The sequence below is a fragment of the Symphodus melops genome, assembly GCF_947650265.1.
Source record: "Symphodus melops genome assembly, chromosome: 17".
In the NCBI taxonomy this organism is placed as follows: domain Eukaryota; kingdom Metazoa; phylum Chordata; class Actinopteri; order Labriformes; family Labridae; genus Symphodus; species Symphodus melops.
In genome coordinates, this window is record NC_136707.1 from 9,201,791 (window position 1) to 9,345,969 (window position 144,179).

Below are 144,179 nucleotides of genomic sequence, written 5' to 3' on the forward strand. Positions count from 1 at the left end.
TTTATGTTCGTAAAACCCATCCTTGTGCTCTTAGCGAGTTGTGGAGCTGACCCATACCAGTGGATAAAAAGTCTAATGAGAAAGGGTTAACTCATATAGTGAGCACAGCCCAATTACATATTCTTGACCTTGTGGGGCCATTCTAATGAGGGAAACCTTTGAGAAAGTGGACCAGCACTCCAGTATTTCATTAAACTTAATGATTTCCTTTAATTGTCCTTAAAGGTTGTGAAATAAGCGCTTAAACGATGAGATATCTCATTGTCTGCCTGTTTTCAGTGCGACTGGAAAGAACATGTTCAAACTGCTGCTTATAAAAAGAGGACGATAATGATGGTAAATCACTGACACCGTCTCTACCAGGTCACATGAGAAGCAGAGATAATTAGAAATTCAAATGGCCACACTTAAGACAAGTTTAAGTTCTTCAGCTCTGGGCTAATCAAATCCCTTAAGCATTTTCAGATGTGATCGCTGCTATCCTGCAGATATGGTCATCTTCTCTACTTTGTGCCACCGCACTTAACAGCCGTCTTTGAAAATGATCCTCTCCACAGTTGGCACTTTAGAAGAAGGACGTCTATGCGATGAAACTCCTAATGTTTCTTTGCCTACATATAACGGTATCCAAGTGGTACTTCTGATTTTAAAGGCTTAATGGTTACCTAAGTTAATCCTTTGAGAGATTAATGGAGAAAGGAAGCAGTGTTGTATGGGGGTCAGTAGTGCACTTTTTGGGCTTGGGAGTTTTTGATGGATGTTTTTCAGATTGACTGATTGACAGTAGCCTGGAGGCTGCACCTGCGACCTGGCTGCAGGGATTATTTTATGTCACTGCTCATAAAGCTGACAGAGTTTAAACCAGCAGGGCTTGTTTTTTTCTACTCTGCCTGATCAGCAAACAGGCTCCCAACTTTTAGTTTCATTCATGCTTTTGGCTGCAATGCCACAGTTTTGTCAATACACAAATTATCCTATCAACATGACATTGATTAACTGTGACACTGAGAAGTTCAGATTACTTATGAGTGTATTCTATTAGAATATAATAATGGAAGCCTTGAGTTACAAATATTTTTAGTTTTGTTCATGTTCTCTAGTGTTTGGATGCATTTTGATGATGTTTCGGCTTCCTTACTCATTTCCTGATTGTTCGTGATGTATTTTGCTTTTTGGCCTTTATTTCAAAACAAAGCACAAGCGCATGCAAGCATATAAAATAATCCTTTATTCATCTCGCAACCAGAGAAAGTTACAGTGTTACAGCAGCAAAGCAGGATAGCAGAAGAAAAACACACAGTGCAAAATGTGTAAAATAATATGCATAAAAATAGTTAAAAAGAGCCAGTATCAAATTAAAAAATACAAATAGGATCAGGTGACATCTTATAACATCATTATTGCACAAGAGGTAGGAATGAATTGTCCGGTTAGTGGGTTCGTTTTATGATCTGTGGGAGCAGGCTTGGTTAAACAGTTTGACTGCAGCAGGAAGGAAGGACCTGCGGTATCTCTCCTTCAGACACCACAGGTGGCGAAGCCTGTCATTGAAGGCAAGTTTATTTATATAGCGCAGTTCAGACACAAGGCAATTCACAGTGCTTTACAGACATAAAAAAACAGAACTACATTAAAGCAAAGCTTTAAGGAAAGAGTGCAACCGAAATTAAGAAAACAGTATAAAAGAGACAACTTTAAAAGACAGAAGAATGTAAAATTTCTCGATAAGGTAACAACTTTTACAAACTAATTTGTTCTAAGAGTATATTTCTAGCTGTCCTCAGGTGTTCAGGGAGTTTGTTCCACAGGTGAGGAGCGTAGTAACTGAATGCTGCTTCACCTTGTTTGCTTCTGACTCTGGGAACACTGAGTAAACCTCTTCTGGATGTTTTATATTCTAAAAGTAGATCTGACATGTATTTTGGGCCAAGACCCTTCAATGCTTTATAGACCATTAGTAAGATTTTGAAGTCGATCCTCTGACAGACAGGCAGCCAGTGCAGTGATTGAAGCACATGTGTAATATGCTCCATCATCTTGTTGTTGTGAGGACTCTGGCTGCTGCCTTCTGGATCAGCTGTAGCTGTCGGAATATTTTTTTTTTTTTTTACTGAGGCCTGTGAACGCACCATTACACTAATCCAGCCTGCTGAAAATAAACGCTGGCTTGATTTGTTGTTCTTAAGGACATGGAGTCAAGATGAGTGCTGACCTCTGACCTTTCCTCTTTGGGGCCAAAAACAATCACCTCAGTCTTTTCTGTATACAGTTGTAAAAAATTGAGACATCCACTCATCACCCACTGATTTCATTAATGCACTTGCTCAGTGAATATAAGGGACTGTGGTCATTCGTTGACACTGATATATAGAGTTGTGTGTCATCTGTATATTTTGATAGGAGACTTTTAATATTCCATGATCTGAATGAGAGGGAGCATGTAGATGTTTAATAAAAGTGGCCCAAGGATGGAACCTTGAGGAACTCCACAGGTGATCTTCACATGCTCAGATTCATAATTACCAACAGACAGTGTAGTCCCTGTCCTGCAAGTATGATTTAAACCAATTTAAGGCAGTTCCAGAAACTGCAAGCCAGTTTTCAAGTCTGTCCAGCAGTAAGTTATAGTCCACCGTATCAAATGCAGCACAAAGATCCAGTAGCACTAAAACTGAGACTTTATATAGATATCATTTAGCACTTTGATAAGAGCAGTCTCAGTGCTGTGTTTTGACCTGAATCCAGACTGAAAAAACACTTAAGTACTTATTTTGTACCATAAAAGTGTTAAGTTGCAAAAAGACCGGCCTTCTTCACCAGTTTGTTCAGTCTGTTGTTGTCTGCAGCCGTGGTGCTGCTGACCACTCTGTAAAGGATAGCTGATGCCACCACAGAGTCATAAAAGGTCCTCAGGAGTGCTCCCTGCACTCTGAAGGACCTGAGTCTCCTCAGCAGATGAAGTCTGCTCTTGTCTTTCTTGTAGAGAAACCTGTGTGTCATTAGTCCCTTCCAGCTTATTGTTCAGGTGAACACCAAGATACTTATAAGAGTCCACTATCTCAATGTTCTTTCCCTGAATGTTCACCTGTGAGGGGGAAGTGGGTATGTGTCTGCGAAAGTGCACCATCAGCTGTTTGGTTTTACCAGCGTTGATCTGGAGACAGTTCCGCTGACTTGTCCACAAAGTCCCGGTTGAGTCCTCTGTACTCCCCCTCGTCCCCATTGGTGATGAGGCCAACAAAAGCAGAGTCAACTGAGAACTTCACATTCATTTTATGCTTAAATAGCCTCACATTTAAGTTTTGATAAAGTTGTACTGCTTGACTGTTTGAAATCAGACCTTAAGTTCTATTATTTCCACATTAGCTTGATAACAGTATCAGATGCTAAGGATCAGCATATACCATTATCAACCCAAACTAATGGATGGAAAGAATTGATTTTGCAGCTATATTCACATTCTAGTAATCACATTAGATAAATATCGACATCAGTTACAGGTAGGAGGCAAGACTATCCATTTAGAATTTATCTTGTTTCATGCTTGTTGAGCAATCACATTTCAGCATGCTTATGTATTTAACAACTGCAATCAAAGTTCTTGTGTTCTAAGTTGCCAGTAGAGTTGTTGCAAATTGACCAGGGGAAAATGACTATCTTGTCCCGACATCAGTTTTTAGTTACCTGCTGCACAGGAAGCCCACCAGCCGTCCCCCAGAGGCTGAGTAGTCAACAAAAGAAAGCATTTTTTGCCCTGAGATGGGGAAAAAGTTGGTCACTAATACACGGTAAGAAATAACAACTTATCTGACTAAACACAGCAGCCAACTTAGAAGACATTCTTTTCACTGGTGTTTGTGGTCCCACAAGAACATAAAGCCTTTTGTGGCTGCAAAACAAACTGTTAAAGGGCCTCAAGTGATGTCACTTGAGTCAGCTTCTGCTGGGGTTGACCCCTGTCCGCTGTTTTTTATCTCTTCCTGAGGCAACTAACAGCTTTTGGCATAACATGCAGTACCAACATTTAAAACCACATTTTAAATGTCAAGTTGCATTAAGGGTAATATTTGCACCAGGTTCACAAACAACACATGTAAGGATTAAAAAGAAGATGCATCTGGTTCCTAATTTGATTTCAATGTACATTATTACCTTAAGCATTCAAGTCTCAGTCCAACAGTTTAGAAGGTGAGTAAAGAGTGGAGTCGTCTTTTAACCGGTTTCCTTTATTACAGTTCTAAAATAATATGCTGGCTGCCCAGAGGCTTTTTAACTTAATTACAATTTGTAACAAAGATCTTTCTTGGTGGACAATATCTGCTTAATGAAAATGTTCTATTAATGATAAAAGTTTCCTCTTCATCTTCACACATAACTTCATATATGGATATAGACATTTTAATTTCAACCTGCTTTTAGTAAGAAACCTTAGCAACAAGATGTAATTGCTTAAAATGATATAATTTGTAATCCCGCGAGGGGATATTCAATTTACACCTTTTAATGAACATGAACACACACATAGGCCAGAATACACACACATGCACAAACTGGATCCCATGGTAACGTATTAATGAAGACATTGAGCGCTCCAGAGCAGTGGTGGGGTTTGGTTGCCTTGCTTAAGGTCACCTCGGCAGTGCTCAGGAAGCGGACTGGCACTTGTTCAACTACTACGCCAATTTCTGGATTTGGTCTGTGCCAAGACTTGAACTGGTGACCCCCGGTTCTCAACCCAAGTCCCTAAGGACTGAGCTACTGTCAGCCTATATATTAATACTTTTTTATGGTACATGTAAAAAGTTTTTTTTCAGCTGGGAAACTAAGGCCTGTAAAACTGTGAACACCATGTAAATGGGATATGAATTCAGAGTACAGTCAAATAATCGATAGATAGATACCGAGGGAAATTCAAGTAGCAGTACACACGGTATACTTATGGTGCCATTATTTTGCAACCACCATTGAGTCAAAGCAAGTGATTTAAATTCAAATGAAAGAAGCCGAGGCTGGTGCAGTGGCACAACAATGTGGACTTCAACACTCTGCTGCACTTCTCTCTCAAAATGTATCCGTCGAGTCTCTTTTGCGAAATGTTTTCCACGTAGTTCTGTCCGTTTGTTCATTCTCAGCCTTGTTATATCACTTGAGAACCATTTGCTCCCCTTTAATGTGTAAAACTCAAACAAACTGTCAAACATCTCTGCATTATTTTTTTTTCCAACTCACAGAGGTCCCTCCTGTTGTGCCCTTTGCAGCAGATATCTCTGAGCTGTAACTTTGAGCATCTGCTCATCTAATGTGCAACCAGGGTACAACTCCAAACAGCAAAACGCACTGTTGTTTCTGCTGTTTTAATGTTATTTTGAGACCTTCTTTACAAAGGATATACACACCCAATAAATGCAATGTCAACAAGAGTGATCATGTTATTAAACGCTTATAAATATATAAAGAGATGTTTGCCTGTGATTTATTCCATTCATTTTCTTGAGCAGATCTATTCAACTTTAGATCACATGTGAGGAAATAAAAGTCAGGGCTAAGATTGGTCATGCAGTGTTTGAATGCACCACAGAGGATTGGATGAATATTGGTTCTGTTGGAGCTCAAACCTTCTGCACATTCCTCTGTTGGAAATATTTCATAAGCCATATGTTGTGTGACCATAAACCTGTTAGAGCAGCAGAGGCTGTACGCTAAGGTGAGGGAGGGTTTCTGCTTAGCATATGTTGTTTGCTCGTGCACTGGCCTGTGATGTCCAAGGGCTTTGTTCCCAAAGATTCGAGTACCAGACAGCCGTAGTCCCTCCGGCTGTGTTAGCTTTTGGATCTTACTCATGTGAAATTGATGTGTGGGGAGGACACTGATCCATGTTGAAATGGGACAACACCCGAAACAAATGTCCAAAGCATTCTTATCCATGCCTCCCTGCGCCACAATTTTCTCTTTGAGCTTTGACAGGTCAGGCATTCAAATTAAGGGGGGCACATCAAGAAGAAAGGACCCGGTTGTGACCAGTGTTTCTTGCCTCATGAATCACGGGTGAGCCAAGTACACAGATGAAAGGGAAGGGAGTTCTCTGTCCATGCCAGCTGTCCCTTAAGGGAAGACATAATGTGCAGCCATATCATTGTTCCCAGAGGAGCCTCCCAGCTCCCATGTGAGTGTCCAGTAACAACATGACACATTGTTTCTTTATTAGCAGGTCATGTGTGTCCTTACTTTGTCTCTTGTTTCACAGTATCTTTGAAGGCAGCACACGTGTCTTAAGAATCATTTGCATTATAAAGGATGTTTGCATACAATTTAGGTATGTAAGTCTTCATTTATATAGCACTTTTACAACACTTTTGTTACAAGGTGCTTCACAAATGAAAAAAGTAATGCAACACAAATAAAAACAGGAAAACAATGTGTGCAAAAAAGTAGACATAGGAAGGGTGTTAAGGGCAGGGCCTTTTAATGCCTCAGTCATTATTCAACACTCACTTTACCACAAATTTCAGGGGTATCATTTATATTGAAACTTTGTAGATGTACAGTACATAGAAACTTTCAATTCTAATACCATTGCATACTAAAAAATAGCGCTGGGACTCTTTGAGTGTCTTGTGATTTGATTTTCGATTCTTGGGGTCACGATTCGATTCATTCTGGAGCCATGTATTATTTTTGAATTAGTGTATACATCAGAATCTTCAACAGTCATCTGTGAGACTGGTGGAACTTGCTGCTCCATTTAGCATTAGTAAAAGAGCTCGCCTTAGCATTTAGCGGGAGTGAATGATTAGCAATCGATTTTTGGAAGTTATGAATCGATTTAAAATCTCAGAAGATAAGAATCTCGATTTTTACAGATATGGATTTTCTCCCCACTCCCTTGACTTTAAGACTCCCTTGAAAAATAGGTTTTAAACCTCAATTGGACTTTTCCTGGATAAATGAAGGTTAAATAAAAAATGAAACTGTAAAACACAGCTTTATGTTAATGGGATAATTTGCAAAGTATGGATTACCATTTTGCTAAACTATTATATGAAAAAAAAAGTTTGATATGCATGTTTGCAAGTACAGCCTGCAAGTGCTGCTTTGGCTTTAATAAAAACAAATGTTGGCTCTGACACTCATTTTTTTAAAATGCCTTTTGAAAAAAGAGGTGCCTGCTTTCAATAATGTCATTGTTAAATTGAATATCTTTAATCACTCTCTGTCACCACATATTCTACCTCTTATTTACACTCAGCCACCCTTAAAGTCCTCCTTACTCTGCACCCATTCTTTAGACTCTTTAGAGGTGAAACACGATTGTTTAACCCGTTCTCAGTTTCATCAGTGTGTAGGTAACCGATACGCACTCTGAAAGAACCCAGTGTACCATGACGTATAACAAAATGACAAAACTCTATCAGGCTTTTTTTTTTTTTTTTGTGTTGACCTTTCAGAGGAGAGAGGTCATTGACAGTGTCAGGAAAAATATCACGAACCTATTCTTGCCAGTATATAGACTGGGAAAGGGCTTGATTTTTGTAAATGTAGCTTTTTGAAACCAGGTCTGTCCTTTTTTCAAATGTCATCTATGCCATCAAACAGGTACATTCTTAACATAAAATTCCACTCAGTCAGACTGCTTAATAACTCGTTATTTTTCCAAGTGATGTAGGTGTTATTTTTCATATGCTGATGAAAATAATGACATTGATATTTAAGACAATGCTATGAAAATCCAAAGCTGCTACTACATTGATGAGATAGAAAAAAACATGTTGTTTCTAAAATCTCCCCCACTGAGTGGAAGCATTATCAGCAGCTATCTTGGTGCATACATGGCTCAGTTTTTTTCTGATGAAGCTGCCATAGCCCGAGAGCAGTGGTGCAGTTTGCTGGAAAGCAAGCTTTTATGTGACGGCTGCTGTATCAGCGGGCAGCAGATGATAATCTTGCCGAGTCGACGCTGAAAAGGATAATCAGCTCGCTTATGGCCATCACAGGGAGAGAACAATACGAGAGGAGAGACGCAGAGTCTCTTTAATTATTAATCCTCTGGCAGCGGCTTTTCAACGTGGGCAGCGTTAACCTGCTGCTCGTCCACTCAAACGCACAGACAAACCATAGGAGGGTCTCATGCTCTAATGTGTGCAGTAAAGGGGCACTGCCCTGACCACAGAGAAAAGCCATTTTCATCATCATTGTGACAGGACCCATGTAAAGTCTGACCGCCCTGGACACTTGTGAACTGCCATCTGGCCCAGCAGACAACAACACAAAGCCTAAATAAGGATTCTGATTTCCTGCTCTCTTTGTTGTGCTCCCTTTGTCACATTTTGTTTTGAAGCTTCTGACACGTCATCTGAGCAACATATTTCCATAATAATCACAGCATTTACATGACTAAGTGTTAGTGAGGTCCAGATGAGTTATTTTATTTCACTACAAAGACTCCAAAAGGAGCTTCAAGAGCTACGTAGAATGGGTCGCATGAATAAAAGAAACAAATACATGAATGTAGTTGAAAAGGAACCGCAGACTTTTGAGTTGAAGTTTAAGAACATGCAATGTGTCAAACACAAATCAAAAGTATTTATTTACCAGGCTTTATATTAAAAAGAAGCTTGAGAGAATGACAGAGCACCAAATGGTTGACACATAAGAAGTGAATTGAAATGCACAGTGTGAATGTCGCCTTTTCTGCAGTAAAAAGGAGTAAAAGAGTCACTATGATTGCCCCCCTGCTCTTTAGATGACCCTGCCTGAGAACAAAAAAAAAATCTGGTTTCACAGATGGCTGGGTCTGCACATAAAACCCAATGTCAGCACAACCTGTAAAAACTTTTAAAACCAAGGAAAAGCTTAAAGTGATCAGTGGATATAAAACACCAGCAGCAGTTGGTGCTAAAGCAGGACAAGAGCGGAGGTGGCAGGATTGGGGCGAACTAAATAGCTGCTGTGGAACAAATTACCTCTTGTTTACTTTACTTTAGCAGGCTTTCAAACATTGCTTCCTCTTATACAACATGTTAAATACAGAGCTGACTCTAGTCTGAAGAGCTGTTCAAACAACACTGTTGAAATTTGGTTCGGTGTGCTTTGGAAGCTGCTGTTATGCCTTCCCCTCTTCGACAATGTGCTTTTGTTTACAGGTAGGCTAGATGGTGTGAAGTCAAGCAAAGACGTTGCGAGAAGCTAAACAACCATCTGGACTGTGAAGGTGCATTAATGTTACCAGATTATGTGCAAATATGACCCTGCAAGCATGTGTATGTATGTATTCAACTGTTGATATCTGTGGGTGGGGCTAAATGGTTACATTGGAGAGGGTAGATAATTACATGTTAGTTGAGATAGGTTTATAGATTCCAAACATAGCTAGCTTGATGAAATCGATAACAATACAGCCCAACATTACGATGAAATCTGTTCTGAATAATATCTGCAGGCATGTAGGCTACTCTCGACCTCTTGCTTGGTCACTCTCTTCTGGTCTTCAGCTTCCTGAATGAAACCATTCAAATACATCCTTACTGGCTTCTTTTATAACTGAAGGCTTGTGAGTGAACTAGTGCCATAAAGCCGTTTGCACCTCATGAGATGAATCCGCTGCAGTAAATGGGCGATCAGTCCGCACTGTGGACGGGGGAGAAACTCCATTCTCCATGTGGAAAGTTGTTATTTATGCAGAACTTGCATGAATTGTGCTATTTCATCAACATTTGAAACTACTATTTTATGGTGGAATAGTTGCATATTGTTACTTTCAGGAGGTAAAACAAGGTTTTAAGAATTCTCTGTTAATATAAATATTAAAAAAATATTTTGCGGTAGCACCCTGTTAGCGTAGCATCTTATTATTACTGGATACAAGGTGAAACAGTAACCATGCTTTGGGATATAGAACTGAGTTAAAATCATTTACAATTTGTCAAGACATTTTAACCAATTCATCCTTTTTTAAAACTTGTGAATACAATTAAAATTTTTTGGATAACTTTAGATCACATCTACAGTAGTGAGGAGCGTGTGTTTAGACAGAGCCAGAGAATGACCTGTGCCTCTGTATGTCATGAAGAAGCAGCTGCCACAGTGGTTGACCCTGCAGGCTACCAGGAGGCCCGGCCCCTGAGGTTAATTAGCCCGGACAGGCTCGTGGACTATGAAGCACAATGCAGGAGCTAGCATCTTGCCGTCTCCCTGACAGCAGTCTGGCAGAATATTGACATAATACACATCAGGATGTCCTTTGTTGTAAATGGTGTTAAAGTAAAATACAATACAAAAACTAAAGTCTGGAGCAAGGTAAAGGGGAAACATGAAAACCCCACCGACAGCTCAATTATCGGCACATCAATCAGCAGGAGATGTGATTGCTTCTGTAAATGGAGCTGGAGTGATGTGTTGTGGTCGATCGATGGCCCAGCAGTCCGCTTCTCAGACAAGTCCACCGCCATCATCATCACCTCCGCCCCCCACAGAGCAGCGTGCATCCTGTTTTCTTAACATGCTGATGATTTAAAAATAATGCAGATTGTGCAACACTTTCATCATGTTTATGTCAGCATTAACCATGTGTAAACAGATTTTTTTTTATTTTTTTTTTACGAGTGTCTGCAGAACTGTACATCATGCTCAAAATCAAGCAGATGGACCAGTTTGCAACATGATTAAAATATGATACAGTTTTTTTTTTTTTATCATTTTGAGGTATGTTTACCCTAAACCTGAGGCCCACAGGCATAAATGAGGCAGGCATACTGATTCAAGTCAGTGAGAACATGAGAAGGGTTTTTAATGAATAAGCCTGATGCAAATTGACAGTTTGGTGTTCTTTCAGAGCTCTTTGGCTGTAATGTGTAGCCTTTGGGGGGAAAAAGTGAGATTTAATCAAAGCAGTTAATCTGCAGGCTGGATAGCTAAACAATGAGGTCAATGTTGCTTTAAAAAATATTCTACAGTGGAGATCACGAGCATCAGTTTTAGGTTAGTCTCTCTCTGTTTATCATTTTAAGTGGCCTCTTATTGTCATTTGATTAAATGTTTTCATGAAAGTGTTGATCGCAGCTGCTTTAAAACCAAATTGTTGTTTGTAATTTAGTATTGTATTTTTTCAGTGCCCAAACCACATCCTTTAGAGACCTTATGACCTTGTGTGATTGTGTGAATTTGATGTCTTTTAATGGTTGTTATAATCAGCAAATACAACAACAATCATTTTCAATTAATGCACAACTTGGTGCCATAGGAACGAAGATCTGTGTGTAATATGAATATCTTTTTCATCCAACATCCCCGTACCTGTTTAATAATGGCGGTCTCGATCATGGGTTCCCAAACATCTCAGGCCACAACCTCCTAAATAACACCACTGGAGACTGAGTATCCCAAAGGTCCCTGAAGGGGGTTAAAGCAATTAACATTCACACAGCTGGGCTCACACACACTTGTATGCCCAAACAACCAATCCCCCCCCCCCCCCCCCCCCCCCCCGCCCCCCTTTCCTACCCTCTTCTTATTTCTGCATCTTATCACATCTTCCCCATCTCATTTAGAATTAGTTTAGCAGACGGCTGTTCTGTCATGAGCCCGGGTCAGCTGAAGATTTCTGCCTGTTAAAGGGAAGTTTTTTTTAGTTTTTTCTTTCAATGCTATGACAGATTAAGCTGGGCCCTTCTAATATAGCAATACAGTAAGTTATTTTACCTGCTTTTCGTAAACATAACACTGAGCATGGTCTTTTTACCAGGTGTTTTGTAATGTTGACAGACAAAGAGTAAGGTCCATTACCAGCTTTTTGTAAAGTGTCTTGCGCTTGTTATGAATTGACTGTATCTATACAAATAAAGAGTGATTTGACTTACAAACCGTACATTAGAACAACACAAAGATCACATCACCCTTTAAGCTGAAGTATAATTTGAACAGTTTTTGTAATAAAGGCTAGAACGCTGAACACATATAGTGCTGAGAGGAAACATTTGCTAGCCAGCAATACACACAGGCACACAGGTGATGAGTGTGTGTTCATCAAGAGCTGAAGTTACACACTTACATTGTAAGAACATTTTTACACGTTACTTTCATCCATACTTTTTCAAACTAATGGGTTAAATATGCAAGTTTAGATATTTGTGTTCTTGGGTAGGCATCCTGCAAACACCCCCCCCCCCCCCCTCTTTGGGAACTGCTGGTCTTGATGTTCTTGCTCTGTTATCTTTTCTTTTAAAGCTTCTTAAGGACCCTTAATGCAGTTTTCCATTTAGTTTTTTTAATGCTTTGTGGAGAGGTTGTCAGCCATAAATGTTATCTTAACTAAAAGCCATGAAAACCCAAAAGGGCGTTCTTGATGGAGGCTTGAAGTGCAGTGTAATGGAGTAAGAAAGAAGCAGAGCTATACGTACCAATGATGGGTGTTTGGATGAAATGCCATTATCTGTTGTGTCTGCGAATGGAGAGCTCTCACACACTTTACTAATAATGTCACTCTTAGTCCTCAGCACCCCTCTGATGTCTTCTCCTGTACATCACAGAGAAGACAAGGGGGCTTTCAAGGAGTTATTTACGACACCAGGGCCCCTTTCGCCATCAGAACTATCTTCCTGTTTGTGATCATCTCTGATAATGAGGCTTTTTCAATCTGAAGTTGAACAAATAATTCACGTCTCCTCACATTAGTCATCACACTCTGGCTTTAAATGCAACTCCTCCCTGTTAATCAACCCTTTTTCATGCATGAGGCTCCATCACTCTGCTGCTGCAATGTGAAGGAAATAGCCTCATTAAATTTGACAAAAGTCTCCCATCACCGTCAAAACAAAACATCCTCAACCAATTAAAAAACTTTGTTCTAGCCAAAAACTTCAGCTCAAATAATGGAAATGTTTGGACCAAAGTGTGTCGGCTCCATCAAGTCGTCACACAAACTGTACCTGTTTTAAAAGTTTTGAAATTAGGATTCTGATTTGAAGTTCAGGCTTGTTGCTCCGCTGTTCTGCCTGTGATAATCAAATGCAGCAGGTGGTGAGGAAATGTGCATCTCAGCAATCATCTCCATTGACATGTGTTAATAGCTCATCAGACTAGATTGTACTAATAACTGCCTTCAGGAATCATGATTGCACAAACTCTGAGGTCTTGATGCCTAATAAAGCTGCCTTTAATTCTGAGACGTGGATCTTTTAAAATGTTGTTAGTGCCTAAGCTGATGTCTGATTGATAATTGAAAAGTAATCACATACAGCGTAAGATTGATGCTATTTTAGTGAATGGTTGCATATGCTTACCATAACACTGAAGCAGATGCAGACTATTTCCTTCCATTCCCAACAGCTGTCTGTTGAATTGTCATTGAGTGGCTATTGCAGCTAAATGTGAATTTGGGCTCCAGCTGCTGATCCATGCTGCTGTTGCTGGCTGCATGCTAGAGGCTATAAGCTTCACACACCAGTGTCAGATGGACAAGAGCTCAGGCACTGCCACATAGTGTCATCCAGAATTAGCCGTTGGCCTGTCTGTATGTTTCTGCACTCTGCATAGAGAGACAGAGACTGAGTGCCTTGAATTTTAAGCAGATGTACGGCATGCAGGGTTGACATGGTATAGCCTCATGTTAACGGTATACACTTTCATTATAATTACATTAAAGTCATAAAGGGATCAACCGTGACTATCGACTTTTCCGGCGTCTCTTGTTCTAAAAGTAAATTGTCCCATATCCTCCATTGACAAATTACACAATGTTAAGATCAAGGGATTGATGCCTGGAACCAAGACAACCAGCTACCCTTATACTCATGACTATAATCAGCGCTAAACATAGAAAGCAAAGGTTCAAGACTGGGTACATAATTTTCATCCTGGGTCAAGGAACTTCCCATCCAACAATCCATTGAAAATGATGTTGCTTTTTGTTAAATGTATCTTTTGGAGTTGTTATAGTGTTTAAATTGTTAATTTAAGTGTTGTACTGTGTTTGTGTTTTAGTATATGAATTACATTCACTGCTGCGTAACAAGGTTATTTGAGCAGTACATTACGTGTTAGTTAACTAACTTGTGAGCCTTCAACAAAACGATCAGTTTCACATTCGGCACAAAGGGGCGGGAAGCATTGCCATGGTAACAGCGAGCTCCACCAATCAGAGAAGTAGTCTTGGGTAGTGTAGTGCTTTTCCCTGATATCACAGATAAACCATGTTTATCTATAAAACAAGGTTAGTATAATTCAAACTTGTGTCTCATACAGGAGAATATTATATTGTTTAACACACAGACAGGGATTTTTACTTCCAATACCACACTGATGAGCCTTATTCAATGCCCACAATCTTTAATACAAGCTCTCTTTCAATACTTCAACTCAGCCCTTTTTTATTTTTTACAGAAGTAAACTGTTCAACCGCTAGATGCATCTGCTTTCATTAAGACCAAGTGCTGCTGCCGTCCCCTCCTACAGTAATTGACATGTGGCTGAGCAATGACTTACAGTGGAGAGCTCAGTGGACAGGCTGGCTGAAGGAAAATAAAGAAGTAATCAATATCGATAGCAAACTGACCAAATGAGAGGAGCAGATGGCAGGAGAGGGGGTCCTGTTTAACAGTCTGCAGGCGAGGGCTGGGAGACTTAGTGGGGAGCACTGGGAGTTTTAATAACACAGAATCAATGAGGACTGCCCGCAAACCTTTCACAGTGGAGTTATTAATTGGAGAAGGAACAATAGAAAAGTGTCACTGCAGAGTTTCCAGTAATTTAAGCAGGGCCATTTATCGAGACAGGAAACATCCCGGGCTGCTTTGTATTAATGTTTTTTTTCGCTCAAATTCTCTGTTGTGTCTCTCATGGATTTGGAGGCAGTGGAAAAATTCAATCCAGGGTCTCCTGTGTGTTGTGTTGTTGTGTGAAACATCCAGCAGCATCTTGTTAGTGCTTTACATGAGGTGGAGGCTACAGAGTGAGGGAGCTTTGTCCTCTGACAGGCCCACATTACTCACCAAACAACACTGTGTGATTTATCTCAAAATCTATTATCAAAATGAGTAGGCAGAAAGCAGGGCTCATAATTCAATAGACACTTCATGGTGTTTGTTATTTGGAGCAGAGGGGTGGGAGCAGACGCTGAAATATGGCTGCTGACAGCCGCTAATAGAGCTGCTGGCCTACAAAGTTAAAACACACACATAGGGCTCTTACTTTGAAAGTAGTGGGGGTGGAAGTGACAAAGTGGTGTGTGTTTAAAGAAGCTCAGAGAAACAGCCAGCCCACATTCATCTTAATGAACGGGAGGTTTTGGGTGTAAATGAGGTTGTGTGATATTTAGAGCATCACCTTCATTCTGTTCATCTTGTTCTTTATAGTTGTATGATCTGTAATCTTTTAAACGGTCAGCCTTCTTGCCTGAGTTTGATGGGGGAAAAAGTTCTTGATTGTTGCAAACATCAAGTTTAGACTCTCTCTCTCCTTTTTTTTTTTAAAAAATCCTGCTTCTTTGGGACAGTTGACCAGAAACAATTTAACGATTGAGATGTTATTTAAAGCATATAATACAGGGACTGTCACAGGAAGAAGCACTGTAGTGTTGTTCTTATTTTGTTCAGCTAATCAAATGCTATGTTCTGCAAACCCCCCCCCCCCTGTATTACCTTCCCCTCTGATTGTCGTACTCAACTGAGATTGCATCAACGTCTGACCAAAGGCAACGTGTCATCAATATGCACTTACCTGGTCAATTACCGAAACAAAACAAACAAACACAAACATTTCTGGACAATACCTAAGAAACTGTTTGGCAATCTTGTACTATTTCACACTACATGAGCTTCACCTTTCTCAGTCTAACAAAATCAATAATGTGCTAACATTCATTAGCCTCAGACCTGTTCGCTTTGTGATTCACAATAAAAAAAAACAACAAAAAAAAACACAAAATAGATAAACATGCAAATTCAAATTGTTGGCAAAACATCTGTATGGAAAAGTTCCCAGCATTTACCTATAGTGCTTTCATAGGACCATGATCTCCTGGCAACATTGTAATATATATTTGTGTCTTTTGCCTAATTATGATAAATTATTCTATTGTCTTTTTATAATCTGAGCTAGTGTGAGCATGTACAGTAGACGTAAAGTAATAAAAAAAATAAGATTTGCATGAACATGTATCACTTTTAGATAAGACGTTTGGCTTTAGTCTACATGCGTACCACTTACAGCCCAGTGTGTTGTTCGGTTGCAGCGCAATGTGTTAAGAGTCTACCTCCTGTATATGGAGCACACTCCATCCTCTGCCTCCTCTGTGATTTCAAAGACTGATTGCAGATCAGTCATCTCATAAACTGCTCATTAACATTAAGGATGTCCTAAGACAGAAGCCACTGCACGTGTTCAGAGCTTTTAGATAATTATGCTAAGTTGTGTCAAAGTTGTGTGTTTCTGTTGTTGCTTTTATTTTGCTGCCTTGTTTCTTCGCTGAGGTGTTGTGCACCATCTCAGCTGATCCCATTAATCTTCCTGAGTGCCGTAATGAATGCAGCCTTGCCGGCCTTAACTGTTTGATGTTTCAATAATTAGCAGGAGAATTCACCTAAAGTTCATGAGGCTTATTTGAATCACGATATTGAGTACGAAGGACCCGGTCCACTTCAGGTTTCATGAGTACTGGCATTTGGCATTTGGTCAGAGCGACACGTTCAGGTCCTACAGGGAGTTCAGGTGTGCTGGGGAGAGGTGGTGTGACGGTCCTTTCACTCTGGTCAGCTGCGGCAAAGAGCCCAGTGTAGAAAAGGCTCCAGGCATTTGTCACATGCTGATCTGTTGTCGAGAGTGGAAACCAGCAGACGTGGGAAGGTTACGACCACTGCGACTGGGTTCAAATCCAGAGTTCCAGCATGAATTAATGCCACTGTGCTGGAGGGAATGTAATATAAATGGTTTTCATGAGGGCTGAAAAGGTCATGGCAGAAAAAAAATAGAACAGCTGTGTGATGTCGAAACAAGAGCGGCCATTTCCTCAAAGACACCACACCTTCATGCCGTGTGAATGTACAGAGACTTAATATCATTGTATTGGCACATTTGAAATGTCTCCTGTGTAATCCTGAGGGTGTAAAGGTCCCAGGAAAAGAAGAATGTTTCTTTAAAAGGCAACATGGGTGTTTTGTTCCACTGTCAATCAAACAAAAATGTGAAGAAAAAGTCATGTTTTGTTTGTTGCCTTTCACATGCAATAATGTTGTCCAATAATGATGGGATATTTGTATCCCCAACAATGAGATAATAAAAATGGCATGTCTACTTGCACTGAAAGCAAATTTAGCAATGTGTTTGGTTTGAGCGTTATAGATAAAGTTTTTAGAAATCCTGAATTGAAGGTCATACTGTGCATAATATTTTACATCTACACAGAGGGCACTGAGTAAGGAATCTCCTGTTGAGGTGAACCTTAGATAATAACCCTCTGAATCTGAAGTTTGATCCAAAATTGATTTTGAAAAAACAAAAAAAAAAGTCCAGGATCCAGATTTAAGTTTTAAAAATTGCAGGTTTACTGAGTTCCTTTTGAAGGTGTTTATTGTAATCTACAAGTCTAGGTCTGAGACTCGTGAGCCTGACAACAGTAGTCACAGTTTTAGGAACAAGCAGTAAAACCTTAGTCAATGGCCTGATTCTAAAGCTATAACCCAGTTATGTGATTTTTTTTTTATTTTTTTTTTTTACCAATTTAGAGCTACGCAAACAAATCATTAAACGTTAAACCTGGGATACCAGTCTTTTAATTTTCACATTCCTACATCCCTAACTTGAATATGTATTTGTGTAAAAACATATTCTTCAAGTAAAGTTATAAACGCCCGAAGTTACAAACATTCACTTGTGGGAGCTGCCCAAGAGAACCATTGTTTCCTTATGTCTACTTGTGACCAATTAGCAGCTCCAGTGGAGCAGTTAGGAATATGAAATCTTTGCTCAAGGGCACTATGACGGAGGCATTTGCTCCTCCTCCGAAGTGATAGCTGTCTTTTTTTTCACCAGGCAGTCTGTGGTATTAAAATGTGTATCCTTCTCTTGCCTGTGGCTCCTTGCTGCTTTTGAAAAAAGAAAGTAAAAACCGTTGGACATTTTGGAAAGAAAATAAGAATGCAAAAAGTATTATACTTCTGCTGAAGCACAACATCAATTTTAATAAAGTACACTTTTCCGGGTCTTTGAGGAATATAATTGAAGCTCTGTATTGTTGTCCAGTTTTAAGTAACAGTAATGAACTTATCTATGTTATGTGTTGGTTGGACATACTTTTCTGCTCTTTATATTTCACATGTATCACTGTATCCTTTTGTAGTTACTGTTTCATGTTAAAAAAAAACAAAAAAAACAACAAGCCTTCATTCTGTAGACAAAACAGTTTGTTGAAGACATTGTTTTTGTAAGACAGTTCCTCAAATTTCCAGCAAAGTTGAAGGTTTATAGTTGTCCAACTCTGTACTTAAAATGAAGGTAAAGAAACTTCCAAAATCGAAAGTTGGACCATCTTTATCTCTAAAAAATAATCAAATACAATGAAAGAATGAATAATCTCCCCTGTTGAGATGGGCCTGTGCTCACATGCTACAGTAAGCACGTAGCAGCCCAAGCAGACTCAAATAAACACTTCCTCAGTCACAGCGTCTGTATGGCTAAAGTTGATGACCTAATGGTGTTTTTAAGGGTAACAGCTTTAGTGACAATGTTAATGTTTAAGTCTAGTTACTTAAATAAAGCATTTTCCCATTCAGTGTATGTTGAGCTTCATGTAATTCATATGTGAAATTGTGAAAGGTTAAACAATATTTTTCATGATTTGATTCCTATTCCTAAAAGAAAACTGATGTAATTTGTGACTCTTGAGGAACTAAACCACGTTTCAAAGCCCACAATGTCAGAGGCAGCCAACATAAGATTTGTGTTGGTTAAGCAACTGTTATTTTGAAATCATACATGGCTATATGTTATACTCACTTTCATGAATGACCAATTTTCAATTAGTATCTGATATTATGAATTATATAAAATCCAATCACACTGAATTTTTATAAATGTTAATTGTCCCTGAATCAGATCCTCAAGAGAATTAGATCAAATCAAATCTTATACACCCCTCGTCTAAATCTGATTTTCAATTTGCTTAGTCATGGCTGTTGTATTCTTCAGGTCTTCAAAGTGTTGACCTGCAGTCATCAGCTCATTTATTAGAATTAGACAATCTTGTAAGTTGTGCTCCTTATAGTCTGATTTTGTTCTTTATTCCAACTCAACAAGCTGCCTATTCAGACTTCACAGTAACGTAGTGTTTGAATGAAACAAGGTCATCTTTTATATCACTCATGGTTTAACAGTTCATTCAGCACAAGGAACATTGTGTTCTGCCTTATCTGAGATCTGCTAATGCATTTGGTCTATTTACCACTTTCCCAAACATCGACATTTTCAATATGCCTGACTTTTATTATAGCTGCCATTGGACTGTGCTTCAAGAGCTACATGAGATGAGTCCACTGGGGAATCTATCAGAGGGGCTGTAAAAAGACAAGTGAGGGTTGTCCTCTGCTGCGACTTGTTCATGTCAGACAGGCGAATGTCTACAATCCTTTAAAACTTTCATGGATAGAAGAAGTCATCCTCTGCTTTCAAAGACTCTAGTCCTACAGCTTGCTGATGTCCTGGTGTCCCAGTCTGTGAATTTACATTGCATTTCAGCATTGTTGAAGCACAGCACAGTGGGAGCTCCACATAGTCATAGAGTCAGACATGAATGCACATACAGCGCTGTACTCCCCTGCTGGCTCCACTGAAACCGTCTTGCCTCTGTAATGCCTTTCTTACTACCTCCGAAGATGGTTCAGCGGAGGTGTCACTTTGTCCCGTCATTGACTCTCCACGACATTCAGATTTGAAGTTTTTTTTAATGTTTTTTTTCTCTTCACTGAGAATTTCTGACAAGACACTTGACACTGAGCAAACAATTAGACTATAACTGTACCTTAGGTAATCCAACATTATTTTAAGTTTTAAAGTGTAGATGAACAAAAAAAAACTTGTTTTCCTCTAGTTTCAGGGAGTGAATGATCAAACATGTATTTGTTTCTAATGTCCTTTCATTATGAAGTCATAAGTGCTTTAACCATTGTGTTAGATATCATGTTGTGTGAAGCTAAGCTCTATAAGAGCCTCCTGTAGATAGAGGCCAAACTGAGTGATTAATTTTCATTTAATCACATTCTCATTTGCAAAATGAAAAAAAAAAAAACACAAAAAAAACTGATGTATATATTGGGAAGTCCATGCTAAGCCCTATTTTAGACACCACTGAGCCTGCAAGACATTTTCAACAGTGAAACCATTAGGATGATCTATGACATCTAACCAATCTTATTTCTGCATAAATTTGAGATTTTGCTTTGAAACTTCATTTTTCAGATTGCATTTTTGTAATTCACTTAAGCAATCAAATGACACTTTGTAAGCTTTCTCAATATTTTACTTTTGTATTTGTTTCATTTAATGTATCCATTAATTTGATAAAAAGTTTTGGCTTTAAGACCAACGATCCCCTCCTGGTTTCTGAGCTTTGAGACTGTTCATAGGTTCTTATCAGGACTTGAAATTAAACATAGTTAGTGGTTTAACATTTCAAGTGTTATCAGGTTACAGGCCAACTTGGCTGGTGAATACTACATGCTGATACTCATTTAAAGATGAAAACAGAGGAACTTTCACCCATAACTGCTTGTAGAACACACAGTAGTGGGTTTTTTTTTTCTTTGAGGATCAATGTCATTTTTTAAAAGTTTTATCCACAGAAATATCAGAAAGTATTTCAAATAAAGACTCATGAGTCCCAGGTGATCTTTTTAGATCAAGAACATCAAATATCCGAACAGAGGTAGGCAGTTTTACAATTCTTTTCACTTAAACATACTCACGTTACTGTTTTCTATCTGCCATGTTGGTCTACAGTTCAGTGCAGCAGTAATGACGACCTCACTGCAAACGCACCTCATAGTGCTGTATTAAAACAGTGATAAGACTTCTACATCAAACCTATGAACGCCATATCTGAAATTAATCAACACCCCCTGAGTCACTGTGAATCCAGTATTCGTGGCAGCAATGGTATAAAAGTGTAATAAAATGTATTAGATTTAAAATACAGGGCGATCCTAAAAGAATAATACCAGAGTTATTGAGTTTTTTCTTTTGTGCACATCTCGGAGGAAAGAAATGACTTCTCATCCTCTGCAGACATTTTAGTTCTATTCACTGTGATGCCAAGGATTTTGATCTTCACCTAATATCTTTCCGGCCTACACGGTCCATTTAGGATATTTAGAAAAAAGTCTTAGGATATGGTTACATCGGGCAAAAAAAAGTGATATTTAAATGTGCTGTGCTGAAGTTGAAATCTCATTTGAATGGTTTCAAATTGGAGTGGCTTAGAGCCACTGTGCATTTCCTGTTGTTACATTTCAAACGCGCACACAAACTGGAGGCATTACAAGAGCCTGACATACACTATTTTGATATTCAGCACCCACTCTTCTTTTTTTTTCTTGTCCCCAAAGATTGTCGCAGAGAGCTAACATATGCAACTCCTCTTTTCAGAGGGCTGACACAGGCCGACTGAGTCAAAGCTCCTTAGTGTCCTGAACAATGAATTAAAGGCAAATTAGTTTTCCATGCCTCTTCTTCGGACACAGTTGACATTAATAAGAAGGATTTAGTTCGATAGCTGCTCTTCATATTGGCAGGAGGCCCAGCTCTTAGTGTCACTGCTGTTAATTAGAGCTTCCAGTGTTTCAGCCAGGCCTGTGTTTGGGTGTATCCTTTTGTTTTTATTGATACATGGTGCAGAGTGTGATGCATCTTGTTAGAATGCAGCACATCGTTTGAACTGTAACTTTGCTTAATGTGTTTTTTTATATATCAGATACTATTCCGCACACATACGATTCCCAAAGTTCCGCCCAGTAATTACTGTAAACCGTCTGGAAGTGTTATTTATTTGGTTTTTAATTATGTTGAACTCAAAGAAGTCCAACAAAGTTCCTGTGTGAGCTTTGCAAGTTTTGCTTTCCTCTCAGTGCACCTGAGAGTCAGAGTTTAGACTCTAATCCATCTTCCTGCTCACAGACGTGAAGGGAAAGTATTTGTCTCAGTTAGCTCTGTCACAGAACGGCAACGTGTGAGAAGGGTTTCCATCCTTCAGCCCACTTTGGAGCACAAGTAGGTATAGACTCCTGTCAACCTGACAAACAGGAGGGGAAGATTATGGTGAATTATTGTTTTGCCTTTTAAAAGTTTGATTCAATTCGTGTTTCTGCATTTTATTTTAGTTCAAAACAAAAAAAAGATGTTTATATAACTTTAAGAACAAGTTTCACCCCTGGAAGATAAATAAACTTTAAAAAATTCACTATGTCAATATTAGAGCCAAAGCGACTATCAATATTGGCTAATTTTATCACATATATGCGCAGTTTAAATGCGTAGAATAAAGTGCATTTATTCACCAGTGTCATTGTATTACACTGCCTATGTGTGCTGTATGGATTACAACAATCATTATCACTCCTTTTATAGTGCCAAGCGGAGATGCACTTACATTTGCAGTTCATTTCCAGTTGAGTGACTTTCTTGTTTTCATTGTCTTTTGCACACGTGTTTGATACCTGCATTTGAGAAATTAATGCAATGCATGTGTATTTCTGTTTACCGTAAATTCCGTACTATTGAGCGCACCTGGATATAAGCCGCACCGGCTAAAAATAAGTAAATAAATGTATTTGTACATATATAAGCCGCACTTGATTATAAGCCGCAGGTGTCCACGCTATAACAAGAGCTATTTACACAGACGTAGGCTACCGGTAACATCCGCAAATACTGTAGCGTCCGTACGGACGTTAAAGGACGACGAGAGCGTTCAAATAATAACTTTTAATAACCCGATCACTGTCGGCCGTGACCACGCCGTTTACAGCAGAGAGCAACACATAACTTGCCGTAACAATCCAACTCTCTCCCCCAGCGTTCTCTCATACAGCCACTCAACACGTTCTCGCTGGTGCATTCACTGACTCTCCACATAATCGGAATTATGAACACATTATCAACTACTGACTTTACAACATGAACCGTTACAATACGAAGCCTAGCCGACGGTGTCTGTAACACGGCTGATGAAAAAGATGACCGTAATATATTTCACAAGAAAAAGTCCATCCATTCACTGCCTCAGAATGACTTCATTACTCACTTCCTCAGTCTCTGTTGTCGCTGTCAGTGTCATCTTAACGTGCAGCAGCTCTGTTAGCTTCTTTGACAGCCAGGTCGATCGCCTTTAACTTGAAAGCTACATCATATGCATTTCTCCGTGTGTTTTCCATGATGAGGGTGCGTGCATGAAGCGCAAAATGACTGATATTAAGATCCGACGTGACGAAGTCAAATGTTTTTGCGGCAGAAGCTCATTGTCCCCCATAAAAAATCCATGCATTAGCCGCACCGGAGTAGAAGCCGCAGTGCTCGAAGTGTGAGAAAAAAGTAGCGGCTTATAGTCCGGAATTTACGGTATTTATCTCTGAAGATCAAACATGGATCATAGAAATATATTGATTTATCGGAAACTGATTTTTTTTTTGTCTTCCTAATATCGCTATTGACCCATAAATCCTTTATCAGTCAGATCCTTGTCAAAATTACCTGTATGTTTTATGGAAGCTAAGATGATTATCAAACACTTTATGAATTGTCTTCATTCTACCCTCTATATGACTTACTTTAACTAAAGTTTACTCATCAAATTAATTGATGACAAAAACGATTCACATGAAGGAGAATCCTCTGTACCAAAGTGAAGGTTAAACCATTTTACACATTCCCCATCCAAACTCATTAAGTATCACTTCTGTTTATTTAGCAGGGTACAAGAGTTAGAGTAAGTATCTTTCATGATGTTCCATCTTCTAGCACCTTCTCTCTGGGGAGAACAGAGTGACTCTAATGACTCCTGACAACTTCTCCACTGCTCTTCATTTACTTTACTAATAAGCTGATTTCAGCTGTTTGTGAGGCTCATAGTGAGTGACAAAAAAACCCAGCAATGTTTATTTGTAGCTTATCAATTAATTTGAAATACTTGATCAAAAATGAGCATTTATCTGATGTTAATGATGTTTAAAAACCAAACTCTTTATTGTAACAGACATACAGAACTGTTAAACCTTCCACTTACTAAACGTGTGTATATTTTTGGGCTTCTCTTTCACAATTAATTATTTCTCTTCAGCCTCAAGTCTAAAACAGGGAAAGCTACTTAATAATACAATTCCAAACCAATGACCTGATTTTGATACAAACACTTGACAACTCATCAAAAATGATGGATTATGCTCATCAAGGCGACTGAGGTTTTTAATGAATACATGAAAACAATGGGAGCAGTTATGGATGTGGATTCTTTGCTCAAGGGCGCTGTGACAGTTATCACGTCAGAAGAAGAGAAAATTATGTTTCTGTCTCTTTTTCACCAGGGACTGTGTGGCATTGTATCCTTCTTTTGCAACACCGAAGGGAAGTAAACCTGCAGAGGATCTGAAAATGCTTCTTACTGTGACAAATATTGTATGTGTGAGTCGGTTTATACTTTTTTCAACTTTAAACAACTAGGAAATAATTCTGTAGTCGCTTTCACATATAAAGTTTGGTGGACTCAGGATTCAGGGGTGAAGTTGTCATTGTTACATTTTTCATTAAGATCAGTTTCTTTTTGTATTGCACTTTGTCAAGCGCAACAAAGCCCATTGAATGTTGTGTATGTCAACCACCCACAACTAGTTGGTGCTGTACCCCAATGCTGGACTATCATGACCCAAAAGTAAACAAGAAAATAGTAAACGAATGGCATCCCACAGAATGGTGGTCCACACAAAGTGGCATGCAGAAGTTAACCTGCAAGGAGGACTGAAGGATAGTGTTGTTAGCAATGCTAACATTAGCCAAGCTTGTCAAACCTATTTGACATCATTTACAGACTGCCAAATTCAACCAAACATGCACTGCATTTTGGTTCACTTTCCTATGTTTGTCACAGATTCTCACCTACAGCAAAGTCAGCTCTGGCGCAGTCGGAAGCAAACAGAGACCCCCGTTTTTGTCCTCTGAGTTTGGTTCTTTGGTCCGTACCAGAGTTCATTTGAACGTTCTGATCACCCTAGACAAAAGGAACTGTCCGACAAAGCAGACAAAAAGTTCATTTCAAACGGACCAAACAGCTACGGTGTGACTGCATCCTGTGTCTGATATCTTTTGACTCATTAATTACAAAACGTTTGATTGATAGATTTCTGACCAAGACAAATTGGTCTCTAAAGTGTAACAGCTTTAAGCCAAAGCAGCTCATGGAAAAACCACAGACCTACTGCAGGTTGTCCTAAGTGCAGTGTCTGTGAAGGAGTCTGACAGAGTCGTTAAAAACACAGGGACCAAATCTGTGCTCAGAATTGACCACAAATACTGGTAAGAGTAAAGGGAGCTGGGGATGAGAGCTCAATCCTAACAGCTCCCTGCGTCGTTTTAATTCTTTATCCCTGTCCCCATCCCTGACTCCCCGAGGTTTCTCAACCCTGCCTCTTTGTGTTTGAACCTCCTGCCCACCTTGCCCCTCTGGATTTCTCTGTTGGTTTGGTATTTAAGCCTGTTAATTTGAACATTGATCTCTTAAATTCCTTTTTCTCTGACATGATGTGGCTCAGTGTCTTCACATAGGTTTTAACTTCTATATCCATGAACACACATCCTTGACAAGAAAATAACTTTTAGATTGCTTTATTGATTGTTGCTGTTCAATGACGTTACTTTAAACTATTAAAATGCACCATAATCCTGGGATTAAGATACTGTAACTTGGTTTACACAAGGTTGATGATTGGTAAACAGTGATCTATTTAAAGTTAGAGTAAAGATTTTTTTAGGGCAAAAAAAAATAACAAATTGGTTACCGAAGATGTATCCAGGTATAATTTACACCATTTATACAGCAACAGAACAGGAGCTCTTTAGTAGCAACTCGACCTAACATCTAAGGCTTCCTCTGCAATGATGCACATTTCTGGTCTGTCATGGTGGCTCATCATGGCTGCTGCTGCGACAAGACACATCCTGTTCCAACTATAAAATTACAGATTCCAAACTCTGCTACCAAATTCTATCCTCCAAGATGACAACGCTGACCCCCACAGAGCGGGGTTTATCAGGGACTACCTCCAGACTTTAGGAGTGGATGGAATGGCCTGCCTTTATTCCTAACCTCAACCCCATTGAACACTTGTGAGATCTGCTTGGGTGTGCTGGTCATGCCAGAGTGACCAACACAACCACATCGGCTGACTTCCAATAAATGTTGTTTAAAGAACAGGATGCCATCCTACAGCAGTGTGAGGAGCATGAGGGAGGATGTGCCAGGTTGTTGTGGCTGTTTGTATGGTGCTTTCACATGCTACTGAGCTGGGCTCCTGTTTGTTAAATGAATACAAGAGTAAATTGCCAATATTTCTTGTTTCTTCTGACTTCAATAATCCAATCCACTAAACAACAGCAAACAAGAGTTAACAGCAGAAACTGTTTACAGTTACATACTCGGCTCTGCGGCTTAGCCCACAAATGCATGATTCTTACAATTGTGATACTATTTAAAAGGGAAATGAACAGGCTTTCCGACATCATGCGATGTTTTGCCAGGAAGCATTGTTACAACAAAGAAATCATCTAAAAAACACAAATAGCCTTATTTTTTTGTGCAATGTTTCACATACACAAATTACTAGACGCAGCCATTGAAATCATTCATAAGAGGCATTACTGCAAGGCTGCAACATTTCGGCAGGTCGCCTCTCGGCAGTCCAGCTGTTTCTCAACAGAAGGCCAACTAAGGTTTATCAGCATATGGTATATATCATCACTACATCATCTGAACTACTTTCCACCTAATTAACAATGCCATGGACTTCAATGAATGTTCTACTACAGTTGGTTAACTGTCTGACTTACTCAGTTGACATCTTCACAGGACAGAGACTTGAAAAGCTTAAAAGTAATAAAGAAGGTTATTATTGAACATAGAAATAGGATCCAGAGGGGAAACGGTTTCAAATAAAAGTCACTGAGAGATTGATTTGTTTGCTGCCTCTGATCACTGAGTGTCAGCGACGTGATGGAGACCATCAGCGACACAAGGGGCCATTAGAGAACAGGTGGATCTAATTGTCTTAATCACTTTCTGTGCTGCCCCCGCATCAATGACGCTGAGTAGTGTTTGTGCCTATGTTGTTATTCTCTTTCACTCTTACTTTGAAATAACTGCTGAAAGGATGAATGTTTATTTTTATAATTACATCTCAAACTTCAAATATTATTTTATGGTTTTGTTACACTTAGGTGTTTGAGTATTCTATGACAGTCAACCTGCAAGCTCATTAGCGGCACATTACGACTTGTAAATTAATTGAGCCATTACTAATGTTATTACTTCGTATCTAGATCCATACCCTGGCTTTCGATGGTCTATGGAGGGCTGATGTCTGTGATCTGGACCCAGCTATTGACTCGGATGAAGTCTAGGTTGATTTAATGTTTACATCCAGAAACCTTCATCACAAGCATATACTGTACATTATGACTTTGTTGTACTTGAATCTTCTTGATGTTATAAGGCTGTTATAATCAATGAAAAGGGTTGCTGAACCTACATGTACTTAGCACTCTGAGAAGGCTACATGTATCTTGTCACTCGTCACTGGCCAGATTTTATGGGATGATTCCTCTAATATCTTTGATATTTGAGATAATTTCATTTGCCCATTACACTTATTTCAAAAGCTTGACAATGAACAAAAAAAGGGATTACAAGCTGGTTTTACAGCAGCGAGGAAGCTGCTTGCATCATGCTGGAATCTCCCACATTTGCTTTCTACTGTATTTAAATATGGGTTTTCTTTAGAAAAACTGTACCTCAAACTGTCCACAGAGTAGATAGGTTAACGAGGGACAACAGTTCTTATCAATATATAAGTACATATGAACGCTAAACAAATATTTATATGTACATTTATTTTGTACAGAAGCGTGTACTGTTACTCTTGAAATCATAGTGAGATCTTTTTTTTTAACATTGTATATAATCTTAATCACTGACTGTCCAACATGGACACTAAGCCATAAGACGTATTATCAGGACCATAAAACTCGGAGTGACTTAATGGAATTCAGGCCAAACTAATTTTATTCTGTTTCTTCCACTGTGACATTTCAAAATGTCTGTAATAAAAAAACAAACAAAACAAAGATTTAAGTAACGTGTCCAGTCAGGCAGTCATGAGATATTTTAAGAGTGCAGTTCCTCCAATTGATTATAATTGATCTTATTGCAGGTCAATTTATTGCTTAGGTAAAATACAAAGAAATGTGAAACACCACTCATATTAGAACCTTAACTAAAACTTTAACGACCAGTAAATGGTCACAAACTGTCATCTTCATTTCATCCAGAAGAAAATGGACTGATAGGCAAACTAATGTAGTGAATGAAAAAAAGTGTTGCTTTTCTCTCTCATAAAAAATGGATAGTGTAATTTGAAAGTGTCCGTCACACATCAAATTAATAATTTATAAGTAATTTACCCACTTTGCCTTCTAAATCTTATTTCTGTCCCATTCCAACTAATGGCACACATATTTTGTTACTGTTTTTTTTGTTATGTCTTCAAATCAGAAAGAATTGCTCTTTCCCACTAATTTTGAGGCTTCACACATCAGTAGTGAAAGGGGAACAGTCTCTTCTTCTCTTGTATGGGAATTTTATTTTGAAAAATAAAAAGATTCCAAGTAGATAAATGCACTGACTCAAAAAAACATTCAAGGGTAATTTCAATTGCTCTCAGCCTCCATCTGTCTATACTCACACATTTTACACTGGGTCTTGGGGGGCTAGAGACAATCCCAGCATGCATTTTGTGAGAGGCTGGGCACACTGCTGGAGAGGTGGTAAGTCTATCACAGGGCTAATACATACAGACAAACAAACACATTCACACTCACATTCACACTTACAGGCAGTTTCTTCCACCTGACCTGCATCTCTTTAGGCTGTGGGAAGAAGCAGGAGCACACAGAGGGGGATCAGGGTAGAAACGTACCAACTCTCAAATCAACAGAGACAACAAATTCTCAGTGAAACTTGACTTCTGCTCCGCGATCAATTAAAAGGGTAAAACATGGAAGTCTTCTTTGCTCTGATTACACATCAGCATTATTTCCTGGTCTATCTGAATAGAAAACCATTGTCTTTGTACTGAAGATGAGCAAAAATCTGGGCATCTGTGTAAACGCTTTTGTTAGAAGTAATGAATTTATGCACGGCCACCTACGGCAGCTATTTCCATAGAATTCAAATTTCTCTGCATGCCAGGGATGTAAAACGAAGAACAAGGCTTAATTTGGGTCACGGTGCATACTAACACACCATTCCGTGGTCTGATGCTCCTCACTCTCTATTCATCAGCACGAGTGTTGTTTAGTCGAGTGCAGAGGAGGTTCAGTCCAAATTATCACTTGTTATTTTTTATCCTTAGAAAGTAGTTTCTGCTGCAGTGACGAAGCTCATTCTTTCGTCCACAATAAACAAAGTGCAATGTTTTAATTATGTTACATTTCCAGGATGATTTTAGTGTTTACATAAATTAGCATATATTAGTATCATAAAGGCCAAATACTTTCGGTCATTATGATTGGAGGTTGCAGGTTGTTTACTCTAAAGGGTATGAATGCAAGATAACAATATGAATGATACATTTAGTTATCAGATAATACAGAAACTAGAAACAATCAAAACAACCACAAATAAAAGAGAAATACGTGAAACCAAAAAAAAAAAAGTGAAATTACATTAATGTATGTAAAGTGAAAACCAAAAGGAGGTAAAACCACAGTGTTGTTGCCATCCCAGCCACAGCAAAGTACAGATTGCCAGTTTTATACAATAGGACTCACCACAACTAACTTGTTGAAATACGCAGATAAGGTAGACAATGTTGGTCCTATAGCGTAAAAAGAAAATTGAGAACATTGTTGAACAAATGTATGCAGTTACAATGATCAACTTTTTGTCACGCTCACAGGATATCGCTGTTAATGTAAATGCATTTTGTAAAAACACAAAGTTGGAAAGAAAGCTGAATGAAGCACCAGAGGAGGTTTGTGACCCTGTATAAACCAGCTCTATTAAAACGCTTCGTTTTGGTGTGTGTCTCTTTAAATGCAACAGGTCCCCAATGAGTTTTCCTGGTGGACATCACTCGTTCACGAGCGAGAATAAAAATGGTGGATCTGCGCACAAGTTTTGTTCCAGGCTGGGGGTGAATTTAAGGGAATATCAATTTGAACAATTGTTTTTCCGGGTTGCCACCATCCCTTGAAACGTCTTCCCAATCTGCCCATCACAATAAAGGTTTCTAAATCCACCCTAAAATGTGACTGTCACTTTGCTTGTCTGACTGTAATTGTCCTGTGGTTGTTGTTGAGTTGTTGCTGCGAATGACTGTAACTGCCATTTCACCTTTTTATCAAAAAAAGAAATTAACAAGTGAATGACAATTTGTTGCTTTGAAATCAAGTCCCAAACATTTGCATGTTATCTGAAGAGACGAGTTAGCCTCTTTTGATTTTGATTATGTGCAGATGTTCCATTCATCCTGATCAGCTTCTTCACTTCCTGACATCTCCGTACTTCTTGAAATCGTGCTCTGATTAACGCTCGGATTCATGCGTTGAAAATGGAGAACAGGATAAACAGGAATAGTTGGTGTTTGTGCAGAATGTGCAGCAGATTGAGACCTCCTGCTAATGAAAATCACAGCGCTTCCTTCCTTTTCCCTGATTAAACATTCAATAGATTTGGTGGAATGGAGAATTGTTTTTCACTGAGGGCAGAAAATGAAGAAAACAAAATGTCAACAATTCAGATAATTCTTGTAATGCTTTAATTGTGTTTGTGTGTATGTGTTTATCCCCCCCAACCAAATGAATGTATACATGCTTTTCATAATGTCATCTAAATATGTATGTGGTTTTTTTTTTCTTCTTCTATGGTGCGTCTAAACAGCCTCTTCCGATTCTGTACCATGACAACGTATGGAACTGTAAAAAAGAATTTCCCAAAGGGGACAACCTATAACAAACTAATAGGGAATGACTATTTTTTTTATAGATTGCTAATTTATACTACTTTAATCGTGAAGGCTGTGACTAATTGTATTACTTTCCACACAAAAAAGTAATTCCAAAGAACAAGTAGTAAAATAAAAGTGCAGGAAAATGTAAAAATCCCACAGTTGGAGGAATAGTTGTTTGTTTTAAAGATGTGTAAAAACTACCAAGAACAACTAGCCCACTATTGGCAATCTGCAACAATTTCCAGAGACTTTATGATTGCTGGACAGATTAGAGAACTCTCGTTTGCATCAGAGGCTCCTCCAAGAAATCACAAGTGCCTCAGCAATCAAAAACGTGTCTCCCATGCAGGAAAGGAAGTACGAAATAAAAAGGCCCTGTGATTGCATCATTTTGAGATTCAAAGACATCACTGAGGACATCGCTGTGGTGAATTCCCAGCTGGGACAAAAAACTCTGACAAATAGTAAAGGGAAGAAATCTCATTCTGTGACATCGTTGCTGAGGATCTACAGAGAGATGCAAAAACAAAGCTCAGCGACGTGACATCATTCCACTCAACGCAGTGACTTTGTGTTCTGAATGGAAACAACATAGAGACTCTACATGCACTGCCCTTTAAAATCAAATACTCCCTCTGTTGAATCTGTTTTTTTTTCCTATGTTGGCTTACTTTGAAAAACAGTGATGCATAATTCATACATTTTTGCAAATGTTTGTGTAGCACCTGTGGTCCTAGCATGGTTGGATATACTAACATAAATCTAGTCCCTAAAAGAGTATGCACCTTATGACTAAAAAAAGGGGGTGGTGTTGGTTTGAGCAGTTGACACTTTTTAATGCCTTTCTCAACCTCAAGAAACATTTACATTTATTGTCCTAAAATAGCCTTAAATTTTAGGACTTGCTAATGACAGATGGCTGTTTAACATCTGCAGGAGACATTAAGACCTTTATGGTGACATTTAGAGTCTCACAAGCTGGCTTGAAATATTTTGAAAAGTGTAACAAGTTCTATTTCAGTATTATGGATTGCTTCTCCCTCTGTACTGGGGCTGTGCTGACTGGTAATTTAGTCTGAGTAATACTCCAACACTGTATAAGTACCTCAAATGAAACAAAAAAAAGTGAACCATCCCTTTAAGTCAGGCATGTAATTAACATGCTACTTTTAAACCGTGGTGAAAGGCAATGAACTGATTCAGCCTATTGTAAGTGTGTTCAAGGGAGTCCTTATCTCTGAACTGAGTGGTAAGCAAATTCATAAAGTTACAAGAGGGAAATAATTAAAGACTAAAAGCTTTTTATCTTTCTCAAGAATGGAACCATTGATTTTTCCTTTTTTTTCACTCAGCTTCTTCTCGTTTGTGCTCAGCTATGATCAGAGGAGTCTTTGTTTGGCAGAAAAAAAGAAGAGAGGACCAAAGATGTGGGGAAGAGACAGGCAGGCTCATTATCGCCAGAAGCAAAAAGTTCCTTGGAACAAAAGTCATGTGACCTGTGAGGGTACACGTCTTATATTTTCTAGTGTGCAAAGACTCTTTGATTTGCTTCATGCTTTCACATCATAATGAGCCGTGAGGTAGCTCCTGCTCCATCATAAAGTGTGCTCGGCATATCCTCGTCTCTTCGCTGCCTGTATGGTGTTGACTGGTGGTCCCCGTGACCTGCCTCTGCACGGCGCTCATTTGAAGGATCATTCACTCGTTCTGCTTGGCGATCGCTGTGGCTGCTGCTGCTGCTGCTGCTGCTGCACGGAGTATTAATGAGCCAGTCCTGGGCCTTTTCAGCTCACTGGAATCATCCATCAGCATAAATCTCCTCTAACAAGAGTGAAGAGCTTCTGCAACATGGAGGTGCTCGCAGATCACACACTTCGTGATCATGAAAGATTCATTCATAATGCTCTTTCTTGGAAGTATAAAACATTGCAGTATGCACTTCACACATTTGCTACTGACAAATCTAACCTATATGATCACATCAACAGTCATATATCATCCTTAAAATACATTTCAAAAATTCAATTTGGAAGGCGTGTTTGGCCCTCAAAGCAAGCTGGTCAATGTCCGTGCTCAAGTGCTTTTTGGCTGATTTGATCATCTTTCAAAACAACTTTATAAGAGCTCAATCGGTTGATTTCAGAGGCTATTTGACCTTTGATCTTTGTGCAGATCTCATTTTAGAGTCCACTATGGATGTTTTGTTCTTTATAACTTACCACCCATATCCAATTAGACAACGGATCTGACAAGAGCTGAAGAACTTTGGCTGTTTCAGTCCTTAGATACTTTGAACTCCGAGCCTTAGTCATGCTCTGCTGACAGCTGATTAACGCACTCTGCCATGTCCAAGGATCCAGGGTTCCCATCGCTGCCCAAAGGATGACATGCAGGGTGTTGTCCAAAAGTAATCTTTACTACAAAAACAAAGAATAGTAAGCTTTGAGGCTTATACTCCACCTCAGAAATTGTTTTGTTTTACATTGTTGCTCTTCCAGGGAAACAATGCCACAAACAATATGAACAGATATGTTTGAGATTAGGCTAACCTTTTTTTTTCTGAGTTTATCTTGCTGTTATGCTGTGTGCCTAAAATATTTGTTTGTTCAGGATCAGCATAAAGCCCGGAGTAAAGCTCTGGTGCTGTGATCAGTGTACTGCGCCGTGTTTCCTCAACCGTGACATGATGCAGTCTGCAGCTGAGAGTTCACTCTGTGCTGTGTCTGACATCACTCATTGCTTCCCTCATTCATCATTTCCTACACGACAAACACTCAGTATGTGATCTTAGAGATAGCATTACATTTCGGGAAGACCCTTTGGCAAAACTTTGCACATTACTTAAGTTTATGGGTGGTTGTCAAGGATTGAAAAAAACATTTGAGTTTCCTGTTGTATCCTCCATCATTAGAATTACACTGATTTAAACAAGTCTTGGTTGATCTTATATTATTTTAAAACAGGTTGTTCATTCAGGTTACCCAAATATTTTCAAAAGAGCTGACTAAACTGTCCTGGAGTTATGTTGATGATAGCCAGAGGATGAATCATAGTTGCTTTGGTGGTCATACTTTGTACAGCTTAAGCGCTGCAAGCAGGTTGTAAATTCAGGCTTTTACTGAAATTTCTCAACGGCTAGAGAGAGAATGGGCATGAAAATCTGTGTATGTTGATTATCCCCAGATGATGAATCCAATGAAGGAGGTGGAGTGTTTTATATTTTGTACAAACATTAATCACTGTCTCGCTTCCCTGTGATCACAGGAACATCATTTTGTATAGATATTCCCAGCTCCCATATGATGTATCCTAACGACTTTGATGATCCCCTGTTTTCCCATATAATACATTCTGCGTGTCAAAAAATGCGATCTCTTCAATACTTAGTTTTATGACCACTTGGAAAAGTAATCAAGTTCCCAGCAGCCCTGTCCTGTACTGTGTTTACTGCTGATTAGCAAATGTTATAGGCTACACTAAGATCTATACTGGCATGCTGATGTTGGCATTTAGCTCGCAGCACCTCTGTGAGCTCAGTGCAGCCTCACAGAGCCACTTCTCTTGTCTTGTTGAATTGAAGGATGTGGCGTCGTCCCAAATCGTTCCCTTGTTTGATCATTCATTACTCTCCAGCAGCTGCAGGGACAGTAATTCAGATTTTGGACACTGATCATCACTGATAGGGCAATATTGCATAACATTGATAGATTGTACAATGTGAGTGAGTGGGACAAATGTTTTCCTTTTTCACACATCCTGGAATTTTTTTGTTTATTTTATATATATATATATATATATATATATTTTTTTTTTTTTTTTTGGGGGGGGTGGGTAAGTAGTGGTTTAATAGCCAATCTTGGAAATGAAATTAAAATACAGAAATGTAATATACAAGAGGACACAATGCATTTAATTACTGTTGCCCTCAATTGCTTGTAACTCCTTCTGTCTCTCTATAGCAATTTTCTTTGTTGTGTTTACTCAGAGGTAATGGAAAGGGAGACACAGTGGGGGGCGTCCACTCTGATTTGTTGTTACTGCTCACATCACTGAACAACAGGGGTTAGCATGAAACCAGAAATTACACACCAACTCAACCTGTTACTCCTCACTTAATCTCTGCACTCTCTAACCTCCGCTAGGTGTCCTGCCATAACAAAGTCGCATTTTCTCATGTTGATCATTTTTAAAAGTTCATGATTTCACTTTATTTCAGCGGTTGTTTTCATGATACGGCGACTGTCAACCAATCCTGTGCGTGACATCAAAGGAAAAGGGCCACGTGGCAACATATTCAATTATAACTAATATCTGGAAGACAGCAAGAGAATATGGTCGCTGCATCATTATCTAACTTAAATGTGTTACAGTATTTGGCAAGTGTGATTAGTTAATTGTTCAGTCCATGAGACAGCATGGTGATTAATTGCTGCAGTATTACTCTATTTCATACACAGTAATTGGTAGTGGTTTCTTCAAGGCAGAAAGTTCAGTTAGACCTTGAAAGAATCTGAAAACAGCCTTCGCCTGCTCTGAATGCAGTCTTCACTTGTACCTCACCTTGTTTACTTGCTTGGACTAATCGGCAAGCCCTGTAGCTATTTACTTTTCATTTTAAGCTACCGGAGAGCAAAGCTAGGACAAGTAAACACAGAGAATCTTCAATTACGATTTTGACTGGGTGAACTTTTGCTTTGAGTCAAAAGTGGAAAAGGAATGTAAAGAAAAGCTTTCAGATGAATCCTTTCTACCTCCTGTCATATAGTTGTGGCTTTGCAGCCTCGACAATGGCAGAGCTCCCGACAACATGAGGCTACATCATGTCACGGTCTATTGAGGCTACTTTGAAAGGAGAAAGAGTTGCTGCTCGTTTTTTTTTCTCTCTCTGTACTGTGGGTGGGAACTGGCCAGACAAGATGTGGCTTTGATAATGAGGGGATGACAGCCACAGCCACAGCCTTTTACACTTTATATTTTAATACTGTTGAAAAGCTTGGAATCAGAATCTCCATATGCACAACAAGGTCTTTACTGTATGTTTACATACAACAACACACAACACGTGTTTGTGAAAAATTCAAGGTGATTATGCAAGAATAAGCTCTTAATCCAATTGCTGAACATTTACTGTACTGACATTAGATGTGCAGAGAAACGTGTCTGCTGGTATAGAAATGATGTCATGCTGTATGAAAGGAAATTGTGATATTATTGTATTCATTGGTGCACCATAGTAGTAGATACTGCACATAATGTAATTGGGAGACACTATTCCGCTAATGAGTGGTGTAAAATAAAATGCACTTGCACACATTGCATAGTAACAGTGACGTAAGGTCAGTTCTCAACACTTGTTGCTGATGTGTCAAAGGTCAAATTCTCCTGAAGTAGTTGAGGCTGTAAAGGTTTACATTTTTAACCAAAAATAAAAACATGTTCTTGACCACCATGTGCATGTATGTGTTTGCTTGAAAGAATATTAGCTCTTATACCTCGTCTATTGAAAGTATAGTATGTCATTACTTATACTTGTAAGTATAAGTGATGACTTGTAGTAATCGTTCACTGTTATTGACAGACCTAACACAATTCTACATAACAAATTGGTTTATATATTTTGTATTAGGATGTCTTACTTTAGCTTCCTGTTTTATATTTTGGATCCTATTTTAAATATTATATCTGAACATATTTTCACATGTAATCTTCTCTGTGAGGATTGTTAATGGTTTGATTGAGTGATTTTGATATTTTCTATCATGTTACTTTTGATGTTGTGTGTAAAGCATTTTGAATTGCCTTGTTGCTGAACTACACAAGACAAATAGCCTTGCCTTGCTGAAGTATAAAGTTGTGCCATCTTACGCTCTACAGTACGTCATCTGGGTCCGTCGTTCTCATTATTATGGTTGGGCTTAGACTCATTCAAGGCCTTGAGAAGGATATCCTGGTATCTCTCCTACGTTAGCTCACTACAAAAAGATAATAAGCTAGTTTTAGCTTTGTATGTGTTGGGACAAAGTCAGAAATCTAATGTCTCATAAATTACTGTAAAACTTAAATCAACAACAAATACAGGCATTAGCATACATGCAATATAACAGCAGACTTAAAGTCATAATAAAGATGCTGAGTGTGAACCATATGTGCACCCTTAACTTTATTTCACAGTACTTTGTCTGAAAGCAGATAACATAGTATTAAGAAATAAAATAAAAAAACCACACATTTTTGTGCTCTTGTTTGTTTTGATGCACTTGAACAACAACTGTTGATCTTTCTAAAGGTTTTTATCAACACTTTAAACTTGTATTAGACACAGAAGTGCTACAATATGCAAGTATAAAAAACATGTTGCTAAATAGCTAAATGAACTAGAAATCTGACAGCTCTCAGAAGATCCTGAAATGCTTTTTATAAAAAGAACAACAAATGGAGACTTGTCAACAGTATCAACATGGAAATAAACCAAAACAGAAATTTACACTTTTACACGTATCCCAAAATCTTAAGGCGGTCGATATATTAAGTCAGACAACCAAGTTTACACTTTGTAAATGCTTACATAACACATTCACATCAGGCTCATGAATGCTTCATTTCACATTAATGAATAATAGCGGCATCATGACACACTTGCATGAAATGGAAGCAGAGTTATGACACAGAATAATACGAATGGGCTAACGAACGCCCGCAGTTATCTCAATACTCAAAGGCTAATGGAACAAAAAGATTCAATGCATAACTACGTCACTGAATACATTGAATTGCTTCGGTAAACTTTGCTCAGATTGAAGACTCCAGGCTTCTTCAAAAATCCAACACATACATTTGTGCCCATAATTCAGGTTTGTTTAATCAATATTTGATAAGATAAGATAATCCTTTATTCATCTCGCAAGCGGAGAAATTTACAGGTTTTTGTATGCACCTTTTTGAGAATGCACAATGAAGATGCAAACATTCAGCAAGAAAAAATAAATATTTACTCATAGTTTTTGACCTCCAATAAGTAGATCATTTCATACATCTGATAATTGTGTTTTGGTTCAAGCACAATGGAATCCACAACAAATATGACATGTTAGAAAAAAAATTTGATGCAACATGATAAGTCTTGATTAGCTTAGTTTGAATTTCACTGTCAAGGACAACAATATGAGTTATTCACCTGTAAAATCTCTCTCCCCCCACAAAAAAAACCACCTGAAACAATTTTTAACATTTAATTCTGCAAAGGTGGGAAAAGTGATTTTAACAAAAGGGCTTACAAGTGCAGGAAAAATTCATCATGATTTACATGACACATTTAATTTTGATTGTTTTTTTCCACTAAAGACATGACACATTACCAGTTAACCATGATCCATGTGGACCTGATTTTACCTCAAATGAATACATTAACCGAGCCTAAATGTCATACTTCCACAGGTTTCTACATTGTTTTTATCCATTAAATGTTTGACTGGTGTATTTCTTTCTTTTTTTTGCAATGGTTTGATGGCATCTGGCTGGAGGATTAAATCAATAAGAATTTCACCTTTTTGTGAAACAGTAGTGGATTAATAAATACAAGTTTCACCTTTTTCTTAAATAAAATGTTACAATAAATCTCAATTGAATTTATGAGATTAGGAATGTAAAAATAACCTGGAAATACTTCCTTAATTGTAACTGAAAACTGAATATCTCGCAATAATAAGTTTGCAAAAACCTTTAAATTCACACACAGTAACAACAGCATAACTCTTCAGCTTGGAAGGAGAGTATAAATACATTTTTATTGCTCATTCATCGATTAGAAATGAATCATCATGAGCCTGTTTTGTAATAAGTTATGTGAACACCCTTTAAAGAAAAAGCGTTAAGTTTTATATTTACTCAAAAAATTCATGATATACAAATTCACAGCCAGTAAGTCGGAGGATTCAGTTTCACATTCTCAAATGTTACTCTAGCATGTTGATATTCATCTGGTATGTAGCTTTCATAATATACAAAAAGATTTTAACAGCCTTGCAGTTACAAACCAAATTAGACCTCTCAGCAAGCAACAAGGCCCATCCAAATAACAAACTACTTTCCTGCATTTATCAGATCAGACAGTATGCAATATAATACACTGGGAGCAAATATATTGAAGCGAAGGAAAAGACACAGTCGTTAATAGCATTAAATAAATAGTTCCTTACATGAAAGCTGCCGTAGACAGATCAGAATATGTATCTGTTACATTCATCCATCGGGCCTTCCTGTAGGGAAGAACAGCTGACCTCACCTTTAAATGTAAGTGATGAATTGTAGGGTTACAATACCATGTCTGGTATATGGATGTTGTATTTCCTTCATGTTTTCACTTTCAAAAGAGTAACCAATACAGTAAAAAAAAGGAAAATTAGTCGACCAGGACCTACTATGTGTGGATGAATCTCAAACATAGCAGAATTTTTGTAAACATTTTACCATTTTCTACTTTGGTACTAAAAATACAAGTATGCGTCACTGAGACCATCATTACAGCATGATATACTGCATTCTACCTGCATAAAGTCAATGAGATTCCATCTACTGAATACCGCGTTGCGTATTTAAGAGAACATTAAAACAGGATCCGTCTGTAATCTGTCAATGCATGTAAAAGCTTTAAAATGAAAGAGAATAGAAAAAACAGGCAGTGGAGGTACAAATGACAAACAATCTGAAAAGTTTAGACAAGTTATCTTAAATGAACAGTGCTCTGCTTGATTAAAACCTGATTCACTTACTAATACCTTTCCATTTACACAGCAAACATTGCAAATATAGAAACCCATATCTGTACATAGTTTTGTTGAATTAAATATAAGCAGGAAGGAAAGAAACACAAGTTCTCTTTCATTGAAGGGTCCAGGTAGTTCCTCGGAAAAAAAAGAGTGAGGATTCAGTAGACATATCTTCAAATAGATTACACAACAGCAAATCCACTGTCACAGGACTTGGCCATGCGATACCCAAAAACCTATAATCCATTGTAACATATATATTATTAATTTGCAATATATTTTCTTTTTAATAGATAAAAGTTTTCAGATGAATGTTTTACATAAAATGACAAATTTAAAGAACCTTTACCCCATTTTCCTTAAAGTCAAAAGAGAATGTGATACATGTTAGTAAGTAGTTAATTATAAGGTGGAAGTATCCATTGAGGAAAATGTCAGATGAGGTTTCTGTGTAATTTCTCCAATGTGTGTCCATTTTAAAAACACCTAAAAAGGTTATGATTTATGTTGGGCAGATACACCTTTCCAGTAGTCTAGAATATCATGGAGGTCCTCATCCTTTGCAAACTGGACTTTCTTACGCAGTGCGTGTCCCGCCGCCATGTACTCGTCGTCTTTGTGTCGTTTCCGGTGGAGTTTGAATTTCTCCCAAATGCTATGTGAAGGTTTGCAGTAATATTCTGGACTGGAGGAATAGCTTAGATTATGGTATTGAGAAGACAGATGGGAATACGCTAAGTCCCTGGAGCGGGAGTGAGTTAGAGGCTCCAACATGGAGGACTTGTGGCCATCAGGTCCTTCGAGTTCCTCTATTTGAGCGTCAGGATACGAGTGCCGGTGGTCACTATACTGGCGAATCTTTTCTGCCTCTGCCCTCAGGATGGCGGCGGCAGGTGTTACAGTGAGGATGGTCTCTCCTGTCGGGGAGGTTTTCTCTATGTACTTGGACTCAGAGCGATAAGGCCTGGGGCTTCGTGTCCCTCCTGTGGCAGTGCTGGGTCTCTTTGGGGAGGCATCAGAGGTCCGATGCCTCTGCAGGGAGTGATGGTAGCTGTCCTTATAACCTGGTGATAGAAGGCCAGACTTATTCTGTGGGTGTTCTGATATAAGAACCAGCTGAGGTTCTGCATTGGAAACTGCTCCAGATTTGACCCCCTGAAAAGAGGTGGATTCTGACTTCAGAGCATCTATACAGTTATTGATGATTTGATTGACTTTATCAACCTCTTTTGCAATGGTGGAGATCTCTGCCACCGACCCCTGGCTATTACCAGGCATCCCCATGTCATCTCCATGTCTACGTTCGTGGTGGTCCATACTTCTCACCTCCATATAATTTCCTTTCATCATTTGAGGAGTATCATTTATCTCTTGAAATTTGTACTGCTCCATCTCAGAAGCAGTTGGTAAGTATGGCATACGAGCCATGCTCTCCCCGGCCAACAGCTGCTTCTGAGACATTCTAGAAATAGTCCCACCTTCCAGCTCTTGACCATATTTAAGTTCCATTATATTTTTTTTCAGGCTACTGGATTTTTTGTGCTTTTCATCTTGCTGACGCTTCCTTCGCAAGCAGTAGTAGACCACACCAAGGAAAATAACCATGCTAAAGAGGCAGCCTAAAATGGTCATGATGTAGTGAGTAGCGGTCGCATTGTTTACAGCTCTGTCTTTTCCATTCCGAGGTCCAGTAGTGATTGTCAGACACGTGTGGTTGTGTCTAAGAGAATTACGTACAGAAGCGACACAGTATGTGTAATCAGTCTGGGGTTTAAGATTTTTGAGTTCAATGTCCTCTTTTATGTCTTTCAGGGTTTGAATAAGTGTGAAAAAGCTGTTATTATACAAGACCAGGATATACATCTTCTTGAAAGGATAAGGAATCTGAACTGTGATGGTGGCGCCTGTATTTGATACTTGCTTTACTTTCATTACAGGGTATACCTCCACATCATTGTAGGTTGTACTGATGGTAAGGTCTTCTGGTTCTGTACCTGAGGGACAGTCTTCAAGCCCACAAAGTGTGGAGTCCGGTGGGGGTGTTGTGGGCTCTGGGGGAAGGGGAATAAATGGTGTCACGTAGTCATCAGTACACACAGTGGTAAGCATGTGGAGTGCATTTCGGTAAGTTGGATTGTTAGGATTCTGGCTTAGTAAACTATAACCAGAGACACCAGGCGGAGAGTCACAAACCATCCGCTCATTGGTCCTGTTGGGGAAAACTGAGAGCCATTTGACAAAACCAAGTAACTCACATGAGCAGTTGAATGGGTTTGTGTATAACTCACAGGTGGTCAGTTTAGTCAAACTGGTAAATGTGGACCCATCTAACTGCTGTATTCGGTTCATGGAGAGATCAATGTTCTCAATGTTTGGGCATTCCCAAAAGGCATTGGGTGTCACAGTCTCAATCAGGTTTGCCTGGAGGTAGAGGTACTGCAGCTTTCCTAAACCCCTAAGGATCCCCTCTGTCAGGTTCCGCAACTTGTTGAAGCCCATTTGAAGGACTTGTAGATTAAATTGAGCAGAAAAGGCCCCATCCTCTATGTAGGAGATTTCATTCTTGGTCAGGTTTAGGTAGGTCAAGTTGGCAAAGCGACTTAGAGCAGAATAATGTATACTTTTGATCTTGTTTTCATTTAGACGAAGGTCAACAATGGTGCTGTTGATATGCTGTGGTATGGCCTCATATGGTGGTTGGTTTTGGCTACAAATCGCAAGCCAAACAAAGCCCTTTTCACCCTCGATTAGCCAGCAGTCTCCACTGACTCTGCCAATATGAGTCAAATATACAATGGCTACAGACCAAAAGAAGGCACTCATAACCATGCCTGAGCTGCAGGCCATTGGTGCTTCTCTGAGAGAAAGGGCCAAAAAATAAAATGAGTGGAGAGGGACTCGGCTGTGGTTTCAGGACAACTAAGACGACCCTTCTGGGAAATCAGCTTGATGTTCGACTGTTCTCCAGGCCAGAAACAATTCTTTTATTTGTCTCCTCTTCATTGATGGATGGTATTGTCCTCACATACCAGTCTGAAATGTGTTGGGTATCTGCCCTTCCACTCAGTTTCTTTCATTGAGGTTTGCCTTCTGTTTACTGGTGGTGAAGTTTAGAAGAGATTTCAACGCCTCAGTTTGGCTTGTGCTTTCTTCTTTAAAGGTTACCATCATTAGTTGGTCTCATCTTCTTTTTTCTGCCACTGTCCACTGTCTTCCTTAATGCATCTCTTTCCTGGCATGGAGGAATAACCTGTGACAGAGACAAACATGTAGTATACATTAATTACTGTACATTTGATCAGAACTAGTATTGCACTTCTATTGTATATGATAGTGCTAAAATGTTGCACACAAAGCAAAGGATCTTTGTTTTCTGCATTCTCTCTATGTTCATGCCACACTAATTATTTTGTACACAATTTAAAAACTGTTTGCAGTCCCTGTGACAGGCTGCAATTTAAGGAATCCATGGGCTAATTACCACCTGACAGGTTGGGGAAAGCAGGGTCCCTGTTTTCACACCATTAACCTGAGGACTGTCAGATGCAGCCAAGAGAGGGTCAATGTTAAGGCGATGCATTGAATCAATTATACCAGACCACATGAAATGACACTCTGGATCAATGCAAGTATAGGATTTTCCTCAGAAGAGCTTCATGAATAGATTCATATCTTTAAACACTGATTCTACAAGAAAAAGAGGAATGAGGGACAAAGAGGACCTGTGGTTACTAGACTGACCTCTAAATTGAAATGAAGATCTTTTGCAAAGGAATACAAGCAGTGTAAAGATGGCTGTGATTATTCTGTCTTTTTAATCTGCTCTATAGGGCAATGCAGCTGAAAAACATCTTCATCTTGCTGTAAAACATTTGAAAAATACAGTCCAACAAGTCCAAGAATACCCTCCAGCTTGGATCAATGAAGTATTTCTGATTCTGAATTGGATTGCTGTTAAATACTCAAACTGGTTTTGTTTGGAAGGTGTAAACAGCAGGGATAATCACTTATAGAATTAAATGGAAGTGACAGTTTAGGGTGGAGAATGACTTGAAATTGTAATGCTACCTGCTATGCTTAAGAAAGATTATTTCTGCTGACATTAGACCTTTGTCTGAGTCTCATTTAACCTGGAGTGGTTCTCCTCATCATAAATATAAGAACATAATGTTTGTTTGTCCCCAATGAGATGAGTCTCAGTTTAGGGGGAGAAACCAGTGTTGTTCATCAATAATGAAAAGCAAATATTTAGGGTTGTGTGGTAACACTGAAACACTGTATTCCAATTTTTAAGCATATGTTATTGTTAATTATCTTCTTTTGCATATGCCTTTTCATTAAAACAAAAATAACTAACAAAGAAATAGTTGTTGAAGTCCTGGCGTGGAATCACCGTTTTCTATGCAAAGGAGGTGCTTCTTATACAATGTTAAATGAGGGGCAGTCCTGGTAAGACAGGCAAAAGAGCATTAATTTGCATACATTATGAACGTATATGCTTCTTAAGGTTACAGATCTTGGGCATATGGCTGTTCTGGTCTTTCTCGGTTTGTCTTATTGAAGTTTATTCTGAGGATCTTCAACATTCTTCTTAACCCTGAGCAGATTAACACAAAGCTTGTGTTTTAAAAACCAACAGTATGCAATGCATGCTTCCTTTTACATTATAAGGATACACAAACTCCAAGAAAATAATAATTGTTCATACCAGAATGATTGGACACCAAAATGTTGGGGAAAAAAATCATATGAGCTCTGAATCACATCCAGCTATAGATGCTATACTGTCCACTGATAAATCTCATATCAGCTGGTACAGATATAGCTTCTGTAAGCTGAGGCTTTGTATGTTTCACATAGATTTCTGCCCCCCCTGCAGGGTCTGATTATATGTTAATATGTGCACTTTTTCACACTTTCCATAGACTTAGAGCAGAAATGCAATGTGGTATAGGTCTTCATTTCCATTTCCCAATTTCTATTTACCCATTCTCATTCTTTACCCCATATTATATATTTATGTATAATACAGTAAGCTGTATTTCTATGTGGTGTATGCAAAAGCGACTTTCAATAATAACCAATAACTGGTTTAGTTGCAGTCAGCATGAAGATTTTATTGCCATATTGAGTGTGACAAAGTTCCAGGACAGTAGGCAGACCATTTACTGAATTTAAGTCCTGCAAATCCAGCTTTCTGCAGGACTCTGTCTCTGAGCACTTAAAAGTGCACAGGCCAGGTTTCATTCAACGATGCATTAGTGACATTTTATAACGCAAATCAAGGGCAATTTTGGTGCTCAGAAACAGATTTAAATTGCATTCCTCCCCCGTCTACACTGCTCAAAGAAATTAGATGTAATCTGGCTGACTGTGACCAAGTAATAGCAGTGGTCAGCTTTTCAAGTACAGAGAAAGAGGATCCTGTGGTGGAGGACACAGCAACATAATGCCAAAGGCTGCCATTACAAAAAGCACCTTCATGATGACAAAAGAGCAGTGGCAGAGGAGCATTGAAGAAAAGAACACTCTCACATCCGCCGGGAGGAAAGAGGTTCTGAATCAAATGTTGTATGAGATGAGTATGAAAATACTCTGCAGAATATCTGCTAAAGCAAAGGGACCTATTAAAGAACAAAATGTTTGTTACTCTCAGGCCTCTGACCTTTTATCACAAATAGCGCACTGAGCTCTGACCTGACCATAAACTCGCTCACAGTGAGACGCTTTAGTGGCTTAAAGGAAGTTTAAGTTGACGCTGAGAAGTCCCCTCTTGTTGAAATGCGTCGGCTGTGTTTTGTTTGTCCACAGTGACTCACTCTCTGCTGATTCACTTCCTCGCCACTGAAACCATGCATAGATTAGAGCTGGGTTAGTTCCCCCTTGTTAGGAGAAACACAAACACTCTCACAGGCATGCACACGGACAGGTGTTGTTGCAGTTTTTGCATGAAAGCGTTCCAATTTTGCATTCAAACACGCTCTACTCCTGCAAACATGTCCGGATGAATCTACAGCACATGACGGCAAAAACAGCATTTTTAATGGTGGGGACAAACAAAACAACCGACTACATATAAATTAATTTTCAGTGCTTTGTTTTCATGCAAATCGGACACTGTATATTCAGATCTCCAAACAAGCCGAAGGCATTGAGCAGTGTATGTTTCCTAATGAGAGCTTATGTGTATTTGCCACCACAGACCCTCTTTCCATAATGACGACAATCTGTGTGGTCCAGTGCGAGCCCAGAGTGCAGCCTTCCAGAACACCCGAGGCATCAGAGCCGAGTTTACTCCCCTATCAGACACATGCAGCCTCTTTTTCCATTTAGACTTTATACACTGGGTAATGAAGGCATTTTATTTTTCTTCTCTTCTGTGGATAACCTATTGAAACCCTGCTGTTGAAGAATGATTCAAACACAACCTTGTAAATTTCAGTTTGCCCATGGGCCTCTTCATACTGCACTTCTGCTGGGTATATCATTATACAAAACTCTGTAAATGTACAGAAATAGAGAGGTCAACTTTTTTGAATTTTCTGGCAGCAAATAAAGTGACAATTTTTGAGCAAAATATTTACAGCAATACTTTGGGTGACCTATGAAAATTCATACCAGCAGTAAAACCCTGTTAGAAAATAAACGTTTGGGGTTTTTTTTGCCGCAAAAACATTCTGAGTCTTTAAGTGTGAAGCAGTAGAGTCATTCTCTCTCACACAGAGCCTTAGGAGTGCTGCCCCTCCTGCCACAAGAGCCAACGCTTCAAGGTAAACTTTGACACAAGCTCCAGAAAGCCACAAAGAAAGAACGTTCTTTAACCACTGTGTCTGCCTCCCTGCAAACAATCGTCTACACACCAGACTGCACCCCCGTCACCCTCTGTGGCTATCTCTGCCTCTCAGTCCCCTTCTGTTTCTTTAGCTTGTGTGTCCAGCAATTTCATCCAGCATACTAAAGGGAAATTTCTCTGTTCTATCTCCAACACACGTGTGATATCAAAGGATCAGTTTTAACAGTCTGAGGCCTTCGCATTTTCTTGTTTCTCCCCTGCGCTTCTCATCGTGTGCTTTTGTGGCGGTGAAGGTGCCTCCATCTCTGAGGACCCTCCTCATCCATACCAATGACTGCCCTTTATTTGATGTCATTGAAAATGTATGCTGGGAAGAATGAAAAGAGTAAAAGATGAGAAACCAGAAGTGGCGAATCAATTGAGTTGAAATGGAACTACTTCTCCTGGGGAGGGGAAACATTGTGATCACTGAGGTACTGAATTGCTTCAGAGAGAAGGAGAGCGAGGGCACATATGCTCGGCTTTTATCGGATGATATTAAACTCATACATTAATTACTCTGGGAATATTTCCCTGGAAAGAAATGATGGTCCTGTTTTCTTTGAATACTGTTCGCTTCAAGTTCTGCACTTTTTTTTTATTGCTTCAATAAAAAAACTTGGGTTTCTCTTTTTCAGCAGACATGAAGTCAGCAGATGGAGTTTCTACTGAGTGTAATCCAACTTCTCTTATAAGTGTGGAGTATTGTGTGCCACCTCGATGCACTGCATTCATTTGTTTTTCCAGGCAAAGCCCTTTATTCCCACATGACAATTGGAGTTTCTTCCTCATATAAAACCGAGCCAGAAGAAACATTCTGCACAGTATTTATCACAGTCTGACCTCCTGAGGCTGAAATAATGGAACAAATGTGCTGATATGAAACTGTATTTGGAGTTTCATCATACAGGGGATTTGAACACTTGAAAACACAAATGTCTCTTATAGTGATTGATTAAACAGCTTTAGCCTGAATCCCAACAATAAAACGAGAAGCTTTAAGTAAACTTGTCTTTTAGTCCTCTCATGGGCATTGTAAACAAGCTGTGTGTTAACATTTCATCAGCATTTTAAGTTGATGTGTTTAACCGTTGCTTCATCTGGTGCTTACGTTGTAATTATATAGCGTTTACCTCAGGTTGTCTTTGTGGCCATCTGCCACATCATTTCCTCTTTAGCTCCGTCATTAGCTCTTCAGCTGCTAGATTCTCTTCTCGATTTGGTTGCTTGATGCTAAATGTATGTTTAGTTGTTGTTTGTTGCTGAACATGTGACTTAAAACTTCATGGAAACAGCTGACCGCTGCAGCCCTATGTGACACTATATGAGTATTAAGAGTGAATCCAAACAGTAACATGGCAGTAGAACAGGTTCAGAATGAGCTGGGACTTGCTATAAAGATAAATGAAATAGTTATCTGTATGGAGCAACCTCTTTGAGTTCTGCTACATCAACTAACAAACAAAACTAATTATCTTGTTTCTTCCTTCTATATTACAAACCAGTTTTTGGAGTGTAAATGATCTCATGTAAATGTATATTTTGTAGATATTTTAACCTTTTAAATCTTGCTGTTAGTGTTTGATCCTGTTGAGAAACTTTTTTTGTGGGAATTTAGTTTGATCCTGTATGTAAACATAAAAAACGTCAATGAGTATTTGTATTTACCCTTTAATAACATTTAGGCCTCCATATCTGCATGATATTCTATTAAGTGTGTTATCTTTTTGAGTTTTAAGCTCTTTGCTGAAGTCATGTTGTGAAATAGATTGAAGCAACAACAACATATTTGGCCGATATTAATTGACCAAAGCAGCTCTAACAACTGTTGCTTGCTGTCAATAGTTTGTAATATCGTCCTAGTAAAGCTATTAAACAGTTTTCAGCTGACTGATCAGCAGTACAATGCTTAACTTTTCTTACAACAGTCATTTGATTCTCACTGTCAGAGGGCCAAATTGAGAGACATTATGGGATACTGTCAGTGAGATAATAACAATGACTTATAATTTAACATAAGGAACAAATATTTAGCCATCACCTGAAAGTGTGACACCAAAGTTAATGTATTTTTTTCAAACTGTAACTAGTATTTTTTCTTTTTTGGTTATTCAGCTATAGGATATATCTTGCAAAACAGTGTTTTGACAATTGTTAAAAAAAAAATATGACTCTGTTTCCAATTCTGGCACATTTGGTCTATGTGCTTGGCGTCATAATGTTTCTTCATGTTTATAATTGATTGATATTAACAGTTGACTGTCCGGGCACTTTCAGGGGTGCGTAAGTGCCCCTGCCCACACTTATGCACCCCTGTGTTAGAGCAAATAGTTGGCTAGTTAAACCAGCCTGGTTCACATTACTGTAAGTACTTCATTTTCTAGGAAAATAACTTTATGTTTAATTAAACAAACATATGTCATGGGATTACAGGTAACTAATGCTTAATAACACTATTAGAAATAAAGTAAAGGACAAAAGCAAACATAAATGCATAGACCTTTGTTTTGTATCTCTTTCTCTCAGTAATCGCAGCCATCCTTTAGCTAAGATCAATGCAGGACAAATGAAATCCTCTTTCTGCCAATTAGCATTGGTCCCTCCCAATTAGCTGCTAAATTAGCATCAAGATAAGTGTGGCTGAAGTGTGAGTTGAACTCAATTAATGCTGATGATACATTAGTGCTAAATGTCAAGTGATAGATCATTTTTAGGGATAATTAAGGCCCTGAGTGAAAGGTTGGATAGATGGAGACATGCACAGGCATCCTGAATTTGAAACAGCCTCTTGTTCCTTTGAAAAGTTACATTCAGCCCTCTCACTACTTAGTATTCAACACAGGTGTCATACTTTGTAAAACTTTAAATGACTTACTGCCCCGCCATCTCTTGTAAATTCCCAATATCTCTCTCTATTGTTCTTCAGTGTATCAAGAGTCCTTCAGCAGGCTCACGACCTAGCATGATTCAAGCTTAGGGAGAACAAAAAATCTCATTACAAACTAAAAGCGCTACTTTGGGTGACACCTCTTATAAAGATGATAAGCCATGGAGAATGGCGTGGAATCACACCTTACTCATAGAGACAGATGCATCAATGATACCTTGAGGGAGAATTAAAGCAATCGTAGGGTTTGCAATAAACAAAATAGCAAAGATGTGTGTCCTGCTCAACCTTGTACAGTTTTATTTAACATTAAGGCAGTGATCTCTGTACTGTGCTGCATTCTGTAAGAAAACCATAACGGTTCAGCTCTGCAGCATGCATACTGAGCAGGGAAAAAAGCCACTCGGCTATAGAGAGCATTTATCAAAGGGACAGGAGCAAAGTAGAGTTTAATTTAATTCTGTACGTTTGAGAGTAAGATACTACTTGGAATAACACCTGAAGGTTTAAATGCAATTTTCCAGGCCATCAACTGACCATCAACTCTGCACGTTATTTTGGCCTCCGAGCCACAGAGTCTGCCAGGAATTTTTTTTTGGCTGCTGACTCATGACAAGTCAGACTTCAGTGAGAGCTACTGGGCATCTTAACTGTGACAGAAAGGGATTGAACTGGGCTCCAACATCTTGTTCTAATAGTTTTATTAAATTCTTGCTTTAAAGTTCAGTTATGCTGACTTTGTAAAAAGACAGCTGTCCTTATCTTGGTCAATTACCTCAACCAAGCTGCAGCCAAGGCTTTACCCACCAATTAACCTTCAGAAAGTGACGAGCTAATTCAATTATGCCTCTGACTGACAGAACGACCTAACACTTCTGACTGGCAAGCTGTGAAAAGCTGAGCAGCTTTGCATTGTGCTGGATGTCGGACCACTGGTAGACTTTCACATTTTTAGTATGACAACATCTTCACTGATTTACTTCATGTATGGAGGACATCAGTGTAAAGGCTGATGATTGTTTACATCATTTTTATTTCTATGTTTCAGTTTTTATTTGATGGTGTTACACAAATTCGACTTTATCAAGTAGAACACAATCCCAATGCTCAAAAGCTTTCTGGCGGAGCATTAGTTTCACATTTCACATTAACTGACCATGAACACATATTAAAACATTTAACATTCCCACAATGAATTCTCATTGGAGGAGACTGAGGTGGTGGTGGGAGGTACATGTTTGATGGCAGGCGGCAGAAAGAAGGTAGAGCTCAGCTGCTGCTATGCAGACTGATGTTTGGAGGACGTGTAATGAGAGATACAGCCGGTCTGGGATTGCAGGAGACATATGCTCAAAATTGTAAGATACTGAGCCCCCCTTTTCATCGATGGCTTTTACATTTCTCTATGTGTTTGAAATAGCAGCTCCCCCTTGTATCTACTTCTTTTGAGCTAAATACACACACAAATACATGACTGAATCTGTTTCATCTGGAAAATGAAACTGTGAGACTTGCTGTTCAAGGGAAATATTTCTTGTCCAAATCAGCCACCTAAATATACATAACAAACATCATTCTCTATTTCTGAATGGTTGTTTGCTTCTTTACTTCCTTTGCTAGTTAAACAAAGACTATGGGTTGTAGTTAAATAGCTATCTTTCTGTTTGTGCACATAATGAAATACAGTAACGCTAACCCTATGAAAACATTCAATTTCTTATCTCCATTTTAAGCTCTGCAAAAGCAAATATTGGAAATTTGTAAGTCATTTTATTTAAGTTTAATTGTCTTGAATTGTTTTAATTTTTTGGCTCTTGGTTCTTTAAGGTTGTTCTTAATGTATTCATAGTGATTCCATTTTCTGTATGGAGTTGGTTTGCGTTTCTTTATGGTATTTTATTGGTCGTTATTTTTTCACTTTTTTGGAGGTGGTTTATCTTCTCTAGGTGTGTTTTGGCATCTCAATAGTCTTTTTGTATCCATTACCTATCTCTCTATGTCCATTTGGCATCTCTTTGTTTTTGTTGTTTAAATTTTAGCATGTCTGTGTTTTTTTTTTTTTTTTTTTTCAGATTTCTTTGTTCAAATTTAGATATAGCTTCATGGACATTTGGCTTCAGATTTTTTTTACATCCATTTTACTTGTTTGTCTCTTTGTATTTGGTTTGAGAATGTATTTGGTATTAATATATATAACGAAGGCTCTGGCCCTGGGGCCTAAAAGGCATGATAAGTTTTATATGCAGCAGTAAGTGTACTTTCAAGCTTATTGTTGTCAGACATAGCTGATGATGTTAAATACCGAAGTTTGTTATGTGACTGATCAGCTGATGATCATTAAATTTGGGGAGAATAATATTGATTCTCTGCACCTCCAGCATAAAGCCTTGTTTCAGAACACAGAGAGGAACATTACGGCCAGACAATATGACAGGCCAAAAATCAATCCGTGCTAGCAAGGGTGTAAGAAAAGTCAGATTTTTCCTGGTGTTGCAATTGGCTTGGTCTGTGATGAATGCAGGTATGGAAGGAATCACGGGGGAAGCAAACGGAAACAACCACCCTGTGTGATGCCGTTGTTGGAAATAAATCTGTCTCTCTCTCTTGAAAGGAAAGTTATTGTCTCTGACAGGGCAGATTATTTCAGGCTCCATAAGGGCCAGACGTCATTCTTGACACTAAAATTGAGTGAAAGATTTTTTTGGTGCACCACAGCACGCAAAGTGTAGACTTGAAGGAGATCTCGACAGGAGATGACAGGTACACCACCGGGAGGACTATCATTCCAGTTAGGCTAGAGGATGCAACAAATAAATGCTTAAAATGCTGAAGGACATTTGTGGAGATAAACGGGCATAAATTGCTTTGATAACTTTGAGTCAGAATTTGCATTTTTATTGCTGTTGTCTGTTTAAATTCACTTCCACAAACGCAGATGGGGAAAAAAGACCTTTTGCTTCCCTGGTTTAAAAAACGTTAACTGTTTTATTGCAAAGGGCAGATATTTCAGTGCAACTGGGCTACAAAAGGCATCTTGAGTATGGCAGCGTTCATGTGCTAAAGTTGAAGCAGTCGAAATGAAGCCGTTTCAGTGTTTTTTAACACCAGGCTCTATTATTTTTATACATAATACAAGCCCTTAATTTAAAAACAACTTCCTGCCTTTCACAGGGCTCCTCACTGCTTCTTGTAAACAATGTTTGTCTTGTCAAAAGATGTCACCTGTCTCATAATGTAACTCAAGAAAAGAGGACAAAGTGAATATCATTTTGCCAATGATGTAAAACCCCCAGGAATTATTCAAATGATACTGTCCAGGATGTTTTGGGTTTTTTTAAGAGAAAGTTTGAAGAAAACTGACCGTAGTCAAGTAAAGCAAGGTTTTACTTTCTGAACCAAATTTAAGACAAAAAGTGGTCAATCAAAAACACATTACATGATAGGAAAGAAAATCAATACTGTCTGCCAAGGATTATCAATCAATCAAATATCTTTACAGTTTTTCCCATTCAAGGTCATGGGGGGGGGGAGCTGGAGCCGATTGCAGCTGTCATTGGGCGAGAGGTGGGGTACATGCTGCAAACAGCCACACTCACATTTACAAAAACTGAATGTTAAATGAAAGGAAAAACTAACACATTGTATACTGTAATGTGTGTCTTACCTTTCTTTCTATTGAACTTCTTCGATATTCACTGTATTATTTGATAATTTGTAATTTGATTATTAGCTTTAAATGTTTCAGTACACAATATTTGACATATATTTCAATTAATGTGATGCTATACATCACCCTGGGAAGCTCTGAAAAAACAATTCTGAACGTTTATTGCATTTTACTTTATTTTTTAAATATTGAACCTTTATTTAACCAGGTAATTAGCCCATTATTCCATTAACATATTTTTTCATAAGTATGACCAAGGCCAAGAGGGCAGACGCACAATGAATATATGATTAAGAAACAGTTAACAGTTAGCTAGTTTAAGAACTAACAACCATTAAAATATGCAAATTTGTTTACAGAATAACAATTTAAAAACACTACATTGGTATGTAAGATCGAGCCAAAGGCTTGAAGCTAAATGAGATCTGCCAGTGTCAAGTCACTCTGGAGAATGTTCCATGCAGGGGGGACAGCAAATCTAACCGATTTTTGCTGAGCTCATAGCAGACTTTTTTTTTGGAGGAGATAAGATATAATTGGAATCCAGAAGTCCTTCAGTTGATCACTTATGCTCTTTTCAAATGTGAATGTTTTTTTTAAACTGTTGTTAATTTAAGATTATTTGTGGTTCAGATTATCTTTGCATGTGTTACTCAATGCAGCTGTGTACTGTAAAACCGGCTCCACATAAATCTTGATCACACAAAGTTGGAGACAACTGATTTATTACACCCTCAAATAAGTTCTCAATTCACTCTGGGTGAGTGATTCTTTGTCGGGGCTGTGGCATAATCCTGACACGTCACCGCCCAAGTTGGACAGTCAGACACTGATATATAATCCATTTGAAATGCAATTTCCACCTTTAGTGCTATCTTTCTAAAGAGATAAGTTTGAAATCAATAAATATATCATCAAACATAGATCCAAACCTGAAATGGTGAGGTAATTTTTTTATGTAATAACCAAACACAGCAGGTTATGATTATAATTATAGATATGTTTTCATCCTTAAAAACTCAAAGCAAACAATGAGCTGATCGTCTCATGTCTTGCAGTGGTTTTAAATCCTGAAGTTAACTTTAAATTAAAAAATAACTATAATATAATAATCATTGTTCACCTGTAGGCTATACGTGAGACTATTTAAAGTATAGATCATAAACTGTGAAACACAGAGCAAATACACAATGAACCCTAACCCTTAGTTAAGTGATCATGCCCTCGAAGCATTTCAGCTTTATTGCATTCTGTTTTTCAAAAACCTCTACAAAAATGACTGAGTTTACATGCTGTTTAAAGTAAATGTAAAAGTTAATGTTGGAGGTAGGTTGTTTAGAAAGAGACTCAGTCTTATTTTATTAGCTACAAGAAACGTCATTTATCGGCACAGTTGCATGCAATTTCCCAGAATAGAACTGGGGCAGGCACCTCCTTTCAACTCAGGCTCTCATTGGCTGGGAAAACTAAATGGAAGGTCCTAATCAGCCTTTTGTCAATTCTGTCAAGAAGTCAGCGTGAGTCGGGGTCGCCGGTGGCGCAGCGGCAGTGCGCGCGACCCCACGTATTGAGGCTCAGTCCTCGCGCGCGGGCGGCCCGGGTTCGCGTCCGGCCTGTGGCCCATTTCCCGCATGTCTCTCCCCCTTTCCGACTCTATCCACTGTCCTCCTCTATCAATAAAGGCAAAAAGGCCGAAAACAAAACTTAAAAAAAAAAAAAAAAAAAAAAAAAAGAAGTCAGCGTGAGGCCGGCATTTTGATGTTTTGCAGTTAAAAAAAATATCAATCTCAAAAAAAAAAAATCATTACAGAAAATACAGCAGTGGCAAATTTGAAGCAATCGGTAGCAATGTATGGATGTAATGTGTTGGACTGTTGCTGAAGTATCAGGACTGTTAAATGTTATGATAGGCAGAATTACAGACAAAGCTCCAATGAGTCAAAAGACAGTAAAGATCGTTGCTTTCTTTTCCGTGGTTTGACAGGTGGTGGTTGAATTCACACACACTGATGGCCACAGGTGGGCTGTCAGTAAGCTTAATTAAGTGGTTTATCTATAATATTGCAAATTGACAATAAGGAATGAGTGCCATAAACAAATACATTGCCGATGATTCAACAATAGGCTAACTCTGACGAATCCGGTTCGCCTACTGTTTGTAAATCCTTAGTCAGGGTCAGCCCTCAAGAAAGACAACGGAAAGGGAGACAGACGAGTGGGAACATAAAAGCAGATGGCCGGAGATCCTTCTTTAAAGGTGAGTGCCCTCAAGTTTTTAATCCTTCTCCTAAACCAAAGCCTCAATTATCGCTTCTTTTCTCACTCATGCAGGAGTTACCTGAGTTTGTGTTTGAAAAACATTCACATTACAAGTGTTTGTTTTTATGGATTTAAAACTTAGAGAGACAATAGGCTTTGTTTTTCTGTCACCTGTCACCATGTCTGAATGATGTTTAATATAGATGTAATAAGAGGGAAAAATTAAGGTGTCATGAATCAAGAAATGTCTCCTATGGTGGTAAGAAAGATGCCAGAGCTCTTTATCAATGATGTGGAAAAAATTCATTAGAGAGTCTGTAATGAAAACATGACAGCTGTCTGTCAAAACTACTGTATGTACTTCTATTTTAACTTTAACTCATGTTCACCATGATTACCTTGCTCATTGCTGAGACTGGGTACTGGCCTGTGCAAGTGTTAATTTACAAAATACAGGGCTTGATTAAAATGTGTGTGTGTGTGTGTGTGTGGGGGGGGGGGGGGGGCAGAGAGAGAGAGAGAGAGACACACACACACACACACACACACACACATTATAAGAGCAGCACTACATAAGAACAGCATTTGACATGTTAATGTTGGGTCAGGGCAATTTTAGGATGAGACCTATATGGGTGCTCAACATTTTTTTTTTATTAACAGCAGTAAGAGTTTCATGTAATTTTTACTCCCCAAACTATTTTGTAAGAATATGATAGATAAAACATTCCATTTCTGCAGAACTAATTAATTTGTATACGTCAAATTGTTATATATTATTTATTTCATGTTTATTTGTGTAGCGACAATAACAAGTGACCATTCTCACTCTCCAGCATTTATAACCTAGACTAACCCAATGCCCGGTCTTTAAATTACTTCAAACATGACAAACATTATTCAATTATTTCCAATATGTTAAAGCCATTCAGTATAATAGGAAATGTTCCTAATGCCTTTGTACTATTAATTCAGGGGTGCTTTCATTAAATTCAGGAGGAGGAGTCTCTTAAGTGACCAAAAAATGTGCATCTACTGTATAGTTGAAGTAATGACAGTTCTTTCAAAGCACTTGGAAGAACTCAGAATATGAAATGCACTATCATCGAACCATACATAAGTAGGTGTTTCGTCATTTTGCATTTTGTGATTGGTCACTATAGCTCAAAAAAGTATCATCAAATGCAATGCTTATCATAAAGTGTGACATTTAGCCTTGTAATATGGATTGTGCCGCCTTGAAATGGTGCTATTCTGCCTATCAGAAAAAAAGACACAAACATAGATTCCATAGTTAGACCCAAGTTGTGCTTTTGACTGCATTGATCAGTTAATAGTATGCACTGTTTTGGCGCCAAACAACACAACAGCAGCCAACATGTCAAAGTGAGATAACAACCCAGAGTGATGTCGATGCATTGAGCAATCGTGGGGGAAGAGTTTCATTCCTTAGATGAGTTTAAAGTCCAATAATTAACTAACCATACAGATGTTTTATAACAACTTTATGTGGCTAAATTAAGGCTTCCTCTGGATCCATGTCTCTCACAGGCTAATCCATGATGCTCTTTAAGGTAATCCATTCAAATAACTCTTCTTGAGTGCCATCAATTAGGAATCCAGGTTAGCGTGGGAGCTGGCACTACAGCTTGATAGGGCTAAAGCCTTAAGCTATTGTGACCTGGATGGAGAATGGCAATCAAAGGGATTAGTGACCTTATTCTGAGTCCAATGCCAACTTTTATACTTATTCAATGTTACATCTTGTAAATACATAATTGACTAATGAATTAAACGAGAAACAAATGCACTAAAGTCAAATTGCTGGAGCCTTGACTCACAATAATACCTCTATGGACACAGAGTAGTGTTTAAAAAAAAAAAAAAAAAAAGTTCAAAACTTCTTTCACCATTACTCCATTTCTTCTTCTCGTTTCTTTACAAACCAGTTAAATTAAAGGATATATCTCTGCAGGGAAACTCTGAAATATGAGTCTCTGAAAAGAAATAGCTCTGGACACTCTTTTTCAAAATGAAATAATTAAACTGGGACTTTTGTGATCCCTCCTCGGCCCTTGGCACACAAACTCGTCACTTTACCCTCACCACCAGCAGCAGCACTATCACTCCAATTCTATTGGTGAAACCCTGACGTTTTAAAAAATGGTCACCTAAGGAAGACCTCTGGTCAAAAAGATATATATGAATTAAGGCAATTTGTGTCATTGGAAAAAGTGTGCAGGCATATCTTCTTCTTTAAAACATCGCTCAACTACTTTTCCCATGGCCTCTCAAACCTTTTTTTAGGATGGAGGTAAATAGTAGCATTATTTAGTCTATTAATGCACTACAATTATGTTATTTGTATGTCAAAAATATTTATGGGCAGCTCAGATGTAGTGAAATTCCTTTGGCTTTACTTGAAAGGCAGCGAGAATGAAATCAAAGTCAATAAATTGATCCAACAGTAAAACCTCATGTTTGATGTTTCCAATGGGGACTTAATGTTCAGTCTATGAGAACATACACTCCCACATATCATTAAGGCTTTTTTTCTTGAAACGTGTAGTCTTAATTAAATGTGACTCGAATAGCTGCTCCCATTTTACACATGAAATAGAAACAAAGTGAACATGAAAGTCAAAGAAAACAAACCTTTAAAGAAAAACGTCAAAATATACTTTGGTTAATTACACTCAAAAAGCTATTATTCGTGTTTAAGGGCATCTGGCAGATCTTGTACACTGAATGCATTGTTGTAATGATTAACATGATAAGATGAATACTCAGAATACATTATCTCCAGAGTGAGAATTATTTTTCAAACAAGTGTATATTATTTGTACTCTGCTTTGGTTTCAAGAGCAGACGGGTCATTATTATCATGTTCAGATTGCATTTCTCTGTTTGGTGTGAATTTCTCTGTGGTCTAATAGGCACTGGGATTTTGTTTTGTAATCTAATTTTGAAGACAAGTATTTACAATTTAGGATTTTTTTTTGTTGTTTTACACCAGATAATCAAATTGCCTGACATAGACAGAAAAGGAATAACGTTACCACCTTGTGATGTTAGATACTTACATGAGGTGATGTTTTTTCTTCCTAATAGCAAGATATATGCAAATTGTTATTGGTATGTATTGCAACTGCAATGGTGAATTGTATTCAAATACTGTACATCATGGGGGAATGGGGCACTGGATTTTCAAACATTAGAATATACTTTATGTGATAAGGGTAATTTAAATTTATATATATATATATATATATTACCAACATCTGTAATTGCAGCTTTCCACCTTTGGCTACAATTAAGTCAACAGCAAGAGGACGGACAGTAGGAACAAACTGTACTGCTGCTGACATGAGCCTGAATAAAGCCAAAGGGAGCTCCCCATCTGCTGTGATTTACATGACTTTAGCCCATTAGTGAGCCAGTTAAATAGAAAGGGTGTACAAGTTTATGAAAATGTGTTTGAAGGACTGTGAGTTAATGATGACTAAAAACTTGAGGTCATGTCCCTTTGCTATTAGGCACAATAACTACCATACATGCAGCACTGGTTGTTTGATACATGCATGTGTTTCATATCACTGTGTATATAACAGAGGAAAATAAAGGGGGGAAAACTTTCTTACAAAAGAACTTTCGAAGCATGGCATGTTAGCCTAGTGTGAGAGATAAAGCATGCTCCTTCAGCTGAACATGTTTAACATATCTGAAAACAAAGTCCAAAGAACAATCGAACCTAAGGTATAAAGAGAAGATGAATTTAGAATTAAAAAAAAGCTAGTTAACCTTTAAACCATGCATGCAACCCGAACCAGTGTTTATTTTGAATCGCTGTTTGCATTTGTATTCATAAAAAAACTAAAAACTCTGCCAATATAAAGGGGATAAACAAACTTTATTGCTCAAAATAATGGACCCTTTCTGATTGTTTTTCTTGTGAAAACTTTTTTTTTTTTTGCATTAAAAAGAATTATTTCATATCGAAATAAGAAAAAATAGTAAAGAATAGAGCAGGGTAAAATGAGAAGTGGAGTAGTTCGGAAAGGGTAAACAAATGAACTAGAAGAAAAAGGAAATTAATTAATGATCTCTACAGGTATGTTATTGTTGCCATAAAAAATACATGCCCAAGCCTTTTGTAAGTGTGCGCATTGCCTTGTAAGCCCTTAAGAAAACATTTATGAGTGCGAAATGCTTCTCTGGATGAAAGAGCAGAAGTTGCGCGACGGACACAACAACAGTCCATGGAGTGATATGCAAACTGTGCAACACGTCCTTTGAATAACATGTCTTTGGCACTGTCCCTGTCATGAGTATTGACCAGAAGCTTAGCGATGGATTCTGTGTGATCCTCTTAGGAGGCGTTTGCTCATGCAGAGCTGCAACAAGCAAGTGTACCAAATACCTGCGCTTACGTCTGTAATCTAGGCTGAAGTCCTTGCAGCGAGGGACCATCCCTGGTGTCCTTCTGCAAGGCAGATGTTCACAGATTCCTCTTTTGTTTACTCTGCAGGGAGAAAAAAAAACAGCAGAGATACTTATTAATATTTCAGTTTGAGAGTTTTGTTTGAAAACAACTGAGTGCAAGAGGATGGATTTAGCATGTCAAGCACTACAACAAGCACTTAACATTTTCACACATACACATATGAAGTCAACATGTGAAATCACTGTTATGACACCTGAATGTTCAGCGTATAAGCTTCTTTGGCGTTGCAGTCTCCTAAATAAATTTAGCAAGTATGAATCCTTTGTTTTCCTTTGTTTTCATTTGAAGATTCTGAACCACCTCATTAACCTTATCGAGCAAGCATGAGCTAATGAAATCCTCTGTTTCAGTTTCAGCTCTTGCCAAAGTTAGTTCTACTAATTAATCAAACATCAGGTCCCCCTATCATCTTAATGACTCTCGGTAAAAGTGAGGCAATATATGCTGCTCTCACCGCTCAGGGAGGCCACATGGGCCCATCATGCATTTTTATTGGAATTTAGAATAAAGGGAAGAGAAGCTTTGTATTGCAGGGGATGTTTTGTATTCGCGACAATATGTGGATGAATCATGATTTCCTCATCCTTTGTGCACTGCCCGTGCTTGCTTTACGCTTCTGTTTACACACAGATTCTACAGCAAGGCTGCCTTTTTTTTCTGCCTACATACATATTAATATCTGCATAGCTCTAGATAACGGCACAATCAAAATTCATATTACTCCTCCTTCTCCAATGAAACAATTCAGCTTTCTCATCCCTTGTGATTCAGAGTGTATGACATGCTGTATCAGATATGAAGCTCGGGCAAAATTCAATCGGCAACAATCAGTAATGGAAATCTGCGAAATGGCTAGATTTCCCGTAAATGAGAGGACAATAGATAATGCGATTCAATTAGCTCCTAAGGCCGCTATTTGCATTCCAATGAAAGGGGTGATAGTTTAAGGGGCCTCAGGCAGCTGCCTTTCAGCAAAAAGGCCATGACGACACAAAAAAGCAGCGGAACCCAAAGAAAAGGGGACTTTAGGAGTCTTCAGCAGTATTCTTTTAATTACTCATCATAATGACTCCATTTAGCTGTTCAATGACCCGTTTTATGGCATTGAACAGGCATGGGAAGCTCTCTGTCCTTGGCAGGGTCAGTCCTGCAGCTGCCCCGGCCCTGCCATGCTCCAACCAAGAGGACATTTTTTTTTTCTTCTTCTTCTTCTTCTTCTTCCCACCCACTGGGCTTTCACAGAAAGGTTTCCCAAGAGGTTCTTCCCTCGAAACACAAATGAAGCATGGACTCACCATCAATTCATAAGGGAACTCAAGTCAAAGAAGGGTTCATTATATGGAGGACGCAATTATTCTTAATGAGTGCTGCCGTGCATTAGACAAAGACTGGTTTTCTATGTTGGCGCCCACCATAAAGAGGGCACAAAGGGGCGTTTTCTTTGGTATTTGCACAGCCACACTTATATAAATGATCATTGTAAAAATAACTGTCTTGCAAAAATGTAGAATAAGAATGAAACCCCCCCCCCCCCCTTTTTTTTTTTTTTTTTGCCTCAATGAAGGACGCAAAGCTCTTTTCACAAACAAAGCAGCTGATTTCTTGTAAAAACTCAGACACTTTTCCTGATCCTAACTTTGTAGAAATACTCACTGAATTCACACTTTTTAGAAAATGGGTGACTTTTTCTATATGGAGGGATTCAGCATCTTTTCTTCAGTCCTAACTCCTCAAGCAGTAGTGTTGTTTTATCATGAGATGTGATGTACTTGAGGATGGGTTATGGTTGCATTCTTGAAGCAAAAGGTGCAGAAGGGGGCGGAGTGAGGTCGGTGGGAAGACCCCATATGGTCTTGAGGAGCTGGAATGTCTGGCAAACTTCCAGGATGCTGACCCAGAGCACTGAAAGGTTGCACGTTGGCTCCAAGCTGATGTGCAGAGGAGCAAGCATGGATATGACGACCAAAATAGCTCGCTGTGCTCAACAGCTTGACACAAAATGAAACTGACTGCTATTCATTCACCTTTTTTTTTATCATTTTTATATACCGTGCATAAAAGACATTTGGGGTAATTTATTTTGATTTATGCTATTACTACATTAAGTGGATGCTAAAAAAAAAACAATTTGTAACATATTCAGAAGGGATTATAGATTTGCTATTCAAGACAAGTTGTGTTCAATCTATTTGAATAAAGCAAGCAGTTCAAATATTCAGGGAAGACTTGACCCCAAGTCAAATTTATGTGTGCCCTCCTCATCTTTGTGCATGAACAGACAAACTGTCTATCTTGTTGTGCCCATTCATTAATTGGAGAGATTAGTGTGCTTAAGTGGTTTGCAAAGGCAAGGCCTCCAATAGAGATAAAGACAGGGGAAAGGGAAAGTTAATATTTAATTAAAGTTTTGAGAAATCAACAGGGAGCTGATTTTCAGTTCATTCAATTTGACACACATCCTTTTTCTGCAGTATCAGAGCAGCAAAGGACACCCCAACATGTCTGCTGTGGTGATTCTGGAATCCTAGATCAAAATCAATTAGTGGCCCCTCCAACCCGCGTTCTTCACCATCATGTCTGCCCGTGTCCCAATGCTGACTCCACAGCAATAATACACGCAACACTTTGCAGGGCAATGAGAGTAAGAGATGTCAGATTGGGCCACCTATAGGTAGGTTTCCTTCTGTCATTGCAAAATGTGCACGTCTTGGGCCACTGCTTTGGTTTGTGAGCCCTCAGGGGCCCCTTACTGGTCGTGGGCTCTAAGCAGATGCCTGCCACGCCTGTTGAGAAACAGCATGTGCATTTACTGAATGTTTACTTAACTTGCTTGGTTGATACATTTGGCAATTTGATTCTTACTAACAGCAGAACACATATTGCACATCACTGTTTAAAGCATGATTGTTTACCTGAAATATGTATTCAAGTTAATTAATTGATGACAACTCCTTGAGCCATATGCTGATTGATTTTCTTTTACTAAGTCATACGTGGCTATGATTGTTTTGCTCTCCTCCAAGCCCTGGTTATGCTAAATAGATCATCTTGTGAAAACCTGCACATTTGAAGATTTTGTTGAAAGGGAAGCTGCCACAGACTCGTACATTTCTTCAGAGGCTGGTGAAGAAAAAGTTCAGTACACATTTTCTTTGAAAGCTGTTTAAATTGAACAGCCTCTGCAGCCTATGCAAAATTCTCACATCCTATAAAGATGTCAGCTCTCCCTCTACACTAGCAAAACTCATCTCAAGTGTTGTACTTCTGCGTGAACCTGGTGGGCATCAGGTGCTACCAACAACCATCACTAATTTAGAGAGAGTCCTTTACAACGTGTTGACCGTGACACCAGATGCGTTATTACTGCAGACAACAGTCCAACTTCACTATATAGATCCATTAAACACTATAAATAACACTTTTTTTTTCTAAATGAATAACAAAACCAACTGATTCTGATTGGTAATTTGGCTGAATTGTGTGTTTTTGACATTAATGTAGGACACCATCTGATCATGCAGTCTGTCTCCTTTCAGGATTTTTGAAATGATAGGCTCTCTGTCAATGACTCTGATTCTGCTCAAAGTTTCTGTATTTCAAAGGACGTTTTCCTTTCTAACTATTGCTAAGTGCTGGCTCCTGCATGTACAAATAAAGTAGATTTGTTGATACTAAAACAAATGTCAAGAGCAAACAAAGACTACTACTTTCCTAAGTTTAAATAGTAGTCTCCATTCAGTAGCAGAATGCCATTGTAAACCAGGTCTGAAATGTACACATGATTTGCTCCTTGCCTGGTACGCTTCTGTCGGTGTAACTTATAATAACTCAGAGATTCTTGGATGTTTTTCTTGGATGACACAGTTTAGGTGTTGAATATATTAAAATTGAATATGTACCTCACTGATCCCAAGCTGCCAATCAAAGAAGACATCTCTTAAAAAAGCACAAATAAAAAATTGTGGCAGCTGGAGTGGAGGAGTGTGTATGAAAATTTAGCAAATCTTTGAAGCATGCTGCACTAGCAACAGTCTGCACACGAGCAGCAGACTGGCTAAAAGTGTCACTGCTCTTAATGGGTCCACTCTCATGTGATAGTGTGTGATAAGAGGGTTGTTGTAAAATTTTAACTCTGCTGCTTTAAATCTGCATTTGTCTTTTAAAAATGACCAACAGTACTGAAAGAAATCACTACCTGAAGCTATATTATGATGCAGCTATGCACTATCCCGGAGGGTAAAGTTATTAGATTTACATATTTTCTAATCTTCAAGATGTGAAGTTCTTGATTTAACGTCTGAGTGATTCAGTCTCAGTCAAGCCTGGAGGTAAAGAACGAGGAGCGCAAAACAGCCGGTTTCCCCCTCTGGAGAATAAAAGAAGATGTGCTGCCTGTTGAACCCTCAAACAACAAGCCTGTAGCTACAGTAGGCAACACACACACTGGAACACACATGCCTACTGCCATTTAAACACTTCCCCATGTGCATGTATATGCGCACAGTAAACTTTGAAATTGCCTTTCTAAAAATAGACGTGGTAATACGTACAGTACCGTCAACCATGGCAAATGCTATCTACAGGAAAAAGCACATTCGACACAGAATGGGTTTCCTGATAGCTTTACGGAAGGCAAGATACTGGCGTTGCTATTCCTTCGCTCATTCAATATTAAAGTGGCACTGCTTGCTTTCTAGAGCACACATAATGATGTTGTAACGACTCGACATGAGAAATAGAACATGGATGCTTGTTTCGACTGTATTAAATGATTGTGTGTGGAAGGTTTCTGGGCTAGAGAAACACTGAAAGACCAAAAGTCACAAGACATTTTTGACCTACTGTGATTCGCTTCTAAATTTTAATGCATGTCATGCAAAAAGACTTTTAGTCATGTGTGTTGAGTTTAAAATTCTCAAACATCCTTACTGTACATGCAACATCATCTACATTTAACTGAAGATGAAGAATTCGGAGCGCCGCTAGCCTCGCGTTTATGTCAAGACACCCGTGTACAGAGATTATAGTCCTCATCGCAGCGGCAAAGAATTCCCATCAAACACATGTCAGTGTTTCAGCCTTGTGATAAGATGTCACAAAAGTTAATGCAAGTTTGTTTTTTTTCTTTTAAATGAAGCGGCCATTAGGACCCCTGACTATTTTGAGCTGTACACAATAAAACCATAGCTGCTAAATGTATCTTTTTTATTAGAAAAGTTTAATATGAAAATTTGACTTGCTAATCCTTCACACATTAATACCACGTGAAATATTACTTTAACTTGCACTATTCTGCCATACTACTCAGTCTGCAATATTAGTTTCCATTATTACTGTAAGATTTAAGTGAATTGAAGTCATATATTTGAGTTTCAGTTAAAATAAGTTAACATTCACAAAGTGAACTATTTACATATTTAAGTTTACAAAGTGAATATTGATATATTTACACATTTAACTATTTCAGTGCCGCCTGGTCACTGTGATCGAAATTATATTGAATCTACTGTCGTCTTAACGTTTGCCTTGTTAATATTCATATTATCGTATTAGCCTCTGATTGGCTTATGGAGGGACATGTGATGGGTAACAGGGGAGTGGTGTTGTTGTTGTTGTGTAGCAAACTCAAGGTGGTTGACAGTTATCCGTCGTAAGTAGAGTGATCCATCCACACATCAGAACCTCACATTATATTACTATACACCAATAAGATCTGGTTTTACATTCATAATATATTAACTATCATTTTGGGAGTGGGGGGTCTTGTTTTTTGATATTGGCAAAATATTTTCACTGCACTTATATCCAAAAGGCTTAAGCACATACAGTATAGACATAACAGCACAGCAAGTTCTGTCTCTTTGTCCTTGTAAACTCAACAGTCCTCTTCTATACTCTTATTCAATCGCTCTGACCTTAATTCATTTTCTAAACATTCCTAAAGAGTGACTAATATTTCAGAAATCACATCCTCATTTTTAGCTGTGAAGAGCAGTTTGTGCAGGTATAATGGTCCTCCAATCAGGTTCACAGCGATAACAAGTAGACCCTGACCTCCAGGGTAACACAAAAATAAAATATAAGTAATATAATTTATGCTCTCATGATCACTTCTGTTACAGCACACTGAAATCAATAGAAATGTACATTTGTTGTTTTTATCATAACTTTCAATGTATTGTACAGTAAAACACCTCCGTCAAGTCTTTTAATATATATTATTAGACGAGCTACGTGTTACGCAAGTGTGGAACCTCCTTTGTTGTTTGTACAGTACATGTAAAAGCTGTGCACTTAACCTTTCAACATTTCATTTCAGAGGTGCTTTCATAATCTTTTGTTCGAGTCTTTTCCTCGCTTTCTGAACACACACCGAGGGGCACAGAAGCAGGGAAGCTATTAAACAGCACAAACTCCGGGGCTGTTATGTTTAGTCTGGGGAATCATTCATTAAATGTCTCATCTTTGCTTTAAAACTTTCTTCGTCTCCGCTTCCAGGCCAGCTGTGAATAGACGATGAATGGTTACAGAATCCGTGCCCAAGAGTGGCCTTACACACAAGCAGGTGACAAAGACATTAATGTACTCCCAGGTCTGTTTCTGCTCACCACGATTATTCATCAGGAACATCTTGTGAAGCACCATAATGACTTTTTATTCTCGCTCGCAGTCACATCTCTTGAGTGACACAGGCAGTAATTTGTTATTATCTGGAATAAGTAGGGTAGAATGATAAGGACGACAAGTATAACAGGGGCTCTACTTGGTTTTACGCTACCGCTTTATTGCTTTTCGCAGATTTCTTCAAGGCAGGACTAGCTAGAGAGGGCTTTGTGTCGTGGTATTCTGGGATACTCTGGGTAGACCAGTGAGGAGCATGTGCACTCTGGAGAACAGACTAATGCACATGGGCTCTTTTCAGCAAGAGAAAGGATTCATGCCACATTGTGCACTTTCAGCACAGAGATGCATCAAGCCCATGTAAAGCACCTCCTGTATTTATTTTTAGTAATACTAGTGTTATGTACGCCTGCCGTGTTAAATACAGAAACTGCAAACCCTTTCTAACCAAATAATTTGTCTTCGGGTTTGAAGTTAAATCTTTTCAAACCCAAAGTGTGCTTTTTAAACTTTCACCAGCCACTTCATGTCAAAAACATTCTGTTATTTTCAAAAGTGAAATCAATCCTGTCAAGGCATACGATGCAAAGAAGCAATGATTCTGCAGTCACGCTCCTGTCAAGCAGTTTTTTTGTTTTTTTTTCCCAAATCGTGATCATATCAGGACCCATCTGCAGAACGTCTCCAGAGCAGCTGCAGTCATTTAGTGGAGGCACATCTGAGCAAAATATTACCAACAGCTCTAGCATCCATTTAAAATCCCTCCTGTCATCAGTGCCATCTTTAGACATAACATTTCACACTGGGATTCAGAGGCTTGCAATAGAAGTCCACGAACATTCAACGGTTCGTACTGTACGAGTGTTTTCGAAATCAGCATGATCAGAGAATCAACATTTCACACAGAATTATAAAAAAAAAACTATAAGACCAGTTTTTATAGTTTGCACTCTTCGCTCATAAGGATTTATCCTTTGCATCAGACAATGTATAACACAAGGTAACTTCGCAGGGACTGAAAAGCTACTGTTAAGTTGTGTGTATAGCTCTAAAGCAGGCTTCACTGTGTAAAGGACATACGGTATAAGCCTGCTATAAAGAGGAGTTTGCAGTTTAATTGATGGGATCAGAGGAGACTTAGAGGACTGTGAGATGTAAAAGCCTGGAATTGCTACATCCCTGGTGAGCACCTTAAGGCCCTTGAGTCGATTGCAGAGGTTGTCACCATGACTGAGTGCTGCAAAATCCTTGCATTAAAGTTTATTATGGTGCCTAGAGCACTTCAGATTGAAATTCTCGTGGTGTAAAACTAAGTTCCTAAATGTACAGGTGGATGATGTATATTTGGAACATGATCTAACATGAAAAATGACAAGTTATCTCCTCCTGTTCAGCTCGCAAAGCTCAGTGTGCACAAGGGGGAGAGGGCGTGCGGGGTCCCAGAGGCCAAACAGTACATATGCTGACATGGAAACCTACTAGCAAAAAAAAACCCAAAGGAAGGCACATCAGCAGAGTGCCCTCACGCTGAGGGTGTATTCAAGCAAATACAGGGGTTTGTCCCAAGTTCAACCCTTCAACTGAGTGTGCAGGAGATAAACACTGCACACTGTGCATCCATTATTTAGCAAAGTGGTCAAACCTTCCGTTTACTCTGTCTTGTCTGTTCATATATGAAACACTGACGAATGTTAAGAATCAATTCATTTCATTCAAATCAATTCAAATACTTTTAATTTAATTCTACTTTTAATATGGAACAATTCAGACCTCATTAGCTCTTTTTGCATTGATGTAAGAAGTGAACACCTCCTGAAAAAAATCTCTCCTGACCACAGTGAGCCTCACTTTCCAGGTGAGAGCACTTTACTCTCTCGTATTCCCTTCGCAGTCGGCCCACTCAATAAATCTAAGCTCAACGCTTCGCCTTACCTCTGCAGTCGCTAGCACGCCAATGTCAGTGTCTGTGAGGATAAATTGTAATGACTCGGCTGAAAGAGGTCTGCTTTTGCTTTCTATTTTAAGAACTCTAATACCAACATGTAAAAAGTCAAATTTAACTCACAAAAAGTTTCACAAGTGGACATTATGACTGCAAATTCCTTCAAAACTGGAGATGACCAATGTAATTGACTCCCACAAATGAATTGAATAATTAAAAAGGGAAAATGAACAGCAGACATCATCTATAATACAAAGAGTTGAAAGTAACTCTAGATACTCACATGTACAGGTTGTGGATTAGAAACCTCTTCAGATAACTGGTTTAACATTTCATGGTTTGATTTACAGTGTGATGGAGTTTGAGCGTTGCAAAGTGTTTTATGCACTCTTTTTTTCCATACTTATACTGCTTATGAATTAACAGATGTGACATTGATTAAGATAATTCTATCAAACATAAATGCATTGAGGTTGGCACCATAACGAGAGCAACCTGTGCAGCGCTCTTTTTCTGCTTTCTCCATCAGCACTTATAGAATGGATAGGGTAACAAGCACAGTGTCTGCACTGAGGGCATTATTCAGTGTCCTCATATTGATGGCTCTTGCCAGAGTTGATTCATTAAAGGGTTTGAGTGGAGCCGGTAATGCACTCTGGGGTCTGATGAAGCTACAGTGAAGCCAAGCAGTCAGTTCAAGTCTATGCACTGTGCATTCTGCAGTGCAGTGAGGAACATTGACAGAATCGGGCAGTGAATGGTAGCTTTAAAAAAGTCCTTTGCAGACTAATACTGTATGCTGCATCTTAATAGAAATGTTGGGTAATGTCAAATCATGCTTGTATTTATTTTTAGCACAAACAGAGAATTCTTTGCAAAGTGTAGAGTAACAAAACACAAATATTCTCACAGTAAATTACCACAGTACTTGAGTTATCCAAGGTTTAAAGATATTAAAATCTGAGCATCAGCCAACTCATTGGATAGAGTAATTCTGTCGGTTATTCAAGTTGAATTTATTTGACTGCATAGACTGTTTTGTAAGTGCTTATTACAGCACATTATGTTTATACACTGTTTTTTTGGAACAGTCATGGAGTGTCTATTAATATTTAATTCCTTTTTTTGCCCAGCCAAACTTGTCAAATATGGGCATGAAATGAAATCTTTCCAAGCCCAAGGTAAAACCACAACGACATGCATTTTAGTTGAGTAATTCAAAGACTGAGTATTGGCTCAATGTGAATACTAAATTATTAACAACACAAACACACCCCTACACTGCAATTTATGATATGGAAAAAAAAAACAGCAATCAGCTCCTTTGTTTTGCTGACGATGCCCTAATTTATTTTTGTACAAAAGAATTTCAAATTGCGTTAAAATGCAACTTTTATATGGCTCAGCAGTTATTGTAGTTTCTCAGTTAAAGCTTTTTGTGTTTTGTCATTCTGGAAATATGTTATTAAATCATTTACGAATATTTTTAATATGAAGAAGTATTCACAGGAATGCATGCAGTACATTCAACGATGATGATTTGTCTTTTGAGCTGCATATTAAGCAGTTTATAAAAAATCTGCAGTTGAGTTGTTTTTTATTTTGAAACAAGGCCTCATTTAATCTTTCAGGACTCAGTATAACTCGCTACTTTCTTTAGCAACACAGAGGCTTACACAAGCATCCTTTTTTCTGGGTCAGAACTTTTTGACACTTTTAAAACTTTCCAAAAGTTTTTTTTTCCAAGATCCTGTTCTGAATTCTATTTTTTTGCAATGGCATTGTATAATTCCCCTTGTTATATTACGTTCAAATTAATTAGTAAAGTCCTAACTTGGATGAGCCTTGACAGCCCAAAAACGATGCTTGAAATTCAAACAAGTCTGCTCAATCCCAATGAGTAAACATTCTGTTACTGTGTGACTGTCCTTGGTATGCAGCAATCACAGGTAATTACTATGACATGAAAAGAAGGATTAGATGCTCATCCCTGTGATGGATTACCCATCGTAAGTAACATGAACACAACAAAAGCAAATTCCCCTGGGGGCTCATGGAAAGTTGATTAAAACTAATGAATTCAAAGAGGGCAGAACTAAAACATACAATTTCTACCTCAAGATCCAAAGTTGTAGACGTGTTGTTTCAGACGTCCTCCTCTTACAAAAAGTGGTAACTATAATATAGAGTGTGTCACATGTTCCATATTCAATTTCTTTAATAATTTAATATTTCTTAAGTCAATGCACTGAGGTGGTATGAGATAAAAAGGGCAATAAATCAAGCAACATGTCACGTTGTTTGAAGTGAAAAAGCTAGATATCTGTTATAAGAATGTCAATGCACAGAAATTAAACTGATTCACCTGTAAAATAAGCAACATACAGGCAATACATTGCATTACGTTTTCTCACAACCATATAGATGGTTAAAAAAACGAGCAATGTCAGAGCAATAACTATCCTTTGAAAATAATATTGTGAAAGATATCTATAATTAATCACCTACTCACCGTCCTGGGTTATATGAGGCCATCAAGCACATTAAGGCTAATGTCTCATTTCTAATGCTAAGGCAAGACAGCAGACCCAGTTCCCCTTGTTTTTGTCTCCTTCTCATCTCTTCCAGATCTTGTTTTCCTTCTTCAAGGATTCTCTATCGGATACAGCTTGAGTGTTTGTGAGAACCAGGGAACAGGAGAATAATACTTTGTGGCATACCTTGACCTTGGACACCGTACAAAGTTCTGTCAGAACTGCTCATATTTGGATGGTGGATTTCTTAGTACAGTTTTTTTCAGCATCATAGGTGGCCTTGCAGTAGCAGACAACCTTGTTAAAGAGACCTGCGTGTGTCAAACTTCTGAATAAACTATTTTGGAAATCAACCCAGTGACATCCACCAGGGTGTCAGGCTTTTTGTTTACCTGCATTCTAATCTGCTCTCCTGATATCAACACCTTTTTTGAGTGATAATCGGTCAAGTTCACATGCAGTGATAAAAATACAACCTGTCATGTAGTATCATTGAGCAGCTTGCACTCTAGAATGCTTTAATGCAGTGGGATTTGCCAAAACCCACAAGGTGCATCAAGGGAAGAGGTTAACTGCTGTAGCTGGGCTGATGTGTGTGAGACATCATGGACTCTGATTTCTTTTTTTAGTTAAACATGAGTTTTCCTCTCATTTAATCAAATGAAGCATCTGTGTACAGCAGTTAATCAATCAAGTTTTGTTGCTTTCTTTGTGGCTTAAGCAGCACCCCTGCTTTACAGTCTGGTTTGTTGTAAAATTTTCTTATTTCTAGGCTGCTAGCTGTTAGCACTTTTGTTGTCCAGGAAAAAGACATTTATATTCAGGAACAAAATAAATGCTGTCGTCCTAACATTCTGAGGTAGAAGTTTGAGCTAATCATTGAACTCCAACTTATAATTTCTGTCTCCACTATTCATTTACAAATTCATTATCTAACATTATGTTAAAGTCCAGTGTTTAACTAGCGAAAATAGTTACACTAATCCTACATATTTTTTCCTGTGGTTTTCTAAAAAATTTATGTCCCTCAATATTTCAAATAAGTGTAAAGGAACAAACAACTCCTTTCACCCTCGAGCACATAACCCATAAATTGGTTAGCACTTGAGTCCCATTCCTGACCAGAAGCCATTCTTTATTAAGAAATTGGGGTGGTGCCTGGGGGAACCAATCATATTCCAGGAGTTGCCCATGCCACCCTAGGCCACCCTCTTCAAACACCCTTTATGTCTGTTTGCTCTCTTGCGTGAGATGTTTTAAATTCCTCTTCCACTACACCTATTGGTTGACTATCAAGTGGAATTTATAATTTTTTTAAATTATTTCATATACTTTATTAATGCCCTAGGGGGAAATTGCGGTTCACACTCTAATTTTTAGAGACATGCTTCTCACACTCACAAGCCTGAATCACACACATTCACAAGCAGGAGCTGGGGACATACATTAATGGAGTGATGTACGGCAGCTGACCCTAATAGAAAAACCCCATGAGCTGGTGGGGGTTTGGTGCCTTGCTCAAGGGCACCAACTTCCATATTCCGTGTCAGAATTTGAACCGGCAACCCTCCGATTCCCAAGCCAAGTCCCTATGGACTGAGCTACTGCCGCCCCAAAAATCCATCTTTCTCAGTCATCTTTTTCCACGTTGTACTTACTCATTGATTCTACAATCGAGCACCTGGCTTTTTGGTACATTTTCTAACATCTGTTTTTGCTGGCTGTGTTCTCGGCTTTTCTGTTTTTGCTTTATGCCTGAAAAGTCCTCTGGGCTGGTCAACTACAAAACATTTGCTGCCAAATCTTGTCTTCTCCTGTTGATTATCTGCTGGGTGCTTTCCTTTATTTGCTCATTGTTTCTGTTTGTTTGGGTTTTTTTTTTTTACTTTTTTAAAAGCTTTTGCAGTTTCTTTTATGTTGATTTTCTATTACTTGTCATTCCACTGACTGTATAACTTTATTGAAGGTACAGTTCATATAAGTGAGACAAAAGCATTATGTGGAGTTTAGTGCAACATCATTGACTGTAATCCTCACTATAACTCTTGTTTGCTCTGTTTATAAGGATAAGACCCTGTCTAATACACAGTGTAAAGGTTTAAAGTGATAAAGTATCCTGCTGGTGGTGCTTAAGCCTCCTGCAAACAGTGCAGTCAGCTAGATAAAATAATAAAGTCATAAACAATGATAGAGTAACCTATCTTAATACAGAGAAGCACAAGCATTGACCTAAAGTCTTACATCACAGTGCTAAAAACTGCAGGATCACTACTACTCTCTCATTTGCTTTTCAGATGAAGATATGAGTAGGAAGGTCGCTGACCAGAGAGGATAACTCGATGCTATAACTAAAGAAACTACAATGTAATTATTCATGGTTGTAGAGTTTAAAGGATATGAGTTCGTCTGTGCTCTGTGTCCAACTTTTCTCTTGCATAACACATATTGATCTTCAGCAGGTTATATGATGCACTGTGGTTAATGAAGTTTACAGGTTTCAACACGAGGTGCAGGGTTACATTGAATTTGAACAATTCCAAATCTAACGACAAAAAAATCTGTGGGATCATGTGTTACTATTACATTGTAAATAACTAGAGCACATGCCATTTAAAAACTGCAAAAACCTTCCATAACGGAATAGACAAAATATGTTCGGAGTAACGTAACCAATGGCTTCTCAAGCTTCATAATGGCACCTTTGCTGCTGGAGACACCTCTGACAGGATTAATGCTTTTGGAACAACCACTAACCTTCTTACAATGTAAACCTTTCCAAGACTGCATGAATAGCACTGACACTTTATATTACTCCACGGTCGCATTAGTAAAGTGTGATAACAAATTAAACATTCTTGTGAACAGCCCATTAGTAAACCTTATCTTTTCACAGCTTCCTCCAGCCACCAGCGAGCGCACAAAAGCCCACTGGCTTCTATCTGTCTCACTCCAACCCTTCCCTATCCACTTCACTTCTTTATCACTGACCTTTTTCACATGCTATACTTTGAGTTTATATGGTACCGTGAGGAAATATAATATACTAACAAAGTGACGTGTACTGTAGATGGATTATTTAGGATGTTCTTATCTCTTCTTGTTTGTGTTGCTTTCATTTCCTGGACAGTAATGTGTATTTTATGCCCGTGGGCTTTCTAATTCTGTGACCTACTCACGCCTTATTAGTGTTCTTTCAGCGTCACCGCCCTTGAAAGTCTGTTCTCCTTTCCCTGAAGTCAGGCTGGAGGAAGAATAGGGCTGGAAGGTATTGGAATCATCTGTCCTCACAAGAGCTCTCTTCTCTGGCCATATTCAGACACAGAAAACCAAATTTTACTTCAAACAAAGTTGGAATAATTGTTACTGGCATTACATATGGTAGCTGTCCATTTCATACTAATTTTCCAACCGTTTCTACAGTGAGGCCAAACTTTAACCTCTACTATTGACAAATGAAGCTGATGCAGAGGTGAAAAATTCGACAATACGTCAAGTGTCTGCTAGAGGCTGGATGCAGAAGCTTTAGAAGTCAAATCAACACCCATTTAAAAAAGCCAGTTTGAACAGCAGAAATCATATTTATGAGTATTATATATATTATGATGTCATTTGGTATATAGCCTGGTTAAAAAAAAAAAAAAATGCTCTGATTAGCTCATGTCTCTATTGGCACACTGAAAGGTGTTAACTCACCTGTTTTGATGTTATGAAGGATAATGGTTTTTCACCATAAGGGGTATAGCTGATTTGAATGACAGGCGAGTGTGGTGTTACAGTATGAAAAGCGGCTTAAAACCAGCCTCAGCTCCAGCTCTCAGCCTGTCGTTAGGTTGACTGACAGTTATGGTGAGAGTGTTCAGCGTGGCGACTGCCTTCAATGGAACTCCTAAGCCCCCTGCATTAACAGATAGGTGACGTCACTTTTATGTACACAGTTGGACAATGAGACAGAGCCTGGCACAGCTTTGTCTGGATGTGGCTCTGACCTGCTTGGCTTGTATTTATGAGTGTTTTAAAAATGGTGTTTTTCCAGGTCAAAGTTGAACAGTCCAGTCGTATTTTCAGTCTACTCTCGCCAAACATTTTTCAAACCAGTGCACTTTAAAGGTGGAATCTAAAAGGTATTTGTCTTTGCTCTTGGGAAATCCAAATGTTTCCCCTTGCCCGCGCTGCATTATTTATGAAACCTGAAAGTCAAGGCAGAGATTGTGCTCACCTAAGTGTGATTTGTAGCACATTTCTCATGCCTTCTTGCCATATGTCATTCTACCTGGCTGCATACCAGCCATCTAAAAGCTTGTGTGCTTACATCACAGTTCTACTTTGAAGAAAGATGTTGGGCAAAATGTTCCTTTTCCCAGGTCTCCATTTCGCAATCAGAGCTGTTAGTGTTTCAGTGGTTGGATGAGAGTCTTATGACGACACATGCAGGATCACTGAAGCAATAAAAACATGATGTAATGGACTTCCTCTCCTCGCTTTGGGGGTTGTAAAGAATACACTCTTCAATTTATAGTACGATACAGTACAACCTCAGTTTTAGCAATGTTCCATGAGAGAGTAATCATAAAATAGGTGGACTTTAAACGTCTTAGAAACCTTACTACAAGTTATCATACCCTTGAGTAAGATATTGCATTGATTACAAGTCGAGGGTTTTGGTTTAAAATGTAAATACAAACAAATTCTGAATGAAAAAAAAAAATAGGATGAGAGGAGAAGACCCACTAAGAGATTATTTGGTTTTAACTCCATGTTTTTAACTCTGAAAAATGGTATGTATTCTCTTTAATCATAACACTAATTAGACCGATCAAAGGTAACAGTATACCTGTTATCCATCATCATGCAACAATTAGATGCAGTCATGAGATTGTTTCCATCAGCACTTAACGTGTTCTGTCTGTATGTCTTTGAAAATGAAAAGGCTAATGTCAAAAGTGAAATGCATAAACATTCCATCGTGGTCTTAGAAGTACTGTAGTTATGTAAGTGGGATTATTATTTTGACAAACATTGACTCATCTGTCCAACATCTCCAGCAGGTGAAGCCAGGTGCAATTGGTGATATTTAAAAGCTTTTAAAAGGTACTTGACTCACCAAAATATGTGAAAAACTAAAAGCAGAGGTGGATAATATCTTCTAGAAACTAAGATCCAAAACCCATGACTTGGCCTGTTCTCTGAATTCTCTTCAGTTCAGTCAGCCCATCAATTTCCTAACAAAGGGAGCATGCTCTGGGTTCCTCTGAGTGGCTGTTTTTGGCAGATTTAATGCAGACTTTGCTCTTAACATAGACAGGTAGCATCTGTCCCTGCTGACCTCAAAGGGTTAAACTATGCATGTTGCATTGGGCCAACTTCAGGGTTAATTACGCTGATGTGTCAGTGTGGAGGGCACAGTAATTGCACTCCTATAAGAGAAGTGGTGTTGCAGCTCATGGGAGGCAACACCCATAGGACTGATTTAGATTATGCTGAATGGTGTTACATATGCAAAAATGCCTGAGCACAGATTCAGAGATAAGTGGCAAAGAGGCCATTAATGGGCTCTGTGTGCGATTGTAAAAGCAGAGTTACGATTCCTGACAGTAGTCAGTCACCATAGGGATGTGAAATAAGTCTGGTTAGTCTATGGAGTTGAACTTAATGGATGCTGTAGAACAATGTGCTGTCAAAGGCAGGGGATTGCCAGCTTCACTAATGAACTTCAAGATATCTCACAAGTGCAATCAGTAAATAAGACAGAAACCTGACAAATGAGCACTAACAATTGAATATTTCCTTCAACTAAAATTAAAACTAAAATTAATTGGCAGCTGTAAGAATAAAAGGTGAGGAAAGACAACATGTCAGTTCGTTTAGGTTCTCGGACATCCAGGTTTGATCAAAAAGATTTTGGTCCAGTCAACAGTAGCTGCATTTTGGCTCGAGCCTTGAATACATTTTAAATACTTCTTGTCTTTATCACACTTACCAACTGTGTCCAGATCTTCAGCTTTTGTCAGCTAAAGTGCAATCAGCACATTCAGCTGTGACTTTTTAGGCATGGATACATTTTGCGAAGTGTTACAACTGTAGTTACTCCACATTGGTGAATAAATTCGCACATTTGACATAAGTAGCTGAAACAGTATAAAACACTGACTGAAAAGTGTAAATGAAGGACTTGAACAATATTTGTTTTCAAGCATTCAGCCAGCGATTCCACCATACCAATGTAGCCATCTTTTCTTTGCCACTGAGGCTATGACACATTGAAAATTGCTAGAAAGCAATCAGAAAATTGCGGTGGGCAGTAAGACAAAATCTCTCAACCTCATCATACTGAAATCAAGTCATCCATATGTGTGTAACCTAGATTTTAAAGCTTGTGTTTGTTAGTGCCTCCCTTAACAGTGCCGTATAACACAGAACGCTACGGTGCATTGTGAGATTGCACTGAATGATGGCACAAATTGTCAGAACACGTCTTTCTTTGTGCTGGTTTTAAAAAGGAGCCTTCATTACAAACCAATAGAAGACAAAACAACCCCCGGACCCAACAGGAAACGGACTCGGAGGAATATCGCACAAGGAAAATGTGTTTTAAAAATGGAACATTTTCACACCATGCCGACACAGACCACAGTTTCTCGACTGTCAGTTCAATGAGGGGAACAGCTGATATGTAGGAAGAGGTCTGTCTTCTCCAAGTGAGCTGAGCGACTGTCTATCTTTCCTTTCACGCGAGCCTGTTAGGCTGCCAAGATGTAAGGCAGCAAATGATTGGTGTAAGTCGCTTGACTTTGTCTCATCACCTGACACACGTCCATCACTGTAATGTCTGACGGACTCATAAATCAGTGCTCAGGGAGGTACGACTCATCTGTCTGCTGCCTTTGGGTGACAGTTTGCTACTCTCCTCTCCATTTTACTCATTTGTACCAACTGTCTGTAGTTGTTGTCCTGAACAAGCATCAGAGGACAAGAACATTGTACATGTCTGCATAGAGGTCAAGCTTAACATGTAGGAGAACGAGCTCTTCTTCTACTTCTCCAACACATTAGAAGGATAAGCTTCACTCAGATCAAGTTTGCTCCTGAATGTAAGGCTCATTTAATTTGCACTTACCATAACCAATAAAATGTTCTTAGTTGAAGTATAGACCATGTAAAAAGATGGACGACATGACAGCTTCTCAAAAAGCCAATAAATGCTTCCCCCACTGACAGGCCACAGTATAGGTCATAAAGGATTCCTCCCAGTAGCAGGGCCAGATATTTAGGAGTGGCTGGGATGCAAACACACTTTAAATATCAAACAATACATCTACTTGTTGCAGAATGTCACATATTTAATTTGTCTAAATTCTTAAATGACTGGAAAAGTAAAATGAACGTCCAAAGCCACAATTTGAAGTACTAAAGTAAATGTGCTGCACTGAATTGCAAAGGAAACCACTTGCAGCCCAAATAGTTGATTTTAAGATAAGTCCTTCCTCTGACAAGGCAAATAGCCAATAGCCTATAGTTCAGGATTTTGGGTTGGCCACTTCAGTCCTGAATATTGCACCATGCGTTGCCACTAATGGCGTGTGTGGCCCAAAAAGAAAGTGACACGATGACAAAGTTATTTCTTGTCTGTGTTTTCAAAAGACAAGTCAAATTCTGTTGTATTTTAAAAGCTGGGTGGGTGAATACAGAGAACAGAGAGGATGCTACTTTCAAAATCATATCAAGCTTTTAGAAATTACCTACCCTGCCTTTAGGTAATAAGAGACGAGTATGCAGACAAACTGGCACGTCTGGTATCTTCTCATCTTTCCTATCAAGACCATTTTGTTGATGTTGATAGTTTGATGGTAACGTCACTTCCTGTGTTCAAAATGGAAAGTAATGCATTTCAACTGTTTCATATCCTTTGTTGTTAGACTAATTAGATGAAGGACAAGGTCTACTGCTTCGTAAAAAAATGGTATTCTATTCTTGCAAGAGCAAGCTCATGAGTCATATACTTTTTTTCTTTGCCTTCAACACATTTGAAGGACTGCAACACCATATCCGAGTTTACAGGGTATTTGCCACCTCACAGACCGATTAGAGTTTGTCCACCTGCAGAGCAGCAGGTTGATCGAGCTAAACCTCTAGCACCCCAAGGGGACAATGCCTTTACCGTGTTGTCACTTACTGAACATCTCTGACGTCAGCATCACTCAGGCTACTTCTACAAATTCTTTGATGAATCAAATAGTTTGGGACACTCTTGGGAGTTCATGTTGCTTTACCATCGCATAGGTTAACCTTGGTGATGCAAGAGCAAAACATAGTATAAGTTGTCTTTTCAGTTGTACATATATTTTAATGTTGTTTGAAGGGGAACAGCAAGTTGGAGAACTAGTTGCTTTAATGCCTTTTAAAATGTTACATAAGACACCTTAACTGCTGCAAATACTCTGTTTAAAACATTTTAAGCACAAAGTCTAAATGTATGAAACACCTGTAAAACAATGATCCGGCTGCCAGGAGTGTGAAGACGTGGGCATGAAAATGTTTCAAGAGATTGAGTGAACAATTTTTTTTTTAAGAGGCTGTGGTGAATCTAAGTAACACACCATTAAGTATTCTCTCAGTAAGCAGTGGTCAGTGCTCGTCTCTATGCTATGAATCTGTGGAGGCTGTCAGGATAAACAAACCGTGAGTGAGAGCTTCTATGTTATAGGGCTGAGCTGGGCGGCCTGGAGGCAGCAGATCTGAACTGCATCTCAGACAAAACCTGGTGGGCTTCTGCAGCTGCAGAGCATCTTCACTGCATCGGGAGCAGACATACAGAGCACTCCCGTTTCTCAGTTGTGTTTTATTATTATCCTTTGCTCTTTATCTAACTTTAGGTGAAAGTTCTGCATGTAAAGACATCCCGAGCTGTTCAACATCATGAAGACACAACACAGAGATTGTGCTCTGCTGTCTTCTAAATTGTCTCTAATGCTCTGCACAAAGCTGAGAGTCTGAGTCAAATGGATTTTCAGAGTTTTAGTGTTGTGCATTGGTCTAAAACGAGAAATTGACTTTCTCATCTGGATGCAAACATAAAGCTTTCCTCGTCCTAAATAATATAAGTCGTAAACAAACCAACTGTATAATTTGTGTTTTAATTAAAAAAAAAAAAAAATGTTGTCCTTTTTGCCGGGAAGGCTGCAAGGAGATTGGAAATGTTGGAAAGAGATATTGGGGGGTGACATTCAGCAAAAGGCAAAACAAATAAAATAATGGCTAGGCTATCCGGTTCCTTATTTAGGAACATTTTGAAGCCTTATGGAATTTGCCACTTATCTCTGGTTTATTTTTAGGAGTCAGACTGTATTTGCTCCACAGTCTAAACTTTTCAACTCTCAATGAGGAAAGAGATGATGCAGTGCAACTGGACAGTCACAGTGAAACAAACCTTGTTTTGTCAGTTCTACTTAAAATGTGAGCAAAATTCAGAAAATGATCATCATGATGCATTGAAGATGACTTTGGACCATGGATCTTTACAATTAACTCATTAACTTTGGATAATGGGTTTTTCTCGGGTGTTAAAAGAAGTTAAAGGCACGGTTGGTAATCTTCAAAGACGAGCATGATTTTGAAAGTAGCATCCTCTCCGTTCTCCGTGTTCACTCACCCCCTCCCATCTGTGCTGTCTCAAAAGTCACACCCCTCACTTGTATGCACAAGCGCCATGGGTCCAGAAGCAGATTTCAGCTGATGCTTTGAGTGTGGGCTCCTGCGTGCATGGGATAGAGAGGCTTGATTGGTTTATGAAACGTGTAACGAATGCCAACATTGGCTGAATTTTTTATGTGTTTACAACTGCTACAGATGACGTATTTTATTCGTTATTAATTACTGTCAGGACCCAAAGACCATTTCAACCAAAATCTTAAAAAGTGAATCTGGAGAAAATGTCAACCCTGCCTTGAAAGCTCAACATTTCATTTACAGACGTGGACATTAGTATTACACCGCTATTTCCACTTTGAAAAGCAAACTAACACACTCTGCTGAGGTAGAAAAGTGAGTGTCATATAGAGTGTCACATAGAGCCCCCTTCTTCCTCGTTCCTTGTCCATTTACACCTAGGTGACAGAGAGGAAAATAGAAACGTGTCCTGATGAAACGGCCGCTGTGATATATGAAACAATAAAATCAGACTGATTTTGTCACTGACAGTCCTTGTCCATGTCCATGTCCAATATTCAGTGATAGATAACGAGAGTCTACTTCCCATCTTATCCACAACAAAAGAAAGAAACTGGACTGACAGTTAGGGATGTCCGATAATATCGGAGGGCCGATATTATCGGCCGATATTGACTTAAAAATGTAATATTTGGAAATATCGGTATCGGATTTTTACAACCGATATTGGAACCGATATTGGAATTTCCGAGTCTGCATGAACGCAGCACGAGACGTTTACGGGCGCGCGCTTGATGACGTTAACAACAACAAATACGACACGCTGGACTCGTAGCTAACAAGTTAGCTCACCCGGTGAATGAAATGTCTGTGGTTTGGAACTATTTCCAAGTGTCAACTACGGATAATAAATTTGCAATTTGCAATGACTGCAAAGCGTCGGTTATGCGAGGAGGAAACAAGGTGTCTTCCTTTAATACATCAATTTTAATAACCCATGTCAAGAAGAATCACGCGGAGTTGCTACATTTGTGCAGCAAAGTGATGAAAAGAAGCAACAGCTGAAACCGAAGAAAACCACACAGTTGTCGCTTAAAGAGTCAACTGAAATCCTTGTACCAAGAAATCCTTGCAGAGAATGAAGTTGCAGCTCAAGCACCTACAAGCGAGACAGCGCAGGTGAGTAATTGATTAACTCTAATCATCAAACTAAATTTAATCTGCTGTGCTGAGTGCGTCACATTAAAAATATACATTACATGCAATGAATACAATAACCATTTGGCAGTCAGTGCTTCAAAGAAAAATAAATAATAGAAATTCTATTAAAGAAATGGAGAAATTCTATTATATATTTATTCCCTGTCTCTCTTTTTTATTCTTTCTTTAGGTGCATGCATACCTAATAGAAGCCATCCCCTCGAAAGGATGCCCTTTGGAGTACTGGAGGCATCAGGAGAGAGGATTTTGTTACTCTCAAAAGAGATTGAGCCCAGTTTGAGTATATTATTTGACAAGTTATGGCCTGTCATTCATTGACTATGTTTGTTTACAACTAATGGACTGAAGATATGCCTCTTCCTTTTTTTATATTGTCTGTGGTGTTGTTTGAGGCTGTTTGTTGTTGAGGTTTCTCTCTAACACTAAATAAATATGACACTTGTTTCCATAATTTAAGTTGTTCTCTTATTTTTCTCAGTGTACATTTGGAAAGCCATGTTTCATTCACATATGCATCCAGTGGGGCATCACAATAAAATTAGGCATAATGTGTTAATTCCACAGGAGATATTTTATGTTGTTGTTACCTAACAGTTTTGATGTAAAAAGCCTGCATATATCGGTATCGGTGATATCGGTATCGGAAATTAAGAGTTGGACAATATCGGAATATCGGATATCGGTAGAAAAGCCAATATCGAGCATCCCTACTGACAGTCCCTCTTAAAGCTGAAGTCCAGGGAGAAATAAAAACTAGTGCTCTATGCTGCCTTGTCTGAGGGTAGAGCTGAATTTTTGATATTAGGGTGATATGAACCTTTGAGGTTCATATCACCATCAGTTGAGGTGGTTCGGGCATCTGGTCCGGATGCCCCCTGGACGCCTCCCTAGGGAGGTATTCCGGGCATGTCCCTCCGGGAGGAGGCCTCGGGGTAGACCCAGGACACACTGGAGAGACTATGTCTCTCGGCTGGCTTGGGAACGCCTTGGGGTCCCACCGGAAGAGCTGGAGGAGGTGTCTGGGGTGAGGGAAGTCTGGGTGTCTCTGCTTAGACTGCTGCCCCCGCGACCCGGCCCCAGATAAGCGGTAGAAAATGGATGGATGGATGGATGGTGATATGAACCAGTAAAAACAAAGCATCTTTGAGTTTTCTGTCTGCTCATAGAGGCCCTCAGAGTCATCCTGGCAATATTAGATCAGTGATGGCACTAAGGAAATGACGTCGCCCTCAGAGTGTCGCCCTCAGAGCCGTGTTGTCAACCAGCTCAACTGATAACAATAGCATCTGAGTCCTTGAGTCCTTTTCTCCACCAGAATCACTTGATCCTGCTGAAGTTCAAATAACAGTGGGCGTATTCTGAGCATGACAAATAATGGATTGGAGGGATTAGAGGCTAGCAAACATGAAAAGAATCATACGCTTTGAATTTTCATTGTGCCTGGATGTATGCTAACACTAAAACAGAGATGAAGCCCATGTAGTGTGCTCAGAGAAAAGAGTGACGGGTCTGACTGGTTTTATGTGTTTAATGTGTAACTCCATGTGCGGAAGCCGACAGAAATCAATTTACAGAAGATAATTATTCATTGCCGAGGGGAGAGGAGGAGGCAATGAAAGGCAATGAAAGATTGAGTCCATATCACCAGCCACAAATGGCACTAATGGGGAACAGTGATCATCTCCAAATGAATCCAATTACCGAGCTGTGATTCTCACACCTCACATGCCTCCATGTGGGCACAGTTATTCTCCCCGCAAAGACCAATAAATAGTTGTTGACCACATCACACCTGGCTAATAAACTCCTATCTACCCAAACAGTGTGACAGTTCAATGGAAACGGATGACAGCTGTCCAGGAAAGCTCAACCCGGGAGGTTGTGGCTGTTGTGCAGTCGATGGGATTACCTGGGGGGATTAGGAACTGTAAATACAATAACAAAAAGGCTTGACGAGGACACAATTACTCTGCCATGTTGCGGACAAGCTGATAAGACACGCAAGATGAGGTCTGAGTCACTGTCACGTTGAAAAAAATGGGCTTCGCCTGAACTAAAATGTGATTTTAACCAATATCAAATGACGGGACACTCTAAAATATCCCAGGGTTAAAACAGCTTTTTAAGTATTAATGATTTGTTGTTTAAATAACAACATTGTTCACTTGACTCTATTTGCAACTATATTATGTGTTTGCAAAAGTTTGAGAATTAACCCAACAGGATTTTTCAGACACTGTAATGGGCAACAGTTCAGAGAGGTCACTGTTCAGTTCGCATCTCAGGATTTGGCGTAACGTCTCAGGGTTCTGTTCAACAGATAAAAGCAACAAAACTCCCAGACACACATTTTTAGGTTTCTCTAATTTATTTTGAACTGATCGTAGGGACAGTTTGTTTCATCTTAGGTTGCTTAGAAGTCTACCTGTGATAGTTGATGCAGTCTGAAGTGTATCAAACATAATACCCAAACCTTATAGGAAAGAGGTAAAAACACAACACAATGATACAAAATAAAAAGCATTGCATAAATGAACAGCATCTACTCATTTAAACGCATGCCTTTGGGAGCAATGTATCATTGATGAAGTCTGCAGTCACATAGCTTAAAGTGGCATGGAAGGTCATTTCATCTGTTGTCAGTGAACTCGCGCTCAACCACTGCTCAGGTTTGCAAGTACGGTAGACAAGGATGGGCTGTTTTATGTGCTCACAGGGATGGACAATGTAACAAGGCTCGAGCACTTTCAATACACACTTGAAGCCAGGGTTTTCTAGTATTTCATATTAGCACTTTAGCATTTTAGCCTTAAAAATGTTTTACCTTCTGTGGTGTTTTTGACCCTCGCTGCTTTCATACCCAGAGGCTTTTTTCAAAACAGCAGGGGTAAGTTGATGGAGTTCCATTTTCTCGTCGTTCGTTTTTGATGTTCATGGTTTCTTCGGAACATGCAGTGCGTGGAAACGTAAGTCCTTTGCACCTTAATAATTTTGCCGCAAGTGATTCGTGGGCTCCAGTGCTTTCTTTGGGTTCTGCCTGTATGAAGGTGTCCTTACCATGAAGGTTTACATTGAACTATTTTTGGACGTCTAAGGTCCTTCTCTGAGAGCACTGACCTCCATCTGAGGGGCCGAAACACAAGAATTTCCTTCTATAACTTGTGTTTTCTAGTGTCCAGCTTCAGGGATTGGCACATCGAGGTGGGGACATCAGATACTCATAGCATGTTCAACACATTATGGTTCCAACACATCACAATGTGAATCTGAAATGTATCCACACATGTGATTTTGAAGAAGCTGGCTTTGAAGTTCCACCATGTCAGCTCGCTACTGTATCTTCTTCTTCTTGTGTTTTGTAGTGTCTGCCTCTTTTTCTTTGATTATTGTCGAGTAGCAGTCAGCAAACCTGTCAGAACTATGGCGGAGCTGGTCATCTCTGAATTAAAAGTTTGAGAGATCTCCAGCTCCTGCGGTCACATGTCGATGTGTCCTTGAGGAAGAAACCCCAAATTGCTCCCACTGCATAGCCAGCGGCATGTGATTGTGCTTTAATGGAATCGTACTGATGGGCACCATATATAGCAGCATCTACCATCAGTGGGTGAATGTGGTGTGAAAGGGTAAATGTTCCACATATGCACTCTGAGAGGAAGAAAAAGTTTGACTCATTTTGATACTTTTTTTTAGAGTTGAATATTTGATATATTTTGCAAAGTTCACATTAATTTTAAATACATAAAACGGCTTCATTGATTTAAGAGTAGCGAACAACACCATCAAGTCAAATCTCATTTCAGCAGCATTGGAAACTCTTGTCGGTGTTTATAAAATTGAAATCCCTCAGAAGAAACTTAACAATATATTTCCCCCATATCTACTTAACCCAACCCATTGAGAAGTCTGCACGCCATTTAGAGTGTAATCAGGCTTCAGATGAAATTATATTAGATTTTGCACTCCCCTGCATGAGACTCTCATCAACTTAACATTAGGCTCGAAGCTGAGAAAATATGCAAAGCGTTCTTTTAAGGGTCCTGCCTCTCTCTGCTGATGAAACCTTTTACGATTAGAGCGCGGCAAAGTTGCATATTTTCTTTGAGCATGAAAAAGTCCAATCAGAATCCATAAAGATGAAAATCTCCCTTTTAAAGTCAGTAAACCAATACTCAAAACTGTAATGTCATGTTGATGCACAGCCCAGAGCTCCTGCATTGATAATGAATGAGAGGAGAATGACTCATAAATAGCTTGTCTGAGTGTATCGAAGAGCTTTACAGTGGTAAAGAGAGAAAAATGTCTCAAAATCCTAAAAATAGTATTTCCTGTAACACACGCTCTTACTCCACCTTCAAGTCAATAGTCTATATTAGTGTAGCATAATGTGGATTATAGATAAGACAAAGAGGTCGTTGTTTATGTGTGGCTCACTTTAATAATGAAAATGTCAGCAGGTCAAAGTCTTCTAAAACAGGAATAATGTTTGTAAGCTGCACTCTGATCTCTGGCAGACTTATTAGAAACTCTGTCAAGCTTGTGAATGTTAATTGGAGGCAAAGTCTACAGCCTGAAGCAGAGATTTCTATTTTTTTCCGCAGTAATGACTTAAGTATGAATTGCTGTGGTGCTGACACAGAGGTCAGAGACTTATTACAGACTGCAGACGGAATTGACGAAGCCTCGTGGTATTCAAAGCCTCTTTAGAGAAGCAGAGACGGGACTGTTATGCTGTCCTTCTGCCTTGGCCTTTGTGTAAAAGGTAGGAGGCAGAGTGGTGTGTTGGAGTTTTTCTTCCATAAAGCAGCGGAGGTATTAACAGAGGTGACGAAAGCTGTGGCGCCGACAGGATAGGACGGTGCCGTAGTTGTGGATGTAAAGCTCAAGAAGTTTTAATCAATGCTAATCTCTTTTTACTCTTTGGAGTAATGGCAACACTTTGTTACAGTTCTGTTGAAAAATCTCTGAGTAAAAGGAGGTGTCATCTAGCTGATGAGGATGTATCTGCTCTCTCTCTCTCTGTCTCTGTCTCTCTCTCTCACTCTCACAGGGACTATTTTTGAGTCTTCCCAAATACAACATGTTGAGTAGTGTGAACGCAATTATTCCATTCAGAGAAAAATAGAGGAAAACAAGAGTCTGGCTTCAGGATGTGGCTACCTGTGATAGATGACTCCTTACCATCCATTGTGTCTTCTCAACCAGGACAGAGACATTACAACAAAATGAACTGTAGGCTTCGGATGGAAAGTGCAAAAATCAATAGGCTGTATTATGGTGGCTGCACTTTCCTTTATGGTTCCAGACTGAGTTGTTACTGTTCAGTTTGGAGCTGTTATTTTGATAGTATGCAGTCATTGTTTTTGGCCACGTTTATGTGCTAGTCAGCTAGTCAATTAGTATCTACAGTAGATACTAACAGACATGTAAAAATATATTTCTATAAACAATTGGACATGTTATTGTATCCTTACTCTTCGGTAAATAGCTCTGTGCAAGTCCACTGTTGAGGAATGGCTTTTTTAAATGGGTATAGCTGCAATTTCCCAAACCCAAATGAACAGAATGTTTTGTTTCTGCTTGGATAACAGCAGAAATGAGACATTCTCTTTGGAATTTTCTGTCAACGAGGCGTAGAGAGAGGACGTTGAATAAAGCAGCGAGCTACCTTAAGAGGGGTTAGAGAAGAGAGGAGAAATACAAGGAGTGAGAATAAAGGTGAGAGCAGAGACGATGGGGAGAAATGAACAGACGAGGACAGTGGGTGCTGCCAACTCAGTGCACGCGTGTGTAGCCGTGGGGATAATATGACCAGGGTGGCGGAACACACATCTCACATCACACTCAACAGGTGGGTCAACAAGGGGCATCTCAAACGGGCAGGCAGGAGCTTATCTTAATTCTGAGAGAGAGAAAATCCAAGATCCTATCCACGGTGACTCTGGGTAATCGATGCTGACAGGTAATTCAGAGCAGTGCATGGGAGAGCTTACAGCTTGCCGGAGTGGCAGGGCATTTGTGTGGCCTTGGTTTGCTACACTCTATGCAATCAAAGTGGCTGGCAGTTCCAATACATGTCCACATAAACACGTATTTTATAAAAGCTAAGAACCAATTCCGCAGAGTCGTAATGACACCGGGCGAGACAAGAATGCAAATCCTAAAAGTCACAGGAAATCATTTTTCCTCCGACCATTATTTCCTCCGATTTTCTTATCCAGTCAAAAATGATAAGTAAGAAAAATATAATTTCAATTCATTTAATACATGTCAGTATTTAGATTTAGCTTATTAATATAGTAAAAATTGTAAAAATGATGATTTTACAGAACCATGGATCTTTAGCTTGTTCATTTCTCTTTTATTAAAATTATTTTCAGCAGATGAACTAATGATCATGTTTAAAAATGCCATCAATGATTTTCAAATCATTAGGTGTCTGTTTGTGAGGTGACAATATGATTTGGGGAAAATGTATGACTAAAATATGTCTGTAACAAGTAATATTTCTGCAAAAGTTTTGACGTAAAAAACAACAACAAATGCTTAATTGTTTCACTGCAAAAAAAAGTGCAACATTCAACTGTGTTTTCCTTTGTCTATAATTTAATAGGATATTGCACAGAAAAAAACAGATACAGATATATAATATTGTATTAAGCCAAATCTCCAGCTTTTCGAAGCATCCCCTTGCAAAAACATGTTCTGAGTCAATAGATATGGTGACAGAACAACTCACAGCACTGAATCTCAAACCTCTTTCTGTTTCTTCTCCCTGCTGCTAAGATGTCTGAGTCAATAAAAACAATAAAAGCATGTGTGCGTTCCTCCCACCTGTTTAAAAACCAGTGCTTGGGTTTGGGGTAAAGTCAGTCTGCTCGATAAAGAGGCCAAACCCAGAGGAAAACAATTCATTGGCTATTGAATGTAGGCTACCAGGGGAAGTATGATGGCTTATGGCTGTGTATGCAGAGCACATTAAAAAGAGAAGAGAGGCCCTGACTAGCTGGTCTCTCAAAGCTGCCATTGGCATTACTCCACTTCTGTGAAAGGACTTATGTAATTCCACAAAGCCCGTTTTTTTTTTCTCCTCACACTAGACACTCTCTAAAACCGACATAGTTCAGAAAACGCACTGAATGAAAAAAACAACAACTTGTGAATGTGTTGAATGTGAACTTGTTAGCTGAGATGTAAATCTGCATACATCGTCTGCTCCTCCTCTGTAAACACAAACAGCTACATGCACACATTGAATAATTTGAAACAAATAAGAGTGTTTTGTTTCGAATGTGGGCCAAACACTCATAGTAAGAACAGCTGAGCAGAGAATGTAATCCATGCATAAATATTTCAAATGATGTATTTTATATTCCAAGACCATTAAAATAAAGCATGAAAAAAAACAGCTCAGTATCATGTCTGTGCACAAACATCTGCATCCCCTTGCAGTAAAACTTTAATGTTTTTTTTTTTCCTTTATGTTAACAGTATTACAGGTTTGTGAACAATATTATCTGTTGTTGCAGCAAAGCAAAAGACAGAAATATCTTTACTGACTTTTATGCAGCAACATCCACTGCTGGCTGTGTTTCAAACACTGAGTGGTTGATCTCATTATATGCAGCATTTGCAAAATGTAAAGCTCCAAACTGACAGAGTAATCACTGGATCCACCAGAGTGATTACCAGGTACACCCGAGGCCTGGAATGCCCCTTTCACATGCATGTTTTGTGTGTGTGTGTGTGTGTGTGTGTGTGTGTATATATATATATATATATATATATATATATATATATGTATTTATTTATTCATTATTTTTTTTAAGGAGGGGGGGTTGGACATTTTACAATCAAATGTGACAAACCCCTCACCCAGACTGATGACATTGTGGTTACATGGCACATGTCTTACAGCATAGGTCACCAAGTAGCCCCATTTGGCAGGGCTTGCATGGTTTGTGGTGCATAAGAATGCAAATGAATCATTGCAGGCTGCTTGGATGTACAGCAGACACAGACAACAGCAGTTTCCATGTACTTACGTATATAGCCAAGTAGATGGAAGGAAAGAGGCTGTTGTGAAAGATGACTTACTTCAATTAGAGGGTATTTTGACTGTTAACATCTCACATGTGAAAAAAAAAAAGGATGAAACATCAAATAAAGTGAAGACAGTCATCATGATAGACATATTATAGTGGTAGCTTGTTTGAAAATAAATGTTGCACCTTATGCTTGTGTGCATTCAAGAATAAAAAATGTCTATCTTTTCTACTTTAATTCATTGAAACATTTAAGATAATCCCTTATTCAGAGAATCAAATGTCCAGTTTGATAGTTTTGTATGAATGTATAATACATTTACAAGCATTTGCTCCTGTACATTTGTAAGGGGGGTCACTATAAGTATCCGTTCCAAAGATATGAACCGACCTCCTCTGTCATCAAGAAATAAAAAAATATTGGCAGAAAACCGCTGAAAAAAAGAAAAACCACTTCACGTTTATCCTAGATAGATTTTCTTACCTTTGATGGGTGAAAATATTCATGGTGCCATTTTTCACCCGACTGTAATCTTGCCTAATGAGGCATCCATAATCCTCCTCTCTTAATGGAGACACTTTGAAAAAGTAAAGAAGGTTTGCGCACTTTGGGATGCAAAGAATATGTTGGATGATCATTTCACGGAAAAGCAAACTTTGACTCAATAAAAGAGAATAGGAACCAAAGTTCAAACGTGACCCTCCTTTATTGGAGATCACTTTAAACTTTTTGTACCTCACCCTGCTGGCTGCGGTCCGAGCAGCAGGAACGACAGCCAACAGCACTATAGAACCCAGCTCTAATCTTTCAGCTTTTATTCACTCATGAATTCATAAAAACAAAAAAACTAAAAGCTTTGATGTACATCCCAGCCACCAGTGAATGACATACTTTGCCCATACTTCCTTTTTTCAACCGCAGAAACATTCTGTGCTGTGTATGATAGAAGCTGAAGAGTGTCATCACTTTGAACACTGTCCATATAAAACATTCATGCATCAGGACACTCTTTTTTTTCTCATTTTCATCAAGCAGCTTTCATGCAGGTTGGCAATTAATGTGGAAAAAAAAAGTAGGCTTTGAACTCTGTATTCTGTACCAAAAGTTAGCCCACTTTAATATGCGGGAAAGTGTTGGATACAAGACAATGGATTAAGTGCAGTGTATGTACTTGGCCAGTCTGTCTTCCTGCTGGCTAGATAGAGACAGAACTCAAAATCTGTTGGTTCAGAAACAACCATGCATGCTGTACGTCTTTGTAATCGGATCGGATCGAGCTTAAACGGCAAGAATAATGAAAAGTGAAAGAGCTAACATTTTCAATTAAAAGTACAGTGACCAGAGCACGTAGCACTAGGCATACGCATTTAACTGTGCAAATCAGATCAGACAGAAAAAGGATACAGTTAGTCAAGCCTGAACCTCTAATAACAGCGTGCCAAGCCCAACACTCACCAAAGTGTGCACTGCTCCTCGTGGCTCTACTTCTTCTGATGTGGATTTACACGCTGGTCAAAGTGGATTAAATGTTTTAATCAGGCACACATCTTAGAAGACCATCGGGGGAAATTAATAGAGTTTTCCCACTCTTTTATGCCGTGATTAATGTGACTATAATAAACCTAATCTGTGCATTAAATACTATATTGAAAGCGTGTCTCATGTGCTGTCCAGGAAAATATTTTTGTATTGATAATGAGTAACTCGTTGATTCCTTAATTGACATTAATGGATTTAATTTAGGATATATATACTATACATCCTTTTTACTTCATCAAGTAAAGTTTTGCACACTGCCTCCCTGAATTTCCCTTGGGACCAATAAACTGTCTGTCTGTCTGTCTGTCTGTCTGCCTGCAACACTTTGTTTTGATATAAGATTATTTTACCTTTCAGCTTCTCTTAGTTTTTTATTCTATTTTTATGTTTCCTTTTAATGCATCCATTGCACCAAGGCACATTCTTTACATGTTTAAACCTCCTTGGTAATAAACCTTGACTTTGATTGAGAATCAAATACAGTACCATTAGTGAAACAGATTAGTATTGGTTGAGTTAAATTACAAGACTGTCTGTTAAACATTAAGCTTGTGATCAGTTACAAAGAAAAAAAGACGGTCAGAACAAGTTTTTCGTCATGTTATAACTGGCTTGACCATATCATAACAGATGTACTTCTTTGAAAACTCCCCTGGAGGAGGGACTGGAGGCACAACACAGAGGAATTGACAGAGGGACTGTGCCTGCGGCAGATGGGAGTGAAGTCTGAGCAGGCTCACCCGCAGGGCTAATAGGCACCCGGGCCCTCGAGGGAGGCCCTGTCCTCGAATAAAACATACAGTCTCTACTGTAGTCATATTCACAGCTCAGGCTCATTCCACAGAGCACTCTGAGGACGTTAAAGGACCTGAGTGTTGTTCTTCTATTCTAATGGAACAGGGAGTTATATGTGCAGACTGCAGAACATCTCTAACTTATACAATATGCGCATCAAACACTCCTTATTTTCCCTTGAGCCGTGCTCATCTACATGACTGTGCTGCATTGTGCTGCATGGTCTGTTTTTAGCAAATGTTCTTCTTTTTGAGAACATCTTGTCGCCTTTCCCCACTGTGAAGTGTTCCTCAGAGAAGGACCCCTGCCCTGGTGTTCATTCCTCCCCAGACCATAAGGTTCTTTTCCTCTGATCAAGACAGAAACGAAAAACAGTGTTCTCTTCTGTACATGTGCACTCTACTCATTTCTGTCCCGGGATAGGAAACTGAAAGTGTCAGAATACTGCACGTGTTTTGTTACTCCTTGATACTATAATTAATACTGGGTGCAGATTTAAAGGATGAGACAATGTAGGCCTACTACTAACCTTATATGGACCTCCTATGAATGCTTTCCTTTTGTTAATCATCTGGCTCAGAGAGTGAAAGACAGAACACTTTCTTTTCTGATCTAGGTTGACAGTCTTTAATAAAAACGTGAATCTTTGAAATGAATTGTGTTTTGAGGAGACCTTTTTGCCACTTTTCTCTTTCTTATGTCTGCATGAGAGCATTTGAGAAACACTGATTTTTACCGTGAATTCAGCTGCTTTACTTATTAGTTTGTTTTTTTTTGTTTTAATCTGCTCTGGTTTGAAACCTCAGGCATGGCGACCAACAGAGGAATGCAAAACTACAAACAAGAAGAGGCCCTTCAAATAAGCCAAGCATACATTAGCAGCAGCTTACATTTTACTTCCTTCGGCATTTCTACTTACATAAGCATAAAGCATTTCTATAAATGATGAGACAAGGTGAACAGGCCTGCACAAATCACTGCTGCGAACATTTGTGATTCTGGTATAGATACCTGAGCAGCGTTAAGTGTGTTTTATTGGGTGTATATCCATGAAAAATATCTTCTACAGCCAGTGCAAGTCAGCATAGATTCGAAAACATCAGATCATGAGTCTTCATTTTATACCCTGACATCATGATGCTTCAATAAACATCACCAAAAGAGTGCTCTGACTTCATGAGAGCAATCTCTCTTTCTTGCTGTTACATCTGTAACACTCAAAGGACTGAGCATGTAAAGTGTAAGGGGTCATATGTCCCTGATTGCGCTTCAGTCACTGCAGGCTGTTTTATTTCTTTAGTTGCTCACCCACATGCTAGACGACTGAAATGGTGAAACACTATTTGAATTGCATTCAACAGTCTGTCAAGGACATTGTCCACGTCTAACATTCAACAAGCAGAATAATAATGTGAGGACCTGTATTGATTTCTAACCTATGATGGGTAGTTTGTCTATGTAGCCTATTTATAGCACATGTTATCGAGGAAAAAAAACATCATTTAGACTTCATAGTCATTTGCAGCCATGGACACGGGACTTGAAATTCAAACACACAACCCAGCTTAACCTCAGTGGTAGAGTCAGAAAATCGTGGTGTTTCGTGAGTGTAATGTCTTTTTGAGGCTAATTATTTCTATTGTTTATCTGATAAACAATAGTTTCTATCGGTCTTTGATGAATCCTATTAACGCAAATGTTTTTTTTGTTTTTTCTCAACTTTCTTTCAGATTTTTGTAAAAAATGCTGGTAGTTTTGGAAACAGGTTATGAGAATGAATATTCTCGTCACTGGAGATGCACATATCTGTTTTTTTTAGTTCCAATCTGATTCTGATACACATACATACATACATACATACATACTTACATGTGATTTTTTTCTTCATAATTAATACACAGTTAATTATGATGGAAGAAAATGTTCTTGATGAATGTTGTTGTTGGTATGAAAGTGGGAGTAAACCTGGCCTTGTATTGCATTGTGATGGCTTCATGTACAAACAGGAAGCAGCAAAAAAGCTCAGTGGTTTTTTTTAATTTTAAATTGTTTTAAACTGAATTGTAAGAATTAAACAAATAATAATAATAAATAAAAAACAATGATTTGTCTCAGCAAACTAATATTACTTTTTTTTTCCAATTATTCCGTCTTAATTAAAGGTAACTTTACTTTACCATCGAATGAAGGCTTAAAGCATGACATTGTCTTTGTTTTTTTAAAAGCAAAAATAACTCATCTAGTGAGCAAAAATCGTTTTCGTTTCAAATAAAAATATTGCTGATAATAACAGATTGGTTCCAAATGTCCTTGTTAGTATTTGAAATTAGTGTTACTGAATTTTCCTGGCTAAAAAACTGTTGAAACAGACCTTGTGTGGGAAGACTTAACAAAGTGACTGTAAGGTCTTTACAAAGTGGACCATGAGGCTGGCTCTAATTTTGATGCAACTTCTTAATCAGGAATAATTAAAAATCACCCACTGTTGTGCCTTATAACATCTAAACATGACTGTAGTGACGCTGGAGAGGTCAAGGGTCAGACTAAAGACGTGCAACAGACAAAACATGAGGGCAGTGTGGAGGTGCAAAAGAAACTGCAGTACCTTATGTGTCAGCTTGAATTCTTAATGCCAAGACATCCCCATTGCATTAAACACAAGGGATGGATTTGTCTTTATATCTATAATCTATTTTTCTATAATTGACGAAAAGAGTTCTTCATAATTAAACACAACAAAAGGTATGGCAGATTTTATTGAGATTGAAAGGCAGGCGCTATGTAGCTGTTTGTAAGTTGGCTAAGCTATTGCAAACTCTTGTATTTGTATCCTTTGTTTCTTAGTTTTGTTTCTCTTTTGTTTTTAGAATAGGCTGGCTATATGATGAGCTAGACAAGCTGGATGGGTTTGCATCAGCAGGTTGTTAATTTGGCCCGGCTTAAACTCCACCTCTTTGCCAGCTACTAGATTAGCTAGTTAGAGTCAGCATTTCATTCATAGTGGCCACCATCGCTGGGACTCATAGTGCCCCTTTAGAAAACCATGGTGACATCACCATGGTTTTCTACGGTCTATGGCTCGAGTCTATGGCTCAAACAAGGACTTTTTAAATAACTGAATCCCTAACATGTTATCACTGGATGTAAAGGTGTTTCCTCAGATAATCAAAATGTGTTATTTATAAAAAGGGATTAGCCACACCCACAACGGGAAGATGTAAAATCCCAGTGTAAAAACCAGAGAGCCTGTGTGTGATCCACAATGACAAAAAAAAAAATATGACTCTTGAATATTCAGTAAGCCAATGTGTAGTAAATCCTTTGAATATTCAGTGTTGTAGCATGCAGGAGAAGGTTTTACTGCATCAGTGAGAATGACTCGCTAGTTCCTCCTTCCATAAACATTGACTGACATAAAGCCACTTCTTAGCAACAACCTGGGGATAAAATGTTTAATTTTATCTCGCAGCTACCTTGAAGTTGACGCGCTGCACACATGAATTATAAGAATGTATGTGTGAATGGGTGTTATGTACGCCCAGGGGAAAGGACCGAGTCTGTCTTCACAAACATAACACTTTGTTTGTCCCACCAGTTTGGCTGTTAAGTCTCTCTGTGGAAGCAAAATCTACTTCTTGTTTTGTACTCCAAGAATCCATTAAAAAAAAAAAAACTAATCTCACACTTGTCTTCCACGTCTGTTCATATTATCTGGCAACCACTCATCAAATCACAAGACACTATACAGTACGTTTTCCTTCATTGTGCATAGCTTCACACAGATTCGGATTGGTTCTACTGAAGAAGTGGGATCGCATAATTGGCACACGGCTTTACACAAAATCCCTGTATTTATTTGAGGAATAACACCTCACAGGCCTGACAATCTGGCATCCAGATCCTGTCTCCCTCTGTGCTCTGGTCTCACAGTGGGTGATCACCAGGCTGAGTTGATTCGGCCTGAAAGGGAGTGCTGTTTAATGAGCAGCAGAGGGTTTGGAGACAACAGGTGGAGCGTCAGATTAATGCTCTGCAGACGCTGATGGACCACTTTCCTTGCCAGCTGTCATCTGAGATAATCATGATTTTTAAAGTATGTCTGCAAAAGTGATCACGCCACTAAGATGTTTTCTGTAAACTCTGTGCACAAGATGTTTTTCATCTGGCTGTGGTTCAAAGACATCAGCTCTGAGCATGGCACTCATCCAGCGAAATATTGATATGTTTCCGATTCGCTGCTGTAAGCAAAGCAAGAAAGCTGCCAAGAAAGGTCTCGCATCTGATCTGAATCATGATCTGTAGTATTTGGTATCAGCATTCTAAAACTTGGCACACTGAAAGACTGACTTCATTGCACTGGGTGCACCAAATATAGTGATTTTCATGCAGTTGGTGTGGCTGGGTTTAGTTATTGCTCTGAAAGAAAGTCCAGCGTTCTGCCTTGCATTGTTGCTCTGCGATCAATCTTCTCTGTAAAGGACAACCCTTCCCAACAACTGTATGATGAAGAATCTCTCTAAGTCACTTGTGTTTGAATATTTCTGACACACAAAAAAAAAAAAAAAAAAAAAAGCTTTGAGTCCTTATTAATTAATTGTGGTAGCTGGTTCAAGGCAAGTCAATGTGTAGAGCACCTCCACGGCCTTTTCCGGATTTCAATGACTGTGTCGAAATGAGGCCCTTATTTATAATCTGCATCATATTAAAGCTTCGGATAGTGTCAATGAGCAGTAAGTCAAGTATGCAGCGACGCTCTCCAATGTGAGTGTTATGGTACACTGTGGCCTGCTAATAGTGTGAACACTGGCACATTTTTATAAGTAGATGCGAGTATGTTTGCTCCAAGTTTGGGAGCAGTTTCTATGGTAACAATGTCCTATCTTTCTCACTCACAATCTGTAGATTTAGCCAGCATTAGTGATGAAAAAAAAATCAAACTCTATTCATGCCTGGTAGCTGTCGTTGAATGGAAGCTTTGAAACATGTGGCACTCTTTAATCATGTCAAGACACATGTGCTGAGGTAGGCAGAGTTGTTTGTGTGCCAAAACTTAAAAGCTGGAGCCATAATGACTGAAGCGCTGAGAGGCTTTTAAGTTGACACGTAAAGATGCATTAGAGTTATTCTGGCAGCATACACGTTGCTTCTTGAAGTCATTTAGCTATATCAAAAGACGTTTTACTTAATTATTTTTCCCACAAAAGGGACCTTTCACCCCAGCAACAACAAACAAGGTCGCCCGCAGGTTGCAAAGGCTAGACATACAGACGAAATTATTGATGAGTCAGTCACCCTATTATTTACAAGCTGCTTTTCTCAGCTGGTCTTTAAAGGAGCAAAACGCATTGAATGAAGCTGGACTTTTGTCAACTATAGTATGATAAAAGTTACTTGTCCCTGCGAGAAGCTCAGATGTAGTACTCATCAGTATTTGGCTTTATCCAATGTTAAATCTGAGATTGGGTTTTTCTGTAACAACAGATCCATTACATGTCATAAAAAAAACAAGAATTCTGAATTTACATTTGTGTTTGACAGTTTTACCCCAGACAAGAACTGATATAGTGATACAAATGTGGATTGCAAAGTTCTTTGGCAATTTCTGCACTCTGCGTCAGGAGGTAGTCACAGAAGGTGCCGACAGTCACCTAATCAATTGGATGAGATCACTTTTTGATGTCTACATAATAAAAATCAGTATTCAGTATCTCTAATAAACCACAAAGAAACAATGTTGTTAATATATTTCCTTATGAAAAATGTCTTATTGAAATCATTTCATTATCATAAAGCAACAGAAAACAATTTAGCTGCTTGAGCTAGAAATGTGTTTTGCCACACTTGGATTACAGACAGGTTTAAATATGGCTGTTTCCCAATTGGAAGCACCGTCTCAACCTAACCTAGAGTCAATCAAGGAACAGGCAAAGTGGTGGAGCTGAAGAAGGCCCTACAATAAACCTCATTGCTAATAGCTACAGCGAAGCCACCTGAGCCACCACTCAACCACATCCAAAATCATGCAAATATGCATAACGATAAGCCTGAAAAATCATTCAAACTTATGATTAACAAAAATTACTTCCTTCTTACAGTTTTTAACAATGAGAAGTTAGCTATTCAGTTGTTTTTTTGTACCATGCTGTTTCATTTTATCGCTGTTAAAATGCCAATTTAATATTATATGTGCTCAAATGGGGATTATTTAGTCTTTGGTCCAAGCATCTAGAGGACATTTGCAGGTTTTAGAACTCCCTTACTGAGGTTGACGGTCGGGTTGAATACATTCAGACATTCATATGTGTTGTCTGTTGCCATGAGTGAATTCATCATTGTTTATCTTTTTTCATGACATCTTCATCTTGATGTAAACCGAGAAGCTTCCATCTCAGCTTGCGTTCTGATAAAAAGTTGTTAAGCTAACCAACCAAATGATGTGAGCAAAGTTTGAAGAAATCATCAATTCTGTCACCAAGGTCACTGCATTTCTTTGATTAGAGTGATCGCTGCCTGATGTTGGCTCTGATAACCTTGCTGTATGGGGCAGCATCAAGCCATCAGCCATCAAGCACTCAGAGAATGCGGCTTGTCCCCATATGGCTCCTATAGTTGGCTCAACGGGAAGCAATTGGTTTGCACAATCCATCACCCATCAGATGTTTGTACCACAGTGTGGTTGTCTGTGGTGTGAGGGGAGATGAAGGGATGACCTTCATACAAGATCAACGTGTGGATGAGTCCTATTGACTGATCACCTGATTGCTCCTTGTCGTCTTGGCTTTCACTTCACATGATTGTACACTTAAAGAAACGTTTGTTCAGTCGGGTTCAACTGGGTGAACAAAGCAACAACTTTACAATCAATTCCCTGGGTAAAAAAAAAACAGAGATTATCCTGCAAATGTGAAGTGACTGAAGTTAGCAAAGTTCTTTAAGTTCGTTTTGAAATCACAGTTACTCTCAGGTTGAATAAGAAGTGTCAAGATAAGATCAAACCAATGCATTAGTTTATAAGGAACTGTGATTTGAAAGGAGTCTCTTTTCTGACATAATCACACTCACCCTAAGCTGTTAGTTAAATGATCATAATTGGGGACAAAGAGAGATGGGACGCGCACCTGGAAACAGCTTGACTGTTCACACTGTGTGGGAATGAATCACAAGCTGCCATTACAAACTGAATTAAAAGTCTCCAGATTTGTTTTCTTCACATTGGGAGTTAAATGAAAAAACTCTGAGAGGTTGGAGAAAACAATTTCAAAATAAATCAATGTTTAATCAAGGAAAAACTACTAATTAACATTTAAATGACAAAAAACAAAATGCTGATATCATGCAAAGTTTCCGGAGATTTGCTCAGGGGAACCAACATGTTGATTGGAAGGAAAACACATTTACAGCTTCATAGTTGCAGACGTCATTGAACAGGTTAATTCCATGAATGCACCATTAGTATATGAGCTGTTTTTTTTTTACAGGCACAGAGGAGCATTACTGAGAATTCATCAGGAGAAGCACAACATATTGATTATCGTGATAATCACTTTTGGCACATATTGACCTCATAGAAATTCTCACGGTCTGATAAGAAGCGTTTGCGTTTAATGTGGCATATGGGATGGGCTTTATTCACAGAGCATCTGTCATCTTTAGAGGCTGATGGTTTCAAATTGTATAATTGTTAGGAAGCTGCAATCTTGCTAATCATCCTGCATTACCAATCAGCGATCTAATCAGCAACATTTTAACACTTTTAAAACCGCGCGGAAATCTAATAATTATCCAAAGCAGAGATGTGGAGAAACACAAAATCAAATGTCTTCAGTATAAAATGGCTTTAATTTGATCGACTGACAGCTCACATTTATAAATGTATTTCTTATTGGTGGACTCGAGTGCTGTAGACTTTGCAAACCTGCTCCTTAGGTGTTTTATTTCCCAGAGGAACCAATTAATGTGATTGGTGTCCTGTCTTTTCAGTAAAAGAGAGGGAGTGTGCAAGTGCGCGCTCTGCAAGAACATGTACGTATGCCGATTTGTGTGTATTCTCAGATATATAGAGGACTTCCTTAAAGAAGTTGTAAGTAATTAAAGTGATAGAAAGTTACTGAAAAGATTTGTTTTCGTCATCCCGGAGATGTATCTTAGAAGAGTGATACCCATACATCAATATGAAAAAAGCATTTCCATTGCAGCTAATAAGCCACGTTCAAGATGTGAATACATATGACGGCACACTGTCATTAATGCTCATTCACATGACACAGCACATTCACAAAGAGGCTTTTACATTTAATTCATGAAGATTCTTCAGCATTTGTATTCTTGAGTTTGGTTTCATTAATAGAGGTAATCAGTGAAATTCATTCTCTGGTAACCGCCATACCATGGGAATGGTAAAAAGTCCACCTTTCTTTCTGTTGGTGCAAAGATTTCCAATGATGTCAAATCATGATTATCATAAACAATGACTGTAACTGTAACATCAACTTGATTCCTTATCCATTTCAACTTTTACATCTATGGCATAAAAACAGACTTTCTCTGGGAGCAAAAACAACTCAGACACGTAAAAACCATGGTTATAGATTTAAAACAGAAAACAAGCAGATGAAAAAACATCATAGGTCAAACTCATAAAGGACAAAAATCCACATGATGGTTTAAGACAACGTGACGCAGACGTCCTTTGAGGAATGACAACTAGAACCTATGGAGGGTTATATTTCCACAAGTACAAAGTGCAAGTGCGTTTCCACGTCCTCATGTTGGATATTGCCGTATCCAGCTCTTAAAACACTTTCACCAGATCACACCTAGACCAAGGTGAAACTTTCAATAAGATCCATTTTTAGTCTGAGTAGTAAGGAGTGCTCAAATGCAAATCCTGTGTTCTTGTTTCTCAATGTTCAGAGTACACTGAGATTAAAATGTTTTCTTTTTTTGAAGCCAAATGCACAAGTAAGTATAAAAGATAGTTAAAAAAAAATGTAAATGCAGACAAGACAATTCTAAAAAACATCCACAACAAGCCACAAGAGCCAGATATTTTTTTAGTACAACCATGTATTAAATCATTGTCAAATGTATAAAACTCCCCTGATTTAAGTAACTATTCTTTAGAAATCATAACACATTTGTTTCTCCTCTGTGGAAATGTATGACAAGGACTGAAATGAAGACCTGGCAGTGAATCATGATCCCCATATGATCCTTATCTTTTTGGCTGACGCCTTTTGCATACTGTAGACCCACACTGCTTGCTACTGTTACAAAGAATAGTACATTCTTTTAATACCACAAATGAAAAAGATCCATTTCATAAAATAACATAGGTGGGAAGGCTAGAGGTTGTTCAGCCAGTGTTTGTGTGTTTTTGCACAGAGAATAGGTTGTGACTGTTTACAAAGGACAATGCACAGAGGAAATATGTTGCATGCTGGCTTTAGACAGCTCGTTCAGGCCTCCATTTGTGAATCTGTGTTTGAGTGCAGGGTTTCATTGGGCCTTCTGCTCATTGTTTATAATGACATGGATCCACACAGCAAATGCTGCTTTGTCATCTTGGGCAAAATCTGATGTCAGAATAAGCACGTTTTTTTGAATGTCGTACATAAATCCTGCTCCTGAACTGTGACAGAGCGGTTCTGTATGTGCGGCTTTAATGGGCTCCTGTGTTCAGCATATTCACGGAGCTGAGCAGGTGCCTGCAGATACACGGTCATGCTGTTTTGCATCCTGGCATCTAATTACACTGAAGATGGCGAGGAAGAGACTAAGCAATGTTCTTACTCTGCCATTTTGTGTGGCTTGTTTACTAAAGCGGTTTTCATCTATCATAAGGCGGCCAGCAGGTGGCTGGGGAAACTACAGAGAAACGTTTCTGGCAATCTTGGGTGGATTAATTTTTGTGCACTCCTAAATTAATTATGACTGATTCACACCCTCAAGTGAATCCCTACATCTCCGGCTTGATCCCCACAAGCTGTCAATGGCACAGTCGCTCGTTCCAACTTGACTGTGTCCTGCTTTCTTCTCAAGCACACACAGTATGTACTTCATATCTCGGTGAGCTAATCACTTGTCAGGGAATATGAAAAAAATCATCATCAATGTCATGTCAATTTCCTGAGAGTGGGAGAGGATCCAATGAGCCACTGCTGTAACTTTCATAAACCCACCTAATCAATGCATTCATTCCTGTGAGACATCATTTGAAGTAAACGAGTCTGAGCTGATGACACATGGTGAGGTTTGCAAATGATTTGTTGCATTCAACGAATATCCACTCAGCAGAGAGAAAAAAAATAGTTGTTTTCCACCGGCTTAAAACTTTGCACAGGAGTACAGGCACTGGAGGTTTGATTGTATTTTCTGTCTGCTAATGAAAGCCTTCATAAAGTATTGAACATCTTCAACCAACTGAATTTCATTACCGAATATTAGGTTGCTGTCAATAACATTTTCTTGACTTGACCATGTTTCTGAAGCACAACTCTGACAAATAGTTGTGGTCGTGTTTTCAACAACATGGAAGGCTTTTTAATGCTTTAATAAAGAAACAAACCAATAATCAAAATTGACATTTCATTCGGTGCCAGAATTCCTCCTTTTTTGTAAATTAAATAGTATATGTCTTTCCTCTAGAAAATGTTTTGCATGTGTAATGTTCATTAAAATGGTTAACTTTAGTATCAGTCCTGGTTTATTTGTGCAAGCTGCTGCATTTTGTTTTAACAGGAGGCTCAATGTAATAACAGCAAAACACAGCAAGTTTGGGTTTCCTGAAATTGAGTTGAATGCCAATGCTGTGAAAAAGCGGTCCTCACTTTCAATGACTCTAGGAGGGTGAATATTAACAGTGCCATTTTTTTTTTTTTTATCAAACAGCATTACAGCATAAACTCTGGATAATGGAATCTAAACTCTGCCAACAACAGTCAAGACTAAGAGATATAGAGAGGTAATTACCAGTTTCTAAAATGTTAAGTTGCGTCTGCTGAAAAACTACACAAAAAATAAATATAATTGAAATGTTTATCGACATAAATGAATCTTAAGTGTTATAACTTCATTAAACAGAAATACTCCTCATACATCATCATGGCCCACAGTCGCCCTTTCAGTCAAAAATCAATTTTGACAGCTCTTTCAAATCTGAACCAACAGATTAGTTTAGTTGAGACTTCCAGGGAAGATGAAGGCCTGTCTTCCGCCGAATAATCTGAGAGAGTCGTCCACATGTAAACTACTTCTTGCATGGACTATTATAATTCTCTATATTTAATTGTTGATCAGTCATCTCTTTGTCACTTTTATCTAAAATAGAAAAAGACTGCGTTGTCTCTTCCCAATCAGCAGAGACGACGTGATCTTATCACTCCTGTACCCGTTTCTTTCCACTGGCCTCCTGTCACTTTCAGGATCCACTTTAAGATTTTATTACTTTTTTAAATTTAAATGGGCTGGCAACAGAATACTTGTCAGAGTTGTTGTACCGGCATGCTCCAGCCAGAGCACTGTAGACGACACACCTGATGCTCTCGCTTTGGATGTTTGCGGATGCTGGCTTAAAACCAGAGAGGTGACAGAGCATTTCAGGTGGCTGCTCCAAATCTGTGGATCAGTCTACCTGTTGTTTTTTTTTTTTTTTTTTTTAAACTTCCCAGTCCAATTCAAATTTTAAATCCCTGACCCAGCTCTGCATCTCTGAACCATGTTTGTGCTGTTGCTTTAGATATAATGGAGCCTGGTTTTATGACTTATTATGATGCTTTATTGTTAGACGTTGTGTTGTTATTGTTCATTTTATTAATATTTGTTCTTATATAGTCTGTGTTAAGCCCGTACAATCCTTCAGTGAATAGAGGTTGATTTGATCTGTATAAGACTGGATTTGACTTGACAACAATGATGGTAACTGTAGATTATACGACATGTTTCTCTCTTTTGTTATCAGCCCACTTAATACTGATTTACTGATCTTTACATTTTTCCACAAGAAGCTCATTGTTCTTTTTATAACTATGTTGAGTTTCACATGGTACACTTGAGACTGAGGTGGTGCAACAGCTCTCGTAACCTGGCAAACAGGCAACAGCAAAGGACGTTATAGTTTGAATTTTACGGGTGTGGAGAACCGCGGCAGTGAAATATGGCGTGCTGTTGTACCATATGTTTCACAGCTTAGTTGCACACCCTGACGTGTCCCTTTGATTGCACTTTACACATTGTTAACCGTATAACCACAGCACTTGGTTGCGCATGCAGTCAGCCAAGACTCGTCGACTTCCCAACAACATGACATCAGTGGGAAGAAGGTAAACATATTTGAAACTGTAGATAGAGGTTTGTTAACCTTCGATTTTAAACACTTTTTAAACGGCACATTTGTACACTGATTGTACAAAAAACACGTCCCATACTTGGAGAAATCAAATGAAGTTGATAACAGACAGTTTGGATTTTTCAGTTGCTGCTGTTGAAGACTAAAATATGTGTTGCCATCTTGATTTATAAAGGTTGGTCACATTTTTAAAAACCGCTGTCCCCTACACTATCTGTGTCTCTTGTCCAGCAATTTATTGAATTGTCTTTTCCAGCCCCTCCACGTCATGAGAAAGCTGTAATTCTCTCTCGGTATCCTTGGCACGATCTCCCTCTCTTTCTCTCTCCTCCACAAAGAACCAGGCTAAGGCAACTTGCATACAAAATAGCTGACTCAATCATCCAGCTGCATAATCAAGATAAGGGAGAGAGGACAGGAAGAGGGAAAAAGATGTAAAGGCTAAAGTTAGAGAGCTTTAGCAACAGCAGCACAACTAAGATGTTGTGAAACAGTTGTAAATTGACATTAAAGTTGGAGAAAGTAAGAGTGGTGGGAGAAGGTAAGCTGAAGCTGATCTTCTGTATAACTGGATCAAGGGTCACCACACATAATTATTCCTAACAGTAGAGTGCAGATACGTTAAACAGATTCTTTAAGCTTTATCTTTAATACTTTCCATGCTTTGAGTGCCACTAAGACAGTAACACAGTGCTAAGAATGAACAGAGATGATAGACACGGCAGCCCTACGCCTTCATCCACAGTGTGGGTGTGTGGAAAGCAAGACGATTGTTCCTATGGGCATGACATTTTTTTAAAGCCCGTTAATGTTTTGACATTTGTTGACTTTAAATCGCCAAACCATTATTAACATAATCACATCCTTCTCCTTCTCTGGTGGAGGATCGAGGTAAATCGTAGGAAAGAAAGGCCTTCGCAAAGCAAACTAAATAAATCAAACCCATTTGAAGTCTTTTGCAATGGACAAATAAGCACATTCAGGCGTGCAGAATCTAGTACGTGTTTCCTAGACAGATGGCACAGGCGCAGCAAAATCCTCAGCTAATCTGAGTGAGACTGCAAACAGGACTCCTGTACTGTAATCACAAGACTGTAAAACGCCAACAGAATACGGAAAGCACATACAATGCACTTTTGTACATGTTTTAAATGATCTAAATTATTCTATATGTCAAGATTTATTGCAACACATGGTTTTCTATTAAACTCCGAGTTCTCACTCAAATTTGAATAGACACTTTTCTGAGAGTCGGAATCGACGTTGACTCCTGCTGGAAAGCGGCAGCGGAGCTGTCCCTGGTGCTGAAGTGACAACTCAAGCGGGCGCTGTTACCGGAGGTTTGCCAAGTAACCACTACTTTCACTGGTGCTGTTTCAAATGTACTGTGTCATGAAATGCAACACTATGTCGATGTAAACCTACTGTTTTAAATTTTAAAAAAGAGGGACAAAAATAAAGTTAACAATCTATTTGCAGCATACGCGGACCACAGTTTAAGCTACAAAAGTGTCCCCCATGTCCCGCTTCCAACATATGCACCTAAAGATACGGCAGAAAAAGAGCGTGACGTGCACCGATTCAACGTGATGGTGCACAACTTTAGCTGCAAGGTTTTAATATACTCAATAATAAAAGCCTTGCAAATATGGTGCACAAATGAGCCCAGCAAGACAATTTAAAGACAACCACTTATTTCCTAATGCACTCAATATCGATTCTAAATGTAGCGCCGAATGCAGAGGACAGAGTACAGTATGTTGTGCGTAAACTCTGTGAAATGTGTCAACACTGTAACAGCTTACCTGCTAGATGATCTCGAAGCGCGAGCCTCTTCCCGACACAAAGCTGGCAGTTTACTGTATGTCACCACGAACACGAGACGTCTTCACAGACACATTTCATATAACTGTCAGCTAAGCTACTTTAAAAAAAAAAATCAAAAACAAATAAAAAAGAATCCAGTTTTTGCTTTCGTTTTGAAGACGCACAAGGGCAGCCTGCGACGATGGAGAGTCTCAAAGATCCATTAAGAGCTGACTGATTAAATTCAGCACTGAGCTCGCCTTTATGTATGCTGAACAGACCCAGAGCCCTGCTTGGGCTTTCTATTACACTGAGAGCTAAACCGGCGTTTAACCACTATCTGAGGAGGCGGGTATAAAGTAGGAAGCTGTAGGCTGGTAATGTATCACTTGGAGAACTGAGGGGAAGAAATACTAGAAGAGCGCATGTTGATCCTCCAGTCTAGCCGAGGCAAAGTTTAAATCTCATAACAAGATTGTTTGTCACTGCGAGGCTATAAATGGTGGCGGATCATCACGGATGCCGGGAGGGTTATGGCAACACCTCCGGCTGAGGCGCAAACAAACGCATGATAGCCGGGGTTCTGAAGAAAAAAAAACCTTGAGTAGTTTCCACTTGATTAAAACAATCACTGAGTGAAAAGTAGCAGCGACGTCACAAGAGCTTTAAGGCTCGAGCAGCCTATGTGACCCCCCTCCCCCTCCCCTTCCTCCCCTTCCTCCCCCTGATCTGCGCTGGGGATGCTTTTGAATTGCTCAATTTCACAGCTTAGTTGGGGGTATGTTTAATTTGGTATTGAATGAAAGGAGATACTTTTCCCCCCTCACAAAAGTCCATTGGTCCTACCAGCAGGGGGCTCCATTCAAAGAAGCTTGGATATGTCTACATGTCTCTAATGTTATTTGGTGATTGAGGGACTTTAAAAAATTATAATAAAATGGATGCCAGATTTTATTTTTCTTATATTCACATATAGAGCTAATGGTGTGCATGTTCTGAATTTCTGTGAGTGCATCAAAGCAGTTCACAGACACAGCAATGTAAATGGAGACCAATAAGGGCTCCCTTTGGACAAGTATAAACTGCCACATAGTGATGGCAGAGGTCTGTAAATTTCAGGGTTAAATGGAGGGGGGAGCAGAGAAAGTGAGGAGGCAGGGTGTTTATTGAAGTAGACCATACTTCACCGAGGAGGTCAAGCCTTGGTCTCAGTGAAAGTAAATCAATACATATCAATGATAAATTATTGAATACAAAAAAGCAGCAGAATACAAATTCCCACTCACGCAGAATCTCATCCACACGCTGCGATACAGGATAGAGTTTGCCGTGAGTAGGAGAGGATACTTAAATGCATGTATGTTTGTAATTGTTAATATCTCAGAGATTATTTACTACCCCTTTAGGTTAAAACAAATTAATTTTCACAACATATGCAAGGTAAGGTGGGCTTAACACATTCTTACAAAGTTTCAGTGAAAAGGTGACTGAAAAAGGAAAATGAGGAAAAACTTAACATTTCTCTCCTAATAGCTGTGAAATAGAATCAGATCTGTACCTCAAGGGTTAAACCTACACTGTCTGTCCCTGTGTTAACGCATTCCCAGATTTAATTTATGGAGAGTGCAGCCTGATGTCCTCTGTAATGACGTAGTCTAGGGGATGACCCAAGCAAGTCGGGAAGCGACAGCCAGGCTGCAGATGCTCTTCTCAGAGAGGGAGCAAGAGCCCGTGTGAGGACTTGGCACCGCTGCTGCAATGCCTTGTCTCATTGCAGCAGTCACGTTGGAGCTTTGAAATGTGGCTCTGGACAGCCAAGAACAGGAAGTAACAACGGTGCAGCTGCAGCACTGAGAATGACACACACACTGTTTAATGCTGCCTAATAACTTCACAAACCCGGGCCGAGCATATACATGACCTCATACATGCACTGTAGCCTGTGCGCCATCCCTGCATTCAGAAAATGAAGGTTTGAAGATATCATGTAGGAGCTGACAGAATAAAGACAAACAGGTCACAGACTGAGGTCTCATTCTTTAATCGAGCGGGCAAAGATACATAAAAATCTAACATTGCCTGTGTTTAACTCGAGAATTCTTAGGATTTTATTTTGTTTTTCTATTCACTCACACATAAAGACACTGCACCAGTCAGAGTGCACCAGAGAGGTTGGGCTTGATGGGTTCTCATAATGAACCTTCCTATCTGAATTTACCCTTAGGGTAAAATACGTTTAATGTCGTCCAGGTACAAGCTCTGAATCCTAATAGATAGAACCTTATTTCTGATCAGCCTATAAATCATTCAGAATGTACACTGGCGGGTACGTCTAAAAAAATCCAGATGCTAAATGCAAATGTTTCCTTCACCCTCATACTAGACTGATAGACAAAGTGGATTTGTCACTATATCTAAAGATAGAGTTTCTATTTTAAAAGGTTCCTGTAGAAACAAACAGCTTTTACATTTGACACAATGGAGCAACCAGCTTGTTTACATTGTCATTTTTAACCCTTTTGTTCTTCTGTCGCTTTGCATAGATCAGCTACATTTTGAGTCAAACCGATGTTTTCAGGTTTAGTTTTTTCACGCTGCAGTTAAAATTTGCCGTGATTTTCTTTGAAACAGGTCAGCCCTTTTGTACCTTCACAAAAATCTTAACATGCCTTCAGCTATTTTTTTTAATTCTATTTTTTTTTTACTTTTGCTGGCCAATGTTAAAGTGGTCTCAATTATTCATATTTTTAAATCCTTCATTAAAAATTACTTAAAGTCTTAACATGGCTCTAAAAGCGTAGCAAGAGACATTGTAGTTAAGATGTATTCCACAGTTACTGTAATTCTGTAATTTGCATGCATGTTCAATAAACATCTGTCTTTGATAAGTTCAACGTAATATTCTGTTGTTAGTAGCCTAAACTGTTGATAGAAAGTACGGTGCAAAAATCTTGGGTCTTAAGAATATTCAATCAAGTTGAAAAATGTTCTAATCTTTCAGTAAAACAATTCATGCCATTCTTTCAGGAAAGTGTCTTTTTTGGAAAAAGTTTTATATTCAGCATCACAAAGACACAGCTGAAAAATGACAGTCATGAACTTACCTTCAAGGAGTCCAGAGCTGAAAATAATAGAGGCATTAGGGGATCATGTAGACAGAAAGTCACACAGACATACTGTATGAAGCCTGCTGTAAAATAAGATTACTTAAGAAAACTTGAAGACAGCTTTTAAGATAGTTTAAATACAAGGGAGGTCACACCAAATACTGACAAGAACCCTATTGGTGGAGAATTCTAATTTTGTGTTGATATTTCTTTTATTTTCTGCTTGCATCTTGACAAACAGACTAAGTAATGCATATGGATGCTCAATAAAATGTAGGCAAACAATAAAGCTAGTGGTGGCATTAGAATGAAATTCAAACAGTATTATATTTACATCTAATACAGGCTTATCAAAGTTAATAACGATAGCTATACTGCTTTCGTTAAAACACAGATTCGAGTTATTTTTGCAATGTTAGCAGTGGTAATGCTTCATGTGAATCATAAACGACAAATGGAAGGATCATGATGTCACAAAATGAAGTACAGGCAGTCTGGGTGGAGAGCAAGAAGGGAGATAGGTGGAATGTATTAGTCAAATCCTTCATTTAGTGGCTAAGCCAATTTGGTGCTGAGGCAAGAAACATGGGCGGCAATAATTCAGAGGAGGAGACAGAGACTGCTGGTTGATATAATGGAATGTGTGCTGTCAGTGGAGTGCGGGAGATCCATCTCACAGGCATGGCAGAGGGAGCGACATCTACAGCTGTTTCACCAATCATTATGGTCGCTGGGATACATAGGAAGATGCTCTGAAATGTGCATGTTGATAATATAACAACGGTACTTTCAAAGCATACATTTTCATTGTCTTCATAGCCTTTCACAAACGCAGCAAACAGATTGAGTGTTGCACCTTGAAAAGGAAAGCAGTATGAGGTAGTTGCACATGACGTGTACTTTTATTTTTTTCAGGGGTTTCTGTAAAAACTCATGAACATGATCGAAGAATATAACCTATCAACACACATAATAATAATTACTTATTATTAAGTAATCATTAATGTTTTTTACTAAAAGTAATACATAAGGTTACATTTTAAATGAACCATATTAAATATGTGGTTATACAGAAATGCAAATAGACCTTTTTTTGCAGGGTTAGAGGAGGTATACAGAGTCTTTAATATTGTAAAACCACATATAAAGTATCAAAATATACTACTGGTTTTACATGTGAAAAGGATCAGAAGTAAATCACTTACCAAAACTCAAACTGCATCATGTTTATTATTAGATCAACATTTCTGTAAAGGTTTCTTTTTTCTCTTCAGAACTTTAATTTAATTTACAATGCACCCGACTTCAGATGACTTTAAATGTTTTAGATAAATAAACAATCCTATGTGTCGTTAAATACATTTAATGGAGTCAAAATTGCAATAAATACATACATGCTCGATACATTGTGATCTAATGGAAATACTTAAAAGCCATCTCTTACATGTAGACTTTAGTAAACCGCTATTTGCTCTAACTAGTTCCCACTGTGACAGAAGACCATAACAAGAAGTGATTGAAAACAAAACACTAAATGATTTAAGGAAGTAGCTATGAGCGCAGGTAGCATTTTAATCTGCTCAAACCAAACGAATTGCAATGAGCAAACTAACTGCGAAGAGAGATTTGCATAAACACAAGGTACAGCACTGAGTGGGACTAGGTTATGACACACATCCAAAGCCATCAGCCTTTGTGGGAGGTCCATTTGCATTAATTTGAATATTAAGTCAGCTCAGATAAACAGTTTGAGATCAGATTTCCGGCTATGTCTCTGAGTTTTGAATTACATCTAGAAGGGACTTATAGGTTGTTTATTTTTGTTTGTTTCACATGGCATCCGAGCTATATTTTTATGGTAATTATTATAATAATATTGCCAAAAGCATGTCAAGAAAATAAAGTCACAAAGTTCTTCACAAAGAGAAAGACAAACAGGTAAAATAAAACATCAACAATATACTGAACAGTTTAAGCAAAAGCAAGTCTGACAAAGTGGGTCTTATTTTATCTTATAAAGGAATCAACTTTGGCTGCATATTTTAAATCCAAAGGCAGGAGATGCAAGTTTAAGCTACATCCTCAAAAGCACTTCTCACTATTTCTCAGCTGGTAGAAACAAAAGGGAACCAGACATTTAAAATGATGGTCAAGGGCAAAGACTGGCCAAATGAAAGGCCTAGATTGCACAGAACAAGTTTAACAGACACAGAAAAGGATCATTAATCATCTGCATAACAGAAATATATTTAGTGCTGTGTTTTATGTGGCTGAGTGGAAGAAGCAGGTACAAGGCAAACAGAATGAGGCCCAGGACAGAGCCTTGAGGATCTGTCCTGGGATGAATGTGTAACTGTTAACTGTCACGTGTCTGACAGGTAAGCAGTGACTTAGTCCATATTAATTAATCATTTGTTCAGTAAAATACCTGAAAGTAGTGTAGTGAGACACACACACTAAGCCCGATTGTACCATACTGGGATTAAGCCAGATCGTCTCCCCTCCCCACAGTCACACTGCTCCAGGACTAAACAGGCCTGAGCAGGGTTACCTTTTCTACAGTGTATAATTCAGTAATACAACACATGCATGTCTTTATGTAATTATGAAGAATGCTCAAAGTTTACCAGACAGGCAAACTAAAAAAATGAACAAAATGAAAGGGGCAGTCGAGCCTTTGTCCGCACATAAGAGAACAACAGGGAACATGACAGCTACTTTACTGACTTTATGGCTTATTTTTAGTTCATTTTAACCTCTTCAGCCATTACACTCTGGGATTTCCTGTTAAAGGAAGGCTGTCCAGGATGTTAACTCCTACTGCTCGTGCATGAACTGTAGCACACCTCCTCCAATTGGCCAGGACCAAGGAAGTTTACCGTGCTTGAGCACTGATCGGACGACTCTCACTAGTCAAATGAACTGGACTTTGGGGGGGGGGGGGGGGGTGCAGCATGCTAAGGCATGGTACGAATTGCATAGTGTGAGTACGCCCTAAAGCTTAACCACCAATAACCCCTCACTGCCTAAGCCTTTCAACCCATATATTGTCCACAGTATCGTAAAATCCTGCAAAACCAAATCCTATCATTTTCCCTCATCATTCTGCATCAATAAAGACTCAGAAGAGTTCATTCTTTTGAGTGCAACAGACAAAAACCAGACTGAAGCTTAATCAAGTATGTTTTATGTGTCTAAGGCAGCTGTGAGTTGTTGGCAAGCACTTTTCTAAAGCTTTGGAAATTAAGTAATTTTGAAATACGCCTGTGGTTTTAGGGGAAGAGATGGGTCAACATGTTCTTTTATGAGACGTAGTTGAATAAGAGCATGTTTGAAAAAAGTTGGAACATAATCAGATGTTTGAGGGTTATTGATTATCGAATGAATGTAGAAGCCAATGGAATCAGAAAAGTAAAAGACTCAAATGTCAATCATCGTTCTCAATGGCGAACCCGGTTTGAGAGTTATTCTATAGAAATGAAAGAAAACCTCTCCAGGATTCTTGACGGAGTCGGGAGGGGTACAGGGCAGGCACAGAAGGGAGTTAGTGTTGCTTGAATGTCATTAATCTTGTCAACTGAGAAGGAAAGAAATGTGTTGCAATCATCATGAGAATGAATTGTGAGAGCAGGTGATGAGGAAGAGACTATTTTATTTACAGTTTCAAACCGGTCTCTAGGATTACGTCGATTGTGTGTAACAAGATTTTAAAAAATAAGTCGCCCTGGCATCCTACCTATAGCATTAAACTAAGCTTGAAGCTTTTTGGAATGCTGATGTTAAACTTGTAGATGGGTGGATTTCCAGTCGCTTTAATCTATGAAATGTTCACTAAAAGGAGGGGGACTTTTTCAGCGGTGCCAGTCTGGATTTGAATGGGAGCAACTTTAAACGACACTGAAAGCCTGTGCTGATAAAAAGGACTTGCAAATCAACATCCCTAATACTAAAAAGAGGGCATTCAAGGAAGCAGAACGTTTCTCTGCAGAGAAATGGATAAAGAAGCGTGATTCCATTTAATGACAACAGGGTAAAATATTAGAGGAATAAAAAACATTCTAATAACACACCAAAACAATCTCCTCAAAAACAACAGACTCAAAGCCAACAGTAGGTTGATCGTGATTTGAACTGTCTATGAAGCCCAGTATAGTAGCCTTCGTCTGGTAGATGTCCCTGTGCTCTGCTTGCATCTACACTTATCATCCAAAAGTCGAGGTGTCAGACTTGCCTCATAGCTTCACCAAATAGGAGGGTCATACTGTAATTAAGTGAAAATTATGTGCTCTCGCTGCACTCCTTCCCCTCCTGCATGTTCCCTGTGAAGATATTTGACAGCTTGGGTACGGGGGGAGACAGCTATCTCACAGTGGAGAGTCGAGCGTGGGCAAACTCAGCCAACACTCAGCGAGGAGGGCTGAGGCCCCATGGTGGCTGCCTCAGCGTGACCGCTGAGATAAACACACCACCTACACTAAAAGCCTTACAAAAGAGACACAGCTATTCCAAACAGCTGTGACATGCAGCCTGCACCCTATGACTCTGGAATGAACAAGGTTTATTTATGGTTTAGATGGAAGAATAGATGAAAATATCTGATGTTTGGTACTTTTAGTGCTCCCAGCTGAGCTACTCAGGTTTAGGTTGAGGGCTGGAATCTCTCCTCCCAGCCAAAGACATGAAGCTCTGTGTCTGTGAAAATTGTACAGCTCCTGTTGATACACTTACAACGTGGGGTTATTTTGTCAGGGATGAGACATACATAATTAAAATAGGCTAAGTGCCTGTGTGCATGCTTTGGTCATTTTTGCTCACTTCTCTATCCATTACCTCAGAAGCTACAGTGGAAAAACAACCATGTCTATATTTTATACATAGCTGAGGAAAACTGCACTACATACTCTTGTCTGCTCAATTTATTCATCGTCAACATTTGCAATGCCTTGACCAGATTTGAAGTTGTGTGACAGACTGATTACATTTGAAAATCCCAGCAATTTCACATTGCGGTCAAAGAGAAATGCTTGCTTTGAATTACCTTGTCCATCAATTTGACGACAATATCTTAGTAACTGATATATTAAGAAGTCAACAATGGACAACTTAGAGCTCAAGCGGAAGATCCAGCATAAACTTTACAATAGCTCCTTTCTTGAATTATTTAAATTCAGGAGTACTCTGAATGCAGAGCTATCCCCTACCAGACCCTTTTACAGGCTTGGCTGCATCCTCTGAAACCGTGACATCCTCCAACTCAGTGCCATTGCTTTTTAGTCAGCAATCATCTCACCTGTCTGCACTCATACTGGCAGACGTTTCCTGCCCAAAGGGGTAAAAAAAAAAGAAAAATACAGTTAATTATTCATTGGTTGGAACTGATGCCGTCTTTCTTGAAATGTCTTGAGTTACATCTCAACTAGACAGCACAGACATACATAATATCATTAGAGATGTAGCAGAGGAAAAAGCCTCTCTCCAGATATGAAGAATGAGCTGCCCATTCCGGTTCAGTGTTGTCTTTTGTAGTAATTATGGAGGAAAATATAAAGACAACCCAGGTAATAATAAATGATAGTCTAGGTCAGACCTATTCTTGCCGGGGAAATAAAGTCCATGTACAGAGAAAATAAAGCTGCTGACACCTTCACAATAACATTCTGAGTTTTGAATACATTCATTTCATGTGCACATTATTGCAGTACAAATACTTACACAATAAATCCAAAATATACATCCATCATACATACATCCATCCAACCATCAATCCATCCATCCATCCACCCATCTCTACATACATCATACATACATCCAACAATCATCCATCCGTCATACATCCATCCACCCATCTCTACATACATCATACATACATCCAACAATCATCCATCCGTCATACATCCATCCACCCATCTCTACATACATCATACATACATCCAACAATCATACATCCGTCATACATCCATCCACCCATCTCTACATACATCATACATACATCCAACAATCATACATCCGTCATACATCCATCCACCCATCTCTACATACATCATACATACATCCAACAATCATCCATCCGTCATACATCCATCCACCCATCTCTACATACATCATACATACATCCAACAATCATCCATCCGTCATACATCCATCCACCCATCTCTACATATTTAATACATACATCCAACAATCATCCATCTGTCATACATCCATCCACCCATCTCTACATACATCATACATACATCCAACAATCATCCATCCGTCATACATCCATCCATCCATCTCTACATACTTAATACATACATTCAACAATCATCCATCCGTCATACATCCATCCATCCATCTCTACATACTTAATACATACATCCAACAATCATCCATCCGTCATACATCTATCATACGTAGATCCATTTATTCTGTTGATTGAGCTTGTCTCCATTCTGTTCATTAAACCATGTTTCCATTTATACACACTGGTAAACTGATGTTTTTAATAAAGTTTTAAACATTTAGTGTTTTGCTTTATTTCATGCTCTTGCCTAGGTTTATGAATACCACTTTGGAGGAATCTGTATGTTAGCTCATTGACTATATGCTGGAGACTAAAACATTCATCATAGCATCTTAGCATAAAGATCACAGTTGGGGGCAAACAGCTCTGTCCAAAATTAACAAAATCAATGTACCTGTATAGCTCAATTGTTAAACATCATCACTAGATGTAAATGTAATGCATATGAAACACTCCTCATCCTACACGTTGTTTTTTTCATTTGTTTTTTCATTCAAAATGTCTGAGTCATGACTAGAGATGTAAACAGACTGATGGCGGGTCAGAGGCCAGGGAAGTGGACTCAGGCACACGTGTTGTATTTTCAAATCACTCTCACGGTCATTTCAAGCTGAATCTTGGTACACAATAGCTTCTGCTTGTGTGTCTGTCTGCAGGCAGTTAGCAATGAGGCGCCCACTAGTCTGCATCTGTCTGACAGCTAGGGAGCCTGGGCCTTCCAGTGCCCTATCCATAAGAGAGCTGAGCCCAGCAGGCAGCCCACACAGATGCTGTGCAAACCGACAAAAGGACATCCGCCTACACCGTGTTGTCTAAATGATTCTCGAGCTCACATAACGGTGAAAAGAGTCGAGCAGATTGTGAAATGTATGATCAAAGAAGGAAAGTGTTGAGAGAAATAACTTGCTTCAGTTCCTGTAAAACTTTTCATTAGCGCTCAGCAGAGTTCTTTGAATAAAAAGAGACGGGTCAAAGGCCGTAAGCTGGTCTATGATTTCTGAAGGATGGTGCAGGGAAAGGGATTGTTTTGATAAACTCAGGCTAAAAGTGGCTCATTCTTTTGAACACAGCTGCATCTGTGAAGGTGAGAAGAGAGCAAGTAAAGCGCACCCACAACCAGCCGGCACATGTTCGGCAAATATTGCAGGTGGTGTTATTGAAGCTATAAAGCATAAACATATGACACACACATAGCCACGCATGAACATACACATAAACATACACACATGTGTGCATTCTGTCTGAGCAGAAACTTTCACCAATCCAAAGACATATTCAAACAGTTATAATTTCATTGTGTGAACTGTTTTGTATTAAAAGTGGAAAAAGTAAACATGTATTTAGAAACACTGTAGCAAGCCAGCTTCATCTGCATACAACATTTTGCTGTGTAATACTCCCATACCGGCCTAGTCATCCAAATTATTGAAAACAACCATTTTCTTTGGCTTCCTCCTGGGTTGCCAACTCTTTACGCCAGAGGGATTCTGGAGAAATTAGATTTCAGTTTTCTGTGTGTAGCCCTTTAAAAATCTCTAGGTATTCGTTCGACAAAATCAACTTAAGGCCTGCAAAGCTCCTTAATTAAACTACAGTCAAGGATTAAGGAAAAGTGTATTATATATCAGTGATTTATTGTGTGATATAATGATAATAGTTCGTGTTGAATATTGCCGCACCAAAAGTCTCTGTTATTTTCTCCCTGTCCTGTGACCACATATGATATCATTAACAATCAAATACAGTTGTGGAAGTAGTGATGTTATACGTACGCACAAATAGACTCTAAATGAATCAATAGTTAAACAAGTCAGTTTATAGAGACTTATATTTCAACATACTGTCCACATGATACTATACAAATACACCTTATCCTTGGTCAACAGATGACTACAGTACAGAAGGTTAAGTCTTGTCACAGGTTTTGAAAATATAACAGGCCAGCCAATATGTAGAGATTCATCAGGGTTCATGAACATGACCGAACACAGTGTGTAAATCAGTTCAAATCCACAAGCATTTCACTCATATTTGGAAACATCATTGGACAGATTGGACTTACTTTTGCCAGCTCAGTATTTCTATTTATCCTTGTAGTGACTGAGACCAAAGTAGCCAAATGGTAGGCAGTTTGTACCGTAACAGGCTTACGGAAACCTGCAAGCTAAAAATTAACAGCTGGACCTCTTGTGTTTGTTCAACAATTGAAATAAAACACACTCTGGCCTGACACAACGCATGATATTTTAAACTTATTGCACATCATGTGATTTGCTAGTAAAACAAATACATGTTTTGTGCACTCTGACACATCGGTGCATCCCAAAAATGCTGGCATCATGGTCAAATTTGACTTCTTTTCAACTAGAAATTGGTTTTCAAGTAAGTAACATACAATATCCCTTTTGACAGAGCTGAGAGAAAAATGCTTTCAATCATTTTACTTCATTGCTTGGGGCACCCTTGAATTAGAGTTCCAGGATCCAAAGAAGAAAAAAAAAAAAAGATCAGGAAGCCTCTTCAGGAGGAAATAAAAAGCAACGACTCTGGAATTGTATAGAAGTGTGTCTAACAAGCAAATCAGCCAGTATACGGGCAGCAGCTGGTATTTCAACAATGATCCAATAAGAAAACTGCTTTTGACGACAGATATTTACTTGTTACATCATATTGAAATGGCTACATATTTTATCCACACACCCTTTTTGTCTTTTGTTATTTCACAATAATTAAGACACAACCACTCATGTGACAGCTGCTGTTTGGGAATAGGGAGTAGCATGAATAAATGAGGGAATTAGTGTGAAATAGAGGAAGGGTTTTAATGCAGAATCAGTCTGGTCTCACACATGCAAACCAAAGAGCCCCAGAGACAGAAGCAGCATGTATAAGGGGCCGCTGAGAACAGCTCCTGTCTTGTTTCCGGCCTGCAGATCTCATACTGCATGCAGCATATGGAGGCATTCATGTGAAAAGCCCACTAATTCCTGCATTGTTTTGTTCTTCGTTACTTTATATTTCTACTTGGATTCTCATATTTGAAAGGTGAGTAATGTATTGTTTGCCAAGGGTTGGATGAGGAGATTGATAATAATCTCATGTGTTTTTGTTTACTTTTGCGATGTAATGGTCGCTAACTTAGCTTAGCACAAATGCACAACATCTTTACATCCTTGATGTTAACAGTTTCTTGAATTAACCATTAGGCCAACATGGTTGAAAATTATAGACTTTGTATAAGAACAGGATGAAGCTGGTCTGAAGTTTCGGGCTGCCATGTAAAGTTTTGAGTTGTGCTATATTCTTTTTGAGCCAGACTATAGCTGGACTAGAGGGTGGCGCTTGAGAGGAGAAAGGTTTGAGTATACCAAGTTATAATGCCCATTCCAATGGATTTGTTTCCCTGCTGAATTGCTACTTTGCAACAGTATTATTCTCTTTTTTGCAAATTAAATAGCTAATTTGACACTAATCAGAATAGTTGAACTTACAACTCAGAGGCATGAGCGGATGTGCGTAACTTGTATTTTTCTATGATTAAAAAAAATGTATATATGATGAAAAATCAACCACCTACAGAAATATTATTTTTTGAGCGGCAATGTTGCTTGGGGAAAAATGACAATTGGCATTATCATGAGGACTTTGTGGGCCCCATTTCCATCTTTTGTGCCAAGTTTAGCTAAAACTTTTCTGATGGTGGCTGTGAGATATGAGCCTTTTCAACTTCCTCATCAATCAAAGAAAGCATATTGAGAAAAATGTCAAACAATCATTTTTTATTCTAATCAGAGTACAGACCTGGTTTGTCTTTTTATAGTCCGTATCAAGCTTTTGACATTCTCAGCTCCTTTAAAACTCAATCTTAGATGTTTTAGATATGTTTCCCCCAACATCATCTTTGGCCTAAATATGATACAAGTGAGATATTATCTCAAAGCCTCCACATGAAATTGATTTTCAGCTTCAATTATCAGGGGAGACATAAAAACCTGGAATGACTTTGTGAATGCCAAAGTGACTTTTTCTTTACAGACTTTAATATTGTTGGTAGGCGTGTTAAAAACCTCAGCGGCTCTTCCATCACGACATGACCGTTTGATCCCACCACACAGACTGATATCATAGAAGCATGACAGATACGATTACATTCGTCCTTTCTCCTATGTCTGAGGCTCTGTACCTTGAAACCATTAAAATGATTAAGGTGTCTCTGCTGCCTCGAATAGGTCAAAGTGGAAAAATGTCTACTCGGATGACTGTGACCACTGGATGATGAAGATGTTTGCCTGCCACTCACCCAAAGCTCACAACTCCATGTGATCAGGTCATGGGCTTGCTAGCCAATTAAATCAATAACAGACCTGCTAATGACTGAGTGTGTTTTTTAATTGATATATTACATGACTAGTTTTTATTCAGCTTGAGATTTAGGTACATTTTACAGTTATTAGTTCCACTGCTAGGCTAGAACTCTGATGTGAGAGAGAAGGTTTTTCATTACTTTCCTGTCAGTCCCGTCAGTGCAGAGTCATCCGCTATACCGCGAGAGACTCAAAGGCCAGGAACAAACCCTTTCAAAGCCTTTGTGTGGTTAAACAGCATGTATGCAGCGACACAATAAGCATGAGTATGTATTATTATGCAAATATGTTTGCTCTCTTTAGGATGCTAAATTGTTTTATTTTCAGTTGGACAATTTCTCTGTCACTTTTCAAGTTTTTCTACCCCACATTGTTTTTCATACATCAAATGATCAAATGTGTCACTGTGCTAATAGGAGTTTTAGAGGAAGTCTCAGAGGGCTGCTGGTTGCTTCACATAAGTTTATGCTTTGCTTTGCATTTTATTCAAAACTCAAATTGGTCTTAACAAACAAGCAAGTGATTGGCATGTCCATTTTATATATTTTAACCTTTTCCAGAAAAAGAATAAATTAAAAAAAGAATAGAAATGTTTAAACAAAATACCAGAAAAATATCACCTCAGTGCATTAACATCAAAACTATTCCTGCAGCTGTTGACTGGTGCACATTGCAGCACACTGAGGTAACACACTGCTGTCATGCGAACCAAGCCTGGCTGTCAATACCACACACATTATTTGTGAGTGAGGACTGATATGTGGTAAACACAACTATTTAGTTAGCTGACCATACAAAAAGTGCCAAGATAGTTATTCAAAACAGATTGTTGGCAAAGTCTGCTGGCAAATGTGTTTGCAGCTTTCATTAATATTTATTGCGTCTCTCTTTGTCGAATTACTGAGGCATGCTGTGATTTACTTAAACAAAAAAGAAAAACAATAGAGGTTTGACTTGACTTTGGCTTGCAAAATTAGTCCTTTGAGCGACAATGTTGAAAGAAACGGAAACACTACATCATAAAATTGGGATGGCAGTAGCTCAGTTCGTAGGGACTTGGGTTGGGAACCGGAGGGTTGCCAGCCGGATGCGAACCATAGGCAGGTGGTCTGGTAGCTGGAGAGGTGCCAAAGCACTTCCCAAATAATGTGTGTGATAAACATTTATCTCAATAACAGACTTTAAAACAAAATTTCCCTCAGGGGACTAATAAAGTATACGAAATAAAAAATAAAATAAAAACAAAAGCACTACTATTTAAGAACCATAATGTAAAGTTTGTTTTCATAGGCTGTTTTTGCCCCTTTTTTGTTAAGCCATGAGAGAAAAAAAATATCCAATGACATTATGTTGACAATAATAATAGGTGTAAAAGTGATAAATGAGTAAGGTAGCATTCAGTACACTGCACATTCACTTCTTCATGTCTAAAACTGGAGGTATAGATGAGTTACTGTATGAGGAAGAGGTGTGCCAAGGGTCACCTTCACTTCAATATTCAATATAATGATTTATGACTTTCACAGCCTGGCCCCGTTAAATATGAACAACCCAGCTAGGAGAAATCATGCAGCTCTACACATACCTCTATACATAGGACATAAGTTCTCACTATGTAAATGAAATACACCTTTTCACCTTCCATCGTAATCAGCAAGTCTCTTCGCTTCTATCATCAAGCTCCATGATAGCGGGGAAAAACTGTAATACCAATGTTGAATGACCATCCATGGACTGTATCTCATGAATTGTAAATGTCAGATAAAACAACTCCACATCCAGAGCATGTATAGTATATTATTAAACTGGCATGAACATGGATGTCAAAGAACTTTTGCATATTTCAGTGCAAATCATATAAGATAATGAAGGAACAGTAATTCAACCCAACAACCGACGACAACCTCAAAGAATGAATCATTGAATAGCTGGAAACAAATATCCATCCATCCATCCATTAACTATCCAGCTTTTTTACCGTTCGGTGTCACGGGGGCTGGAGCCGAGCAAAGCTGTCATTGGGTGAGAGGTGAGGTACCGTGGACTGGTTGCCAGTCAATCACAAAGCTAACTCATAGAGACGAATAACCAGTTTTCATCACACCTTTTGAAGAAAATCATTGTAAAAACATGTTCTACCATTTTTGCCCTAATCAATAACAGTGTGAAAGAGATCATTATTAGAAGCAGTTAGAGAGACAACGATATATGCAGTAACAATTAACTACTGTAGCACCAATAACAGGAACTGACTAGCTTTCAGACAAGTTCATGCCAACAAATGTTATCGTAACATGCACATTATGTTCAAATGGCTCTTATTTAGATCCATTAGATGTAAAAAGAGGAAAATGGAACAACATATGTTAAGACACTGGATAACACTACAGGCAGCGGTACCCTCTGCATCATGTCTCTCAGCCTACATCATTACAGACAGGGCGTGCAATCTCTTAGCATCTTGTCTCATGCTATGGAAGACAATTATCCATGAGTGCCCATAATGGAGTCTTGAAATTCATCTTATCTCACATGAAAACTCGCTGGGCTGATTGCAATGCTAGTTACACGACAAAGTGTGTTACCTATGCTCTGATTCATATGTGTGAGTGTGTTAATCCTTGTGGTTTTTTGTGTACCAATCCGATTCTTAGTCTAGTGCTTTTAAGACATTGCCAGAGTTAATGACATGTGCTTGATAAAAGACTCAGTAAAACCATTGACATATGAGGCATTGCTCTCTGGAGAGCAAAGTTGATCTGAAATTCATAATTTTGGACCAATGTCAAGTATCTCAAAACCAATATGACACCTTGAACAGTCATTTATTGTCCATAGAGGATGACTTTTAATGATCTCTCTCACCTTCTCTTTCATGCCCATGACATTGACATTTGTTGCTCCTTAGTGTAACATCTCAAGAACTGGTCAAGATATTTTTATGATGTTTGGTTCACCCATTGACCTCAGGATAAGATTTTTATAACTTTGTGGTTTCTAAGCATTCCCCATGTATTTTTCTGTTTAATTTTTAAAAAAAAACATTCTGCCCTCTAACCCTAACCCTAACCTTTGAAAAGACACTCAAAATTGGTTTGAAAGTGTTTAACTATTTGAATAAATCGATTCTAAATTAAAGTTAAGACCAGATTCTGACAGGACAACTGTTTCTGTCACACATTGCACGTTTATAGATTGCTGTTGTTATAATTGGATAGCTGTAGAGTGACAGGGAATGTGTGAGGAGAAAGAGCTTGACATGCAATAAACAGAGCCAGGATTGGTTGAGTCGGACCTGCAACCAGTGCAACGTGGACTGTATGGAAAATAAAATTTGTTGAGATTACGTTTTTGCGTAGAAGTGATTTGGAAAGGAATTTTAGAGAAATGTGGCTACAGTCATTATTTAAAACGTTAACTCATCCAGTAGTTTGGTTGATGCTTGATCTGCAAATATACATAACAACCGCCTTCAACCGTATATGAATTTAGTGCGAATGGAAATAATTTTAACATACTTAAAACATGCAGAAGATGTACGAAGAGGAAATTGTATCTACTTGAAATCAACAAGTTGGCCTTGTTGTTTTGAGCATGTTAGCATAATCAAATGATCGTTGAGCTCAAATCACAGCTCTTCACTCATTAAAATTCAGGATGACTTAATTAGAACCAGGATGTCTTTATTCTCAAATATAGTTTGAGTTGAAGTGGTCTCATTAAATCTGCCATCAGCAATTCATTATTGCTACCGAGTGGCTATCATTCAGCCTCAAAAGAAGAATGCCAGAAGGTCCTTTTATTTAAGACCCAGCAAGTATTCCAATATGACCACTAGCACCTGCCTTCCTTTAGACTGACAAAAAAAAATACCTATTAACCTTTTAAATTGCTCGGTGCATATGTAAGAGTTGGATTCCTCAGAAATCATTAATGAGACGCACTCGAGTGGAAGATCTGACACCCTGTGGTTATGCAAGTCGGCAAAAACTGACTTCATCAGGTTCCTCATCTGCATACAATCAAACTGTGAAGAGAGCCATTAAGGAGGAAGAAGACAAGATGGGAGGCTTATGAAGGGGTCTTTTTTGTCCCGACCAACAAAGGCAGGAAACTAATCTGTCACTTCTGAGCAGTCAGTGAGCTGCCTGTTGGTGGCAAAAGCTTCCGTCTTTTTTTTCTGCCTGCTGGCTGCGTCAGGCAGGTTCAGACTGGATCTCTATCAGAAATCCTCAGGCTGTAGTGGTGGGTGACATCAGAAAGACACAACGAGAAATTGAAGCAGAGCTTTCAGTGAGTACAGAAGAGAGATAATATTCGCATAAAAGAAAAACAGACTCATTATTTTGATGAGAAACAGCTGGTGTGCAGCCAATTAGGCCCTGAATGTACATTATTAGTGAAATTTGCTGCTGGCAGTGGTGTTATTTTTTTCTTTTAGCGCTTCAGCTCGGGAAAAAAATTGGCTCTCGATAGACGGGCTTCTTGGTCCACTCCCTACAACAGAAAGATATTACTTTGGCACAAGTTTGGAGAATTGAAACAACATGTATTCACAAAAAGATAGTGAAGTGTATTAAAGCCGGCAGATCAACATTGCAGACGGAGTAAAAACATATGCGAGGGGTTAGCCTCTTCAAGTCTGTTTTTGTTGAACATAAGGCATTTTCATTCCATTCAAATGAGATAATGTTTCATTGAAATAGTTAGATGCCTTCAAATGCTTGTCTGTGCGTCTGTACTGAACTCGTATAAATGTCCAAATTGAGTTTGCTAATATTAACATGGCAGTCAGTGACAGTCTCAAAGGCTAAAGCAACAACAGTACCTTGTGACCTTTCAAAAACCTGTATCTTTATATTGCTTGGCTTAGAATTCAGTGGACATTTTCGCTCTTTTGGGGAGTTCATTAAGGTGAGGGGGACAGAACAGGATGGCATTTAAAATGATAATTTTGTCTTCTGAAAAAAAAGTTGTCATGGAAAATCACCAATGTGATAAATTTTGAAAATCAAAATTCACTCTTTAAAGATGTTTGGTGATGAATAAATTGCATCAACAAAAATGAAAAATATTGTTTTGTTATTCCTTGACCTATTTGGGAAATCTGTGACCTTGAATCTAGAGCAGTATAAATATTTCTATTATATATACTGTATTTAAGAATGAATGATCATAATGCAACCTCATGTTGCCCTGTAGTATCTATGTTATACTTTATTTGTAATTTTAAGTTCGTCATTCTGCATCTGGTATTCCCTTTATTCTTATTCTTGATTGAATACTGGATCAGGCACCGGCCTACTAAAATTCTCTGTTCAACTAAAAATCTGACATTTGCAGAAAACTCACTTTCTTACTGAGAGTCTGATGAAAAAAAGCCATAACTGGGAAAACAGCTAACCTATCTTCTATTTAAAGTACAACAATCATTTTAACACTGGAGTCATATTGTTGCTGTGAGTAACAACAGGAACACCATTATGAGTTAAAACCAGAATGTAATGAAACAGTAATGAATGAGCTGAAAATATGTTGCAGGGATAACATATTTTTTAAAGTTAAGTTAGCCTGTTTTTTCCCCCATATGATTATTGTTAAAAAAAAAAATAAGAATAATAATGAAACTTACTTTTGTTCAGCAAGCTCATCTTCACACATGAACACTTATTTTTTCCTTTCTAAAGGTTGTAAAGTAAATGCACCACGGTCAACATACTTTACTGTCACCACCACCAAGCTTTCAGCCAGTAGATTCTAATGTCCGTCGTGATTAAAATTTAATGTCACTGACAAGCGCTGAAGTCCTAAATAGACTTAGCAACTGCTAACTTTTGTGAGACCTTAAAAAAGCTTCAAAATATTTAAGTTGGGCACTTCCAGATGTGTTTTATGTCGTAGGAAAAACAAATGTAACTCTTAAGGCTGTATTTGTCATAATGGGTTTGTAGTTTTTCAAACATAATGAATTTTCTCTGTTTTAATATTTGATGTTTTATTTTCTGGTTTTTCAGTTTTGCATATTATCACATTCTGTTTCTATATCAAACAGCATCTCACTCTTTTGTATTTAGATTTGTCTATGACTCGCCCTCTTGTCCTTCCCTGACAATGTTTCCTGAAGTTAGAGTTAGAAAAGACAGTGTATCGACTCTAGAATCACAACAAGTATGTGTTCGGCATGTATTAACCACATTTGGATCTGAGATGGTTCTGGGCTTTGGCATGTTTAAGAACTGCCAAAATTGCTCCTTATGCATCCACATTTGAAAATCATTGGATTACACTGCACTCTCTCACACAGTCAAAGCACAGTGCTGCGATTCAGATGCACCGTTTGTAACAACTTTTCAGCCCATAATTCTCAGGTAATAAGGTTGTATTGCTCAGAACTTGTTTATCTGCTTGCTCTGACTCAATGAACTGTTCATTCACACTTAGCAGCACTGGCATTGGCTCCCGGTCCAATATGGCATACGGCACAACGTTTTCCAGGTCGTCTTCTTCTCTGACTCACTGACCTCGTCCAAACCCTGTACATCAATCCTCCCACTCGTTCCTCTTTGAAAAATCTCTCTTCTTTTTGTTTGTTTGTTTGTTTGTTTTTGTGGAGAGAAAAGACCTGCATTATTCTGTTTACTTGTCTATAATTCATATACAGTATGAGCCTTTTAGTTGGAGAAACAGCTGCTGATTTTGTTGTGGGACTTGTCCATGTCAAGTCTACATTTTCTTCTCAATGAGGGCAAAACTTCACAATGCCTTTGGGACTTGATTTTGCAAATTCAAGCACTTGTTTAGAGTCTACAGAGGAACCTGGAACCCTGCTACTTTGCAGCATCGCTTAGGTTTTTAAAGTAGGTCCCCTTAGGTTTCTCCCAAATCACTGTTTGTGTTGTAACGAAGATAAAATCACACTGCCGAGAAGAGAATGCTGTGATTTTGCTGAAAAGCTTTTTTTTCTGACGTGATAGAAGTTGATCCTGAGTTAAATATATCGCAAAATGTTAAATGTTTAGTTTTTGCTGAATTAATATTTAACTAAATCCTCCACAAAGAGTTCAGCAAGCTAAATATTTAACGTCATTTTAAATGGAGGGTTTTACGAAACTAAATATTTAACAACAGTAAAAGCAGAATTTGACAAACAAATGTTTTCAGTCACTCTTAAATGTAGATGATGATGTCTCTCTCACTGTGTTTTCCGTCACCGGACCATTTACCGGCCTGTTGCAGTCAGTTAAATTCAAATGCTCCATAAAACTCCCACAGGTTGCAAGAATTGGGAATACTGTTTCGTAAGTGAAGCAGGCCCTGAAGAAAGCAGTTAGACAGCAGCTAACATGAGAGCTTCAACAAGTTCCTACCCTCAGAAGAACAGACAAAGAGCCATGTTTCCTTTTACTTCTGAGGGGAAAAAGGTCTTTGATCCTGATAGGAACCTTTCAGAGCATTTAATTTTGACCTGAAAACAATATATCCCCATTGTCTTCAGCATGCTGCACTGAGATTAAAGGCTGCCTCAGGCATTTCTAAGAAAGAGGTTTTAATTAAAAAACACTCATGTGCTGTTTTCCTTCTTATGATTACATTCAGGAGCTGCTGCTTTTGTAACCACACTGAACCTCTTAGCAATATTCAATAATGAGAATGTACAATAACATTGTACTAAATATATTTTGTTATTCAAAGGGAAATTGATTGAAAATCTTGTATCTTAGTTTGGCATTGGACAGTGCTCTGTTTCTTATGAAGAATTTCAAGGCTAATGTGTGTATTATGCCCTTTCTCAAATACGTGAATGCAAAACAGACTCTAAATCTCTGCTCAGCCTTTCTGCATTTGTGTTAATTGTTCTCTTTTTGATTTGTAGTGTTTGAACAACAACACTCTTTTAAAATGTCATTGTTGTTAAATCTGGGGGAAAAAAAGGATAGTATTACAGCTCTCCAAGTGTGGCACAAAGGCTATGTTTTGTGAAATGATAATGCTGATTTTAATGTGCAGGCACAGATGGTGCCACAGAGCTTGAATATTTATGCTCAGTGTCCATCATGTCAGGGCAGAATTAAAGGGAGCAGAACAGGTCAGACTTTGGCTTTTTGTTTTTTTAAATGAAGCCCAAAGACAATGCTAATGCAGGAAAAGACGTCACGCCATTCACTGCTTTTAATGAATGGAAAATGGAGTCTACATGTATCAATGGACCTGAAGGGAAATAGAGAAAATGTGAGGACTGCATGATTCAGAGTTCTGTCAAATCTGAAGGCATCATGTTTGTTGAACAGAGCACGGGTGCATTGGAATGACTCTTTCCTCGACGTTCTTTTCAACCAGGCTTTTTGTGTTCAATGTCAAAAGAAGAGGATTCCTTGATGATCCAAGCAAGCAAGCAACTTTCTCTCACAGATCATCAACTTGTTAGTGAATATTTAATGTGATGTTAATTTTTTAATTATAGCAATTTTTTTTTTTAAAGTTATACTTTAAGATGATCCCAAATAAGTTTTGTTTACACTTCAAATATATATTAATATATAGTTTTCATGCATTAGCCTGTGCAGGCCTGTTTATATAAAGCCGTCTTTAATCACGATTTGCTACCAAAGACTTTGTATAAACATGGACATAATTTTGTGCCTCTTTTGACTTATATATGTGAAAAATATGATTCCTGCCTGGGTCATTTTATTCTGTCCAGCTTGACACCTCCTTGCAGTGTGCTCCTTGGAAAAAATAGAATTGCAACGTATTTGAAACAGAGCAGAGCGAGTCCATGGTGTTACTGTGGAAACAGTGAATGGCCACGTGGTGAACGGCAGCGTAGTGAATGGTCCTCTAAGTTTCTGAACATGGAATGTGGAGTCCCACAAGGCTAGGTTTTGGGGCCTAAATGTTTAGATTTTTGTATGAATGAAATCTGTGAACTTTCAAGGTTACTGCTGTTTGTTTTATTTGCAGATGATAGACTTTTTTTGTTTAGGGAAGGACAGATTGCATATGAAATAAATTGGTTAAAGTGGAAACATTAATTTGAAGAAAATATCCTTCATACCACTGATCCTTTAACCTGAAAAAAGGATTATGACTGTACTTTGGGTCAGTATTAATGAAGTGAAGATAAAGTTAAAGAGGGATATGAAGAGCGGTGTCAGTGTATTTCAGTGAACATGAATAAGGAGAGACTTATTCAGCTTTCTGTAATTGACTGTTTTTTGTAGTTTGTTTATTCATGGGAAACTGAACTAAAACACTCACTTGTTTATGTTGTTGTGGTATTGGTTGCTAGGTGATTGTAATTCTATAGTTTAAAATCTATAGTTTACTTTATTTGAGAAAGGGGTCAGTAAATTAAGATTTAAGACTGACTGTTGCCATGTGTGGAAGCAAGAAATGAAATGGAATGAAATAAAAACATTAATAATAATGTTTTGTTATACATGCTAAGTCCTAAATGTAACACTGTAACTTATATCGCATTGATTGTGATGAAGTCCAATTCATCAATTTACTCTTTGACAATGGTCAGAAATCATCAAGGCTCTAAAATGTTTGTGCAGTCTTTTATTCTTATTAAGACGGAGTTAAAATACGTGTATTTGTGACTGCTATATTAAAGGATTTATCACCTCTCCTTGTATATTTAATTCACAAGTCACTTGAATACGTTTTTGGTTATGCAGACTGCGGGCTGCAAACAAAGACAAAAGAGACTTAGTCAATGAAAGTTTTTTTGCCTGCAAGTGTGAAATTAAAATCTATAAACTCCTTTCTCTCACTGTGCTCTTGGTCAAGAAAAATGATGTTTGTGAAACCAACATTGTCCCATTTTCTTGGCTTGGGTGTTTAGCTCTAGACTTTATCAGAGTAAATGTACAGAACCTCAGAAGAACCGAAAGCAAAGTCAAGAGAGTCAATTGAAGACATTTATTTACAGTACAATACAGAATCACAAGTAGACAGTGTGAACATAAAAGGCTCTTGCTTTTATTGTCAGGTTTTGAATTTTAATTACAAATGTTATATCACAAATGTTGAATCACAAATATTATATTACAGGTTATGAGAAGTCCAACACGCTAATATATGTATGTACAGCCTCTTGTGGCCCAAATAATGAACACACTCTCTGCACCTCTTCAAAACAAAAGATAATTACTGTGCACTTCATAAATGTACATAAGTTAGGGCTAACATAATAACAGGAGCCTCTTCATTCAATTGGAGTTTATCAGCCCACATGGTGAACAGTTCACTGTTCATAAACACAGCACAAACACTCACTGTGGTCTACCTTTAAAAAAAACGGTTTACTTTGACAGTAATTTAGCTGCCCTGCTTTAGATTAGAACAGTTCATTTAGGATATGCATGCGGCAAATTAACAAAACCCACATGTGTGGGAGTCATTTCCCTCCAAACAGCACAATGTTTCTTAGGGGTTCATTGATGGAATGCCTAGCTTGACAACTTAATGTGCCTTCAGTAATTCTCTTAAATTGTCTTTTTGGAATACAGCCAAATACGGAAGCCCAGTAATGCCTGAACTACATTAAAACTGGGCTTTAACCCTTTGGCGCTGATTCAGGTTATGCACTATAGCTAATCATTCTGAGTGCTTAAGAGTTTATTAGGATGGTTCTATACTGAAAATAACATAAAGGGGGCACATTTGTATGAAAGGCTGGTTTGGAGAAATGTGTGTGAACTCACAATGTTATATCTGCTTAACAACACATGCATGATGGTAGAACATTTACATACTCCAGCTAAAAAGTTCTCCTGATATAAAGCTATCTTTGAAAGCTATATTCAGAGATATGTTGGAAAAAGTAAGAGCTCTCTGTTCAATCTACGTTTCTTACTGACAAGGTGTATGATTAAAATATTGGCTCTGGATAGTGGGGGTGGTTTTAAGACAGGTGAAAATCATTAAATTTGCACCATGCCAAGATCCTATCAGACTTCTAAAGGACAGCAGCAGTAAGAGCGAGACCGTTATAAAACCAAGCCCCACAGTTCTGTATGCAACAGCATGAAATGAGTGGAAATCTACATTAGCGTCCTGCAAAATAGCCAAATTTGTATACAATACACTTCTATAATTGCTTACATATGTTTGTAAATGCGTGCACTTTGGAGTCTACACTTCTTTTACTCTTAGATTAGTGTCCTTCATTATACTCCTATATACTTATTCTGGCCTCCCGCTTTGTGCTTGAAGCAGTTTATTCAGCTAACAAAACAATCACACATGCTCAGTGAAGACTCCTAAAGGAAAAAGGTTGTGTTGTCCTTAAGTTTACTAAGGGACATGAATTGACTGTGAAAGGATATGATCTCTAAAATCTTCAACAAACCAAAATGACCTTCCACAGTGTACAGGCTGCAGCACTATAGTCATGAGCTCATTTACTCAAAAACTAAAGTGAAACTTAAATTAAACAAAAGCCCCATTAATATCCTTTTTTCCACTCGGCGGCTGTACAATGTTAGATGTCAAAGAACCAGTTTTATGGCATTGAAAGGCCATGACAATACTCTAATATTTTATTCTGTCTTCAGAGCCCTAAAGTTAAGCCTTTGAAAACAATGGCCGACTCCTTAATAGTTCAGGTTTAGTAAACTGTTAATGTAGAACAACTTCTAGCCAAGACCTCTTTATTCTTGTGTGCTGCATTGTTTACAGTCCGACTAACATCTCTAAAAGCATTGAAATACAGGCAAAATAAACTCTGTCATTTCGTGGCACATTATATCCCACTGAGAAGCGCCATCTATTCTAGTGAGTATATTTAAGCACATTTCTAGTGAGTCTCAGTTTCGCTGAAAAGAACAAGTTACACAGAGGACTCTGGTTTCACTAGGGGGGATAAACCTGAAAAAGAAACCAATTCTCTGGTGACAATGTCCAACTATTTTTTATTTTTTTATTTAAATAGGGACGTTCCACATTAATGAACGTATGCCAGATGAATGCATAGGCTAATTTCCATCTGTAGTCCCTTGGCCGGCTGGTGACACACAATGTACAAAATAACATATAATCATAATGACAAGCATCTATTACAACAACATAAACTCTCTTTCAGTTGACAAGGACAAATAAATACAAGCATAAAAAGTGGCTGTGCAATGTTGTTGAAAAGACACCTGTAGGAAAAAGTGACCTTTTAGAGTTAAAGTAACTGCTACAGGATGTAAGGTGCCGGTGTGTTGAAGTTCAGGAGTGTTGGATCATTGCACTTGTGACTTGCCTTTGAACCTGTAACCTTAAAGCGCTGGTGTAATTGCACATATTCTGATTGTACTGATTTTGCATATACAGACACTTGTATGCACATACTGTTGCACAGGGTTCGCATACTAGATGTAATTATGTAGGCATGATTAAAAATAGATATTTATACTTGGTCACAGTTCTGGTTTGTTTCGAGAAGTGACGTGTTAATGAGTCTTAAATTTGCAGAATAAACAGTGTCATGATGCAGATTTGTAAAAAAAAAAAAAAAAAAAAATGCAGGCACTCCATTGCAATTTTCAAAAGAACAACATCAAAAATCTATTCTGACTACTACTCACCTACCTTTTCTTTATCTTGTCCTTCCTGAGCACATACAAACTTTGAATCCAGCCAGAAGAGTTGACAGACTGCAGATATGTGGTGGAAACAATCTCAAGCATAGTCTCTTAAAAAAAAATATTTGCAAGCATACAGAGTTCCAAGGCAGGAGGGCAAACAATTTGTGAACTGAGCTGGTTCACATTTTGCTTTGAAAGATGTTTGGAGTTTTTGGTACACATGCTGTTTATCATCCAGGATATTCAACCCACTGGTTTGCCTTTCAGAAGAAAACAAGTGAAGCTGCATTGTTTTTTTTTGTAAAGTGTATTCATGCTGTTTGAATACGTGTGTCTGTCCTCTGTAACCTTTGCTTTTGCTTGTCAGAATTAGGCTATGGACATTTTTTGCTCACTTTAGGTGTGTGTGCATGAATCAAAGAGTAGCAGTAGTATGAATTCCATTGTCTATAAAAAACGAGCCATCAAGATCTATTAAGTTTTGATCTCCTATCATTTAATTTAAATACTTGTAATTGAAGTCTGAATTGCATTATGTTAAAACACAAGATTGATGTCTTATTTATTTCAAAGAAGAGTGTTTGAGCTTTTGATCCAGTAGGTGTCGCCCTTGAGCACCAGTGTGGAACCAAAACAAACTACAGTTTGGTGACACGTCCGCCATACTAAAAACCTAAATCTTCCCCATTGACACGCTTCCAACCTCCCTCCCATTACATTTACACAAAGGAGTAATGGAATGCACCATAATTAAGCAACATTCAGTGCAAGTGGTGGACAATTTTGTCCTTGGCTCGACCTGCCATTGCCTGTGTTCCGCATTGTTGCTTTAGCAGGCTAATATTGTTGCGTTGACATTAGCTTGTAACTTCACATTGCACGTAAGTTTTATATGGAAAGACCGTGATCTAAAAACGCTTACATGTCCTTTACAGAGACAGATTTTATTTGAAGGGGAGGAGTCGGCTGTGCCATCATCGTAAACCTGACGTAAACAAGGTTCTGACAACAACACAGCCAGCAGGACTCACACTTCTTACTCCTTGTAGAAAGTCACGACTTAGAAATACAATTGCACAATATAAAATTGTGTTTTACTTTATTTATGAACATGTCACATCGTCCTTCCTTAACATTAATGTTGCTTTCTTCAAGTAGGCAAATGAATAGTTACCAATTAAACTGTGTTAACATTTCAATGAAAGATATGAAATGGTTTGAATACAGGCTTTTACTTTTAGAGTAATGTATAATATTGATAGCTCATTTTAGCTTTAACATGTTGCTTAAGTTTCGTCCTTCTTCTAAGGACCTTTAGAGCCCTATTTATATCATCAAGGTTTTTACAAAGCCAGACCAAGAGGAACTGTTGCTGTCACTCAGTTTTTGTTGAAGAGAATCATTGATTGAGATTCATTTTCACAGCTTTGTTATCGCAAACACTGCTCTGATTTCTCTCAAGATCAAAACCTGAACTAAGAAATGTGACTGGAACGTAGAGGTCGGATGGATGACAGCTATACAGAATGTGCCCACGCAAGTCTGATATCTTCAAACATAAAGAGTACTTTAAAGTCCAACACCATAGCAACACTTCTCTTTCAGTTTACCTGTGCTACCCACTCATGACTCAGTGCCTCTAATCCACAACAGTAATCCCTCCTGTAATGTTAATGTGAAGACACTCTGTGAAGTTATGCAATGTTCAAATAGCTCCTAATGTGAGTAACAAGATGGATGTAAAAGGAGCAGCTCCCAGTAGTTTTGTACTTCTGTTATTTTGTTTGATGTTTTACATAACTGACAGTTACATGCCTCCACTCAAATACTTGTCTGTATGTAGATTCAAAACATTATGGAAGAGGACGTTGTATACATCCATTTTAAAGACATTTATTTTTAGGATAAACAAGATATGATGATCACAAGAGATTTGTTTGTTTGACCTGGGCATACAGTAACATTGATGCTGTAACAAAAACTCACAAGTCCCAGATTCATTGTTGTTGGTGTTTATAGAAAAATGCTCATTTGCAACACTTATCCACAGGAAGCTATCTGTGCTAGGAAACACAGATAGAAAACAATAAAGAAAGAAATCAGTTCAGTTATAAATACAATGCGGTTTTTAATGCAAAACAGATAAAATACTACTACAATGAGAAGGCAGTAAAAATATAGTGCCGAACTTGTGATGAAACTAAGAAAGAAAACAACAGGAATGGCAAGAGACTTACTGCTAAATTGTGAATTAAGTCTATAAATTAACCCCATTGACATGGTTTTTTATTATAAAGTAGAAAGCAAAGTTTAAAAAAAAAAGAAAAAAACCAGCCGTAGTAAATTAGTAGTTATGTGGATAATTCAAGAAAAAAATTCAAAACTTTCCAAAAACCACTCTCTAAAAAAACCCACCTATTCCATTCCCAGATGAGCATATTTTTTGGACTTTAATTTTTCCATTTCAGTCAAAAAATTTTCTCAACACAGTTTTGTAAGATTTAAATGTGCCAATTTGTGAATGAATTTAAAGGTCTCATATTCTTCTCCATTTTAACCAGTTAAAGTAAGTCTCAGAGGTCCCCAAAACATCTGTGAAGTTTCATGCTCAAAATCCTCTCTGATCCTGTATGGCTATAAAAACCTCCTCTTTGTGATCAGACTGTTTCTGTGTCTGTAGCTTTAAATGCAATTGAATTGTGTTTGACCACGCCCTGCTGAAAGGGCTTGTGTGGCTTGGACTTTCTTGCTCCATGCCCATGTTTTAAGGTGAGAAGTCAGAGCCATAGGGCAGAACAAACAGGTTACTGTGGATGTGTCACCCACCTGGGGGAAGGGTTTTGACCCATTATGATGTCATGAAGTGAAAATCTCATGGCAGGTTAGAGCACACATTCTCTGACAGTGGAGCAGGCCAACAACGGAGAGCAGCGACTTTTCTTATAATGAGGGCTTTGTAGACGGGCTGAGGACACATACTGGTGTTCAAGAAACATGGTGAAGTGCATTGTGCATGAAATGTGACCTTAAAAGATATTTCATATAGTTCACAACCTTACAACAATTTGTATTCAATCATCACATCAGTAATAATCAGTCAAGAACCAGCTTACGGATAAGAGAGTGGTGCAGCCTTATCATTACAAAATACCAAAATACCTTTATTTTTGTAATACAAGCTCACTCACTTTAGCTTTGTGTCTGCCTCACCTTTTGCAGGACAACATTAATGTACAATGAATGCACAGGCAGAAAGGAGGGAAGGTGGGAAGGATTGGCACAGAATGTTGAGCTGCAAATGACAATTCTAACATACCAAAAGACTTCTTCAATAAAATGTCTCCCCTTCTGTCAGTACTTATTTGCTACAAAATAAATAAATGGGATAAAATATTCATATTTGCTATTTGTTTGCCTGTTGGTTTCCCTCAAGGCTGTGAAAACTCCTGCGGTTTGAGCAGTGGATTACTCATTACAGTAGTTCCATCAAAAGAAATACGTAATTGATTGCTGAAAAAGCTGCAGGGCTCAACCCTCATGGATCAAAGTTAACATTATGCTGCAACTTTTCAGGGAGTAACAAGTTTTGTAAAAATGAGTTCCAGAAATTGTTTGCATTTTTTCTTTACAGATTTTTGCCATTATATTGAGATATTGTTTTGGTGGTATGCCCAGCAATGTGTAACCTAGCGTACGACTGCACACTGGCTGTAGAGCGATATAAAATGTAAAATCCTCTTTTCAATGAGAACGTTGGTGAATTATGCAAATCTTGGTATTTAACTCTCTTTATTTCCTATGTGTGCAGTATTTGTTTGTGGTAATCTGACTGGAGGCTATTTGTTGTAAGGATTTGGATGTAGGTAGATTGTCCCAACAAGAAAAGCTTGTCAGTAACAGGAAAGAAGCCTGCACCAAGTTTGAAGGTTGAGCTGTTTTACTTTTTCACAGTGCATATTTAATTTCTTCATTATGATTGTTCAATTAATCAGGCCAACTGTAATATTGTTTGTTGTCTTTTTTTTTCACAACACAGATACAGCAACTACCTGTCAAAGTGTCAGCTTTGGTGTTGAGCTTTAATTTTTTTTGGCTCCCTGCACTGGCAAACTTCTCAATATTCAAACAGCAGTATTGGCTCATCATATTATGTAATGGTCTGTTATGCAATTTTCAACTAAAGGACAGAAATACCTAGTTGGCGACAAATAACTATTACAAAAATATTATATAAACTTAATGAAGTGCTTCATATCTACTTTCCTGTTGTCGTTTTTTAAGGTGTTGCAAACATAAGGCAAAACCAACAAAATTCATTAAACTGAAAGATAAATAGACTTTGTGTAGTGTTTAAAGGTTCAATTGATCCGATTTTTGTTATGTATAAAAATATCCACATTATATTGTAAGTTCCTAGTTTGAATCCCTGTCGGACAGGAGTCTCTGTGTGTAGAGATTGCATGTTCTCCCCCTATGTGGGTTCCCTCTCTGGCTTCCTCTCACAGTCCAAAGACATGCTTGTAAGGTCCATTGGTGATTCTAAACTGCCTGTATGTGTGAATGTGTTTGTGTCTGGTTGTCTGTCTCTATATGTCCGCCCTGTGATTGACTGCTGACCCGTCCAGGGTGTACCGCGGCTCTCACCCAATGACAGCTGGGATTGGCGCCAGCCCTTCTGCAACCCCAAACAGGAAAAGCAGTACAGATACTGGATGGATGGATATAGTTTTCTTCTCCTCTAAATGGTTCAAGAGCTATTGATTACCTTTTTTGGAAGTCCTTATTGCCTAAAGAAGAGTCTTACCCATTCATTTACAATGTATTTATCTACTATGGCAGTCCTAATGTGAATATTTGATCAACAAAATACCTTTCAGTGAAAAAGTAAATGAGAATATGAGAGAGATACTACCCAGGGGCAGATAAGGAGTCCAAGTCAAACATAATGTTCCTCTTCAGTGAGCACATCACACTGTCAGATTTCTGCTGTGTGTGCCTGACGAGCCCTGGACACCCGGGGCACTCACAGAAGCACAGCCTTGAACATTTGAGGCTTTGCTTGGAGCCTTTTTTTCAAAATGGATTGTAAAGCAAAGCAAACATCACAGAGACTCACAGAGGTACATACCTCCATGACCTCTTTAAAAAAAACTGCCCACACACTGTGCACATCTCCAAACCACACACACACACACACACACACACACACACACACACTGAACACATAGAAATACACAGAGCTCTGGTGTCTTTGTGAATGATGACAGGCAATGCACTCCCACTTCTGCCGTTTGCTAATTTGGTTGAGCGCTGAAGAAGAATGTAAAACACATGGCCAGTGGGACATATATGATTAGCTGAGTAACACAAATTCTCAGAATCCTAAAGAAAAACTTTAATATAGGTTGTCTAAAACTTGAGACAGTAAAGAACGGAAAAGGCCATGAAAGGCAATATATTACTGTGTTTCATAAGAAACACGTGAAAAATTCAACATTTTAGATGTTAAGAATAATGATGAACAATCATTGACCTTGAAGTAGTAAAAAAAGAGTGAGGGATGTGATGGAACAAAAGGCAGGAAGTCAGGCTAGAAATCATACAAAAGCAACAGGTAGCAAAATAAAACAGGAAGCGAGCATAAAACAAAAGAAAGCAACATGTTGACAAACAGAATATCACAACCTGCCCAACGTGATCTGTTACTTGCCCACCCAAGCTCTTAACTTTGGCTTTGAAGATAAATACTTAAAATTGATAAAATGGTTTTGTTTTTGTTTGTTTTTTTCAAATCATTTAAACTATTTTCTTCATGGTCTTTGTACGTTCAAAAAATGTCTTATGATACTTAAACAATTTACTCTGTTTGAATTGCAGTGCCATCAATAGCTGTCTCAAATTGCTGTCCAGATATGTAAATATATGTCGCACTCTTCACACCACTCAACACTAGGGGCTAAGATCATTTTAGTGCCTGAGAAAATCCTGTGAATCACTTATAACACGTTTTATTTTTCTTCAGGGACTCAGGCATTCTTCTAAATCAGAAACAATAAACTCCAGATGTAATTACTTCTTCTTGGAAGCACACACAGCTTTAAGGTGTCCTCTGCTTTATTCATGCATTTTCCTCCAAACACTATAAATCAATTATGAATAAAAAAACCTTGAAGAGCTCCCAAATTAATGTGAAAAGTGGAGGACTGCTCTATTTTTCCTCCTTCAGGTTAGGTGGGAATCAGTCAGATGCATGAAACACAGTCAAAGTTCTAACCCAGAGTCAGAACACATAGCTTCAACAGCCTCCAGTGTGGCAGATGAACATATTGTGTGTACTAGCAATGGGATGGAGAGGCAATTTGCAGCTGTTCTCCATTTTTCTCTGTGACCTTTTCTCAGGTGTGTAAGACGTATCTGTGTGCCTCCTGTTGTTCTGAATAATGCCAAACAGAGCCTCAGACCTGCCACCAAACCTTGCTCTCAGTCTTCCCAAAATGCCACCCAGTCGTCAAACACACAATGAGGAATGAATTAAAGGGTGGTCCGCCTACAAAGACAATGCATGTCAGAGTAAAATATCGTGTCCATTATGTCCCTTTTGAAAAACAAAATATCCATCAAACAACAAACGGAACAGCAGCCAGATGTGAGACTAACAGTGGTCAAAAAATAGACTAGACTAGATATTGGCTGGTGTTTTAAACTCGGGGTCTTCATTTCAAATGAGCTTAAATGTCACGCACTGAAGAATAAGCCTATTTCTGTTCATTTCTCCTTTTTACATCAATTCCTGAAACTGTGCTCCTTGCGTGTGAGCACTCATCAGCATCACACTGGTGATAAATCATGCAAAATGACACACAGCCGCACGGAAACACCCACCACAAACACAAAAATGGAACTCTCAAAAGAAAAGAAAGTCTGTGCTAGAACGAGGAAAGCCTCCGAGACTGCTGGTAGATTAGAGATTTAATTTCCCTTGCTCAGCCGGAAATCTGTTCGCAATGTTTTCCACCTTTAGGAATATTACATGAGGACCTGCAGCGACCTAAATCTTATGAACCTTCTGCTTCGGCTCAATTTTGAGACCACGTCTCTGATTAAAAGGTTGTTTTTTTCCTCTGCTGACAAATCCAAGACAGGAAACAGACAACAGAAGTCCCTGTGACAAACATCTCCTCAGACAGAAATACTGATAGACTACTGAAAAATTAAAAACTGTGCAGAGGCTGATCCAGCATGAATTAAAATCTGACATTCTCATAGAAGTCGCGGCTGCTGTTTTATTAAAATAAGCATTTCGTGGATGGTTTTTATGGGATCCCATCATTTCCCCCTGCCTTCATTTGAAATCCTATGCTACATTATTATGTCCTCCACTTACCTGCATAATTAGGATCGTTTTGTTTGTTTGTTTCTGAGATTTTGTGAAGTGAATAAATCACAGTAAATGATCCCTTTCCAGTGTCAGTGAACATAATCTTGTCTGCTGTTTATTTCAGCGAATACATAAGACTTCAGTTTAATACAGATTAACTTGCTAGCTTGCATCAGTATCATATAAGCTCTTCATCTTTCTATTATAAAGCTTTTATATATATATATATACATATATATATATACACATATAGGGCAGGATTCATGTGTACTCTTGTAAAGCCCAGAGGGGAGGTGAACGCAACCATGCACAAACAACGAAGTGGACTGGGCCAATTTAAAATACATTTTTAAAATAAAAAGGCCTAATTAGATTGAGATTCACTACTTTATACACATCAGTGCACACAGCCAGGGTCTGTAACACACAGACATCCTCACTTCTCAGAGGAATATATGCGCTATTAATTAAACTTCACAATAACGCTATAACAGTGCAATAGATGTTGTCACCTGGCATAATCTATCAGCCCTAGCTCCAAAATCCTTTTATGCACACAAATGATCTCTGACTATTCAAGCACGTTATTGAACAGTTCTCCGCGTCTATTACACACAAAACACACGCAAAATGATACTTCCTGTCTCCATCCCCACCACCTTTACAAAAATATTATTTTGGTGAAATATATTTTCTACTGACTATTGCTTGAATAGATCTGAAAGTGTCTGGCGACACCATGTTCTTTGAGCTTATGGCAGGATGCCATGGTTACAGGTGTCCAAATGTCGAGGTGCGCTCTGGACTTATTTCCTCCTCGTTTCTGTCGTTGTGTATATTTACTAACCTGTGCTCCTGTAGATATAAGCTGCATGGCGCGAGTGGGAAACCTTTTCACTCTGCGACCCCTAGTCTGCCTGACGTTGACAATTCGTAACTTCCTCGAACCTGTGTTGATTAGGCCTCAAAATGATTAACATAAAATTAAAAATAAATGTAATCGCCTATGTGTGTCAGAATAAGTTCCCAAAATATTCATAAGGAATTTATAAATTGTGCAAAATATTTTGCCATTATGACTGATGATTTCTTGTCAATCTTTACAAACTAGAGGATGGACCAACGAAATAATCATCAACACCAGCCCCAATTGGCCTTAGATAAAAGCGAAGACTAAAATAATATTGGGGGTGTAATTTTCTGTGACAAGAACAAGTCATCAGTCATTCCATTCAGAATATGAATGGAGCGAACACTAATGACTGAGATAACGACTTAACAATATTAGTGCTGAACACATACTTTGTCTTCGCCACTGTGCCTTATTAATTTTCATTTAAAGTCAATCGTTAACCTTTTTCTTTTATGTGAAAGGATTTTTCTACTCCAGGCTTATGGCCTTCCCCAATCCAAGTTTGGAAGGGTTTGCAGCAGCAGTTTGTTTTGAAAGTCTCGAGTGATGTGGAAGATGCACCGTGGTGTGCATACCTTTTCTTTAAGGAGTCCTCTAGTGTTTCAGGATCATGGAGTTTAAAGGTGTGGGGTGAATTCTCCACAGGGCTTTAGAGACAGTGTAGAAAACTAATGGATGCCATTTGAGTCTGGTTCCTGAGGCTTCAAGGAAAAATGACTCTTCGCATTACCATCTGTGTAAAATACTTAGGAGGTACTTTTTTATGTGTCTCCTCAACTCATTCTGTTGTTCTCCAGATGCAGGAAAAGTTTACTTTTTTATTTCATAAAATAATATTGTGACTTTTTCTTCACCATTCAAGAAGTTCACTGAAGATAAGAATATGTGTCAGTGCATATTTAATAATTTAATTATTGCAGCACATCATGCTGCTGAGTGTTTCCATTAATTGTTTAGAATATTTAATTTTTCAGCTTGACTGCTAGGAATGCCTTGTGGCTGTCTTGATCTAATGAGGTGCTGCATCATACACCAGGCAGATAATCAGTGGCACAAATTAACAAAGTTCTTTGAATTAATCAGGTAATACATTTGTGTGAAAATTTAAACAACACTAAAGGCGACCAAACTTATGTTTCATTCACATGCTGGCTGTTAAAACTGATTCCTGTTAATGAAGCCATCAACCCCATACGCTCAACTCTTTAGACGGTGTGGGTGAAAGCCATCAATATCTCCTGACATTGATGACAGAAGTTCCAGCTTGTATCAATTATATTCCGAACAGCAAACATGCATGGACATAGACCAACAAAATGAAATCCTAATAATCATTAGTGATGATTAATGACCGCAAATACATGATTGAGCACCAAATACAGTTTGTTAGTGTTTGACAAAAGTGACAATTAGGCGCACTTCGTATCTTAAGCACCTCAGAGATGAGGTTTGCAGCTAATTGTTCATCTATCTTGTTCAAAAGGTGAACTTAAATGTCTTCTACTCTAAATATAAAACATTGGCAAAACATTGCAGAGGAGACAAGCAAGGATGTCTGTAAGTGTAATCTACAAACAAGGACAAGCAAAGTATACATCCACCGCTGACCTGAATACAAAGAAATCTGAAGGTGCTCAAGGGTTACCTATTATGTAACACCTTCCAACTTGCAACCAAAGGACGAGGTTACACTTTCAACATGATGAAAATATTAATAGAGCACAGCGCTCCCACCTCCACTCTGTTCTATGGACATATTCTACTCTTCCTTTGAGTTTAAGTATTCCATAAATTAATGTTTAATGCCAGGGGCTCTTCTCGAGTCTGTTGGGGCCCTAGGCAAACATTTATTAGGGGGCCCTCCAACCAGCATCCATAATTGTTTTCCAGTAATAATGCATGCAACATTTGGCAGGACATTGAGAGTGATTGCTTTTAGATGGGACACCATTAGGGAGGTTTCCTACTGTATTATAAAAAGTTGCACATTTTGAGGCAATGCTGTGGTTTAAATTCTGTCTGTTGTTGGGGGTCCTCTACTGGCCTGGGGCCCCAAGCGGTTGCCTGCCCTGCTTATTGACAAGCAGAGTCTCTGTTTAACACAGTGAAAAAGGAAATCTTATTTTTCTGGCACATGCAAATCTGTAACTTTATCTTTTACCCAAGCACTGTTCCCTTTGTGTTCCCTATGTTTCTAAACTGTTTGTATCACTTACATACATAGGTTATAAAACATGGATGTAGTCTCAGTGACATCACTGATTGGTTACTATAGGGTAATTTTGAGGTCCAAACTGTGGGAGGTTCCCCATATTGAAAATGTCTCTCAGTAAGTTCGTCCAAGTAAGCCATATCCATCACACCTCTCATTAAGACTCCAAACCTTCATAGAATCAAAACTGAGGTTGTTTTTTTTTAATCGACCTTCGTACCGTGTGCCGATAAAGACATAAGAACTTATTCAGACCAAAATCGTTTGTTCCATCAGGCTGTAAACATGTTTATTTCTGCTGTTAAACCGGCCATTGTGGGATACAAACGTTTATTACAAAATAAATGTTGAAAGCAAAAAGGAAATTTGGATTTGAAATTTACTCAAGCTAACATTTTAGTATATATATATATATGTATATATATATATATATATATATATATATATGTATATATATATATATATATATATATATATATATATATATATTGACTAAAAATATATTGACTAAAAAAACAAAACATTAATTTAAGTATAAGTTAAAAAAAAAAGATATGTAAGTTTCATATCAGTATCTGCATTTGGGACTAACAGATAATTCATACGGTTGGTATTATTGCGACATGTAAAAAGGTATATACCTAAAAAGGTATATTACAAGTCAACTGAA

At 38.5% G+C, this 144,179-nt stretch overlaps 1 protein-coding gene across 2 annotated transcripts; it reads right to left on the bottom strand.

Moving 5' to 3' along the window:
- Positions 1 to 38,450: 38,450 nt before the first annotated feature.
- elfn1a (extracellular leucine-rich repeat and fibronectin type III domain containing 1a) lies at positions 38,451 to 107,291 on the bottom strand. Of its 2 annotated transcripts, none has more exons than XM_079365508.1 (3): positions 106,671 to 107,291; positions 60,088 to 60,179; positions 38,451 to 43,262 (listed from the first exon to the last, which is right to left on the bottom strand). In XM_079365508.1, the coding sequence occupies exon 3, from the start codon at positions 42,857 to 42,859 to the stop codon at positions 40,508 to 40,510; it is 2,352 nt and encodes a 783-aa protein (XP_079221634.1). In that variant the 5' UTR covers positions 42,860 to 43,262; positions 60,088 to 60,179; positions 106,671 to 107,291; the 3' UTR covers positions 38,451 to 40,507. The 2 variants fall into 2 exon arrangements, with proteins under 2 accessions (XP_079221634.1, XP_079221633.1); XM_079365507.1 differs by having other exon boundaries at positions 60,078 to 60,179.
- Between the last annotated feature and the right edge of the window lie 36,888 nt (positions 107,292 to 144,179).

Excerpts from the sequence above, each read along its gene's own strand:
- elfn1a (XM_079365508.1), bottom strand. The coding sequence starts at position 42,859 with ATGGCCTGCAGCTCAGGCATGGTTATGAGTGCCTTCTTTTGGTCTGTA.